The sequence below is a fragment of the Moschus berezovskii genome, chromosome 16, assembly GCF_049115385.1.
Source record: "Moschus berezovskii isolate FMDL1 chromosome 16, NW_MosBer_1.0, whole genome shotgun sequence".
NCBI classification, from domain to species: domain Eukaryota; kingdom Metazoa; phylum Chordata; class Mammalia; order Artiodactyla; family Moschidae; genus Moschus; species Moschus berezovskii.
Window position 1 is genome coordinate 82,775,120 of NC_142475.1, and position 107,158 is coordinate 82,882,277.

Genomic DNA, 107,158 nt, shown 5'->3' on the forward strand with positions numbered 1-107,158 from the left:
ACTCTACCACAAGGCTACCAGTGACCTGTAGCTGGCATTCTCTAGAATTGCATACAGATGGCACCATGAAAGCAGATCTGGCTTGTCTAATCAGCGTAATGATTTTGAGCGTCATCCATGTTGTGTGCATCAACAGTTGTTCTTTTCTGTTTTTCTGATAATATTGCACTGTGTGGTCATCCCACGTTTTGTTTATGTATTCCTGTTTCAAATGCTGGAAGCAACATTCGAGTTGTTTACAGTTTGGGGTTGTTACAAATAAAGTTGTTTACAGTTTGGGGTTGTACGTGGGTGTGTAACTCACGCATGTTTTCATTTCTCTTGGGTGACTACCACCGGAAGATGCCCCAGTCACACTAAATCTAAGTTACACATTTTAAGAAACGACCAAATATTTTCCCAAAGTGGCTGTAGCGTTTTACACGTTGGGGATGCCACGGCCCCTGCCCCCAAATACCTCCGGAGAGGAGGGGTGCGAGTGACACGTTATCCTTCGGTACCGCCTTAGCAAGCCCGGAAGAAGGCAGGGAGGGAGGCCCGGGGTGGGCAGAAGGCTCCTTGGGCGCAGGTGCGGCGCGGGGGCGGAGAGGGCACCTTCTCGGCCCGGCCGGGCGGGCCCCGGGGCGGGGCTGCGGGGAGGGGCTCCTCAGCGGCCCCGGTTGGGGCGGGGTTTGGGCGGCCGTCGGCCCTCCGTCGGTTCCCAAGGCAACCGGGTTCAACAGTTGGAGCCCAGCGGTTGTTTGGAGGATTCCTGGTTCCCGCTTGCCGACATGTGCGCCGCCGAGGTGGACCCTCACGTCGCCCAGCGATACCTGCTCAAACGGCGGCTCGGGAAGGGGGTGAGCTCGAGAGGAGCCTGGGCGTCCGCGGGACCTGCGGGACGTGGGTAGGGCCAGTCAGAGGACTGTGGCCGTCCACGCTGCAGGGACTCCTGCGCTGGGTCCTGCCTCCTCCATGAGCTGCAGGTGTACCCCGTTTCCGACAACAGGGCGCCCTACTCGCAGGGAGCTTGTCCCTTGGCTCTGGGAGGCAGCTGAGAGCTGGGGCCCCAAGGTCTCAGGTCTGATCCTGGAACTCCCGGGCCCCCGCTGTCCCCACCACCGCCTCAGGCTCCCGGGTGCCTCTCCCGGTGCCCACAGTGTGACGCAGGCGCTAAGGGGGGGCAGACCCCTGCCCAAGAAGGGCCTGAGCCGGTGAGCGCGGTGGGAATGGAGTGCGAGCCCACGTGCATTTGTGACTGTGGGCGTGGGAGAGCAGGTGGGACTGTGTCACAGGGTCGCAGAGTGTGTGTGCGTGTGAGACGCGGAGCAGAGAGAGTTGCAGATAGTGCAAGCAGTCGTGCAAAAGCCCTGGGGCAAGGACATGCTGGGCTGGTGGGAAGGAGCAGAGCTGATGTAACTGGACAGGACACTAGGGGGATGGTCTGGGAACGTGGGGATTTGGGGAACTGCAAGGACTTCAGCTCCTGTTGTGAGTGACACACGAGAGTGGGATCAGGATGCCTTCAAAGGTGAAAGTCTGTTGGAGAAGGGACCCACCCAAGAACTCCCTCCCATTCCACAGTCAGGACCTGCCACCCCACATTCCCCTGGGGCCTCCCCAGAGGCCCCCTCTCATGCTTCTAACCCCCATTGCTTCCTATAAGCCTCCTCTGGAGGCCTGCAGCTTTGGGGTTTCCCCTCTCTGGAAGCAGAGTGGGAAGGAGGAGGCTTGTGTCTGCAGGAGGCAGTCTGGCAGGGCTCTGTGCCCAGCAGGCTGACCACCGTCCTCCTCAGGCCTATGGCATCGTGTGGAAGGCGGTGGATCGGAGGACTGGCGAGGTCGTGGCCATCAAGAAAATCTTTGATGCCTTCAAGGATAAGACAGATGCCCAGGTAAGTGAGTGGGGAAGCGAGCTGTGTGGGAAAGGACGAGGCAGGGCTGTGGGGTGGCCCCCCGCTGCCTTGTGTCGGAAAGGCACAACTGGAAACCCAATCACAGCAGGTTTCTGCATTTCTCAGAGCACCAGCCCCTGCAAACCCAGGGTCCAGCAGGTGTGCGGGCACTGAGCATCTGTCCCTTCGCATCCTCTCTGGACAGGGGCTTCCTTCTTGTTCCACACCCACACTCGTGTTTCTGTCTCCTTCCAGAGGACGTTCCGGGAAATCATGCTTCTCCAGGTGAGTGGCCAGGCCATCTACCTGCTGCTCCAGGCGCTGTTTCTCCAAAGAAGGGGAAGCTTGGCCCCTGGCCCCCAGGGCACGGACCCCTGCTCTTTCCCCAGGAATTTGGGGACCATCCCAACATCATCCGCCTCCTGGATGTGATCCCGGCAGAGAACGACAGGGACATTTACCTGGTGTTTGAGTCTATGGGTGAGTGAGGCCTCCCTCAGGCCCCAGTCCCCCTTTGTCCAGGCCCAGGACTGCCCCCGCCCGCCCGCCCACCCCCCAGTGTTTCCCGCAGTGTCCAGTGTGCTCAGCATGGGCAGAGTCCCTTGGAGCTGGAGAGTGTCAGCCCCCAAGGCCTGGTGGCGAATACCTTGACCCCCGCCTCTGCGAGGTTTTGCAGCTACATGTCCTTTTTTTCCTGCTTGTTTGATAAAACAAAGGCAGCATGAAATAAAGTATAAAAACAATTCCACAAACTTTGTTTGCTGTGCTGACAAAGAGGGTAGGCAGGCTTGAGAGGCAGGCAGGGGTTCCCAGGCAATGCTCGTGCCCAGCACGTGCCGGCGAGGCCCTGGTCTGTGGGGGCTGAGGAGTCCCCATGGGGGTGCAGAGTGGGCCCGCCTGGCCTACCCTCCCCAGGCCTGCCAGACTGACCTGCAGTCCTCCCCAGACACCGACCTGAATGCCGTCATCTGCAAGGGCACGCTGCTGAAGGACACCCACAAGCGCTACATCTTCTACCAGCTGCTGCAGGCCACCAAGTTCATTCACTCAGGGCGGGTCATCCACCGCGACCAGAAGGTACCGCCCACGCCTGTCTGCTGAGCTCCACCACCCGGCCGGCGCCCCAGCAGTGCACCGGGTCCTCGAGCCCCAGCCCGGTCAGCCCACAGCCTGCTCCTTCACCCCCAGCCATCCAATGTTCTCCTGGATGCCAGCTGTTTGGTAAAGCTCTGTGACTTTGGCCTGGCTCGCCCCCTCAGCGGCCTCCCTGAGGTGCCCGAGGGCCATGCCCTGACGGAGTATGTGGCCACGAGATGGTACCGGGCTCCAGAGGTGTTGCTGTCTTCCAACTGGTAACAGCCAGTGACCTGCCCTCATCTTGCCCCACCTCCCCCTGCAAGGCCAGGGCCCCCGCGCCCGCCTGCCCAGCCAGGGCCCTCGGCCTTCTTGCCCCGCGAGTCCCAGAACCCACTTGAAGTCCCTCCTCCCACCTGCTCCTCAGCCTCTGGGGTCCCCCCTCCAGCTCCACCCTCCCCCCGCACCAGGTACACCCCCGGGGTGGACATGTGGAGTCTGGGCTGCATTCTGGGGGAGATGCTGCGGGGGCGGCCCTTGTTCCCCGGCTCCTCCACCCTCCACCAGCTGGAGCTCATCCTGGCGGCCATCCCCCCACCGTCCAAGGAGGGTGAGCGTGTGGGCAGGCGGCGGCTGGCACACAGCTGTGGGGGGACAGCACCTCATGGACCAGGACTGCATGGGAGGACGGCGGGGAGGGGATGGGGCTGGGAATGCCAGGGAGGCGGGATAAGCAGGGTCCAGAGGCCTTGGCAGTCCTAGTGGGGGCAAGCTGTGCAGGGTGGGCCCAGGGGAGGGCTGCTGGGGGTTTCTGCCAGGGACATGGGGCCCATGAGGGTCAGGCAGTGCCCATCGAGGGTCCACCCGGGGTGGAACAACAGCGCGAGCTCTGTGGAGGGGCGACAGGTGGCTCCACACTGTGTGGCCAGGGGCCGGGCAGGGGTGCTAGCAAAGAGAAGGGTGGCGGTGGCTGGAGGGCAGCTTGAAGTGGCCCTTCCTCCCTGGGGGGTGGCGGTGTGGAGGCCAGCGTCGGGGAGCCCTGTTCTCTCCCCAGTCTGCTCCGGTGGAGAGGGCAAGGCGCTCCCCATGCAGGTGGGGGCACATGTGTGCACAGGAGAGCACGCGGTGTGTGGCGGAGACAGGCGTGTAAGGACAGGCACGTGCGGGTGCGCTAGTGGTTTGCACGACCTGCTGTTCGGGGTTTGAGCCCTGCCAGAGAGCCGAGGCCCTGCAGAGGAGGTTGCTCCACAGGCCAGAAGCAGCGGCTGCCCACCTCCCTGCACTGCTGGCCCAACCACCGTCCTGACTCCTGAGCACACTGCCTTCTGCCCTCACTCCTAGACCTCCTGGCGCTTGGCTCTGGCTGCAATGTCTCAGTTCTGCAGCATCTGGGGTCCCAGTGAGTGCGGGGGCTTCAGGGGGCCCCAGCATGCTCCCTGCAGCCATCAGGGCCAGCAAGTGTCAGCTCCGTAGGCCCTGCCCTCCTGACCACGGTCCTGAACCGCGAAACTATTGGTCAGCCTGAAATGAGTAGACCCCAGGGTGGGCCCCGCTGGCGCTGGGAGGGCGGCAGGAGCCGCCCCAGGCCTCAGAGAGCAGGGGATCTGACCACCTTCCCTGGCACCCGAGGGTGATGCAGGGGGCAGGAAACAGGGGTATGGGTGGAAGTTGAAACCCTAGCAAGGGGCACAGATGTGGACCTGGGGCTGGGGGCCAGACCCTGGAAGCCCTGACCAGCCGGCCTCCCACAGGCCCAGGCAGACACTAGATGCCCTCCTGCCCCCCGACACCCCTCCAGACGCCCTGGACCTCCTCTCGCGACTCCTGGTGTTTGCCCCGCACAAGCGGCTCAGCGCAGCCCAGGCCCTGCAGCACCCCTACGTACAGAGGTAGCGGCTGGGGGTGGCGGTGGGCTGCAAAGCTCGGAGGGGCTCTCCTGAGGCAGCCCGGCCCCGCCCCCCCCAGCACCCGCCTGGCTGGCTCCCCACAGGTTCCACTGCCCTGCCCGTGAGTGGACACTGGCGGGGGACGTGCGGCTCCCGGTGCAGGAAGGAGCCCAGCTCTCAGCCGCCGAGTATCGCCGCCGCCTCCATCAGGTGCTCCGAGTGGCCGCCCCCGTCATTCGGGCCCCTAGGCAGCCTCTGCGCAGCGACCCCGCCCCCACTCCCGCCGCCTTCTGAGCGCCCCTCCGCTCTCGCAGATGATCTTGGAGCGCAAGGGCCACGGCCGCCTCCCGAAGGAGACGGGCCTGGGGGGCGGCCCCCCGACCCCCGAGCCGGAGGCCCGGCTACCCTCGGGCTCGCCCGCGTGGAACCCCGGACGCCGGCCTCGGAGTAACCCCGGCCACGGCCCGGTGCACGGTGCGTGGTCTGGCGGCCGATGTGTGTGGGGCCATCAACCGCCAGCAGCGCCGGACTCCTGACCCCGGGGTTTGGTCTCCCGACCCCACAGACGCCCCCGGCGGAGCCCAGGACCCTCCCAGGCAGAACTCAGCTCCCCTGCACCAGCCTCCGCCCCCAGGAGGCCCTGGGAGAGGGGCGAGGCCCGGCGGGGCGACGTCATCCTCGTGGGTAGGTCGTGGTGGGGGCGCGGCAGGACCGCTCCCGTTGCACCTTTACGAGGGCGCCGGTGATGCTGCCACTCGTCCCTTCCCAGGTGAAGCCCAGCGTGAGGGAGGCGGCGCCCTCCTTGACCTTGCAGGCCGCCGCCCAGGTGGCCGTCCGGGCCCTGATCCGGAGTGACCGGAGCCCGGGCCGCGGTGCGAACGCGCCCGGCGCGCCACGGGTGAGCCCGCGCGCCCGGCGCCCTTCCTTCCCCTCCGCCGGCCGCTCCCCGCGCCGGGCGTTCCCTCCAGGGTCCTCGATCCTCGTCTGTGTGCAGGTTCCTGCTCGACCTCCGGGGGCGGCCCGGCCCGGTCGGAGGATGTTCGGGGCCTCGGCCGCGCAGGGGGCCCAGGGGGCCGCGCGGGCCGCGCTGGGGGGCTACTCCCAAGCCTACGGGACCGTCTGCCTCTCGGCGCTGGGCTGCCTGCCCCTCCTCCCGGGACCTCGCGCCTGAGTCGCCCTGTGGGTCTTCAAGCGGACCTCCCCGGCGCCCAGCCCCGCGCCTCTTCCGGAGTCCCTAGGTTGCCCCTCCTCCGGCAGGTTCTGGGGCCCAAGCCCCCGGTGCTCTCCACCTACCTTTTCCCCAACGCACCCTCCCCTGGCCACATTTGAGTCCCAGAGCTTGTTTGTGCTTCTCTGGGGGGACTCGCCGAGGTTTGCACCCCAACCTCCATCACTTCTTCCAATAAAGTTCTATCTGTCCCCCACCCGCCTGCCCATCTGTCATCCTCAGCCAGGGTCTGCTAGCGAGGCTGCACCAAATCTTTTCCCTTGGAGGACAGAGCCCTTGAGAGGCCTCCAGGGTGCCATAAGCTGTCACCTGGGCTCCTGTCTGCTCAGTGTCCAGTGCTTTCTTTCTAGCTTAAGGCTGCCTGGGGGTTGCCTTGAGGTTACCTCTGTCCATAGCATCCAGAGCCTGCCTGGTGCCTGAGCACCTCAGGTCCAAGCTGGGGGTGCTGAAGGAGCGAGGCGGTCCCCACAGTGGTCCTGTCGGGGAGCATCCTGTTCAGTGCATCTGTTGCTGGGCTGCAAGCCACCGTGTAACCAGACTTGTGGCCCTGAGCCACAGCAGGAAAGGGGAGAACGTGGGACAGTGCCCCTGACTGAAGTCAGTCACGCCCACCAACATGGTGACAGGTGCTTGGTTTGTCTCCAGACCTTGGCTGGGGAAGGGGAGAGCAGCTGTGAACGTCTTGTGGGGCTCAAGGCTTCCTCCTCTGGTATCACCAGGCAAAGCGCCCAGTGTGAGCCCAGATTGGGGGTGTGAGACTGAGGAGTGGGAGGGTCCCAGCCAGCGCTGAGGTATCTCTTGGTTCCATGCTCAGCTCACACTGCACCCACCCTGGGCAGTGGTCAGGACACAGGGAGGCCACTTTCCAGTACCTGGTTGGAGGTGTTCCTGGCCCAAGGTCTTTACAGCCAGGAGCAGGTGGCTTGACCCTACTGTGGAAGACATCAGCTGCTGCAGGGGAGGGCGAGGTATGGATCAAGGAGAGCTGGGCCGGGGGTGACCCAGACCTGGCAGCTACTGGAGAGACTCAGAGGCAGAACAGGGCTGGGGGAAGGCCAGGGAGGGGCCGTGGTTCTGGCTTGGAGGCGAGCCAGTCATGAGATGGGGCTGCCTAAAGGGGCAACTTTTTGCATTTTTAGAGCCTGAGGTATATATAGCTCAAGCAATGAATACGGGGGACCCATAGGGCTGCGGAATGAATGCCACTGCCCAGAAAGGAGCAGGGCACCCAAGAAGTCCAGCACCGAGTGCAGAGGTGGTGCTGCAAGATGGGAGGGTCTGGGAGGCCCAGACAACTTGACAAATGGGTGCTTGGCACCCTGGCCAAGGGCAGCCCCAGGTTGATGGAAACTTTGAGGCGGGGCTAGGAAATGTCTGCTGGGCTTGGCAACCAGGGGTGTGTCAATGGGCTGTGCTCACACAGAGGGCCAATGAAGTGAGGCCTATCACGGGAAGTGGCTGAGAGGTGGAAGGGGTTCGTGGTGGTTGGAAGATGCGGGTAGAGGTGGTGACAGAGATGGGGAGGGGCTTCAGCCCACCCCACGGATGGATGGTGGTTTCCAGAGACCTGAGGCATTAATAGGGCTAAAGGCTGCAAAATATAACTGGGTGGTGTTATGTATATGTATGTGGGAACATGGCAGATTTCGTGTTTTTTTATTAACACCAAAATGTGCAGAATCACATTTGAGGTGAGGTCTTATTGAGCATGATGTGGAGGACGCAGATGGGAGGGTCCGAAGGCCTCTGGCCTCTCCCTGGGCAGAACCTCCACTTCCTGCAAGGGCTCTCCATCAGCGACAGGCCCGGCCCGGTCTGCTCAGAACAGTTGCACACCAGGCCTGGCCAAACCACACGTGTCAGCAAGCACAGCGAGGACCAGAGACGCTCTGGCTCATCCGGCTCCCCAGCGGCCTTTCCATTCGAACCAAAGTCTCTGCTGTCACCCAACCTGGACATTGGCTTTGGTGACGAGACCGCAGGCCACCAGGGCGCAGAGGCTCAGTCAGGACTGCGGCCATACCCGGCAGTCCCCAAAGAGCAATTAGGGTTTCCTATACTTAAAAAAAAAAACTACTTAAAAAGAAATAGCACAAACACTAATTTAACAATACCAGCACCTATGGTAAGGGCGGGGGCTGCTTTTGAAGCATTTGGTGCCAAAATGAATCATTCCAGATCAGTTACTGTCTGGAGGTGAAAAAAAAAAGATACAAGAAAGCTAAACGGGGACCCTTGTACAGATTTTTGGGGGGCTGGTGACAAAGGGGAAAGGATGCACAAGAGGGTGGAGTCTGGGTCTGCTGGGCACCTGCAGGGCAAGGATCACTAAGATGAGGGACTGAGGTGCAGAGGCCCCACGTCAGGGGCACTGAGGCCCTTCAGAGCAGTGTGCCGGGGCTCAGGGGCCATCACACGCCATCCTCTGCCCTCACAGAACAAGGATCCACATCCAGCCCCTTTCTGCGGCATGGCTGCGGATGCACCTGGGAACATGCGTCTGTCAGGAACACTTCGTTAGGCCAGGGACTCCCATCATCCACTGGGCTTGTTGTGCCACAAAACCTGGGGTTCTCGCCCTTGCAGGATGCTGGCCGGGGCCTCACAGGAGTGGTGGCCACACCTGGTTCAGTTCTCACCAGGGCAGCCCCTCCCCCGCTGAAGGGACGGGGACCAGGGAAGGGGCCCGGAGGGAGGGAAGTTGGGATGCACTGGGGAAAGGGCAGGAAATAAGCCATAAGACCTGAGATGCAGGTGCGGAAACAGGCCCTGAGAAGATGGGAGGCCTGGAGAGGAGGGGGCTGCCGGGCAGTGGACAGGGGCAGCACAGCCAGGCCACGAACAGAGGGGACCCCTGAGACACGGAAGCCCTGAGACACACGGACCCGAGTATGGGGGCCTAAGGCACAAAGAGATGGGGGAGAAAGATGCCTAAGAATGGAGAGGCTGAGGGTCCAGAGGAGGAGTGAAGGGCCAGAGCTGGGGTGGTAAGGCAGCGGTCAGCTGGGGCTGAAGCTCTAAGGGAGGAGAGACCCAGGGATGCCCGCTGAGCCTCGGGTGGAGCGGAGCTCTGGCTGGCTCAGCCGGCTCCCTGGGCTTTGGCTGAGGGCCAAGTGTTCTGCCCGACAGTGATGCAGGCACCTTGGCCTGGGCTGGAAGGCCAGGTGACTCACTTCTTGCTTTTGAATGTACCCAGGATCTTGGGCATGAACTTGCCCACCTTGCTGTCCCTGGCATCCTCCTCGGCAGGGCCCTCTGCTGCCCCGAGAGCCCCAGGCTCCTCCTTTTTGCAGAAGACCTCGAAGCGGCTGTAGACGCGCTTCTCTTTGCGCATGCTCTCCATGCGGCGCAGGAGCCGGTCGCGTTCCTCCGCGCTGGCAGGCAGCGTGCGGCTCAGCCGGCCTTGGGTCCCCAGGCTGTCCGAGCGGAAGATGGCCGAGCACTTGTCTTTGTCGGACATGTCAGGGGCCAAGCCGCCAGCCGCTGTCGAGCGACCCAGCTCTGGACTGCTGTGGGCCGGGGTTGGGCCTGGGGCGGGGACTCCGCGATGCTTCTGGCCATGGGCGCTGATCTGCTCCAGAATGGCTTTCGTGTCGTCCCGCAGGTTGCTGCTGTACAAGGCGTTGGCTGTGGCTGAAGCCACGCGCGCCCGCGGGCCCCGCTCCTCTGCAGCTGCCTCGGCGCTGTCAACCCGGCCCAGGGACGGCCGCTGGGGGCTCTCAGGCTGCCCGTTCTCCTGCGGCATCGGAGAGCTGCCCTCATCTTCTGGCCGCCGCTCAGCCTTGGGGCTCAGCAGCTGCCGCACTCGCACGGAGCCTTTGCGCAGGACCTCCATGGGGCCGCCAACCGCCTCCTCTGTGGGCCCGGCCTTCGGAGACTCCCCAGAGAAGGGAAGGGTGAGGCTGCCCCTGCGCTCCGGCACAGGGGGCACAGGGCTGCTCCTGCGCTCGGGAACAGGAGGCACCGGGCTGCCCCTGCGCTCAGGGTAGGCAGAAGTGGGGCTCCCCTTCTGCTCAGTAAATCCAGCAGTGGGGCTACCTCTGCGGGTGGGAAACCCAGGAGTGGGACTCCCCCTGTGCTCCGGGTAGGCTGAGGTGGGGCTCCCTTTTAGCTCAGACTGGTGCCCCCCAGGCCCCTCTGGTGGGGGGCTGTCCCGCCCTTGAGGGGAGGTGGAGTGGCCCTGGGTGGACAGGAAGCGGGAGGGCAGCCGGTCCGTGCCACTGCTGCCCCGGCCCAGCGTGTCCAGCAGCTGGGTGGCGGCGAGAGTGGCAGCTCCGGGTTGTCGCTCAGCCTCCTGGTGCAGCTGCTGTGCAAAAGACTCGCGCAGGTCCAGCAGGCAGCTCTCCAGGCTGCGGCGCTCGCTCCCACCGCCGCCGCCGGGTGCAGACACCTCTTCCCTCCACGCCTGGGACACGACAGCCTTGCTATGGCTGGCGACTGTGACCGCTGTCCCCACGCCACCAGGGTCTCGAGAGGGGCCCTTGTACTTCTCCAGGAGCTCGGCCACCTTGGTGGAGGCAGCAGAGCGCACGGCTTCACCGCCAGACCCCAGCATCTCGCTGACCATCTGCTCCTTATGTAGCAGCTGCACCTTCTCCGTGGAGGCCCCAGCGGCTCCGCCCGTGCCCTCGCCCTGTGATGCGCTGAAGATGAGCGAGGAGCGCAGCCGGGAGCTGCGCTGGATCAGCGGGTTCAGGCGCGAGCGGAAAGAGTCCTGCTTCGCCAGGCCCGCCTCCTCCGGGCCCTCGCGCTCCGGGCCCTCGCCGCCACCACAGCTGCCCGAGCCCGGCCCTGGGCCCTTGGCTGGGAAGGGAGCGGGCACACGGAAAGCCGAGGGAAGCAGGTCCCCAGCGTTCGCCCGACCCCCAGAAACCAGCACGTCATCGTCATAAGCCTCAGCCTCCATGGGTGTGGGCAGGCCCTCGTCGCCAGCGTCCTCGCTGTGACAGCCGCTCAGGTAGGAAGCAAGGCGCCAGTGCCGCAGTCCGGCCCGCCCCTCAGGCCCGCCCCTGCGCTCTGGCTCAGGGTCGGGCGCCGTCTCCAGGCCTAGCCTCGTCATCGCTTGGCAAGGGAAGCGCTGGCCCAGGTTGGGGCGAGGGGCTCCGCCGGGTTCCACACCACGGGGCCCGGGCCCGAAGGCCGGGTCCGAGCCATGGCGCACCTCCCTTGAGGCACTGGATGGCACGTAGTCCAGCCGCTGGTGACCGTCCAGGCCGAGCTCCGGAAATCGTGGCCCAGCGCCCAGCGCAAATTCGTCGTGGTCGGGAAAGCCAGGGCGGCCGGCACGCAGCTTCTCGAACAGGCCTTGTGGGCGTGCCGGCGCAAGCTGCGGGTCCCACTGGTAGTGCTGCTGGTAGAGCTGGTCGCGGTGGAAGTGGCTGGTCTGGAAGCGGAGGTCATCGCCGTGGCTGAGGAACGTCTGCCGTGATACCTGCCGAGCGGCCGCGAGGTTCTCCACGGCGCCTCCACCGTCGGCGGCCGCATAGCTGTACCTCTTGAAGGCGTCCATCTCTAGGTGCCGCGCCTGAAAAAAGCCCCGCGGGCCCGAGAGCTCCCCGCCTGGCCCGGCCTCTGCGTCCAGCCGTCGCGAGAGCGGCCGCAGCCCCGCGTGCGGCTCCAGGGCGCCCCCGGGCATCCGCGAAGACTCCTCTCGGCGGAAGGCCGACAGGAAGTGGCGGTCGGGGTCGAGGAAGGAGGGGAAACCCAGGCCTTCTTCCCGAGGTGGTGGGAACAGGAGGTGGGCGCGTTTGGGGAAGGAGAAGGGGGTGGGAGCCCCGGGCATCTGGGCGCCCATGAGTGGCCCAGCCCCTGCGTATGGAGCCAGGGCGTAGGCGTCCATGCGGGCCAGCGCCCCGGCCGAGGGTACCAGCGGCTCGGACTGTGCGAAGAGAATGCGGAATTCCTCATCAAAGCTGGAGACCAGTTCTCCCTGGAACACGTGTGCCAGACTCCGGTGTATCTTCTCGAAGGACCACATAAAGCTGGGAGCAGGGTGGTGCCAGTCAGAGGGAGGGGCGAGGCCGTCGGGGGGAAGGGGCGGGGCCATGGGAAAGGGCGGGGCCGGTGTGGGGGAGGGGCGGGGCCGAGCGCGTTAGGGTTAGGGCGCGTGTAGGGCGCTACAGGAGGGCTTCTGGAGAGGAGGCCCTCGAATGGGGAGGCAAGGGACTAGGCGCACCTGTAGCTCCCACTCATCACCACGGCACAATCCACCAGGAGGAACTTCTCCTTTACGTGGCCCTTGAAGGACTTCCCAGTGCGGCAGTAGTAGGTAGGGCCCGCCACAGTGCGCACGCGCAGGAACTGGGGCGGGAGAGGCGTTAGGGCTCTGCAGGGGGGGCCTCACCGCACCCCTCCCGGTCATCCCCTCCCGCCACTCACGTCCACGTGGTGCAGGTTGACCCGGCACTTGTCAGCCATGTCCAGGAAGTGCTGTGCGTTCATCTCATCTAGGAGGATGTAGACTGGGACGCGGCGCGCAGCAGCCTCCAGCACTTCACTGAGAAGGTCCACATCGGTGAACATGTCCATCACCACGGCCACCACCTGCGGGAGGTGAAGCAGGGACAGAGGCCCAAACCCTCTGCTGTCCCCACCATTCTCTAGCCATACCTTCATGCCTGCCCCACCCCCTGGGGGCAGGGGCAGGTTATCGCTGAATGCCCACAACAGCTACTACCCCATCGCAGGGGAGTGGGGCCCTGTCATGGAACAGGGGTCAGAAGGGGCCCGTCATTAGAGACGTGGGGCTACTGGTGGCCCATGATGGAGGCCTAGGCCGGCACAGGGCCTACAGCCTATGGAGGGAGGGCTGTCCTTCAGCTCAGGGTGGGTGTTCAGCTCAGAGCAGAGCCCTGGATGGGTGAGGGGGCAAGACAAAGCCCCAGGCTCCATTCCTGCCCCTGGGAAGGAGTTGCCATCTGGGCAAGAGGGGTGAAGGAGCAGAGGGCAGAGACGGGTCTTTACATCTGAGCTGCTGCCATAGGTCTGTGGTTTAACAGGCTCCCTTTGCTATTTGCCAACTGTTTGGTATTGGGGGCAGGTCAAGGGCAGGACTAGAGAATTCTCTGAACATTAAGTCCAGGCGAGAAGGGGCCTCAACCGTCAGAGCCCCTGAGCTTCTGGGCAGTAGCCATGACCCTGGGTAGGCAAACCTGTGCAGTCTGCAGCTTGTGGTAACCAAACCACTGATGACTCTGGAAAAAGTCTGCCAGGGAGCCCTCATTACAGCTTGAGGGCTGGAGAGGCTTGGCCAGCCAGGCCTGACCCCACCCTTGCCCCCTAAACTGGCATGCTTGTATTTCTCCTTCACCCTCATACTCCTACTCATGCTTCAAGGCCCAGTGCAGGCTGCCCTTCCCCACTGCCCACTGAGCCTGTGACAGCACACCTGCTGGGCAGAGCGGATCATCCTTCGAGCCTCATCCTTGATGCTGGGGCTGTCAGGTGGTGGTGGCTGAACCAGTGTGGTGACCTCAGTGCCCTGGAAGCCAAAGGTCAGGGGCCAGCCCAGGTCGAGTTCAGGCACCGCCTGGTCGGAGTTCACAGGCCAGTAAGTACCGGAGGAGCCATCGAAGTCCAAATTGGGGGGGCTGCCTTCGGGGGGCTCGGGGGCGACATGCTGCGGGGGCCGCAGGTGGCGGCTCACGTGCTCCAGCTCCTCGGGGCACAGGAAGGCAGGCGCCCCCTCGGAAGCAAGGAAGCGGCTGTATGCCTCTGGCCCGCCCTCAGCCAGCGCATCCACGGCCAGGCGGTAGTACTCTTTGTAGTGTGGGGGCAGGTACCCAGGTGCCAGTGGGTTGTCCCCCTGGGAGGAGCTCTGGGAGCGACGGGCCATGTCGGGGCCAGGGACCTGGGGGAAGGGCAGGGAGACGCATTACAGGGGGAGGGGCTCTGGGTCCACGCCCCACACACTTGTGGACACATCATAGCAGCAGCTGTCAGTGACCCTGAGTGGGCTGTGGAGGTCTTCCAGAGCACTCCCAGGCCCTGGGATGCCCCCTAGTTGGGGGGAACATCAGAACACATGCCCGTTGTCTCTTGTGGCTCTGGCGGTGGGGCTGGCCCTCCTCTTACCAGGGGCCAGGAGGCAGCTTGGGCCCGGCTTCCAAGCAGGAGTTCCAGCTCCACATGGACCTGATTCAGGGCTACTTTATGGCCTCTGTGGCCCAAGGAACTTGTGGACTCCTTCCTCCATTAAAAAAAATGATATGACAGTTGTTACAAAGAAAATATAAACAGACTGTATTAATATATTTACTTTTTTCTTCTGATTTTATGACACGAATGCATTTTTATGGCCCCTGGCACTGTGCATCCTGGACAAGTTGGGGCACTGCCTGCACCTCTGTCCCTAGAGCCAGGGGATCCTGGACCACTCTCTGTGCCTCTATGGCCTGTTCCCTCCACTGGACAATACAGCTGTCTCAGCCAGAAAGAATGCAATTTTGTCACGTGCAGCAACATAGACGGACTTGATGGGCATTATGCTAGGTGAAGTAAGTCAGAGAAAAACACACTGTATGATATATATGTGGAATCTAAAAAAAATACAACTAGTAAATATAACAAAGAAATAGACTCACACATATAGAGAACGAACCAGTGGTTACTAGTGTATGTAGGGGAGCGGGAGGTACAAAGTACTGAGTGTAAGATAGGCTCAAGGATGTCCTGAACAATGTGGGAATGCAGCCAATATTTTGCAGTAACTGTAAATGGAGTGTTCCCTTTACAAATGGAATTAAAAACCTTTTAGAATGCAGCTGTCAGGGTTGACCTGATAACACACTTGGCCCAAGGTGACCTCAGTGCAGAGCCTGTCACCCCACCCACAGGCCCTGGCCACACCCCCACCGTGCTACAGGGTCTCACACTCAGCCCCACAACCCACTTGTTGACCTCGGAGCCCTCTGCCCCTGGCCACCATACCATCTTAGACACCTCCCTAGGCCGCACCCCTAGCACACCCCTCCCCCTCCCCGAGGCCTGAACTTCACATCCTGGCAGGAGCTTAGAGGCCTGCCCCTGCCAAGCCCAGCCCATGGGGCAGCAGTAACCTTCCAAGTTCCTGGTCACTGCCCACTTGTCCTCAGCTCCAGGTGAGCCTCTCCGCCTTCACTGTTCCCCCAACTTCACACCATCAGCCACACCAATTGGTTCCACTCCAGCCCACCTGCCTCCAAAGGGCCTGCATAGGAGCCTGGCCTGGGGGAACACAGGTCCTGGAAGGTCAGCTGGGGGTCTTTATTTGGCTCCTAGGACCCATCTCCCTTGGACCCCTGAAATACCTGGATGCTCATCTCCCTAATCTGGAAGGAGGGTCGCAGCAAGCTGATCCTGTCTGGCTTGCAGCTTTCTGAATGTGGGCCGACAGGCAGAGTGCCCGCAGCCCCTGTAGATGCAGCTGGACAGTGTTGACTGGCCAGGGTCAGTGGCCCGCTGGAGACAGTTGGGGGGTCGGGATGACTTGGGGAATCTTTCGTCTGCCCTCCTGGGAGAAGTGACATGGAGGTGGGGGTGGGGGACGCCCCCATGTGTATTCAGTCACACCCGGCAGAGAGGCTACTTGGTCTGATTGAGGAAAATCTGCTGTGCCTTAGAGGGGGCACCGCCCGCTGGCGTATCTGGGTACAAATGGGGTGGCCACGCGTCCTCACTGTACCAGGACCAGTTGCAGGCTGACCACATGAGGGTACGTGGTGTGGGCCTGTTTGCACCAGGGGCCTGACCCTGTATGTGACCACAGGGTGTGTTATCTTGAATTGTATCTGACCAGGGAGGGGGCACTATCCAGCGACAAGCCTTGAGGCACCACTTCCCCCCATTGGGGAGACATGCTGGGAGGGGCCTCCTTCCCTCCTCCTTCACTGAGGAAGGGAATCAACACCAAGTGTCCAGGCTGCATGCAGAGGGGGTGGGGGATCCCAGGGTGGGGAGGGGGCCCCATCCTGAGGGCGTGCACAGGGGGACCTGCCCAGCCGCATGAAGCCACACGCGGGCCCCTGACCACTTTAGGCCTCTGCTTGTCTTTCACAGGTCCGCATGCCCCTGACCTGGGGACCAGGCAGTGGCCACTCCCAGCTATGGGAACCCCAACAGCTGCCTCTTCACATTTGCCTACCAACGCCAGCCAGAAGGGAGGGAAGGGCACTTATCCCACCCAGGCTGATGACTCAGCAGGAATCCCGCTCTTTGGCTGCTGACCTCTGACCTCAGACAGAGCCGACAAAGCCTCCAGGCAAGGCCCTCAGGGCTCTAGTGGGCTCCTGAACCAGGGACCTCCAGTGGAAGTCTCTCCCGCGGGCAGGCCTGGGGTTTTATCCAGAGGGACGAATCTGGGGCACAAGGTGGGAGGGCCCTGCGCCAGGCAGGCAAAGGCTTTAGGCCGCAGGAGGAGGACCGGGCTGGGATTCCCGCAGAGGCGGCTCCTGGTCTGGAAATGTGTGAGCTGCAGCTTTCCAGTGCACACGGCAGGGCCAAAGCGAGTGACTGAACCCCGGGAAGTTAAGCTGCCTGGGCCAAGAGTCCCGTCCACCCACCCAGTCCAGGGACTTGGGCACCAGGGAACTCTGCGCCCCGAGGAGGAAACCAGACAGAGCTCCGGCCACGCGGGCCACCCCCAGTCCACGGCGGCCTAGAAGGGGCCCGCCCATTAAGGGTCTAGGCCAGGCCCGGCACGCTCTCCAGACTCCAGCTAGGCCGCGAGCGCAGGAGCAAGGCGGGGCGGCCTGGGCTGGCTCGATCTGGGCCCGGGGCCCCTTCCCACTCGCTTCTCTAGGACCGGCGTCGAGCGAGGGCGTCCGCGATCGCACCAGCACACGCGGCCGTGGCGCCCCCTCGGCCCCAGCTCCGGCAGACCCGGCCCGACCCCCTCGCGCGCGGCCGCGCTCCCACTGCCTCGCTCTGGGTAGCGCCGACGCAGCCCAGGTGCGGGCGGGCTGGCCGCCCAGGTGAGGCCGCGCCGGGGGGGCGCCGACGGTGCCGACCCCGCCCCACCCCGCCGCGGCCTCCCCTTCCGCGCGCCCCGCCCGGCCGGAGCCAGGGGAGGGGGCCCTACCTGGCCAGGTGCGCGGGGTCTCGGGACAAGGGCAGCAGGAGCCGACCGCCGCCCAGCGGCCTCGCGGTCCGGTCGGTCCGGCAGCCACTCCCTGCCGCGGCCCGCCCGCCGCGCGGCCTGATTCACGCGCCCGCCCCCGCCCCGCCCGCCGCCCCTGCCGCCTGCCTGCCCGGGCAGCACCTGGGGGCGGGGCGGCCCCACCCGCGGCGCGCCCGAATTCCTCCGCCGCCCGCCGCCGCCGCCGCTCCCGGGACGCCCGCCCGCGCCCCGGTGCCCCCGGACCCCCGCCGAGCCCCCCCCGGCGGCGCCGCCCGGGACCCCGGCCCGGGACCCCGGGAGACCAATGCGGCCCCGACTTCCGGGGCCCCGCGTCCCCAGGAGCCCATCTGTTCGCCGAAGACTCGAGGGCCCTAAGCCTGACCCTTGACCCTCGCCCCGGAAGTCGGGGTGACTCGGAAGTTCCGGCTAGTCGCTAGGAAACGGGCCAGCCCGACGCGTGGGGCGGTGCTTCTGGCCTTGCCTACGAATTGGGGGAGGCAGGTGAAGCAGGTGAGACCTTGAGGGCGGCGCCGAGCCCTGGGCGGGGCAGGGCCTGGTGGCCTGTGAGCACAGAGTGCCCCCCACCACACCGGGCCAGCCCCACCCTCGCACACTCCGATGCCCACAGGTATCCGGGACCCTACAGACAAGAGGGGTCCCCCACGCGTATAGGAGACCCACTGCACACCGGGGACACTTCCCCACACCAGTCCCCTCCCCGCACTGGCACACCCACACACACGTAGCACACACCTGTGGACAGGGACTGTACAGGCACATAAGGACCTGCACACACAAGGGACTCCACACACACACACTGACCCCCACTTACATGGGACCCCTGCATAGAAACCCAGGTCCATACAGGACCCTACAAGCACATGGAGGCCTGCACCTGCTGTACTCAGGCGCACGCCCGTGTCCACACATAAAAGACTCTCTGCATACACAGACTCCGCACGCAAGCAGGGCTATCCCCCACAGAACCCTGCAACATACAGGCACCTACATGAGCACCCAGAGTCCCTAGAAACTGGGGGCCTTGCAAGTCCCTGAGCCCTCCACACTCCCACCACACTTGTGTGCATGCACGCATACACACTCACACTCCCTTCCTTAGCTGCCCCAGCCCCCCAGCCTCCCTCACAAACACTTCAGATTCCTACTCAGAACCCCAATTCCCCATCAGACCCTCTCTGAGGGGCCCTTACACGATGCAGCCCCACCCAGCCCTCGATCATCTGCCCAAGCCCCTGGCAGCACCTGCCCCTGCCCTCCCACCTCAAGCTCTGTCCCTCCCCTGCCATAGTGCCCATCCCTCTCTTTCAGCTAGTCTCTGGTCACCTTCTCCCAACCGTTCCCAGTTGCATTTGCTCCTTCCCCAAACTCTCAGTGACATCCACAGTGGGAACACGGGTGTGCGCTCAGGCAGCACCCAGGCAGCAGTGCTGCGGGGGAAGGGGCAGCAACACAGCCTGGGGCAGGGGAGGCCCCCTCCGGGGAAATGAATCTGGGGGTCAGCCGAGTGGGCCAGGGAGACGGGTGTTGCTCCCGGGCCCCGACAACACCTCCTGTCAAGGTCAGGACGAGAGAGGGGTGGGGTGTTGGGGGAGGGCTGGGGGCATTGGGGGCACAGAGGCTTCTGCAAGGCTGGGTCAGCTCAGGCTGGTGTTTAGGACGAAGCTGGCTCAGCCCAGTGGTCTGAAGCCGGGAGATGGGTACCCGACATCAATCCTGGGGTAAGGATGGGTGAGCCAGGCTGAGTGGCAGGGACGTGAGGGCAAGGGGGACAAGCTGTGGCCAGATGATCATGTCAAGCCTTCCCACCCAAGCTACTAGGCACGCACATGCCAAGAACCAGGGGCAGGCGGGCGGGCAAGGAATCCGGCAGGAAGCTGCGTTGGGGGGTGATCCTGTGTTCCCCAGTTCAGCACCTGCTGTCTGTTCCCACAGGTCCGTGTGATGCTGTCCCCACTGCCTCTGCCACTCTGAGCACACCCTCCTGACCTTCCCCCTCACCCAGGAGAATGAGCAGTAAGAAGGGGGGACCCAGAGCTGTCCCAGGGAAGTCCTTCCCCAGAGCCAAGCCACGGGACCCTGCCGGTGAGTGTGACCCCTCTGACGTCCAGCCTGGCTCAGACTCTGACTTGTGACACCTGCTGTGCAGCCGCCCAGGAAGATCCTTCCCTGAGACAGAGGAGTCAGAGCTCAGATGTCCCTTCCAGATTCTGACCCTGGGACTGTACCCCTGGGCTTGGGGTCCCAAGGACAGTGTTCAGAGCATAACTTTAGGACTCATGGAGACAGGCAGCAGGCCTGTGGGGACTGAATATAGGTTCTGAAACAGCAGGGCTTGAACCCATGTTGGGGACTCTCAGACAGCCCACGGTCCCATCTGACCCTCTGCGCCACCGAGGCCATGCTGTGCTTTACCTTGTCTGCTGCTCTCTCAGGCCATGCTCTCTTTAGCCACTTCCAGGCTGAAAGGTGACTGCTTGCCCTTGGCTCAGTCCGCATGGGCTAGAAAGCGCACCTCCTCCCATGTCCACCCTGAGCCCTGGTCGCTCTTCTCTGAATCCCATTCCTTCTGTCACAGCGCTCATTGGAGTTCTTTGCTAGGCTGCCAACACCTTCGAGGCTGCAGCAAGGGGTCCTCCCAGCACACAGGCCTGTACTGAGGTCTGTGCTTGGTAGGGGAGCCCCACATCCTGTTCCCCAGCTGCAGCCCCCCTGCTTGAGTGGGCCTGGACCCCAGATGCCTCCCAGATCCCCAGACCTGGTGGGACGGTGGCACCCACTCTTCCACGCCAAGCTGGGTTAGACCCTAGCTCCCCAAAATAGCCCCAGCCGCGTCTGAGGCGGCCGTGCTCCTGGAATGCGGAGGACAGCTCAGGTGGCTTCCGCCATCTCATCTCAAGCCCTGGGAACTGGCTCTGTAATAAACAGCAGGCCAGGCAGGCAGCCAGGGAGCTGTGTAGGGCGGGGGCAGGGGCTGCTGGTCCTGTCTGCTGACTGTCCAGCTGGGCTCGGGACCGGCCCTCACCCCACACGTCCCAAACGCTGTGCTGGACAGTTCCTGCCCCGGCCCACCTGGTCAGGATGCCTGGGTGCTCTGCAGAGACACCTCTGCCTCAGTTTCCCTGAACAGCCCCCTCCTGGGCTCCCTCTGCCTTCTAGCATCAGGCCGGCCCAAGAGGGCTTCCTGTTGAGTGGTCCTTGCAGTGCCTCGTGCGGTGGGCACCAGCCTCACTTTGGGCCACAGATGTGCCGCGCGGGTTGTTGCCACGGTCACCACACCCCCGGGATGGTCAGCCTTCTCCACCCCGGTCCCCTCCAGGCCTTACCGGGTCTTGGGTCTGCAGCGCCTCAAGGCCCTCGCTGCGGAGCTGCTCCAAGGCCAGGGCTAGCTCCAGCCCCTCCACGCGCACCCAGGCCTGCTGCTCCTGGAGCTGCTGCAGCCACAGCTGCTCCTCCTGCCATAGTCGCATGTGCAGCTGGGCCTGCCGACGCCGGTCCTCCAGCAGCAGCTGCTCCTGGGCCAGGCACAGCTCAACCTCATGGAGCCTCAGCAGCTCCGGGCCCAGGCCTGGTGCCAGGCCACCCACCCCGTAGCCCTCCATGTCCGCAGCGGGCAGCAGCACCAGCTTGGACCCCACGGCAGTGGCCTGCTCTGGCCTCTCGGCTCCCTGTGGCCGCTCTGGTCTGGCCACCTTGGGGTGCCCCTGGGGAGCCAGCTTGCTGCTGGTCACGTGCCCCGCGGGGGCCACCCCCGCCTCGTCCCCCAGGCACCCTGGGGCGGGGGGCGGGGGCCTGGCCTCAGGGCCCTGCTGCCCCGTGGCCTTCTGTGCCCTGCCCGCCCTCCTGGGCCGGGGTTTGCGAGCTCGGCTTCGTTTGCCAGACATGCCCCCAATCTGGCGCCTGTTTTACCAGGTGTCTGCTCCTCGGGGGCCCTGGTTCATCGGCTGGCCAGCTTTGGTCAGGCGGGCCCAGGGGGCTCTCCTGAGAGGCCACGGTGGGCCCTCTGCTCCTGCAGCCCCTCGTGTCTGCCCTTCCCCTGAGCTGGCACCCTGGCTGAGGCGCTGGCCCGGGCTCTGTCTGTGGGCCTCACAGACCCACTCCGCGGGCTGGGCCGCGCCAGGGAGTTTATAGGGACTTGGCGGCGTGGTGGCTCACCCGGCGCAAGGCTGACTAACGCGCTGACACGGCGCAGGGCTGCTGGGGCACAGGCCTCTTCGGCCAGACTGGGAGGGAGACTGAGAGAAACTGGAGGAGGCGACTCGGCAGCCAGACTGCGGGCTGTGTGTCGGGACGCGTCTGGTCCTGCCCTGGGCGGGCACCAGCGCCCCCTCCACCCCGTCCCACACCGTCCTCCCCTGCTCCCGGGAAACTCCAGCTGCAGCCCACAGGGCTCGGAGCTGCGTCCTGGGGTCCCGGGACGCGCCAACCATCTAGGCAGGGTGCTCACTGGTCACAGACCACTCTAACCCAACTGCCACAGGAGCCCCTGGCCCCAGCCCCCAGCCAGCATGGCTGGAGAAGCCCACCTGGCAGGCGGGGGAGCTGCCGGGGGGGGGGGGGGGGGGTGCGCGTTCTGTGCAGTTCATGGACCCACTGCCCCCTTCGGGGGAGACGCCCACTGGGGGCCGGGGGGGCCGGGGACTGGTGGAAGAGGCTGGACATTGGAAGGCCCAGATGGCATTTAGTGGACTGACATGGGGCAGTAAGGAAGAGGCCGGCCTGCCCTGAGCTGGGGCAGGGCTCTTGAGGACGTCCTGATTGGGGTTCGGGCAGTTCTGCCACAGGGGCCAGCCTTTGGATCCCTGGGGACGGCTGTGGGGGAGGTGTGCGTCCCCCCCCACCCCCCGCTTCCTGCTGGGAGGGGGCCCCACGCACGGCTCCTCCCCGTCATTTCCTCAGCCTGGGGCCGCTGACTCACACCCACGCCCAGGGCTCCATCCCAGCCGGCTCTGTCACACTGGCTGGACTGGTTTGCCCGGCCCAGCCCCGCCGGCTGCACCCCCCTCGCTCAGCCCTTGCCCCAGAGGCCTCGCGGGTAGGTAGACGGAGGCACAGAGCGGGAGTAGCGTCGGGGCACGGGAAGTGGCACCGGGCGGGGGCAGTATTAGGGGTGGGGTAGGGCAGGCGGCGAGTCCTGCGGCGGCTTCGCCACACCTGGGCTCCGGGCCGGAGCTTGGCCCACGTGCGGGCGGGCCTGCTCGCCGGCGCCCCCTTGCGGCCGCTGCCCGGCCCCGGTCGCCTCGCGAGGAGGCTGCGGGCTGCCACTGCTGCCCCGCGGGGACGCGGCCACTCTTCCCGGGCCGATCTCGCCCCCACCCCCACCCCACTGACCGCCCCCTCCCGCAGGGAACCCCGGAGAGCGGCGCCAGCCGCAGAGGGAGACCGGCCCGCAGGCCACGGGGCGCGCGCCCCCCGAGCGCCCGGAGGCCCCTGCAGGTGAGAACCCACGCTCCCCAGTGCGCTCTCGGTCCGGGGGTTGGACACAGCGCCATGCCGTGTGTGCACGCCCCGCGAAGGCGTGTGCTGGGGCGGGCCTGCGGGGCGGCCTCGTGGCGCCCCTCTCCCACACGCCTGCAGCTCCAGCGGGACCCCTCCTCCGCCCCGGCAGAGCGTCCCGGGGGTCGGGGTGGGTGCCCTCAATCCCAGGCCTCGTCTTCTCAGCGCGCTCAGCCTCAGTCGTCGTCTCTTGGCAGCAGCCTCCAGAGCAGAATCTCTAGGAAAAGTTTCCTCCTGCGGCCCAGACCCGCATTTAGGCACACCTACCCCCTCTGGGTGTCCTCCATCTTTGCGGCACTTCCAAGCTGCACACCGTCGAGGCCCTTGCCTCGCGTGTCTGCCATCTGGCTCTGCTCCCTGGCGAGCCTATGTCCACGCCTCTGCCCACGGCCGGCTCCGTGCCCCCACATCCCCCTCTGCCCCCGCCAGCTGACTCTGGTTCTGAACTGGCCCCTCCACCCCCCTCCATGTCGTGACCACCAGCAGCCAGTCTCTCCTGCAAGTGAGGTCCTCCCTGGGTGGCTCTGGCCTCACCCCCAGATAGACTCCCAGCACTGCCAGTCACCTTGGGTTCCCCCCGGACCCCGAAAAGGCCAGGGTGAGGAGCCTGATCTTGTCCTGAGGACAGGGCCAGACCCCAGAAGGCTTGCAGAGTCCTGACTGTCGGTTTTATAGAAGTTTTAATGCCCAACCTATGTATTGGAAGGGTGTCCAGTAGCAGAAGATTGGGGCTTGGAAAGCAGCAGAAATGAGAGGAAGTGGAGGACACGGCCAGGTCGGGCCCCAGAGGGTCTTGTCCGGGTGTCGCTGCTGCCGTGTCCATGCTGCTGTGCCAAGGACTGTCCCCAGTTGTGTCTTGCTGTCACTTTCTCAAGATCTAGGTGCCTGGTGAGAAGTCCAGTCTGCCCTTAGGTCATGCTCCCGTTGTCAGGCACTGGAGGGACCAGTGTCTGACCCTCCTTGTGGGTTTCTGTAGTGGGAAGTGGGCTCCTACTGAATTTTCCAGAACAGAAACCAGCCTTACAAGGTCAGGGTCTCAAATTTTCAACAGGCGGGTTCACCCTTGTCTGAGGCCGCCCCCTGTGGACCTGGAATAACACAAGACCTGCCGTTGCTTCGCCTCTTTCTGCAGGAGGCGGGTCCCCCACTCAGGCAGGGCGGGTGCCAGGACCACGGATGTGTTACTGGTCTGCAGGTGCTGTGATTCATGGGGTCGCAAAGAGTCGGACACGACTGAGCGACTTAACTGAACTGAATATGCATTTAAGTTCAGTTCAGTCGCTCAGTCGTGTCTGACTTTGCGACCCCATGGACTGCAGCACGCCAGGCCTCCCTGTCCATCACCAGCTCCCGGAGTTCACCCAAACTCATGTCCGTCGAGTCGGTGATGCCATCCAACCATCTCATCCTCTGTTGTCCCCTTCTCCTCCTGCCTTCAGTCTTTCCCAGCATCAGGGTCTTTTCACATGAGTAAGTTCTTCACATGAGGTGGCCAAAGTATTGGAGTTTCAGCTTCAGCATCAGTCCTTCCAGTGAATACACGGGATTGAGTTCCTTTAGGATGGACTGGTTGGATCTCCTTGCAGTCCAAGGGACTCTCAAGAGTCTTCTCCAACAACAGAGTTCAAACGCATCAATTCCTCAGTGCTCAACTTTCTTTATAGTTCAACTCTCACATCCATACATGACTACTGGGAAAACCATAGCCTTGACCTTTGTTGGCAAAGTAATGTCTTTGCTTTTTAATATGCTGTCTAGGTTGGTCATAACTTTCCTTCCAAGAGCAAGTGTCTTTTAATTTCATGGCTGCAGTCACCATCTGCAGTGATTTTGGAGCCCCCCAAAATAAACTCTGTCACTGTTTCCATTGTTTCCCCATCTATTTACCAGGAAGTGATGGGACCAGATGCCATGATCTTAGTTTTATGAATGTTGAGTTTTAAGCCAACTTTTTCTTATGCCATTATCTTCATTACCTCTACCATAGTTTGGCCTCAGGTCAAATAACAGGGAGGCAACACAGCCCCGCCCATCAACAGGAAATTGGATTAAAAATTTACTGTGCCTGGCCCCGCCCATCAGAAGGAGACCCAGACTCCCCCTCAGTCAGTCTCTCCCATCAGGAAGCTTCCATAAGCCTCTTATCAATCTGATCACATTGACCACAGTTCAGTTCAGTTCAGTCGCTCAGTCGTGTCCGACTCTCCGCGACCCCATGAATCACAGCACGCCAGGCCCCCCCTGTCCATCACCAACTCCCGGAGTTCACTCAAACTCATGTCCATCGAGTCGGTGATGCCATCTAGTCATCTCATTCTCTGTCGTCCCCTTCTCCTCCCGCCCCCAATCCCTCCCAGCATCAGAGTCTTTTCCAGTGAGTCAACTCGTCACATGAGGTGGCCAAAGTATTGGAGTTTCAGCTTCAGCATCAGTCCTTCCAATGAACACCCAGATTTATCTCCTTTAGAATGGACTGGTTGAATCTCCCTGCAGTCCAAGGGACTCTCAAGAGTCTTCTCCAGCACCACAGTTCAAAAGCATCAATTCTTCGGCGCTCAGCTTTCTTCACAGTCCAACTCTCACATCCATACATGACCACGGGAAAAACCATAGCCTTGAGTAGACGGACCTTGGTTGGCAAAGTAATGTCTCTGCTTTTTCATATGCTATCTAGGTTGGTCATAACTTTCCTTCCAAGGAGTAAGCGTCTTTTAATTTCCTGGCTGCAATCAGCATCTGCAGTGATTTTGGAGCCCAAAAAAATAAAGTCTGACACTGTTTCCCCAATGAAACCATGAGCCATGCCGTGTAGGGCCAACCAAGACAGACGGGTCATGGTGGAGAGGTCTGAGAAAACGTGGTCCACTGGAGAAGGGAATGGCAAAGCACTTCAGTGTTCTTGCCTTGAGAACCCCATGAACAGCATGCATATGCATTTAAGGTTCCCCCATCAGTGCACACTGCTGAGAGGAGGAGCTGGGGTCCTCACTCCGGGACTTGTGGCATCAGGCGCACAGCGGTTCTTCAGGACAGAAAAGAGCACATCTGGCCGCACTCCTCTGTGCCGCGATGGTGTTCCTGGGGGTGGAGAGGCTGCGGCGCCCCATCTACCGTGCTCAAACCTCTGTGTTTTTCTGTGTCTTGAGAGCTCACTCCCTTTTAGGGCTCCATTGTCTAGATGAATCACAGTTTATTTACCCACTCACCTACTGAAGGACATCATGGTTGCGTCTAGGTTTTAGCAATTATAATAAATCTGTAAACATCCACGTGCAGGATTTGATGTGAGCATAAGATTTCAGTTCCTTTCAGTAAATACCAGGGAGCACAGTTGTTAAATTATTAGAGTATGTTTAGTTTCATAAGAAACTGCCTAACTGCCTTCCAAAGCGGCTGCAGCCTCCTGCGCTCCCACCAGCACTGACCGCGGGTTCCCCTGCTCCGCGCCCTCGCCAGCGGCTGGTGTCAGAGTGTCCGCCTTCTGGCTCCTCTAATAGGCCTGCAGAGGCAGCTCGCTCTTGTTTTGCTTTGCAGCTCCTGCTGACAGCTGATGTGGAGCATCTCTCACATGCTTTCTGTGCCAACAGTACAGGTTCTCTGGTGAGGTGTCTGTTCAGCTCTTTGGCCTATTTTAAAAGCAGGTGGTTCTCTTACTGTTTGGTCTTAAGAGTTCTTTGTATATTTCATAGTACAGTCCTTTATCAGATGTGTCTTTTGCAAACGTTTCTCCTGGACTGTGTTTAGTAGAGAAGAAAATTTTCATTTTCATGAAGTCCAGCTTATCAGTTGTTTCATTCATTGTGCTTCTGGTGTTGTACCTAAAAAGTCATTGCCAAATGCAAGGTCATCTGGGTTTTCTCCTCTGTTACCTTCTAGAAATCAATTTTGTGGGGTTTTCTGTTTGTTTGGTTTGATTGTAAGACATATGGGATCTCAGTACCCCAGCCTGGGATTGAACCCAGGTTGCGTCAGTGAAAGCCCAGAATCCTAACCACTAGGCTACCAGGGAATGCTCCAGCTTTGTTTCACATTCAGGTCTGTGATCCATCTTGAGTTCATTTCCATGAAGGGTGTAAGATCTGTATCCAGATTCACTTTCTTGCATGTGGACGTCCAGGTGTTCCAGCAGCGTCTATTAAAGAGACCATCTTGGCTTCACATTGCCTTTGCCACTTTGTCAGAGGTCAGCTGACTGTATTTACAGGGTCCCTCACATCTCGTGCTGGTATTAGTCTCTTCAGTTCCTCCAGGAAATTGTTCTTTCTATCTTGTTCACGGTCCTGTGGGAAGGGGGAGTTCCTCAAGCACCCCTCTGGCTCTTACTATGGTAACAGCTCTGCTGGGCAAGAAGCCAGTGTGAGCATTCTGCCAGCAGCCAAGTGTCCCTGTCCCAGCTGGGCCTGGGAATGGACTGGGGCCACAGCGCCGCCTGTCCCTCGGCCTTCGCTTGGAAAACAGGACCATGACGATGTCGCAATGCACCCTGCCCCCACCAGGTAGCAGTGTCAGTTCAGATATCATGTCTACAGGCCTCAAAAAGTCTCTATTCCCGTTTCCCCAGGGCACCGTTGACCCTGACAGAGGCCACCAACTCCTCCAGGGCGGGCAAGGGAATGCCAGCCTGGGGAGAGCACTTGGAGAGGCTTTGCAGGGCCTCCACCAAGGGCATTTGGCATTCTCTCACAGCAGCTGTGAGTCTTTGACCTTGACTTTTGTCTGGAAACTGGGTGAGAGACTGGTGGCTGATGTCAGATTTCGGGTGGACAGAGCCTGCCCTGCCTCTTGCCCTGGGGTCTCTGCATCCTGACTGCCCTCCTGACTGCTACCTATGGCGATAGCATCCTGGCCCCACAGCTCACTGCTGCTGCTCAGCCTCTTCGGTTCTGGGCTCCCCTCTCCCACTGACCTGAGGACAGCCCACTGGCCTCCCAGCACCAGGCCAGCCTGCCGAGGGTGAGGTCACGGGCGTTTCTCAGTGTTTGATGAAGGGCTGTCCTTTGAACCCTCCCAGGGGGCCTCACAGCGGGAGGCTTAAACAAACAAGCGTTGCTGGGCCGCCGTGGGCCTCTTCCCGGAGCCCACCGGCACTTCCCTGCTCCGTCTGCTCAGCCCCTGACGCTCCTTACTGGCCTGGGTTCAGCAAAGCGGGCTTCGGGCGAGCTCATCGTGGTTCACAAAGACTGCTCTCCGCGGGCAAGGCGGCAGGAGGCGTCCTGGCGCGCGGGGCCAGCTGCGGGAGCCGGCAGGTGTGGCCGCTGCCTGGCAGCGCCAGAGCAGAGGGGCGTCGAGCAGGCGGGCAGCGCTGCGCTGCCGCCGCCTCCGGCCTCCGGAGCCCCCTCCCGCGCCCCCTGCTGGCGGGATAAACGGAGCGACCGCGGGGCCCGGCCCAGTGGGCGCCCAGGCCTGGAGCTGCGGCCTCCGCACACGCCCCACGCACGCGTGTGAGCTCCCTCCGCGCCGTGCGGGGGGCTGTGTGCTCTGCCTGCCGGCAGGCCCTCCAGCCATGGGAGCGGCTGTGTTTCAGCTCTTGGTCTCTGTGAGTCAGGAATCCAGGCACAGCTTGGCCAGTGTCTCCTGGGCGTGATAAGCCCCACTTTGACCAGTGGACACGGCAGTGTTTGGGGGCCCTGGGAACTTGTTCAGGACCAGAGCTTAGTCCCCAGTGTGTGCCTGACGGCCTTCCTCCAGGCCTGGTCACCCTAGTCGGTGGACCGGGGCCTCCAGTGGAGGTGGGCCTGGGGCCGCCTCCTGAAGGGACGCAGGCTGCCCTTTTGCTCCAGGTGTGAATTTGGTTCACTGTGATTCCTGCACTTCTCACCCGGGTTAGTGGCATCTCATGTCCCTCCCACGGCTAGGGAGCAGGGTGCCAGGTCAAGGATAGAAACACGACCAAGTATACTGCGTGCTTGTGTCGCTAGGGTCTGTTTCCTGGCACCTTCTGGTACCTGTCAAGAGTGCAGTCAGGAATAGTAAATTTTTTCTTTTTTTTAGTTTAAAAATTTTATTTTAAAAATATTTATTTATTTGGCTGCGCTCATTTGCTGACTTCTGCATTTGATGTCACTATAAAATGTCCCAGGAGAGCGCAGTTGGATTTATTTCCTACTTGGGTGCTAGAATAACATTTTCCTTAAGGGCCAGAAACTTAGTAGGACGTATCCGATGCCAGCTGTTCTGCTCCCTGGTGTATTCTTTGTCCTTTTTGTCTTAAGATTCACTTCAGAAATTATTGTGTGTTTTATCACTAAATACTTTCCCCATCACTAGACTCCACATTCCAGAGACAGTGATTCATCGTCCTCGCTGTGTGCCCTCACCTGTGTGCCCCACTCTGCACCACACAGGCTTTGTTTCCTGCTGCTCTTGCTGTAGTTGTTGGCCTGCAGAACTGAGAATTGTCTTTCATCTTTTCTGTGATGACTCTATTATTTGCCTCCTCGTTCTGTTTTTTCCTCTTTGATCCCTTGAATTTCTGTTTTTAAGTTCCTCCCCAGCTTGCGGTGCCTTTGGAGAGCAGGCTCTTCTGCTTGTTTTCTCCCAGGCTCCTGAATGCCGCATTGTCCGACGGCAGGTGTGCACCTTCTCCCTGGCCTTTCTTTCACGCTGAGCTTGGCAGCTGGGTCTGGTGCTCCTCTGCTCTGACTTTTAGTTCTTGCACAACCAAGAACACAGGTTGAGCAGTTACTCTCAGGACTCACTGGTTCTGTTACTGGACTGTTACAAAGCCCTGTGGGGTGTGACTGCCATCACCCCATTTAGAGAAAGGGACCCTGAGGCGCAGAGAGGTTAGGCGGTCACACATCACAGGGTCAGAGAGTGGCAGGTGGGTGTGAATGCCTCGTCTGGTTTGAGCCCTGGGACCCTCCGCTGTGGCTGAGTGTGCTGCCTGGCTCCAGGCTGAGTTCAGGGCCAATAGATCACAGCTCCCAGGGGCTCCCTCTTCCGAGCTCCAGTACACTTGTGGTTGGGATCAACCACTTCAGCCCTGTCAGTCCTGGCTCTGGGTGTGGCTGCCTTAATTTGGAAGGGGTCCTTCTGGCCTTCAGAGGGAGGGAGTCTTTGAGGATCAACAGTGGCTTCTCAGTGTTGCTTGGGTTTCCCACCACCATCTCCACACGTCTTCCCAAGCTGGGAGCTCAGAGGGTGTTTGCAGGGTCGCAGCTGTGTTTGGGGTGGGGAAGGGCAGGCTTTGTGCCAGAGATCTGGCAAAGCCTCATTTGCTCTCTGCCGCTGGATTACTCTGGTTTGGTCGTATTTGTGTATTTTAGAACATTTTTGATCCTTTGGTCTGGTCGGGAGGGATTTCGCCTGCTCCACTCGCCTTGTTAACCTGGAGCTCTGGCACACCTGGTGTTGGCCCCGCAGCCGCAAGGATTGCAGCATGGAGGGGAATCCTGGGATCCATAAGCCCTCTCCCCACTAGCAGGGCCAACCGCGGAGGACCGAGCAGCCACCATCATCCAGTGTGCCTTCCGGAAACTCCTGGCGAGAAAGGAGCTGGCCCGCCGTCAGCAGGAGCACCAAGAGCTGATGGAGAAGCTGCAGAGGGAAGTGAGGTCAGGTGGGGCTGGGGGCGGGGACTCAGTGCTGGGGGCGGGGGCACAGGGCCGGGGACGCAGTGCTGAGCGGTGACCGCACTGGACCTCCCGCAGGCCTTCGTAGCCCAGGTTCGGCGCGAGCGGGAGGCGGCCCGGCAGCGGCAGGAAGAAGCGGCTGCGGCCGAGCGGCGGCGGCAGGAGGAGCGGCTGCGCGGGACGCGCCTGCTGGAGGCTGCCTTCGACGGGAACCTGGGCGAGATCCAGGCGGTCCTGCGGGAGGTGGGCGGCGGGGCGGCGGGGCGGCGGGGCGGCGGGTCCTGAGCTTGGGGCGCCGCTGACAGCCGCCTGGCGCAGGTGGACGAGCTGCTGACCCGCGAGGGCGTGGGCTGCGACGCGGCGGGGATGGCGAGGCGGCTGCAGCTGCGCTTGGCCTTGGTGGACTTTGAGGACGGCGGAGGGAACACGCCACTGTCCGAGGCGGCGGCGGGCGGGCAGTCCCTGGCCATCCAGCTGCTGGCCGAGCAGGGCGCCAGTCCCAACAGCAAGGTGGGCACCGGGGTCCGCGAGGCCTGGGGGTCGTGCCTCGCCATGGCGAGCCCTGCTCAGTCAGCGTGTCCCGCAGGGCACCTTCGGCCGGACCCCGCTGTACCGAGCGGCCTTTGGGGGCCACCTGGAAGCCGTGGAGGTGCTTCTGAAGCTCGGAGCTGATCCCCGGGTATATGCGGATGACGGGAGCACTCCCGAGCAGGTGCGCGAAGGAGGGCAGAACCCCCGCGGGACGCTCACTCCCCCTCTCCCAAAGCTGTCAGGAGCCTGGTGGCTCTCCCGGCTGGGTCCTGACCTTCCTGGACCCAGCAGGCCCTCTCCCTACGGAAGTCCTTGCTGTGAGCCTTCCCGGGAACGCGCCATCAAGACCATAGCTCCCGGCTTCCGCGGGCCTCCTCTGGCCAGGGTTCTTCTCTTCTCCCTGGACCCTCAGTCCACCTTAGAAGTACTGTTTCCAAGGAAGGTGGGGAAACAGCAAGGCTCCTGGGGGCAGCGCGGGGGCCCAGGGGTTTAGAGCAGCATTCGGCCTGCCCATCTGGACCCTCACCCTCAGAATTTCCCAGTTTCTGAGAAAATTGATCCCTAAGTCCCTGCCCCAGGTGCCTCTGCCTGGCAGCTCCTCCCTGGCATCTGGAAACAGCACCAATGGGCCTTTTCCCAGGCCCTCGGCTGGAGACCGGGAGGGCCTGGATTTCTCCCGGGCCCAGGAGGCCTGGTCAGATAGGTGGTCCAGGACCTCTGGGAACAGCTGTGAAAATGGGTCAGCCAGTGCCACCACCTTCTTTAAGTGAGTCTGAGTTGAGTTTCAAGCCCCCTCCCCCCCCCCCCCCCCCCCCCCCCCGCCGCCCACGTCCTGCTCCAGGGGTGCTCTTTGTCCTTCCCTCTGCTCTTCTCCGGTCTTTGATAAGTAACAGAGCAGGTTTTAAAAGACCAGTGGAGCCTTTGGCTTCAAATTACTCTTGTTTCCACGCTAGATGAAGGAACAATAGTGAGGCCAGGAAGACGTAAGGGCCTGGCCACAGCTTCAGGGTGGCTGGAGTGAGGAACGCACAGGGAGGTCCACCCCTCAGATGGTCATGCCCTGGTGGGCCCGGGGCTGAGGGCTGGAGAAGTGTGCAGGCTGAGGGGTGTTGGGGAGGACGTGGAACCCGCTGGTGCCTGAGTTAGGGGGGTGCAGGGGGCACTGAGAGGAGCAGCACACAGCTGGGTAGGGGGGAGCAGGAGCCCTCTGGCTGTGGCGGGGACAGGGACAGTCTCTTTAAGAGGTGGTGCTGGAGCAATTGAATGTCCACAGGCGAAGGAATGAACCTTGACCTAAACCTTGCACCCTATAGACTAACTCAAAGTGGATTATGGATTTAAATGCAAACACTAAACTCTAAAACGTATAGAAGAGCACAAGAGAAAATCTTTGGGAAAGATTTCTTAGACAAAAAGCCCAATCAATCTGTAAAAGAAAAATACCCCGAATAATTGAGCTTCATCAAAATGTAAAACTTTTGCTCTGCTGAAGCCCCTGTTAAGTGGATGAAAAGACAAGCCACAGAGAGGGAGAAAAATCCTTGCAGACCACACATCTGACCAAGGACCTGTATTTACAGTATTTAGACAACTCTCAAAACTCAATGGTAAGTCATCCAATCCAGTGGCTGTATGTATGTACATAACTGATTCACTTTTGCTGTACGCCTGAAACTAACACAACACTGTAAGTCAACTATTCTCTAATAAAAATTTAAAAAAGAGAGTTCCAGAGGTGTGTAGGGCGCCTTTGGGGATCCAGGGAATACAAAGTGTCTCCTGCTTGTGAGGAAATGCCTCGAGGCTGGGGACAGAACACCTGTCAGGGCGAAAGGAGGGAGTACCTAGCTTGTCTCCACCAGCCTGGGCAGGCGCTCTCACAGCCCTTGCAGCACTGGGTGGGGCACTTGGAAGGACCTTGCCTCAGTAGTGAGGATAAACGCTGCTCTGGTACAGCCTCACCAATCTTAAGGCGAGACCCAAAGGATAAAACTTCCCAGGTAATTTAACTGTATGCTAAAATTGAAGAATATGTATAGAGATACAAAATATACAGCTCCTAACAAGACAAAAAGTGGGCTTCCGTCTATGGGGTCACACAGCGTCGGACACGACTGAAGTGACTTAGCAGCAGCAGCAGCAACAAGACAAAATGCACATTGTCTAGCACCAATTAAAGATTACCGGGCATACAAAGGTGCAGAAAAATATGACCATGAGAAAACTTGACCAGTCAAGACAAACAAACTGATGTGGATCTCAGAGTTAGTGTGAAAGACTTGTAAATGGCTATTGTAACTAAACCTTAAATTCTAGAGGTAAAAATGACAGTGTCTGAGATGAGAAACAAAAAGCTATGGATGAGATTAATGTCAGCTTAGAACAGAGGTAAAGGTTAGTGAATTTGAGGCTTACAAAATAGAAACTACTACAAGTAAAAACACTCAGAAGAGAGAGCTTGTCTTCCAAAGAGAGATACTTGTCTTCCAAATGACAAGTATCCACGAGCTGTGGGACAGTTTCAGGAAGCCTACTGTGTATGTGATTAGCGTCTCCAAAGGAGACAAGAAACAGAAAAATATATATACTTGAAAAAATAATAACCTTAAGGTTTCCAAATTTGATGAAAGGTATAAACTATTCCTCAAATCTCAATAAACAAGAAACAGGAAGAAAAATCAGGCTAAGGCACAATGTGATAAAATTTCTCAAGACCAGTGATAAAGAGAAATCTTAAAAGCAGCCAGAGGAAAAAAGACATAGGAAAACAAAGATAAGGATTATGGCAGACTTCTTGTTGGAAAGAGTGGAAGTGAGAAGAGAGTGGGGCAGCGTCTTTAATGGTACTGAAGAAGGAAACAAATCTTGTCAACCTTGAATGCTATGTGAGTAAAGATCACTCAGTCGTGTCCGACTCTTTGCGACCCCATGGACTATACATACAGTCCATGGGATTCTCCAGGCCAGAATACTGGAGTGGGTAGCCTTCCCCTTCTCCAAGGGATCTTCCCGACCCAGGGATCAAACCCAGGTCTCCCGCATTGCAGGCAGATTCTTTACCAGCTGAGCCACAAGTGAAGCCCAAATGAATGCTATACTCAGTGCAAATATCTTTCATAACTGAAGGCAAAATAAAGACATACCTTTGCAGACACACAAAAGCTGAAAGACTCAATCACCAGTGGACTCACACCATAAGAAACATTAAAGGAAGACGTACCAATAGAAGGGATGCCAGATGGAAATATGGATCCACTCAAAAGAGTGAGGAACACTGGAAAGGGTAACTACATAGGTAAGTATACGAAAGTGACAGTGAAGTCGCTCAGTCATGTCCGACTCTTTGCCACCCCGTGGACTGTAGCCTACCAGGCTCCTCCATCCATGGGATTCTCCAGACAAGAGTACTGGAGTGGGTTGCCATTTCCTTCTCCAGGGATCTTCCCAACGCAGGGATCGAACCCGGGTCTCCCACATTGGAGGCAGACGCTTTAACCTCTGAGCCACCAGGGAAGCCCAAGTATATGAGATATTGCCTTATTATTTAAACTTACTGAGAAGGTAGGTAGGTAGGTAGGTGATGTCGCTCAGTCGTGTCTGAGTCTTTGCGACCCTGTGGACTGTAGCCTACCAGGCTTCTCCGTCCATGGGATTCTCCAGGCAAGAATACTGGAGTGGGTTACCGTTTCCTTCTCCAGGGGATCTTCCTGACCCAGGGATCGAACCCCGGTCTCCTGCATTGGAGGCAGACGCTTTAACCTCTGAGCCACCAGGGAAGTCCTACTGAGAAGGTAGTTGAAACAAAAAATAATGGCATGTGTCATGTGGTTTTTTTAATACATGGAGGTACATATACTGAAAATTGCACAAATTATAGTTGTTTGGTTCAACTGTGTGACACAAATATAAAGGTTGGCAAGGGGAAATGAAACATCCTGTGTAAGGTTCTTGTATGTGAAATGGTACAATATCATTTAAAGGTAGACTGTCATAAGTTATAGGTATATGTCTGCTGGAAGCCCTAAAGCAACTACTAAATAGTTATAGGTTTATGTCTGCTGGAAGCCCTAAAGCAACTACTAAATAGAGTTATAGTGCAAAAAAGAGGAAAAGGAAGATAAAGAACATGTAGGACCAGTAGCAAACAATAGCAAAAGGTAATTTTAAACTCAGCCACATCAGTAGCTTCATTAAGTGGAAAAGGTCAAAAGACCCCAATTAAAAGGCAGATTGTCTTTTGGATTGTCTTTTGGACCACCATAGCGACTTGCTGGTGGTCCAGTGGTCGAAAATCCACCTTCCAATGCAGGGGATGCGGGTTTGATCCCTTGTCGAGGAGCCAAGATCCCACGTGCGGAGGAGCAGCTCAGTCAGGCGCCGCAGCTGCCGACCCCGCTTCAGCACCTGTGAGCCATGGCCGGAGACGGTGGCACCGCACCGGAGGGCTCCGTGCCAGGCTAACGACCCGCTACAGCCAAATGAGTACATGTTTCTTAAAAATTCAACAGTATTCTGCCATAAGAAACAAACTTTAAAGACACAAATAGGAGAAAATTAAAAGGACGGGATATATGTGCTGGGATAACACTAAATATAAGAAAGCTGAAATGACTATATTCACATCAGAAAAATGTAGACTTCAGAACAGAGAATATTGCTGGGGAGAAAAGAATAGTTTCATAAGGACAAAGGATTCATCGAGAGGCAAGAACTGAGAGAAGTGTGAGGACTAAACCCAGAGTTACAGCAGATTTCAGACCCTCAGCAACGGGTGAGACCGGGAGAGGAGCCAGCAGTGTGGCGGTCTGTCGCTAAGTCTTGCGGCCCTGTGGACTGTGGCCCCCCAGGCCCCTCTATCCCTGGGACTCTCCAGGCAAGAGTGCTGGAGTGGGGTGCCATTCCCTTCTCCAGGGGATCTTCCCGACCCAGGGATCAAACCTGGGTGTCCTGCACTGCAGGCGGATTCTTTTCCAACTGAGCCACAAGGGAAGCCGCCAGTAATTCTGGAGAACTGAGTGACCTCAGCCACTGGCTGTGCCTCTGTCCACCATCCCTGCCTGCCTCATCTGTCCCTCTGTCATTGTTTTCATAAGCTTATCCACTCAACCCAATCTTTCTCCCCGAGGTGGGTTTACTCTTTCATCAAGTCACACCTTTCCTCATTAGCTTCTGAGTCATTTATTAATAACCTGGCTGGTCTGGCCGCTCGATACCGTATCTGTTTTACCCTTCCTACCACCTTCAGCCATCCTCATTTATTCATGTGTTTAACTACTGTCAATTCACATAGTTACCCATCCATCCATTCACACACCCACTCATGCTGTTTACTTGAGAGAAGTAAATTTTGAGGGACAAATTTTTTTTAATTCTCTTTAAAAAATTTTATTAGGTTGAACCAGGATTTAGCTGTGGCGTGTGGAATCTAGTTCCCTGACCAGGGATTCATCCTGCAATGAGAGCACAGAGTCTTAGCCGTTGGGCCAGCAGGGATATCCCATACTTGAGAGGTAGTTTTGAGAAAGCAGGGACTGTGGTAGTTCACTCCACAACTGTGTTCCCAATGTCATGCATTTTGGTTGTCACATGAAAGGCACTCACAAGTTGTGTTGAATGATTGGATTCACCCTTCATCTGTCCATTTGTTCAACCAGCCATCTTCTTATCTAAGTTATTCATCCATTAAATCCCTTCATCTATTAATGTTTAGGTAACAGTTCATTATTTCATCCATTCATTCAATTAACCCAAGAATCCTTCCTTCTTTTATCATTTAATTCATTAACTTACTCATCTGCTCCATCTGTCCATTTCTCTCATCCCTGATTTTGCACATCTTTGAACTTTCTTTTTAAATACAAACCACATACTGAACATTGTACAAATCAAAGTTGTGTGGCTCGATTAAACCTGGATTAACTTCCTGAGTCCAGAAATGAAGCACAGGCCCCTGTGCCCCATGCTGAGAAGCCCGCCTCCTGCAGCAGTTTCTCACTCGGGAGCAGGAGCGGTGGGGCCTGGGATGGGTGCGGACGAGGGCTGTGTCCTACAGATGGAGGTCTGCGAGGGGACAGCAAAGGCTGCAGCCAGGGACCCTGCAGTGGGGGCTGGTGGGTGGAGTGTGGAGGAGGAGGGCAGGTCGGGGGATGCGGAGCCTGAGGTTTCGGGAGGGAGGCCGTGGGGACCTTCCAGGGCCCAACTTTGCGGGTGCTGATCACGACGGTCAAGGCTCCGGGCCCCTCCCTGGCCCACCGTCAGGGCCGTCTTTCTGCGCCAGGGTGTCCTGTCTGAGGTGGGACTGTAGCACCTCTCCAGGTGAAGAACAGGCAGCCCGAGCTCTTGACCAGTGGCTTCTGTCACTAGGTGGCCTCGCTGGACACGGTGGTCAGCGTGCTGCAGTCGTGGGACCTGAGCCTCACAGACGCCATGCTCCGGAACATGGAGGCAGAGCGGGAGCGCCGGGCCCAGGAGGCCGCGCGGCACAAGGAGGCGGAGGCCCAACGGTGCGGCGGGTGGGAGGCGGGGGTGTGTGTGTGTGCTGGCCCCGGGCTGCTCTGACCACCCACCTCCACCGCAGCATGAACCTCAAAGTACAGCAGCTGGCCAAGGAGCAGCAGCAGTGTCACCAAAAGGCGAGCCGCCCACCCCCGGAGGGGAGCGCGGAGGCGCCCCGCGGACCCCCAACCTGGTCTGGAGGCCGGCTTGCCCCCTGCCCCTCAGCTGCAGCAGGCCTACTGCAAGTTCAACCAGAGGATCGCGGAGCACGACAAGTGCAAGCGGAGGGGCGCGGGCCTGGCCGAGCTCATGCTGCAGGTTGGCTTTTCCCCCTCGGACCTGGGGAGCCCCCAACCCTGGGCTATCAGCTTCCAGCAGCCACCTCTTGGGGCGGGGTGCCCTGTCTTCCTTAGGGGTCCCAGCTGCGCACGGCAGGCGGGTGTTGGTGTCCAGCCTTGCCCTGAGCAGAGCGTAGGGCCCCTCTCCAGGCCATTAAGGACGCAGAGGAGCAAGTGGACAGGCTCCAGCAGGAGGCCCAGAAGGCGGAGGAGGCGCTGGCCCTGGCCAGGCTGGAGCTGCGGGAGCAGCCCCAGGAGGGTGGGTGGGGCTGGGCTGGGGCTGGAGGCGTGAGGGCCCTTGGGGAGTATCTGGACCGCGCCTCCCATCTGCCCCACATTTACACCGCCACAGCGGAGGAGGAGGTGTCCGGGCTAAAGTGCCAGGTCAGCGAACTCCACGATGTGCTGATGAATGACGTGGGTGACCGCATCCGCGCAGATGGCAGGTCAGTGGTCTCGACTGGCCAGGGGCGGGCCGGCGGTTCTAGCAGAGGGCAGTGACCTGGAGGCCGCCCCCAGGTGGCCTCTTGTCATCGACCCTTCGGGCCTGGCGGCCACCTTCCTGCGCTACCAGGACACCAATTATGTGGACGCCGTGAACCCCGACCACCTGCGGCCGGAGAGGATCCGGCTGGCGCTGCTGGGAGCGCTCAGGTGAGGAGGGCGGAGGGCGGGCACCCGGATGCCACGCCCACTCCCGCCCCAGCCCTCACTGCCCACGGCCCGCGCCGTCCCCGCAGGTTTGGGAAGCCGCTGGTGTTTGACCTACGCGAGGTGGATCTGTTCCCGGCCGTGCAGAGGCAGCTGGAAGCAGTGCAGCCAGGCCTGGCGCAGGAGTTGCTGGGCCGCGGGCTGCTGGAGCAGGAGAGGTACCTGTCGCTGTTGCGGCCGACCGATGGGCCCGAGTACAGCCCCAACCAGTTCCAGGAGACGCGCCTGCAGCACTTCCGCCTCTTTTTCGTCACCAAGGTTCGGTGGCCGCCGGCTGAGCAGCTGCAGGTCCTCCTGCCTGTGCGCGTGCAGCTGCCAGGCGGGGGCCTCTAGCAACCCGCCCGAATAAAGGGCCCGCCCCCGGGTGACGTGTACGCCTCCTCTGTGTGTGCGCATCATGCAGGGGAGCAGGTCTTGGGGGTAGGGAAGGCGGTCCCCCAGCCCCACTCCTGCTGGGGGGTGGCCCAGTCTGGGTGAGCCACCTGGAGTCCTCGGGGTCCCCGCACCCGCTGCCCCAGATTGGGAGAGACAGAGGGATGCGCATTCGTGTGCCAGCAGGTGGACAGAGGAAGACTAACCAGACGTAAAACGTAGTCAATTTATTCTCCTTAAACCACAAAATAGAGTCTTTGGTTGTACAAACATCACTAGTTACAGTCTCACCGGGAGGTCCCGGCCGGGGAGGGGGCGGTTAGTCAGTGGCCAGAACTCCTCAGGGGACCTCTTAAAATGCTACCGGTCGGGTTAAAAGACTCGGGGCAAGGGTGGTGTTGGCGCTGGCAGAGCCCCCACCCCAAGTCGGGGGAGGCACCCTGCCCCTCTAGGAGGGCACTGGGCCCAGGCCTCGGCGCCCTGGCCGCATAGCCCGGCGGCTGCTGCACAAGGCCACCTCCTCGGGACCCGTGGAGCCTGGAGAGGGTCTGCCCAGAAGCACCATGGCCACCTCTCCGTCCTCCTCTGGCAGACCTGCAGGCAGGGGCAGGGAGCAAGTGAGCAGATGGGCCTGAAACCCTGGAGCAAGGGGGTTGGGGGTGGGGGGGCGCGCCCTGGCCTGCCAACTCACCTGGGCTCCGAGGTGGTTCCAAGGACCTCAACTCCTCAGTGAAATCTGGGGACTGCGAGGGGAAGAAGGGCTGGTCAGGGACTACCCAGACCTGCCTGAAGCCCCCCACAGGAGCATGGGTGGGTCCCTGCAGAGCCCTGGCGGGGTGGGGGACAGGGAGGGTATGGAGCAGGGGACAGGCTGGGAGACAGGCTCAGTGGAAAGCGGCAGGAGCCAGTCAGGGCGTCCTGCAGAAGGGCCAGAGGGCCCGGTACCTGCATGTCATAGACAGGTCTGGAAGAGGGGAGGGCGGCAAACACCCTGTAGTCAAACTTCCTCCCAGACAAGGCCTTGAAAGGACAGCGTGAGGAGAGAGGCAGAGAGCGTAAGAAGAAGAGAGGGTGGGAGTTTGGATCCCTGCCCCGCCAAGAGAGGAAGACAGGGGAGGGCAGCAGCTGCTGGCTCCTCACCAAGCGTCCTGGGGAGGTGCCGGTCTGGGGGCCGAGGTCTGGAGGAACAAGAAGGGGGCGTCGGGAGAGGTCCACGCCGAAGGCCGGGCTCCCACCTCCCGCCCGACGTACAGACCTTCCAAGGGGGTGGGTGACGGGGTGGGCGCGGGCGAGGGGGCCTCGGCCAGGCGCTCCAGGGGCCCCCGCTTGCTTCGGCCCTCCTGGGACTTGCTGAGGACCATCTGTGCGCGGAGGGCGTCCTGCTCCAGGGACTTCATCCTGTGGGCGGGCGGAGGGCGGGCAGCAGGGGGCGGGCAGCAGGGGGCGGGGCAGGGGCGGGGCGGAGCCTCACCTGGCCGCCCTCCACAGAGCCCGCTTCTCCGCCTCCAGGGCGCGGCGCTCGGCGGGGGACAGAGCCCGCTCCGGGGCCGGCAGCTCCGGGCTCTGCACGCGAAGCCGCTCCTGGTGGCGCCGCTCGGCCTTGGCAGTCCGCACTGGGGCGCCGCCTGCCTGCGGCGTGGGAGACGCCGGGCCGAGCCTGGGCCGGGCGACAGGAATGGAGGGCCGGGTGGAGGAGCGCCGGGCGCGGGTGGAGGGGCGCCTGGGGCAGGGGCGGGGGCGGCCCTCCCCCGCCTCACCCCTCCGCTGTGGGGCCCCGGCCGGCCCAGGGCGGCTCCTCCTCAGGCTCCTCGTCCTCGGGAGCATCGGCCTCCGGGGGCCCTGTGTTGGTCGCCGCCTCGCGCAGCATCTGTGCCCTCTTCTGCTGCAGCTTGCGGGCTGTGGGCAGCAGCGGGTCAGGCCGCGAACCGGCGCCCCCCGCCCCTCCATCCCCGCACCCCACCCACCCCGCCCCCCGCGCCGCCTGCTCACCCTCCTCCTCCTGCATCTTCCGCAGGTCGTCAGCGCCCACCAGCGACACGCGCTTAGGGGGGCCCTCGGCCTGGGGCACCCGAACCTCCAGCTCGAAGTACTTCTGCCGCTCGCGGAAGGACAGCTGCTCCGGCGAGGCCGTGGGCCCAGGTGTGGGAGGCTGGGAGAAGCGCGCCCTGAGACCCAGCCCCTCGGGTGTCACACTCTCGCAGGCGCACGCAGCGGGGCACCTGAGGGCTGCCCACCACCTACCTGGGCAGGGGTGTCCAGGGGCGGGTGCAGGCCGGGCACAGCTGCGAATGTCCTATAGGCCTGCTTCACGTTGGCTGGCAGCTCAGCAGGGGAGGGCGGGGAGGGGGGCTGGGGACCGGGCACAGTGAGCTGAGCAGGGACAGCTGTCCTTGCTGACTGCCACCAGCTGTCCTTGCTGCAGCACCATCCACCCTGCCACCAGCTGACCTTGCTGACTGCCCCCACCCCTGCCCCCCAGGGTCAGGGCACTCACAGGCTGGGAACCACCTCTGCCCCTGGGGGCCGGGGAGCCCCTTGGCCAGGCGTGAGCCAGTGGCTGGATCACCCCAGGCTTTGTCTGCAAAGGGGTTCAGGTGGCGGGTGTGAGGGACAGGGTAGGGGGAGAGACGGCACCAAGGAGGGCGGCTGGGTGCCCAGAAAGTGAGGCCAGCACTCACCCATCTGCTGTCTGTCAGGAAGGGGCAGAGGCTGGGCGCTGGGCTCCAAGCTGGCACTTCATTGTCTGCCCCAACCCTGCCACCAGGCCTGGCCCTCCCCATACAGCAGAACCGGGGAGCCTCTGCAGGCAGGTGAGGGGCTTGGGGCAGGGTGGAGTAGCCCCCGGGGACTCCCAGGCATGAAGACAGATGGGGGCAAAACTGCCAGGCACTGGGGAAGGCCGCCCGGACCCCCAGCCCCCTCTGCCCAGAAGGCCACAGGGAGCTCCCCAGCCCGTGATACCAGCCAGCTGGGCCAGGAAGGGGTCTGCAGGCCATCCCCCTGTGGGATGGCAGCTGGGGGAGGTGTGTGCCCTGGCATCCCTCCCCAGAGGAGCGGACTCTGCACAGCACCCCTCTGCAGTCCCCCCGCTGTGTGTACTCACCTGCTGGTGGCCAGGGGAGCAGGGGACCTCAGCCATCTCTCCACTTGCCGCAGGCAGCACCTGGAAGAGCCAAGTGGCGGGTGTTGGGAGGGTCAGGCAAGGCTGGGGGCCCCCGAGGAGGAGGTGGGGGTTTGCCCACCTCAGTAGCACAAAGGCTGGTCCTCAACTCCCTGACCTGAGCAGCCCCAAGACATCTGAGATGGATGGGCTGGGCTTCCCCCGGGTGGGGCGGCCACCCTCCCTGTGAGCCTCAGAAGCCTGTCAGCCAGGGAGGCCCGCCCCCTGCGAGCCACCCCCAGCTGTGCCCCTTTCTGACAGAGGACACTGGGCCCCTTCCCCTCCTGGGGGCTTCCTGCTTTGGCTTGTGTGGGGCTGAGCACAAAGCTGCTGAACACGCTCACTCAGCCCCCAGCCGGCACAGCCTCCCCACCAGCCCTGCGGGGTCTCCCGGCAGCAGCTGGCGCTGGGCAGCCCGCCCTCCAGGGAAGGGGGAGAACCACAGGCCTCTGCCCAGGGCCCTGCCCCTACTGCAGCACTGGCCCTCCTCCCACCCTGCTCCACCGGTGGCCCATGGGCCCACAAAGCCCTCTGCTCTGCTTCGAGTCTGCCTCTGGGGGGTGGGGGGGTAGGCAGCAGCGGGTGCATCACGGCTGGGCTCAGGGGTGGAGGAGGACAGACGCATGCCAGGCAGGGGGGTGGCGCTCCAGCTCAGGCACCCCGGCCAGTCCCTGTCCCTACGAGGGCCCTTTGAGGGCCTCAGCCCTCTCCCTGGGGGCAGGATCCTGGCAGAGCTGTCCTGCAGGGCCTCAGGTGAAGGAAAGGAGGTAAGACAGGGGTAGGGCTGACAGACTAAGTGGGCGGAGGCCGGGACAGGGGTGTGACAACCAGCGACTGACCCTCTGCACGCTGCCGGTGCTAGGGGTGGCAGCTGGGGCTTGGCAGGCAGGCTTCAGGCTCTCTGGGCTCCAACCCTGGGGGGCAGAGTGGACACAGGGCTGCTGGGGCCATGCCTGCCAGAGTGCGGGGTGGGCAGCCAGGCCCAGGGACGCTGGGCTGTGGGAAGGAGCCCGCCATGTGGGGTGGGAGGGCCTGGGCACTCACCGTGGCCTCCGGGCCCCACAGTGGGATCTGTCCAGGCAGCTCCTTCTCCTGTGAGCAGAGGAGACAGTGGTCGGGGCCGACGGCCTCAGGCTCCCAGCCTAGGGGCTGCTGGCTGCGGGCGGCTCTGACCTTGCTGGGGCCCTCGGGGCTTAGCTCCCGGTCGATGGAGGAGATGCTTTCCAGGCTGTTCCGGCGGCCAAGGCCAGCTGCGAAGGGGTTGGCAATGATGCCTGGGGACACCTGTGGGGGAGGGGCGGAGTGACCACACCCGAGGCAGCCGCTGGGGTGGGCTCTGCTCGCTCAGGACTCCCTGCCACCATCGCGTCTGTGCCCAGGGCACCCACAGGTTGTTTGCACACCATGCTCCCAAGGACATGGCGAGGCAGAACACGGGGCAAGAGAGGTCGGCCGTGGACATGCACCCCGGGAGCACGGGCCTGACAAGGCAGCGGGGACGGTGAAGCGACTCGCGGCACAGAGAGGGACTGAGGCCAAAGTCCCAGGAGAGGGAGGCCGACAGATTCCTGATGTCGGGAAAGGCCTTTTAAAGGAGGAAGAGTTGACTATGGTGTTGACCGGAGTGGTGATGACGGCAGATGTGAACACGCGCTTCTCCAGCGTAAGCAACTATCAACTGGGCAAAACCCAGCCCCCGAGTGGCCCTGAGACCCTGACAGCCAGGAACACGCCTGGCGCCCACATCCCCGCTCCTAAATAGCCCTGTCCACTAAGGGAACCAGTGCTCCTTGGAGAAAGAAGGTATGGGGAAGTGTGAGGTGACCCCAGACTTCCTGCTATGCTAGAAAGGAGGCTGCCTAAGGGAGGTGGGTGATGTTAACAGGGCCCCAGGCCAGCCAGAAGCCCTCTCGTCAGCTCCGTCTGGATGGCTGGAGCACCAGATATCAACAGCAGCAGTGACAACTCTCACCACGAGATAAAACGGAAAATCTGCGCTAAGGAAGGCGGCCGCCTAGCACCTGTGGAAGGAGCGGTGGGGAGAGAGCACGACTGCACTGGGGCTGATGAGGAGCCCGAGGAGGAGTGGGCCGCTGCACTCCCCAAGCACCCGCACAGCACCTGTCAGTTTCCAGGGGAAAGCATCACCTGGTGGGGCAACCCAGAGATGCCCCCATGCAGGCACCATCACCTGTGGGTCTGGTGGGAGGCCGTCCAAGACAGTGTGAGCTCTGTGATCACCAAAATGCAGTCACTGTAGCTCGTCCTGAGGAGTCACTGGACAGACCCCCAGGGAGCACCATCCATGCATGCCATGATGGCCTGTGCTTACCTGAAGTTCCAGGTCAGGCTGGAAGACAACCAGATGTCCACATGCCTTGTGGCTCTAAAGGTTGCCTTGGACCATTGGTGGGAGGCATGCAGGGCCTCTGAGTGAGAGGTCCTGTCTACTGTTCTTAACAGTTTTCTTCAACTCTAAAATTGTCAATACCTTATCTACTTGCTTGTATCTTTCAAAACAGAAATAACAGCAGGAGAAACGACACTAATGCAGACACTGGCCTGGGGGGCACCGAGAGGAGATTCAGACTCCTGGAGGGCTGTGTTCACAGCTGGCAAAGGTTTAACGTGAGCAGCTAGTCTGTCCTCCCGGCTGCGTTGCTCGGCTTGTAGGGTCTTTGCTCCCCAACTGGAGACTGATGTCACAACACAGCAGTGAATGAGCCATGTCCCACGCCCTGGACCACCGGGGAACTCCCAGGAAACTCCGCTTTTAAAGTCATCTTTAAGAACTGAAAATGAGTTCTGGGCTTCCCTGGTGGCCCAGTGGTTAAGAATTCACCTACCAATGCAGGGGACATAGGCTCGATCCCTACTCCAGGGAGATCCCACATGCCGCAGAGCAGCTAAGCCCACGAACCACCAACTGCTGAGCCTGGGGTCTAAGGTCTGTGCTTCCCAACAAGAGAAGCCACCTCAATGAGAAGTCAGTGCACAGCAACAAGACCAGCGCAGCCAAAAATAAAACTTAAACAAAAATAAGCCTAACTGTAGGACAAGCTGGCAGTAGGACAATATGGAGAATTATTTCCAAGTGACTCAACATAGTATTTTGACTGTACCTCCTAAGTGGATAAATCCTAACAACATAAAGAAATGTTAAAATGCTATTAATGGTCTTATTACTAACAATAACATTGATATGGCTTGTTGAAATCAATAATTATAATATTACTTAATCTAATAAATGACTTTTAAGATGAGAAAAAGAGACACGAATATAATCCAAAGAATCAAAGCCTCCTGTCCTTAAGCATGGGTTGAAAGTAACAACCTTATGGATTTTTTCCCCCTAGAAACCTGCCTCCCCAGGACCCGTGTGCTGCAGAGGCCCAGGAGCAAGGCCACAAGGACCAGCCAGTGATGGTCTGAGCCCCAACGCCAGTGTTGAGGCAGGAAACACAGGGACGCCTGGGTGCACCATCAAGCTGGTGTGGCACCACGGGCACCCTGCCTCACGAGGACAGCAGAGACCAAAAAGCAGTCACCCTGGGGGCTTCCAGGGCAGCCACTTGTTATTTATAAATCAACCAATGAAAGAAAAGAATCAGAGTGCTTACCACACATCTCCTGTACAAAATCTTATTTTAAGATAAAAAATAGCTGATAAAATTTCTTCTTTACAGAAAGGTCACAGAGTGACTGAAAGCACTAGATGAGGAGGGAGTAACTGAGGCAGTCTTCCTTCGATCAGTAATCAAGGAAACGTGGAAAAGAAAGGGGCTCTTGATCAAAATCCAAAAGGTTTTTCTGAGAAGGCTGCTAAAATATACAACATTTTGGTGAGTGTGATGGGGAGGAAGAGACGGCAGAAATCAGATCAAGATGCTGACGGGAAAACAGAAGCAGAGGGGAGGAGAACATTCTGGACCCTGCATCAAACATGCTGAGCACCAGTCAGCAAGCTCTTGGAAGTGCACAGTGGCCTCCGCAGCACTGCCGCCAGATGGCCACCAGGCCTGCCCGCGTGTGCGGGGCCCTGGGGGCAGCGGCTGGCACAAAGCAAGGACAGGCAGGTCCTGATGCCAGCCCGCCCCCTGCCGTGCAGAGGTTGGGAAGGACACCAGGGCACAGCTCATGCGAAGACGCACTTGCAGAATCCAAAGTTCGGAGAGATGGCTGTGAACCCTGATTCCTAGAGGTGTTGAACGGGTCACCACAGAGGAAGCAGGTGGGCTGAGGTTAAGAGAAATGGGGCTGAGCGGATGACTGGTGTCCTGATGGATACACGTTGCCCCTGTTTCTTCAAGCACCAAGCTAGCTGGAGGAAACCTGTGGGCTGCACCTCACCATACTTGGCACAGGGCTGTAAAAGCCATCAATAAAAGGACTCCAGAAAACTCAGCACTCATTTTAGAGAAAATTCTTAACAGATTATAAATGGAAACAGCCGTCCAAGTTTAAAAGAATGTTATATAAACTACCGCCTCCAAGTCGGCACAAGGCAAGGTCACTGTCCACAATCATCAGGTTCCCGGGGGGACAGTGAAGCCTGACCTCACAGGAAAAGGGGACCCACAGTCACCACCTGGGCCTCAGGGCTTCTTCCAGGAGACGCAACAAAGTCACTGATGAGAATCGGCAAGGAAGCAAGAGCAGCCTAGCAATGTGCCTGGAGAGACATCCCTCCCACAGCCACAGGGCTCAGAGTTAACCCCCAGCTCCCAGCCAACTTACAGAGCTGGCAAGTCCGTTTGGAAGAGAAAACACACAAAAATAAACTAAAACTTGTCAAAAGGAGAAAAAACAGTGGGTAATTTCACCAGTTAGGTCTCCTGAAACATACTCTCAAGTGGCCACACCGAGGTCAGCAGCGTCGGTTCAAGAACACAGCCGGCTCCCGGGGCCACAGGATGCAGATCCAACCCACAAGCAAGTCAGATCTCCCCCGATCAGTGAGAAAGTGATGGACGGTCCAGTGCATTCCACTGGGACGGAAGATCCACTTGCTTGAGAAGCAATTCCAGTGGATTGTAGTGCTCTGTTTTCTAAAAAATAGCTTTGACAATCTTGCCCCAGAGAGGGTTTTCATAATCAAAACCCAAATCCAGACATTACGAAGAAGCTCAGAAGACGTCATTGTGTTTCTATAACCCCAGAGAGGCCGTTGTGAAGGAGCCAAAGACAAAACCCACTCACGCCCTACACAAAAAGACAGACGCTTACAACGCAAAAGACGAACTGCGAGTTTCATGAGTCACACGTCAAAGGATGCCAGGTCCATGGAGACAAGCTGGTGCCGCCTGAGGCTGGGAGGGGGCAGGAGATGGGGCAAACCTGTGGCCTCAGGCCCAACATCCCTTCTTCCAGGGTGCTGTCCTGCAGAAACTCCCCCAAAAGCATCAAGACGGGCTCCGAGCACTCTGGTTGGAAACACAGCACAAACAAAGCAACCCAAGGAGAGATGGCCAGACAGTCAGAAGAGCCCAGGGAGACCTCCGTAAAACGGGAGAGATGCCCGCTCTGATCTTCGCCCTGGAGTGTATTTACTCTCTTTGTACTGAAACCTTAAAAATAAGTACATGTACTGACCAAAACATGTAAGGTCATACTTTAAATGAGAAAGCAGAAGACACAGCCTTCTCTGGAAAACCTAAGCAAGGTTCCTCACCAGAAACGACAGGTTAGGGTTCCTGCAGGCACAGAGGGATGTGGGCACAGAGGCCAGCACGGAGGCCCCAGAACCCAGGGAGTAGGGTCCCAGTCCAGCACTCAGGCAGGAGAAACAAGGACAAACGCACCATCCTTCCCAGTTCAGGAGACGACACACAGAACAAGAGGGACCCTGCCTCGGCAGTGCAGCGACAGGGGCAGTGGCTGCCATCCCAGACACCCACCCTAGCCCCATGCCCAGCAAGGAGGCCCTCAGGGAGCTGGCAGCCACTGTGGGGAACGAGCCCCCAGAGGCGGGGGTTGGGGGCTGCTGCAGGAGAAGTGGCCCCCCTCGGCTGACGCTGGAAGCCCGGGGACAGCAGCAGCACAAGACAGCAGGGCCCCCGGGGAGGGCACAGCCAGGCTGGTACAAGACATGGGCCGGGATGGACACCACGCCTCTGCAGCCCATGCCCGGGCCTGGCAGCCGACAGTTCCTCCAGGGGCTGCAACGGAAAACTGCTGGGTCCCCACAGGCCCGCCCAGGCCTGGGCCCTGAGCTCCCTGCTAAGGGGCTGCCAGAAAGCAGGCTGGCGCCAGGCCAATGTGGCGGGGCCTCGGGGTTTTCAGGCGGGCTGTGTCCCGCTCTGGGCCATCCTGCCCTGGCCTGGCGGCCCCAGGGCATAAATGCTGCTTGCCCGGTTCAACCTTTTCTTTGAAGACATGACCAGGCTTTCTGTACACAAGCTCTGTCCCACCAGGGCCGCGAGCGGGACTGAGACGAGACAGGCTGGCACCCGTACCACACGGCTCCCCCAGGTCTGACTTGCAACGGCCAAGCGTGTCTTGGCTCTGGCACATCAGGACCCTCCCAGCCACACTGGGGGTGGGACGCAGTCCCTGTCTGTGGCCGAGCGCTGGCTGGGGGGGCACTGACCTCGGGGGTGGCAGCGCTGGTGTCAAAGCCATCGCAGACCAGCACGGTCAAGGTGTCGCCCACGCTGCGCAGCAGCTGCACGGCCTCACCATGTGTCAGGCCCAGCAGGCTTTGCTGGTTCACCTCCAGCAGTCGCAGCCCTACCCGCAGACGGCCGTCTCGCCCAGCTGCTCCCGTGGGGCTCACCTGCGGGGAGACCACCGCGCTCAGGACCAGTCCTGGACCCAGGCCCCTTCACACCTGAGAAGCCCATGGGGCGGGCGGGTAGGTGAGCAGGAGCTCACCTTGGAGATGAATATGCCCTCGTCGGTGGGGTCGCAGGGGTTCCCAGCATGGCCCTTGGCGCCCCCACGGATGCTGATGCCCAGCCTCTCTCCGGGGGCCTTCTGGATGCAGAGCTCCCGCATGCCTGGGGGTGGCGGGTCCCTCCGAACAAGCAGCACCAGCTCCAGGCAGGGCCGGAGCAGGGCACTGACCGCTTCCTGGTGCGTGGCCTCCCGCACATCCTGCCCGTTCACTGCCAGGATGCGGTCCCCAACCCGCAGGCCACTACGTGCAGCCAGGCCCCGTGGGAGCACCTGTGGGGGGAGGGCCGTGTGCCGTGGGCAGGTGGCCAGGCCATCCTGCGCCCCGAGATGCCCACGGGGCCTGCTCTACCTTAGAAATGAACACGCCGGGCTCCTGGACACCGAATGGGTGGCTGGAGTGGTCGGAGCCCCCAACGATGCTGAGTCCCAAGGGGCCCCCCGCTCTGGGCAGACAGATCTCCTAGGAACATGGAGGAACAAGAAGGGTGGCTAGAACAAGTCGAACGTTAAAGGGATGCTTCCCAAGCCCATCGGGTGTGTGGAACCAGGGAGCTCCACCACAGGGAGGCTGTGGGAGGGTGCAGAAAAGACTGCAGGGGGAGGAAGGCCTGTGTCTTGGAGCCTGAGGTGACAGGGCACAGGTCCTGTTCTCCCACCAGTGGGGCCAACAGCCCACACCTAGAGCTGTGCGGCTGTGGAGAAGACTGCTGTCTGGCGGGCAGGGTCGGGGCTGCAGTCTCACCTCCACTGGGTACGGCCCCTCCAAGGCAGCGGCCAGCAGACCAGGGGACAGCCTCAGAGGTCCGGGCTCCCCTGGGGCGGCAGGGGCAGCTGCAGGGGACAGGGGGGAGTAGGGGGGAGGGCTTGGGGCAAGGGGCCCCCCAGCCTCCCGCTCCAGCAGCAGGGCGATGGTGGGCGAGGCGGCGGTCAGCAGGGAGACAGCATGGTCGTGCCTGGCCTCGGTCATGTCCACCCCGTTGATCTGCAAGAGCGCAGCCCGTCAGATGGCCCCAGGGAGAGAGGTGCACAGGTTCTGGGCAGGCCCACCGCTGTACTCACGGAAAGGACGCGGTCGCCAACCTGCAGGGTGCCTGCCCGGTGGGCGGCGCCCCCCTCAGCGATGCGGGAGATGAAGATGCCCTGCAGCGGGGGAGGGCGAGTGGGTGTCTGCAAGCTGGCCAGGCCTGCCCCTTGCCTGCCCCAGCCCTGGCCCCAGCCTCACCCCGTCACCGGCCCGGTAGGGCGTGGAGCCTTTCCCGCCTGCGATGCTGAAACCCAGCCCCTTCTCGCTGCGCACGAGGCAGGCCACGTGGCGCTGGCGGGATGGCCCGGGGGGCTCGGGCGGGAGCAGGGGCAGGCGCAGGCTGCCCCCGCGCCGCTCCCGTGGGCTGTAGTCGTCCTCGGGTCGCAGGGCCGTGATGGTGACCGCGTTCTCAGGCTCCACCATGCGCTCCCGCCACAGCCGCATGTGCACAGTGGCGCCCGCCCCGCGCAGCGCCTCCACGGCCTGCTGGTGCTCCGCATCCTGTAGGGCCACGCCGTTCACCTGCCGCACGGCACTTGTCAGCGCACCCTCCGCAGGTGGGCCGGCCAAGCAGGCACAAGCCGCAGCGTGCCAGGGGCTGCTGCCCCCCTCCCTGTGGGAACCAGCTACCTATCTGGGCAACTCAGGGCTAGGAGGCCCACTATCGAGAAAGCAGGCGACGCCCTTGCTAGTCCACAGCGCCCAGTCCTGGCACCCCTGCCCCGCACACCTGCTCCTTATCTGAGCAGTCCTGGGGAGAATGCCTGGGGTTCTGCGCATCTGACTCTGCCCCGGGCCCTCTGAGCTGCTGGGACACAGAAGCCCCTCTGTCGAGTGAGTGCAGGGTCACTTCCTCCTGCCCCTGTCCCCCAGGGAAGGGCCAACTACCCTCTAACCCCCCCTGACAGGCACGTGGCCTCCAATGCTCCCTGACATGGCCAAAGCCAAATCACACAGGCCTCCTGCCCAGACGCAGGTTTCTGCCTTGGGCTGACCTCCAGTCTACCCAGAGCTCTAGCTTATGAGCTCCATGCCTCACAGGGGTCCCATGCTTGGGGCTCTCAGGAGCAGCTGGGCTCCCTTCCTGGAGGGGAGGACAGCCCAGCACCAAAAGTGAGACTGAGAGGTCCCAAGGGTGTGCATTTCACGCAGCAGCCAGGGGACTCACCTCAAGGAGCTTGTCGCCTACTCGGACCCCAGCCCGAGCTGCAGGGCCCTCCTCAGACACCCGGGAGATGAAAATGCCCTGCAGGACAGAGACAGTCCAAGAACATTGGTGGACGCCTGGAGGAGCCTCCACCCTGCCCTTGCGGAGAGGGGTCCTCAGCAGCTGTGTGAGGCCCAGAAGCCCCCCAATCAGGGCTGCAAAGATGCCCCAGGGTGCAAGAAAGGCAGAAGTGGGCCTGCAGTGCTCAGATGGCCTGGGTGTGGGCTGCTGTGGGGTCCCAGTCGTCAGGGAGTGAGGGTGCAGGTTAGTCCCGCAAAGTCTGAACTGCACATAGCACAAGAGGCACCGGTCAAAGGGAGGCGAGGCTGAAGGGGACGGCGGGCAGACCGGAGGCCCTGACCGGCCTCTGTGTCCCTGCCCCCCGCAACCCTGGCCTCCAGGACCCCGTGTGCTGCAGGGGCAGGGCCCGTGGGCAGCACGGGTGGGGGCGGCTCCTCACCTCGTCGTCTCCCTTGTAGGGCGTGGAGCCCTTGCCACCCGCGATGCTGATGCCCAGGCCCCCTGTCTGCCGCACGATGGTGAGCGTCAGCTGGAAACAGAACAGATGTGCCGTGTCCAGGGAGGGCTGAGGGGCTGGGGCCTGGTCCCCTCCGGCCACCATCCACCTCTCCCAGGGCCGGCTTGGGCCACAGAGGAGCCAACGAGGTGGGGGCTGCCGGGCTGCAGGGAGCGCCCGCCTGTGGGTGACGGGGGCCTTCCAGGGCTGGAGCGCCACAGGAGTGGGGGCACACCCTGCACCTCCTCCAAGATCGGCCACCCCTGCCTGGAGGACGGTGCCTTGTGGGTCTAGCAGGCGCCCCAGGCCCTGGCTTTGAGTTTGGGGAGGAGGCCTGAGCAGCAGTGGGAAGGAGACGGAGAGCCCGCAGCCCAAGAGCAAGGCCTGCAAAGCCCGGGGCAAGAGTGCAGCGGCAAGCGAGTACAGACCTCTTCCTCCTCAATGCGAGCGGGCTCTATCAGCAGGTTATTGGCCTGGTCAAACGACACCCCCTGTTAGGACAGGACCAGCAAGGACATGCAGGTCAGCTGCCGCCCGGCCCCGCCACCTCCTTGCCCGGCCCCGCCATGAGCAAGAAAGAGGGAGAAGACCACACCAAGCTCCCACAGCCTGAGCGCCCAGCCCTTCCCGCCTGGGTCTGGTGCTGTCCCCAGGCAGGGGGTCCCCTCCGATCTGGAGGCCTGGCTGCCGCTGCCGACCTGCCTTATGGACAGGCTGGGCCGGTGCCAGGTAGGCCTAGGCCTGGCTGTGCCAGCTCTGACCATCCAGGCCCTCTCAGCCATCACGGCACCAGGCTGTCTGCGCCTGAACAGTGCAGAACCACAGACATGTCAGGCACGGGACTGCTGTGGAGCGGGGCATCCCATGGAGAAGACAGGGCCCCGTGAGAGCCAGCCCTTCAGAGGCCAGGGCAAGCAGAGGGGTCTGGGCAGAGGTGGGGACCGCCAAGGGCTTGGGATGGGGCTACAGAGCCAGCACGGAGCTTGCAACTGAGTCAGCACCCAGACTGCAGAGGAGAGTGGGGAGCTACGGACAGGCACCTCCCGTGCCAGTTGCCTTGAGAGTCGTCTGAGACCCACGCCGGTGTGGACCAGGGGGCCTGGCCAGCTGGGTTCAGGCCAGCGTCTGGGGCCAGACCCACCTTGACAGAGGGTGCAGAGGCCGCCGCCTTCTCCTCCTCTGCTGCCGCTGCCACCTCCCTCTCCTCTTCCTCCTCAGCCTCATCTTCCTCCTCCTCCTCTGCTTGCGGAGCCCAGGACATGTGGGGGCCATTGTGCCAGCCCCCAGCCCCCACTGGGGCCTCACTGTCTGGCGGTGTCCCCTGCAGGAGGGCCACCACGGCCTCGGGCTGAGGCAGCTTGGAGATCTTGAAGTGTTTCTTGTAGTGGGGCGTGTCCTTGCGGATGAGCCTCTGTCTGCCCCCTGGCAGGGGCCAGGGTGCCTCTGGCTGGCCCTCCTCACTCTCACCATCCTCCCTGGGCAGGAGCAGCGTGTCCTCCGCGAAGCGCACAGTGGGCTGTGAGAGCAGAGTGTGAGAACTAGGCCGGCCCACTCCCGAGAGCAGGGCCCAAGGCAGCAGACAGTTGCTGAGAGGGCCCGCCGCTCAAAGAACAGGGACAACTGACGAGGCAGCGAGGGACACACATCAGTCAGCGGGAAGAGTAGGCTTGGGGGCTGGGAGGCTCTGCCCACTGTGCTCTCAGCAGCCGGAGGCGGGGCCCCAGCAGGACCGCGAGGAAGGCCCTGGTGTCTGGGAGCGTGCAGCAATGATGGGCGTGCGCAGACAGGGCCCGGGCTGTGCCGGCCTTGAGGTGCAGACCCTTCTCCCCCAGCTCCCGCCCCGGCCTGGGGCAGCCCGGCTCCGGCTGGGCCCCACACAGGGAAGGGTGCACCTGGGGCCCACCTGAAGGAACAGACTGGCCCTGCCTGCACACCTGCTTGGAGAAGGGAAGGGCTGGCAGCTCCCCTGAAAAAGTGGCCCCCAAGGCCAGGCTCACCTCCTCGTAGTTCTCTTCCATGACCTCCTCCTGGGTGGCTGGCATGGGTTCCTGCTGGCTCAGCCCCTCCTCCTTGGCCAGCGGGCCGTCAGACTCACCCTGGGAGGCTGTGCCGGCAGACAGGTGCGAGTCTGCACTCAGGCCAGACTCAGTGCTCAGCCTCTTCTCCTGTGGCAGGGGAAGGCAGTGGGTTGGGCTGCCCCCAGAGGATCCCACATTGCAGGATGCACCCCAGGGTTCCCTGCTGCCTGATCACAGAGCCTTAGGAGCTTCCCCTCCTAGCTGCCCCCATCCTGCAGGAAGTCTGTGCTCATCCTCTGGGGTGCCCGCTATCCCACCCCTAGGGAAGCCGCACTTCCAGCTTCAACATCTGGATACACAAAGCCACCCTTTGTGGTTTGAACCCTCAAGGCTCATTCCAAAAAAATCACAAGGGCAGGGGCTGACGAGTTCCCGAGTGAACACCAGCTCGAGGACGGGCAGGCACCCCGACCAGCATGAGCATGCCTCCCGGACCAGCGAGGGCAGCTTCCCATGGGTGGCTGTGCACCGCACACAGGTCCTGCCACGTGGCCCCAGCCACCAGACACCCTGCTGTACCCAAGGGCCCTGAATGAGTGGAGCTGAGCCTGCCTGACTCTGAACAGTCCCCCTCACAGAAGCCGACAGTGTGGGTGCCCTTGAGATATGCCAGCCCACAGGCCCACTTCTCCAGCTGCTTCTGGCTCCTCACGGGCAGCTGCCCCACGTCCATGCCACATGGCTCCTGTGTCTGCCCAGCGGCCCTGGGTGGAGGCGGCCTGCTCTGCGGAAGGCGTGCGCACTTAGCCCTGAGCTTCCCAACCACCACCATAGCCTGGCTCCTCTCCTGGTGGGTTCCCCATACCCACGCCGGCCGGGAGTCCTGCACCCAGCCTGGGGTTCCCACAGGAAGGCCTGTAAGGTGGGCGGCTGTCCCTCCCGTGGCCTGCAGGTCCCCATAAGCACCTCCTCAGAGGGTGAGGGTGGTACAGGGTCAGGCCTGCAAGATGTGGCTTCGCTCCGGCGCTCCACACCCCTCTTCATCACCTTGAGCTCGCTGGGGTGTGGCGTAGCCCGACGCTGCAGGCCCTGCAGTGGGCACAGGGGTGAGGGGCAGGTGGGGCAGGGGTCAGGCGGGAGCGGGGAGGCGGGAGCCCCCGGGGACCCCACCCCGCCATACCCGTTTCTCAGCAGCGGCTTCCTCCGGGTCATCATCGCCCACGGGGGCCTCCAGGAACTGGATGACGCTGACACGGCTGAGTGGGGCGTCTCCCCAGCTTTCCGAAGGGCTGTTCCGCAGCCCAGGGTCCTCTGTGGAAGCACATGTCAGGGGGAACCCCGCCCCGCCCCAGGCCCCGCCCCACCCAAGGCCCCGCCCCTAGCGACCTACCGAGGCTGGGCAGGGGCTGCTGTGGCAGCAGGTAGCAGGTGAGCACCTTCTCGCCCGTCTGGGCGTCATCCTCGGTCTGGAACCGAAGCATGGGCTGTGCCTGGTTCTCCGCTAGCCACAAGGCCTTCAGGTTGAGGTGCGTGAGTGCGAACGGCAGACTCTGCAGGCTGGGGGCGGGGGCGCGGTCAGCTCCGGGAGAGCCAGGCCTGGCGCCGCGGGATAGGGGCGGCACTCACCGGTTGCCCGCCACATCCAGCACGTGTAGCTCAGCCGTGTGGGCAAGCTCAGGCGGTAGGATGGCCAGGCGGTTGTCCCTCAAAGAGAGGACGCTGAGTGCCACGCAGCCCCCGATCTCAGGCGGCAGTGCTTCTAGGTGGTTCCGGTCCACGTTGAGGTTGGTCAGCTTGGTCAGTTTCCCCAAAGAGTGGGGCAGGGCCTGGCCAGGAGGATGGTGAGGATCAGAGACCAGCGGGAGCCCGAGGGTGCAGTCTCTGCCCTTGCTCCGGCCCCGAAGAAGCAGATGTCTGGCTCCCACCACTCTGCATGCCTCCAGGCGCTCGCCCATCCTTCCTGCCTCCCACACTAACTCTGAAACCAGCCCCACCGTCAGCAGGTTCTCCGTGAGGATCAGCTCCGACAGGTTCTCACAGTCCCCGATGGCTTCTGTCACCTCGCACAGGCGATTCTGGTCCACCTTCAAGATGGACAACTGCTTCAGCTGACCTGGTGTCGAGAAGATGCGGCAACAGGTTCAGTGGGGCCGGGAGCCTGGACACTCACAAGACTGAAGCAGCCTGCGCTGGGGCAAGGACTCCTGCTTCCTGCACTGTGAGACCGCTGAAACCTTAGCCTCCCTCTAGACGCATACTCACTGCCCCACCCTGCTGCCAACCTGAGCATGCCCAGCGGCTCCCGGGTCCCCAGTCCCTCACTGTGCCCTCACGAGCTCACCACCCACACTCACCACCGTGCATTGCCCCAGCTCCTCGGGTGCGAGCATGCGTCATGCCACTGTGGCCCAATGCCTCCCCCCGTCAGGGACGGGTCCCAGAACCCAGCAGAGCCAGGGGCCCTCACCCCAGGACCCCGCTCCTCCCAGGTTCACCCTAGCCACGCCCCTCCCAGCACTGACCAATGCCGTCCGGCAGCCGCTGCAGCAGGTTCTGTGACAGCAGCAGGTCAGTGAGCAGCACCAGCCCCCCGAGCTCCGCGGGCAGCTCCTCCAGCCGGTTCTCAGACACGTCCAGGCACACCAGGCGCCGCAGATTCCCGAGCTCCTGGGGGTAGGTTCAGAGGGTCAGGGGGAGGGACAGGCCCAAGGGTGGGTGGCAGCCACACCCTCACTCACCGGGGGCAGGGCCGATAGCTGGTTCCGGTCCAGCCACAGCTCCCGCAGGTTGGGCAGGGCCCCCAGGGTGTCAGGCTGCAAGAAGAGGCAGGGACAGGGTGACGGCCAAGGCTCACTTGCCCTGCCTGGCCCCACCCCACCCACGACAGCCCCACCCTCTCCACACCAGCACTTCCAGATCGTTGCCTCCCAAATCCAGCTGTTCCAGCTTGACCAGGAAAGACAGGGACCTGCAGAGGAAAACAGAGAAAGGTCTGTCGTGGCCAGATGGCCCATGGTCCCTGGGGCCAGCTGCTGGCAGGGGCAAGCCCACTCACGCAGGCAGGGACTTGAGCAGATTCTCCCGGAGCTCCAGGGTCACCAGGTTGGCGAGGCTGAACGAGACCAGGACAGAGTGTGAGAGGAGGCAGGACGGTGGGGAGTGGTGCAGGAACAGAGCTCGGCTGAGCCCCCCGCCCCGCAGGAAGACACTCACTTGCCCACGTCTCCAGGCAGCGCCTGCAGGGACACGTCATTCAGCGCCAGGTGAGCTAGACTACGTAGCTGAGTGAAGCCTTCGGGGAGCCTACGGAGAGAAGAGGGTCCTCAGATGCCCAGGCTGAGGCTGCAGAACCCCCACACCCCACGCCCAGCCCTGCTATGGCCACCACCCACCTGGACAAGGGGTTCCCACTGAAGTCAGCAATCTCCAGAGCTTTGCAGAACTTGATGCTCTCGGGGATCTCAGGGATGTCTGCAAGGAGAAAGGGGTCACCACGGAGAGATGCCCACAGCCTCCAGGAGCTCAAAGGCCTTCCTGCCACCCTCAGATGCTACCCTATGCCTGCCCCAACTTCACACCATTCCGGGACACATCCAGCTCCACCAGCTGCATGAAGTTGGCCACCTCTGGAGGCAACCGCTGGATCTCGTTGTCGCTCAGGCCCAGCTTGCGCAGGTTCAGTAGCCTAAAGAAGGGCTGTGGGCAGGGGATAGGGTCAGGGTGACAGGCCCTGTAGCAGGGGTCCATCCCTGCTCCTGGCCACACAGGAACCCTGAGTCCTGTCCCATCACTCTAGTCTGCAGTAAGAAAAGCAAAGAGACAAAAACACACACACAGCTTCTCGAACTTGTGACTCCTTGACTTTTAACACCTGGTCCCTTTGTGTCATCTCAGAGACAACCCCCCGCCCCCCACCCAACATTACCAGCTGACCTACCTTACACGCTGGAGTCTTAGTCTTAACTGAGAAATCACTTCCTTTCTCTAACCTGTCCCTGTTCCCTGCCCTCTGTTCCCTCAGGGCTCTACCTACCACCTGAATCACCTCTTCGACCCACCCAGCTGATGGGCCCTCCAAAGCCTGCGGTAGTTTCTGCGACTGCACCCCAGCAACCTGCCCAACCTGAGACACTGACAAGAATTTGGAAACTACCAAAAAAAAGCATAGCGAAAACAGCAGGGGCCACAGATCCATGTGAGGAGCCCTGGTCCAAGTTCTGGAATGAAGCCACACCCTCTGTGGCATGCAGCCCCCAGGCATTGGGCCACTTGGCACCCCATCTCCAAAAAGGAAATCCTTTTGTGACCTGCTTCCTTTAATCTTCTCTCCCAAGTGGCCTTAGAAGAAAAGCAAGCTGACAGGAAGAAACAAGGCAGTAAGAGGTAAGGCAGTGAGAGGTACACAGGCTTGTCAGGGACAGGCACCATAAGAAAGCTTCCGCTGACCCCGCCCCAGCACCCTGGAGGAAGAGAGCAGTCAGGACAGAGGCTGGGTTCCCCTTCCAGAGTAGTCCAGCAAGTTCGTATCCATCAGCCAGGCCGGTTAACCTTCCACCCGGATCTACCTCAAACCCTTCCACCTTCCCCCGCGGCTTTCCATCTGTAGCTCCTCCTCTAAGCTGTGACCATCCCCACCCCCAGTCAGGCACCTGATGACCGATGCCACCTGGTGCCAGCGCCGGCGGTGGGTGAGAAGGGTGGGGCTAGCCAGGGTGGGGCTCTGGCCAGTAAGAACCAGCAGGGCCAGCTGGACGTTGCGGTGTCCCGCGCAGGCCAGCGCCGGCTGAGGGCTCAGAGGAGCGGACGGTCGCATCTAGACTGACCCTGGAACGAGGGCTGGGCCGGCGGCCACTCACCTTGGGCAGCTCGCGCAGCTGGTTGGCGTCGAGGAGCAGCTCCTCCAGGCTGCGGCTGTACCGATAGATCTCCTCGGGCACGGCCTGCAGCGAGCAGTGCCGCTTGTCCACCGATTCCACGTGCCGGTTGCAGCGCCAGAGCGGGATGCACTTGAGCATGGTGCGGGCGGGCGCGGGATCCGGCGGCGGGCGGGGGGCGGGGCTCGGCCCGCATGAGCACCGGGCCGGGGGAGAGGCAGGGGGCGGCCAGGGGCGGCGGCGGCGGCGGCGGCGCGCTGGGCCGGGCCCGCGCTCGGAACGCTCGGACCGCGGCGGCCTGGGTGGGGGGCGCGGCCCGGCCGGCGCTCAGACTCTCAGGACGCCGCAGCGGCCCGGCATCCCGCCTGGCCCACTTGACCCGGTCCGTCCACTCGCCCGCCGCCTGTGCCGCAGTCGGAACCGCCACCGCTGCCCGCCGGACTACCCCACCGACAACCGCCGGTCGCCGCGCAGCCCGCCGGGAAGCCGAGGCCCGCCCTCGCAACCCCGAACTGCAAAACCCACAAGGCCCTGCGGCGCCGGTGCCTCCGAGGACCCGTAGCGGCCCCGCGCACGGCCTGTCGGGAAGCTCGAGTCGCCCTTGGCGCAAGGAATGGTGGGAGCTGAAGTCCGCTCAAAGCCTGGGCTCCCTACCGCCAGCGCCCTAACCAGCGGCTCGAGGTTTCCTGCCTTCTCTCCAGCACCGACCGCCCTGCACCCCCCCACCCCCCATCCCCGCCTTAGCCTCACGATCCCGAAACACCGCCCGCCGCCCCTCCCAACGGGACGTGGCTACCCGAGGTTAGGGCGCCAGGCCCAGGTTGTGCTCGTATTTGCCTGATGGACTGCGTGTGTCCCAGGACTTCGGAGACTCTGGGCCAGCCTTCTTGCAGCACTACCAGAGCACGTGACACTAGAGCCCCGCACAGCAAGAAGGCCACCCCCACCCCGTGCGGGCACCAAAGAACCAAGCAACTGCTGACCCCGGCAAATGCCTTCCTTGCGGTATTCAGGTCTCGTGACCACCAAGGCTCGCTGCCTCTGCGCTGCCCGGGTGTTCACCCTGCCCCGCACCCGCACCCCCACCCCGGGAGCCAATAAGCACAAGACCACTGTCAGACAGGGACGGTCAGGGCCAGCAGCACCTGCATCTTTATCCACAGGCTAGGTGGCCGGGCCCGAGATACCACTGAATCACTCTATAAAACCCAGATGAAACAAGGAAAAAGTGCGAGTCCAGGGAATGGGGCCAAGGTCATGCAGAGAGGTCACTGTTATCAAAACGCTCCTGGTCATACACTTCAGCCACCACCTTGCGGCCAGCAAACCAGCGCCCATTGAGGGCCTGGATGGCCTTGTGAGTCTCAGAGGCTACGGAAAACTCCACAAAAATCTTGACAATGATCTCCGCGTCCTCCTCCTCGCCCTGCTTCTCTTGGTAGATGATAACACGGTTGACAGCACCGAACTTGCCACACTCCTCGGTCACCTCCCCTTCCAGGTCATCGTCGATGTCCTTGGGGTCCACCATGTTGCGCAGAACCATCACTGTGGACTGTGGGGGGGACAGCTGAGAGCTACGGCTGGACCGCCCCGCCCCGCCCCGCCCCGCCCCGCCCCACCAGCCCCGGTGGCCCACCTCCTGCTTGCGGAGGAGCTTCTGCATCACCATGTGGCGGGCGCTGCTGCCCGAGATGCTCATGTGCTCCTGCTCACTCAACATCTCCGGCCGCTCCGACTCGGGAAACAGCTCCTCCTCCTCCTTCTCCTTCTTGGGCTCCAGGAGACCAAGCGTCGGAGGGCTGGCCAGGATGGGATTCACCACACCCACAGAGGGGATGGTGACCGGAATGGGAGGCCGGGCCGGGGTCACACCTGCAGCAAACCCATCGAGTCAGCAGTCACTTCCCCACCTCCCTCCATTCCCAGGAAGAAGGATGGCTGAACTGCCCTGGGGCACAGGGGACCCAAGGGGCGAAGAAGCTCATTAAGGACAGCTGAAGGCATCAAGCCCAGAGGAGCAGCAGTGGAAGGAGGGAAACCCTGACCCACCCAGGCTCACCTGTGATGACTCCTGGGGCCTGGGCAGCCATGACAGCCTGGGGTAGAGCCCCCAGGGGCTGAGCCAGAGTCAGTGCAGGGGACACCAGTCCAGGAGTGGCTAGGGTACCTAGTACCGCTGCTCCAGCCACTGCTTCCTGCAACCAAGAAGGCCACTGTGCTTAGTCCTGGATCTGGTTGCCTCCACTCCAGACCACTAAAAGGGCCAGTCCCCACAGGACCAGGGGTCCCACTGCCCACTACTGAACCACACAATTGCACCAATCCTTACCTGAGCTGTAATCTTGGCTGTGGCTGCAGCTGCGGCCACGGCAGCAGCCGGCGGGAGGCCTCCAGGTGTGGCCGGTGTAAGCAGGGGCATGGGGGGTGTGACAGCCTTGCCCACCCGCAAGTACTGGCCCCCCAGGTCAAAAAGGTTCATGGAAGACACGGCATCCTGGGACGATTGGGCTTTCTCATATTCTGCAGAGCAGGAGCGCAGTGAGGGCCAGCCTTGGGGCTGGGGTGTGGGGGGAGGGGGCTTCACCACCCCGCTCCTTCCCAAACTCACCAATGAAGCCATAGCCCTTGTGCTTGCCAGTCGTGGGGTCCCGAGCCAGCGTGCAGGATTTGATCTTGCCAAAGGCCTCAAACACACTCTTGATGTCATCATCCGAGAGGTCCTGGTGCACGGAAGCCACGTAGATGCGGTTGAAGGCTCGCGCCTCCTCAGCCAGCTGGTCTATGATCGGCTGAGCCTGCCCTATGTTGCTGGGTCTGCCCACCTGTGGGACAGACAGGAAACAAACAGCCCCCAGTTAGTCTAGTCTGGCTGACCAGACACAGAACACGCTGCCCATTGGCCCCAAGGTCCCCTCCCCAGCCCTCACCTTGATGTTCCTGCCTCCCAGCATCACGGAATTCATCTGCTCCAAGGCCAGCTGGGCGGCTTCTGGGACCTCATACTCCACAAATGCAAAACCCTGGACATAAGAACATGCAGTTAGGCTGGGAGAGTGCAGGGCCGGGGTGAGGTGGCAGACGGACCCTCACCTTGTGCTTCATGGTGACGGAGTCCCAGGACATGTCGATGCTCTTGATGGGCCCAAAGGGGGCGAACGCCTGGCGGATGGTGTCCTCCCCCAGCTCATAGTAGATGGAACCCACGTAGACCCGGCACATGATGGCCAGTGCCCGCTGCCGCTGAGCCGCCATCTGGAGCAGGAACAAGGGGAGACAGAGCCACTGGCCTGTGAGGGGTGGCAAGACGCTGGCAAGCCCCTTTCCCTCCTGGCCCACCCCTCCCCATCCTGCTCCGCTGTGGGGAGGGCTCCCCACGCGGTGGTGTGGTGCAGGATCTGCCCTGAAGTCAGGGTGGCAGGGGTCGGCAAGACCCCAGCCCAGGAAGGAAAGTCAGGCCTGAAAGCAGGAAATGGACACACCCTGGCCCACCCAGGTCCCGGGCAGACTGACAGCACAGCTGACAGCTGGTCGGAAGGCAGGGCTGCAAGCCCTCCAATCTGGGGCCGGGCACCTGGGTGGGCTGGGAGGTCCTCCCAGGGTCCTTCCTGGCCATGCACTCAGACAGAGAGGGAAGGGGGAGCCGCCAGGCTGCAGGGACGCTGGTGTGAGGCAAGAGAGGGGGCAAAAGACGGGGCAGCTACTGCCCAGAAGAGACCCCAGGCAGGAGGTGAGGAGCCCAGTCAGGGACTCCCCGGAGAGAAGACTGGCAGCACCGCTCGCGCAGCCCCAGCGCCTTGAACCCTCACAGAAAGGGCTGCTGATCCCTGGGAGCATCACGAGGGAGCGGAGCCACCATGAGGAGATGCCCCGGGGTCCACGCGGGCGGGCGCCACCGCCTCCATGCTGGGGCCCCCGGTCGCTCGAGGAGACACTCCCACCCAGCCACCTCAGATGACAGGCCTCGCAGGCAGCGCCCCAGAGCCACTTGCCATGGTGCACTGGGGGGAGACCAGAAGCCCAGGGCAGGCCAAGGAAATGGGGCCCTGGCTTCAGCCCCTCAGCGGGGGACCCCCACACCCTCCTGAGGTTCCCCATAACCAGAGGCCAGCTTCTTTCTTCAGATATGCCAACTGGTCTAGTACTGGCCAGGCCCCCACATCCTGCCAAGAGAAGCCTAAAAACAAGGCTCATGTCCCCCAGATAGGACCCCCTCCTCAAACTATGCTCCCAACAGAGAGGCCACAGGCTTCCTGTCGAGATCAAGAACTGCCCCCCACCCCCACACTTATGTCCCCTCTCGCGCCAGGTGCCCCAGATGTGAGACCAGCTGGCCCTGGGGTCAAAGTTCTCCAGGACAGGAGCATGTCTCCTCTTCAGGGTGGGCTCCCCAACAGTGGGGGTACCCAGAGCCCCCTGCCTGACCTGCTCCCATAGACAGACGCTCCCTAGAGAGGACACGGGGTCTGTCTGGCCCCCGAGGACAGGACCGCGTGTCCCCTGTGAGAACTCATGCCCAAGGACGGCCCCCGGGAAGGCCACATTTCCCCCTCAGACTCCCAGGGGGGCCTGGCCTCTTCCTCAGCCTGCCTCTGGGGGCGGGAGGGGCATCTCCTCCCGACACTCCTCTGCTGACAACAGACAGGGCCACGGCCACCACCTGCTCCCTGCCCGCATGGACTCCGCCCCTTGCTGACAGCCAGGGCACGGCCCAATCCTGCTCCTTCCCTCTCTCCTTCACTTGGGTCCCCCCAGCCCCCACCCCCTCCCTCCATCCCCCCTCCAGGGTTTGATGGGGCCGTGAGTTAAGACCCTTCTCTCCTCGGGTGCCTGACCCCAGCCAGGAGCCCGAGCAGCCTGGAGCCCGGCGGAGCAGGAGGCCTGGTGGCACACCCGATGTGTGCAGGTGGCACGGGTGCAGAGGGCCTGGCGTGGGCAGCTGCCCTCCTGGCCGGCTGCCCTCCACAGTTACCTGGCCGGTTAGATTTAAGGCGGGCCCTCAGAGCAGATGCAGGCCTCCCCAGGGGCGGTCCCGGGGTGGGTGCCCCCCCCGCGCCTGGCAGTCTGCTGCGCGCGTCCTGCGCTGGCGGGCAGGGCCGGCCACGGGGAGCACGGTCCCCAGCGCGCGGGCGCACCGCCCCCCTCTAGCCCTGACTAGGGACATGAGCCCCGGAAGAAGTGAGCATGGCTATTGACCGATTGCAAAGGTGAGAGAGGATCTCCAAAGCCCATTGTCACTGCTGCCATCTGAAAGACAGTAAAGACAGAGTTCAGTCTGTTGGAGCCGAGCAGTCTCCGCTCTCGTCACACCTCACGCAGACAGCGGCAAGGCCCGGAGTCCCCGCCCTGCCAGGAGGCCCGCCTGCTTCCCACACTGCCGGGCACCTGGCCGGCCACCGGCACCTGCCTGGGGGGGCCTCAGAGCCCCAGGCGCCCCGCCCCGCAGCCTGGCCGGCAGGGGCAAGAAGGAAGGGGGGGAGGAGGAGGAGGAGGAGGAGGAGGAGGGTGAGGGAGGGGAGGAGTGGACGGAGCACAGTCAAGAGCCAGGCACCCCCGGCAGCGTGAAGGTTTTGCGGGCTGGGCGGGGTGCTGGAGGCTCGAGGCCCAGGCCTGTTGGCTTCACCCTGTCCTCTTTCCCCATGGCCACGGCCGCCTCTGGCCACAAGCCTACAGCAGGGCCCTGGGGAGGCATCCCCAGTCTGTCCTCTCAATTCTGGGCCCTGAGCCACTGGACTGGACTCACTGCAGGGGCGGGGGCTTAACCGCTCTTATCCGAGGCCGTGGGGGTGGGGAGAAACGCCCCTCGGGGGTACACCATCAGCCTCGCAGCCGGGCACATGGCTCGGGGGTGACCCAAGGCCACAGTCTGAAGTCCAAGAAGAGGAGCCTACTGGGGAAGGGCGGGGGGCGCAGGGCTACAGAAGAGGGTTGGCAGGGGCCGTGGGCTCTCAACAGGTGGGTAGGGCTGGGCCACTCATGCCTTAGGGAGGAACCCGGGGGTCCCAAGGAGTCCTTGAGAAACGGAGCACCACAACTCCTGGCGGGGCTGGCCACAGGCGCGAGAGGAGGAGAGAGGCGGCGGGGTGGTGGGCGGGGGGGCTCACCTGCAGGTTAGTGAGCTGCTGCTGCTGGTGGGCGATGGTCTGCTTCACCAGCACGCTCTTGATGCTCTGCTCCATGGCGTACTTCTTGGCCTGCGAGAGAAGGCAGTGAGGAGCACTGGGGGGCCCGCCTGTGGGGAGATGGGCCTTCCTCCACCCCCGAAGGGGTCCCCTGCTGCGGAGCCCCAGGAGGGACATGCTCACCTTCTGGAGGGCCTCCTGCTGTTCAGGCGTCAAGGGAGGCAGTCCCAGCTTCGCGGCTGTGCCCTGCCCGTTCTCCATCTTGATGGAGTCTGTCCCCTGCAGACGGGAGCAGGGAAATGGCTGAGAGCAAGTCCCTGACGGCCCTCCCGTGGCCCCAGGCCCACCCCGCCCTCTGCCCGACCACCGCACGTGGCCTGCAGCTCAGCCCGTCCCCAGAGACAGACTGTCTCCTGCCTGGGGCGGACATGGGTCCAGCAGCCCAGTGGCTATCCCACACCTGCCTCCTCCAGGGCCCACTGGGGCCCTCGGCCCACCCAGAGCAGCTGCAGGACCCAGGCCCCTCTGGAGTCACCAAGACAAGCAATGAGAAGTCAGAGGAGCCAGACCTCATGGCAAGCCCGACCCCAGAACCTCCGGCTCAAGTTGCACAGGAGAGCTGGCCGGCACTGGCCTCCCAGACAAGGGGAGGACCAGGGCTCTCTGGATGTTCTGGGATGCCCCGCTCCTGGGCTGCCTGGCAGGCAGGCCAGGCCCCTGACATCATCTCATGGCCATAGACTCGGCTTCCCTGCTAGGGACCAGTCCCAGGGACCACTCAAAAGAGCAAGTCTGGGAGGCGCTGCCCTCCCAGCACAGCTGCAGGCAGTGTCCCACCCTCATCCTTGCACACCATCCGGAGACCTGGACTTGCTCTCCCAGCCAACCTCACCAAACTTCTCCCTGGGCTATGCTTAGCACCCTGGCAAGAGAAGCCAGAAACAGGCCCACCATGAGGGAACAGAAACGGACACCCGCCAACATGCGAGGTGAGCACAGGGACGAGGAGACGCTCTGGTGGTGGCAGGCCCAGCCCGCTGCGGGCCAGGGTGGGTGCTACTAGGAGTGAGGGCATGCCCTCTACTGAAAGTCATTTCTAAGCTTCTGGCAGGGGAAGGACCCAGCTGTGTGAGCGGGAGGAGCGTGTGTGCAGGGGCTCGGAGCACACCTGCCCAGTCACCAGTCGCTGGGTGGCCAGCAACCGTCCAGACTGGGGATTCTCCAACCCCCAGCATGAAGCCTCGGGAGAAACAGCAGGGGCGAGAGGCAGGCCCCCAGCACAGGAGTGACAGGCAACCACAGAAAGGCAGGAAGGGGCTGGCGACTCAGACCCCAAGAGCCACCCTTCTGACCAGCTGCAGTGCTAGGCTTCTAGCGCAGGGTCAAAGGGCGGGAAGCCCTGGCAGCCCCTCCTCTGGCAGTGCAGTCTGGCCCCTGCATGGCGGTCCTCTCAGCCCGCCCGCCGGCCCCGAGCCCAGTTCTCCTCAGTGGGAAAGAGGACGAGGGCCAGGGCCCCGGCTCCAGAGCAGGCCGTCACCATGGTGATCAATGCCAGCCCCCCTCAGCCCCTCAGAAACTTCTCAATCTCCTCTTTGTCTTGAAAAACAAAAAGCCCTTCTCCTACCAACCAATGGCTGGCTAGATAGCCAGCCAGGGTCGGGAAGGGCTGGCTAGAGGGACACCCTGGACCCCTGCCCATCAGCTTCAGCCCCCATAGCTTCCCAGGATCCAGGCTGCATACCACAGCCCTCCCCAGGCACGCTGGGCACCCGGCCCCAACAGCCCACAGGCCACTCTGCTGAGGCCCTGTCCAGCCCTCTGGAGGCAGGCACTGCCATGCAGAAGCATAAAGAACCTTCTTACCCGAAGACAGCAAGGTCCAGCCCTCCACCCCAGCCCCACAGGCCTGGCGATCAGCATTGGCTGAGACCCTCCAGGCCAACCCTGAAGTCGAGGCCCAGACCTGTGCTCTGACCGGCACAGGGGTCCGCGTTCACGTTTTCCTTAGAGATCTGAAGGGAAACTCTACTTCTGGCTCTTAACACCACCCTGCACGTTCTGAGCGACACGTCCACCCTCCTGTGACACCAGCAGTGAAAGGCAGGCGCCACCCGAGGATCGGGCCCAGCTGAGCACAGTCACCATCTGCCCGGGTCTGAAGACACGCGGGGCGAGGGTGCCCGGTGCGGGGAGGGGGGGCCGGAGGGGGGTTGGGGGGCAGGGCAGGGCCCCGGCCCAGAGGGCAGAGGCCCCGGGGCTCCTCCCGCCCCCACCCTCAGCCAGGTCTCTCTGGGCCCAGGGACGCGCAGGCAGGCAGGCGGGCAGGCGGGCGGGCGGGCAGGCAGGCGGGCGGGCGGGCGGGCCTGAGGGCAACAACGCTTAAGGGCAGTACCTGTGGAGGTTTCCATTTGTCTCCCGCTGCCACCGCTGCCGCCGCCGCTGCTGCCGGCTCGGACCCCCCTCCTTGCTGGCCATTGACCTGCTGCAGGCAGGAAGGAGACGGTGTGACAACATTCACAAGACCCAGCCACCCGGGCCCTCGCTCATCTTCCCAGGTTAAGAGCTGGAGTCTGCAAGGACCAGCAAGAAGCCAGCTCTGACCTGGCCCCGGGCCTTCCTGCAGCTGCCCCTCCACGCCTCACCCTGCCTGCTCCGCTCCTCCAGCACACCTGCCACTGCCCAGGGCCCAGGCCCAAGAGGCTGGCCGGGAGAAGCCAGAGCAGAGGCTGAGGCAGCCCCAGGCTGGCATTAAGTCCTCAGAAAGAGACAGCATGGAGAGCTGAGCTGTGTCCCTGCCCCCGGTCAACAAAAGGCACTCACTCCTGGGTCAAGAGGAGCCCTCTGGCCACACAGGAAAAGACGACCAGGATCACAGGTGGCCCCCTCCCCTCCAGAGGCGGACAGAGGCATCTTGCTAGCAGACTGTACACACGCTGGGCCAGCCCACACCTCAGTCTCAGTCCCAAGGCCCCTCCTGAAGATGTCTCTGAGGAGGGCTGCCCTCTGGCTGTCAGGGCCAGGTTGTGGGTCTGCCTCTGCAGGCCTCCCCCATGCCTCCACCCCCTGCACTGTCCAGGGCTGTCTAACTCAGGGCAGGTGAGAGTATGGCCACATCTAGAGGAGCCAAGGAGCACTTGGTGTGAAGTGGTGGCAGGTGGGCAACATCATGGAAGTGAGGGTCTTAGTGGAAGGGCCCTGAGACTTCCCCACCATCTCAGAAGACACAGAGCAGGAACCCACTCCCAACTCAAGCGTAAGACCCACACACATCTAGGACACAGGCGACAGCCTTGCCCACCCTCGAGGCGCCAAGCACAAAGCCAAAGAAAGGCTGGGCTGACCTGGCCAGAGCATGGCTCAGGCGCTCCAGGCTCAAAGGAAAGACAGCAGCACCAGCCTGACTGCACTAGAGATGTGGCCAGTGGGTGTGAAAGCTGCGGCCCACCCAGCGCTGCTCCTTCCCTGGAACCACTTTGAAATCGGATCACTGCTGTGAGCCATGAAACCATGCTCCCTCAAGTGAGGGAGAAAGGAAAGGGAGGCCCTTCGGACAGAAGTGCTACCCAGCGGGTGCTCATCTGGGGAGAGGGTCTGGCTTTGCTCCAAGTGCCCTGGCAGCCCCCAGAAAACACCAGAGCAGAGGCTGCCTCGCAAAACCCCAACAAGAGGTAACTTCAGGTTTGGGCATGTAATCCAGCCTCTTGACCCCTGTGAACTGGGTCAACTTGAGGGCACACGTATAGATGATTTCCCACTCACCCAAATCAGTGCAGCAGCCAACAAGAACCAGGACTGTGCTGAGACCAGAGACGGCTCAGAAGAGGCTTCGCAGGGAAATTCAGTCCACCAGTGACTCACAAAGGACAGCCAACCCCAGGGAATTAAAGGCAGAAACAACAGCCTCAGTCCCACAGAGCCTAGGCTCTATTCTAAGCAGATGCTAAGAAAGCTTGGAGGAAACTGCCCTTCATCATTACAGCTAGTCTTACACTGTCCTCCAGCCATGACTACAGCAGGCCAGTCACAAAGCACCCCAGCGCCAGGCAGCAGTGCCTTGAGGGGTGCAAACTCCCTCTGGTGGATGTGTGTGGGGTGGGGGAGGGTATGTGCAGAGCGGGGGTGTATGTGTGTGTGGTGGGGTGCAGTGCAGCCCCAAGATTCTGGGGCCCAAACCCCTGCACTGCCACTAATCAAATAACCCAGGGTGAAAGGATTATTTCCATTACAAAACCAGAAAAATCAAGTAATTACTTAACGCCTCCAGGCTCGTCAGGCCTGTCTCCTGGGGCAGGCAGGAAGATTCAGCAAGTGGCCAGCTCCATATACAATACGTAAGGCAATTTCTGCACATGGCCAGCAATCCACAGGTTTCAGTGATTTTTTTTTGTATTATTACAACATCCAGAGTCAAGTCCCCACAGCAGGGCTCCTGCAGGACGCTGCCTCCCATCTGGTCAGTCCCCTTCATGTGGCACCATGCTATCCACAGCGTGGGCAGGTTCTGTGCAGGGCACTGCAGATGCACGAATAGCAAGACAAGAGACATGCCAGCCAGGCCCAACACGAGGTTATTTCTGTAGCACAAGCCCTAAGGAGAAAACCAAGCACAGGGTGGGAAAGAGGGAGTGTGAGGGCCCCGAGGCCACAGCAGCAGCGGCAGCTTCTCGGTGAGGTGACAGGCAGGCTGGGACCCACAGGAGAAAAACAAGCACCTTCACCTCTGGGAAGGTGAGAGAGTCCAGTGCTCTTGCCAGATGGAACCCCTAGGATGATGGTCCCAAGTAGGAGTGAGCCCAGGTGTCGGAGGAAGGGCCCATGGCCTGTTTCTGCAGTGACCAGGTGAAGGCACACAAAAGTTAGAAGAGGCTCTTCGGTATCTTCCTGGGTTCTTCCCCCCAAGATCACTGTCTGCCAAGTCCAGCGCCACTCACCCCACCAAAGAGCCAAAGCCACAGCTTAGGTCACCAAACCAGCACTCCTCAGCATGCACAGACCAGAAGACAGAGAAGAAACTTTTGCTATGCCCCTGAAGCACTGGAGGGAACCGGTGACTCTTCTAGAAACCTATTCATTCGAAAGGTTAGAGGAGGAATTATTAGGCCACAGACTGGACCTTATTCCCACAAGCTGATAAGGTAAGTCTGAGCCTTTACAGTTTGTATATGCATATTAACATACATTCATTAACCTCCTGTGGAGAAGGAAATGGCAACCCACTCCAGTATTCTTGCCTAGAGAATCCTGTGGACAGAGGAGCCCGGAAGGCTGCTGTCCATAGGGTTGCACAGAGTCGGACATGACTGAAGCAACTTAGCATGCATGCGTGCAGTGGAGAAGGAAATGGCAACCCACTCCAGTGTTCTTGCCTGGAGAATCCCAGGGACAGAGGAGCCTGGTGGGCTGCCGTCTATGGGGTTGCACAGAGTTGGACACGACTGAAGCAACTTAGCAGCAGCAGCATTAACCTCCTGAAGAGGATTCAGACGGGCAGTTGAAAAGCCCAGCTTCCAAGGTTCAGACCCAGTGAGCACATCACCCTCCACTGTGACACCACCAGGTCTGGGCCTGTGCCACAGCTGAGCTGGGCCCCCCTGAGCAAAGCTAGGGTGTGGTGCTGATACAGGTCTGGGGGTGCTCGGGGACATGAGGCCTCCATTCTCACTGGTCTCTGCTCCTCCTACACCTTCCCAAGAGTTTTGGTCCTTGTCTTCAAGCCTCCCTCTCCATCATCTTAAAACTCTGGTAACTTAGACAGTCACCAAGGCCTCCACCTTCACAACTCTTCTAATGCCCCTGTCACAAAGGTGGTTGCTCCTGTGGCTTCAACAGGAAGCAGGATATGGCACAAGGAGGACAGTGAAGTTCGCCAGAACTGAGAATCACACACGGCCCCCTTACAGCCTGGGGCCGCCCTCTCACTGGCAGTCAGTTTCTGCCCCAGCGAGACAAGTTCGCCCCCTCTGTGACCATCAGAGCCTGAGGGAGGCAGTCTAAGTACACCCGCTGGCCCTCAGATCTCCCCCATCAGTCCAACCTCCAGCCACACTCCTCTCAAACAAACCCCATCACATCTGACTGAGTTGGGGAGGGGGCAGGTAAATAAAGGGATGAAGTTCCCTGTGAGGGTCCGTGAGGGGACTCAGTGGCACAAGTCTGGGAGGAGGAAGAGTGAAGGGAGACTTCCCCATGAAGTGCTGTGTGAGGAGAGGCTGTCCATCTGTGCTTAGCGCTCCATGTAGCTGAGCATGGAGCAAGGCAGGAGAGATGCCTGCACCCGCGCTAACACTTCAGGCACCCTGAATGGAAACTGGTCTCCAGTGCCCAGTAGACGGCAGAACAGGGCAAGACTGTCTCTCGTTCCCTACTGTTCCCCCAAGCCCTCGCACAGCGCTTGGGACAATGTGACTGCTCAGGATACGTGTATGAGAGATATAATGAGAGACCTCGTCTTCCCTTCCTGAGTAGGGATTCCAAGACGGAATCCCTGTTGGCTGGAGACCTCTTCTCCGCTGGGCATCAGCAGAGAGCAGATTCACAGCTGTGTACTCAAGAAGCGAGGGCCTCCCTCCTCACCAGGCCCGATCCAGTCCTACAGGCCCCCGCACGCACTGCGGCCCCTCCACGCTGGAGGGGGAGACTCCACGGTTCCACGGTGCTCCACCTTCAAGTAGGGGATACAGGCTCACAACGTCGGTAGAGGGGAACGACTACCGTCTGGCCCCACCCGACCGCACCGCGAAGAGACCCGGCTCGCCACACGGCACGGTTGTCCCCCGACCCTCGTCAAAACCAGCCGCACCCCGGGTTACAGGCGCGCCAAGTCCTCCCGCGCGGGCTGCCGGAAGTTGCCGTCTGCGGGCCGGAAGCTGCGGCCGCAGGCCGGCCCCCCTCCCTTCGCGCCCGCCCCGCCCCCGCCTCGCGCGACCGAAGGTCGCAGAAGCTCGCGCTGAACTCCGGAGCGGCCGCTACGTCCCCGAGGGACCCTCGGCGCCCTCGCCGGGCCAATAATCTGCTCCCGCGGTCTGAGCGGCGGCCCGCGGTCACCGGGGTCTCACTTACTAGCGCTATGGTCGCCGTCGCCATCTTGTGCCCGTCGCGGCCGCCGCGCGCGCCACACGCTTCGGTTCCTTCCGCGGTCTCGCGCGATCTAGGCGCCGGCGGAGGCGCTCTCAAGAGAACGGAACTCTCGCGATTAAAGGCCCTTTCCCCAGCGACGTGGAAGGAAAAAGGAACGCGCTTCCGGTGCGGGGAGGAACGGTTAACGCTCCGGGAAGGGCGCGCGGAAGGGGCGGGGGCGGGGCGGGGCGGGGCGGGGGCGCGCGCAGCCGCCCCGCCTCCTCCCGCCGCTAGCACCTCCCTCCGCCGGCCTGATAGCGTCCCAGGTCGTCCCTCCCCTCGCCTCGCGGCCGCCTTCCCTTCCCTACTGAGTTTCTCTGTCTCCTGTGAAGGAAAACCCCGAGGCTGGGCACAGAGGCCGGATCCTCTCTAGAGCTGCGGTTGAAAACCGCGACCAAGAATCGCCTTTTTTCGGACTCAGATTTCGAAATGCCTCTGCATCCGTATCTCTGAATGCGCCTACCAATGCATGGTGTGTTCCCTGTTATGGTCGCATTTTCTCTCCAAATGATTCAGAAAATAGTAGTGCATTTTAAAAGTGATAGCGTCCTAGAGCCACCGACGTAACAGTGTGTAGAACTGCAACCCAAGAGACAGGCTTCCGAACCAATCCCCTGGGAAGGGTATACACTCCGTCCCCTTAGTTCTGAACTATAAGGTTCCAGGTGTCCATCCCTGGCGTTGAGCTGCCCTGGACGTTTATTGCATGCCACACCCAGTCCCAAGACCCTCCCTCAGTGAAGCTCAGGCCCTGAGGTTGTCAGCTTAGCAACTTTAGCCTGCCTGAGGTAGCAAAGTGTCTTCCCCAAGGAGGCAGGTCTCTTCTCAACCCTGGGAGAGTTAATAAATACAGACACCCTGTTTAAACACAATATTTTACTCATTTACCTTTCCTCTAAAATGATAAGAAAGAATGCATAGTTCAGTCATGTCCAACTCTGCGACCCTATGGACTATAGACCACCAGGCTCCTGTGTCCATGGGATTCTCCAGGCAAGAATACTGGAGTGGGTTGCCATTTCCTACTCCAGAGGATCTTCCCAGCCCAGGGATAGACCTCATATCTTGTGTCTCCTGCATTGGCCAGGTGGATTCTTTACCCCCAGCGCCACCTGGGAAGGTTGTGCCACCTTTATAAAGGCAGAAACCCCCAAAGATAAAAGAGGTGGAATGTTGTGGAGCTGGAGGAAGGTGGACAGCAGGGGCTGCTTTAGAATCCTGGAGGTTGAGGTCCAAGAGATGTGAGTGCAGTCATGACAAGGAGGAGATAAAAGCTCCATCCCTACTGGCAGCGACTGAGAAGTGAGCTCAGCAGAGGCACACTTGGAGGGCCTGCCTGTTCTGACAGTGAGGGAATACATGAGATTCCTGCCTTTCTGCCACCTCCACCCCTGGCTCCCCCATCATGTGCTCCTCACAATCCTCAGAGAGAAGAGCCTGTCTCTGCAGGAGCTCCCAACACACATACACAAAAAGACTGGCCGTTGGGTGGTTGGCAGGAGAATGACCTGGCTCCATCATTGACCTCAAAGCTCACAAGGCAATAAGCCCCAACCACTAAGATTCAATGTGACTGGGCAACCCAGGAACACCAGACACCTGAGGGAGAGGAAAACTGGAAAAGGAAAAGGGACTCAGAAGGAATAGAGTCAATAGAGCAGGCCAGAAAGGAAGGAAAAAAGAAAAGCTAAAACCATATCCTCAGAGATATAGGATGTTGCATCAAAAAACACGAACAAGATGCTGTAAAGAAAAACATTCAGCCCGTGAGAAAGAGCAGTTACAAATGAAAAACATGAGAGGAAAAGGAACAGTTAAACAGAGAAGCTGCAAGATAAAGTTGAAATCTTCCAGAATGTATAACAATAAAACCATACAGCTAGAAAACAGACAATGGAGTACTGTTACACTCATCAGCACTCTGCAGTACTAGAACCAGCGGGTGCCTCAGAGGCTTCCGTAACAGAGGGCTGGGCTGCGACTGGAAGAGGGAACAAAGGCACCACTGCCTGGCGCAGCTGCGCCTGTGAAACCTGGCATTGCTGTGTTCAGAGTGCTAGTGTGTTGGGCACTGTTCTCATTCTGTTTCACAGTTAGCGACCACCCCGTGCAATCTGAACCACTGTCTCAGAAGCAGCTGAGTGGCTCCAGAGCCTCTGCCCCTAACCTCTCAGAAAGTAAGTCCAACATCTAAGTAAGCATTCCAGAAAAGGAGAGGGGAGAAATCAAAACGGCAAAGAAAACTTCTTAGAACTGAAGGGTTGGGATCTCTGGACAACAGATGAAAGAGAAAGTCATATTGAGTTCCTACTGCAGAGCATAGAGAACTATCAACATATTCAATATCCAGTGATAAACCATAGTGGAAGAGAATACAGAAAAAAAATCACTTTGCTGTAAAAGAGTAATTAACACCACATTATAAACTGCTATACTTCAATAAAAAATAATAATGGAAAAAAAGAGAGAGAAGGTCTACATCAGGACCTCAAATATGCAGATGACACCACCTTTATGGCAGAAAATGAAGAAGAATTAAAGAGCCTCTTGATTGAAGGTGAAAGATGAGAGTGAAAAAGCTGGCTTAAAACTCAATGTTCAAAAAGCTAAGATCATGGCATCCGGTCCCATCACTTCATGGTAAATAGATGGGGAAACAATGGAAACAGTGACAGACTTTTTTTCTTGGGCTCCACAGTCACTCTGGACTGGACGATGACTGAAGCCATGAGATTAAAAGACGCTTGCTCCTTGGAAGAAAAGCAATGACAAACCTAGACAGCGTATTAAAAAGCAGAGACGTTACGTTGCCTGCAAAGGTCCATATAGTCAAAGCTATGTTTTTTCCAATAGTCATGTTCTGATCTGAGAGCTGGACAATGAAAAAGGCTGAGTGCTAGAGAACTGATGCCTTTAAATTGTGGTGCTGAAGAAGACTCTTGAGTCCCTTGGGCAACAAGGAAATCAAACCAGTCAATCCTAAAGGAAATCAGTCCTAAATATTCACTGGAGGGACTGATGCTGAAGCTGAAGCTCCAATACTTTGGCCACCTGATGCAAAGAGCTGACTCATTTGAAAAGACCCCGATGCTGGGAAAGATTGGAGGCAGGAGGAGAAGGGGATGACAGAGGATGAGATAATTGGATGGCATCAGTGATTCGATGGGCATGAGTTTGAGCAAACTCGGAGATGGTGACGGGCAGGGAGGCCTGGCATGCTGCAGTCCATGGGTCACAAAGAGTCGGACACGACTGAGTGACTGAACAACATCAGGACACATTGTTGATAATTTCCAAAGCATTCAGGTAAAGAAAAGTTCCAGAGAAGACATTGCAAAGGTCAGAACTCAGAAAGGCATAGGAATTCTTGGGACTAGAAGCCCAACTTTGTACCTAGTTACACGAACAAGCAGATGTGAGAGTAGCGAGGGCAAACTGCAGACTCCGTAACTGAATCAAGGGAGAGGAAATCATGGGCTCCAGCGGAGAGAAAGGAGGTGCGCCAGGAAGCTGGCGAAGGAAGCTGGCGAAACCGTAGCCCATGCTGACAGCCAGGGCAGTCGGCAGGGTGAGGGGTCCAGGAAAAGATGGAAACAGCAGTTATGCAACAAATCCCAAGTTTGAGAGGAGGTTCACACTTCTGCCGGAGAATCTAGCGGGGAATTAATGACGTGTGGAAAACTAAGCCCCCCAAAAGGCAATGATTAACTGCAGGGAAAACAAAAAGTTGTGCAAGAAAGCAAATATTTTCCTAGGACACCTCGTTCTCTGCTGAGACCTGTGGGAGTGAAGCTGTAATAGTGCCCATCACATTGAGATGGCGCTGTGTCAAGGGACTGAGGCCAGTGGCCTCCCACCCCGCCAGAGGACACCAGCTGCTGCTAAGTCACTTCAGTCGTGTCCGACTCTGTGTGACCCCATAGACGGAAGCCCACCAGGCTCCCCCTTCCCTGGGATTCTCCAGGCAAGAACACTGGAGTGGGTTGCCATTTAGGTGTCACATAATGTAGAAAAACCGATGAAAAGCAGTGAAAGCATGTGTGCGTGTCCTTGTAAAACATGCATTTTAAGAGTTGAATTTGCAAAGGATCAGAGTTAGACATTGTATTTATTAGTTATTTATTATTGGCCTAAAATAATTCCACTTTTAAAATAATACGTATATCACTTTGAAGAGATAAAAGTTAAAATGAAAACCTCAACAGACATTAAACGAAGCAGTGCTAGTACTGATCCTTTTGACCTCAGTTTAACCTCTGGCACAACCTGTTACGCACTGGACACTCCCAGCTGTTTCAGACAATGCAGACAGCTTGGCATCAGGATTTCCAAGTAGATGTGTAAGTTATTTTAAAGCGTAACTTTAAACTGAAAGGTGTAAGAACTTGAATAATTTTGTAGAGTACTGGAACATTTAAAATAACTTGAGATTCACGATATTTGTACATGGAATGTATCTGACATGTCTTGATAAGGGGTGTTGGTTTGGGGTTTTGGCTGGGGTGATGTGGCAGGTGGGATGACAAAAGATGTCCATGTCCTAACCCCCAGAACCTGGGAATATTACTTTACGTGGCAAAAATTATTCTGCACATATGATTAAGATTAAGGACCATGAGATGGGAGATGATCCCAGATTATCCAGGTGGACCCAACCTAACCACACGAAGCTTTCCTGGCTGCAGAAAACCAAACACACAGTTCAGGAGAAAGACTCAATGCAATGTTTCTGGCTTTGAAGATGGAGGAAGAGGCCACAAGTCAAGGGATCTGGCAGCCTCCAGAAGCTGAGAATGGCCTTCAGTTAAAGTAAGCATGGGAATGGGAACCTTGGCCCCATCACTGCAAGGAACTGAATTCCTGCCCAGTGCCCCGCATGCTCCTGACACCTGCAAGCTGACAACCTGAAGGAGCAGGAAATGGTTTCTCCCCAAGAACCTCCAGAAAGGAGTGACAACACCTTGATGTTAGTCTGATGGGATCTGCGCCAGATTTCTGACCTACAGAACTAATAAATGTGTTGGTTTAAGCCACTGAGTTTGTGGTAAAAACCTACAGCAACAGAGAACTAATACAGTGGTAGGCTCTTCTTGTTTGATATTTCAAACACTTAGAAACCTGAATGTGCTAAATTTATACATGCGGTTTTAAATGTTCAAGAGTGATTAACTACATTTGCAAATGGCGGAGGCGCTGATATCCCCAGGACCCAGGGAGGTAGCACGAGTCGGGGGGAGCTGGGGAGGAGCAGGGGGGGCATCTGACATGGACCACTCCGGCCAGGGAACGCGGACAGAGAACAGCTCTTTGTGGGGGCTGCAGGAGCCAGAGAGGGGCTCGGAAGTGGGTCTGCCCTGGATGGGGGACAGGGGGCAATAGCCACACGAGCTTCCAGGTCATGGCAACGCCACTTGCCCAGCACAGTGCCCGACACCTGCAGGTGCTTTATCATCAGTTTAAGGTGGTGGTTCTTCGTGTGGGTCAGTGGCACCAACTTGCAATGGAACGTTTCCCTGGGTGCACAGCTGTCCAGGGCTGACCCCCACCCTTCAGCCCCCAGCACTATGCGTGGTTCCCTGCGCGGCAGCCCCTTCATGACCACATGGCAGGAAATTATGGAAGCTGGCTGCATGGGGCATCCTGCTCCTAAGGACACGCAGCAGCAGATAATCAGTCCCCCAGCGCCAGCTCCCTCACCCCTGGTGGGCCACCCCAGGGCTGCGGGAGCTATGCGAGGGGAGGTTCTCACTAGCAGGCACACAGGCAGACAGGGACCCTGGTTCCCCACCCAACTACAGGGGCCAATGCCAAGCTTCCCCAGGGAGCCAGGAGGTCAGCTTCCAGGGGACTTGGGGCCCTGAGGTGCGTGGATCAAGGTCACGGCTGAGCTCCACGGTACTTGAGGAAGGTGCTGTCCAGGAAGGCGGCCAGCTTCGGCCGATCGTCCTGCAGGACGGGAGGGAAGCATGGGGGACGGAGGGGCGTGGCCCACCCTGCCGCCCTCCCAGGCTGGCCACAGCAGGCCCGCACACCTCACCTCGTGAACGAAGCCATAGTGCACCAGCTCGGCAGCCAGGTCTTGGGCACTGTCAGCTGCGGCGGGGGAGGCGGGGGTCTGAGACCCACAGTGCTGCCTGCCCGCCCCCGCCCCGCCCCCACCCGGGGTCCTCACCTCCACCCTGCCGCCCTCCCCGGCCTCCCAACCCCCCCCCCACCCGCCTACTTGGGAGCAAGTCGTAGGTGAGCTGCCGATGAAGCCGGTCCTCCAGCACCAGAAGCAGAGTGAGCTGAGGAGGCGGAGGCAGAAGGGCGTGGTGGGCTCAGGGTCAGCCCCGTCCCTCTCCTCCCGCATCCAGTGTCTCTGCCGGCGGCAGCCCCCCCACCCCAAGCTCACGTGCCAGCGCGCCTGGTCCTCACTCCTTTCCAGGTTACACTGCATTTGGATCACCTGCGGGGAAGACGCAGGCCAAGGTCACTCAAAGGCTGGACCTCAACCTCTGGCAGCAGGCGCAGATGCTGCCTCAAAGGGGCTGGGCAGGGGTAGTCAAGACCAGAGATGGGAAGAACCTCTAAGGGCAAACTAGAAAGCACATCTCACTGTTAGGAGCCAGCCAAGTTAAGGAAACTTTCAGAGGGGTAGATACTGAAGCTGGAGGGTGCTTCAGGATGTTTTCATAAGTGGAGAGAACACCGGGACAGGAAGAGCAAGGTCCTCAGGGACAGAAGAGCAGGAGCCCAGGATGCCAGCAAGACCAGGCATCAGCCCCGGCTCTGCCCCGGCCCAGAACAAGAATTCTAGCTGCGTTGTGGAGGGAAGCCAGCGGCAGGCGACCAGGCAAGCGGCTGGTGCAGCATCCCGGTGGGGAACAGAGGAAGCCCAGATCAGGGCAGTAACCATAGAGACACACCCAAGGCTGAAGCCATGGCCTCTGGAAACCAGAGGGTGTGGACATGGAGAGGGAGAGGGGCTGAGGCTGACCAGGAGGGCCCTGGCCGGGGGAGCCTTGTAGGAGCAGGGGCCAGGGGAATCCCAGGGCCTGGGGGCCTTGGAGGAGACACCAGGGCACAGATGTCAGGGAATCCGCAGGCCAAGGAGGTGGGTCAGAGCGGTGGCATGTGTGGGGCAAGGGTCTGCAGGAGCCTTTCCCTGCAGAGCCTCTGGGAGAGGGGTGTATCTCAGCTTGTACTACTGCCCGCCAAGCTCCACAGGATGATCAGTCAGGACTTGGCCTCCGGCAGCTGGGAGGAGAGCTGGCCCGGGAGACTTGAAGCCCCTGGTAAGGGAGTCCCTCTGGGCAGTGGTCAGGCCTGTGCAGCACGGGTGGAAGCTTACCTTTCTGGTCTCTGAGTCAAAAGGCTCTGGCGTCGGGGTCTTGGCCTTTGGGGCTTCCTCAGGGGGTGGGGCCAGCACACGGGGCAGCCCCAGAGGCCGGGCAGCAGCGAAGTTCATCAGGGGGTAGATCCCATTCCTAGGGACACAGTGCAGGGAGATGCCGGCTGGGGGCTCAGGCCCGACAGTTGCCCCCTCCCCAGGCTCACTCCAGCCCTCACCTGATGTCCTCCAGGAACTTGTCAAGCTCTAAGCAGGAGACTTCTGAGTACCTGGCGTGGGTTTAAGAAGAACGTGGGGATGGCTGGCCCGGCCAGTGCGGCAGGGCTGGCCGGGAGGAGCAGGGAGGCCTCTGGGCTGCAGGTCACTCACCGCCACTGCAGCGGGGGCCGGGGAGGCCGGGGGATCTCCGCCAGGACTGCGTGCGGGTCCATCGCCTTCGTCTTTTCCTCCACCACATTCTCAGGCATGAGGTCTGTGGGCCGCGGGAGCACACAGGCAGCGGGCCCTGAAGCATGGGGTCCTGCCGAGCCTCCTTCCGCAGCCCGAACCCAGGCCCTGGCCCACCCCCAGGCCAACCTGCCCCTCACACTGGTGCTGGATGAAGCAGTGGGCAGCCAGGAGCTTTAGTGAGTGCACCTCAAACAGCACGCGGTGGAAGAGGAGGTTGTGGGCAGAGGGCCGGCGGGCAGGGTCCCGGGCCAGGCAGGAGAGGATGAACTCCTGCGGAGAAGGGGTGGAAGTGGGTGCAGCCTCTCTGCTCTGGCCCCAAGCCCCTGGGAGCCTTCATGCAGCTTCCGGCACAGGGAGAGGCATCCTGTTAGCCGCCGGGCCAGGACCTGGGTCTTCAAACAGGACAGTGGAGTCTTCCCGGGGCCCGGAGCTGCCTGTGCTTTCCTTCCAGTAGGCACCCCCCGCCCCAGTTTCTGTTGAGGGCCGGCACTGTCATCCCCAAGTGACAGATGTAGGCTGCACACTAAGGACGGACACCAGCCCCTGCCTTGGAGCCCAGGGCTGGGCAGAGCGCTGGCAGATTGGCCTGGGCCCTGAGGTAGGAGCGGCCCAGCCTGAGCCCACCTGCCTGCCCTTCCTCTGGTGCTGCAGGTCAGGACCGGCTCTGCAGATGGCCTTGAGGGGCGCCTCCCTTGCCCCACATCCAGGCCCTCACTGCCTCTGGGTCCATCCTGGCTCCACGTCTGTCTCAGTCCCACCCAGGCCCCACCACTCCCAGAAGCTGTGGGTTAAGCCAGGTAGTCGCTGAAGTCTGGCCACAGAGGTTGTTGCTGCAGCTTCCGAGCATATGCCCTCTGCCCCCACCCACCTTGCCGCCTGGCATCCTCTCAGCTGGTCTCCTGAAAGCTTACGGGCAGGGCCGTGGAGTTGGGCAAACCTAGATGCACGCTGGCTCCACCATTCACGCTAAAGGCTCTCTGAACCTGTTTCTTTATAAAACTGGCATAAACACTGCGCCCACGCTGAGAGCATCTCTCTGTGCTCAGGATGTGCCCTCATGCCATCAGGTCTGTCCCGCAACACCTGCCCAGTGAGGCCCTCCTTGCAGGGGAAGGGCTGGTGCAGCAGGCCTGGCTCTGACCTGTGCCATCTGCAGGCCTGGCTAAGGCCCCTCACTGCCCAGCCTGGAACACTGACAGCCAACTCACAGGGGCAGGCGAGCTGCTTACCCGCATGTTGGGGTCGCTCAGCGAGTGCCTGGCACGAGTAATGGCCTCCTCTGTGACCCGGGTGTCCCCATTGGCCTGGATCTCCAGCACAGCCATCTGGGGGGACAGGGCAAGGTCAGGTAGGGGGAAGGGATGGGTGGGGTTAAGGGAGCTAGCTGGGAGGAGGGCCCCAGGCTACACTGGGTTAGTACCTCTAGTGCGCACATCCCAAAGGAGAAGATGTCCACGGCAGTGCCATCAGCAACCTCTGAAAGGGGAGAGCAGGTCAGGACGGGTAAGGCGGGTGCAGGGGGAAGGGTGGGGGCCTCCTGGATTCACCTCCATACTCTGGAGGGAAGAAGTGCAGGTTCCTAGGTTCCTCCCGCTCAACACGGATGGGACTTCGAAGATCGTCGGGGAGCGCTACGGGAGAGCAGGGGGTGAGCAGACCAGACCTCTCCACAGGCCCCCATCCCCCAGAGTCCCCACGCACCGTTGGAGAAGATCCGGTGCCACACTGAGCCGGTCCCCACGGGGAGAAAGAGCAGGTGTCAACGTGACAGGGCGCGCAGCATCATCGGCCCTGTGTTCCCAACAGGTCCCGCCTGGCCTGGCCTCCCCACCGCCCCCTCCTCCCCGCCGCCCCCTCCTCCCCGCCAGCACCAGAGCCAATCTTGATGAGGCCGTTGTGCTGGATGAAGATGGTGTCGCTGGTCAGGTTCCCATGGATGATGGGGGGGCTGCAGGTGTGCAGGAAGCTGCGAGGAGGGGAGAGCCGGTGGAGCTGGGTCAGGGGTGCCAGGAGGCGGGGTGGGCGAGGGAGATCGCAGGCAGGTGTTCAGGCAAGCCCAGGCTCTCACCTGAGCGCAGATAGGATCTGTGTGCACCAGCGCTTCCAGGCCTGGTGGTGGACGGACTCCATGAGGTGGGCTCCAAAAGGCAGCTGGGCCTGGGCCACCTGGCCCAGCCCTGCCCCGTGCCCCTCAGCGTCTCTGTCCCCAGCAGCCCCCGGACCCCAGCCTGGCCCTGACCCACGCCAGCTCACTTGCATACCCTGGCATTCATGGCCTTGTGGTTCTTCTTGGTCTTTTTGAGGAATTGCTTGAGGCTGCCTGACGACACGTACTCTGTGATGAAGATGACCTGCGAGGCAGCAAACTCACGGGCTCCACCAACAGTGGGTGCCCATGGCCACCCCACCCACTGGTGCTCCGCCACCCCATGACGTGCCCAGGGGCTCACCCGCGCTCGGGACTCTGAGGCGTCCAGCCAGTACTTGTGCAGCTTGACGATATTGGGGTGGTCTACCAGCGCCAGCTGCTCAAACATGGTCTGGATCTTCTCCTGGGAAGGGGGGTGCAGTCACCAGGATGATGGGGGGCTGGGGGGGTGGGGCAGCGGGCCTTACCTCGTGGACCAAGAAGGCCTTCCTGTCAGCAAAGTGCAGCTCATTCCACACCACCTCCACCCCCTCCTCAGTGTCCATGGCCAGGAACGTGCTCTGGACCCCCGGCATGTTTCCCTGATTCACCTGGGGGTGGGGGTGGGGGGCATGAGTGAGGTGGTCCAGGGAGGCTCAGTCCCTGCTCACATCCTATCCACCAGCCGGAGGGTGTGAGGCAGGCACTGGCGCTCCAGGGAGAAGCTGGGGACCCAGGAGTAGAGGTGTGGTATCCTGGGGCTGGGCTGTGGGGATTCGGGGCATGCTTCGGGTTTTTTGAGGATGGTTCCCAGGAGGCTAACAGGTGGTCTCAGAGGCATGGGAAGGTGGTCTCGAGAGACTGGCCCTTAAGGAAGAGGGGGTTTCTCACCAGGGCGTGGGGGCCAGGCTAAAGGAGTGCAAGCGCGCATCGAGGAGGCCGCCTGCGCGAGGCTTCGGGCAGGGTCCCGGCCCCCTGGCTCCCCCATAATGCGCACGGCCCCGCGTGGCCCCAGGGCCGCTCCACTCGAGGTGGGCGGCGACCCGGCCCGCCCCGCTGTGCCCACCTGCTCCCGCCGCTTCTGCCAGCGGCCGCACGGGCTCTCTTCCAGAATGTCGCTCTCGTCCTCACTCTCGTCCTCCCGTTCCCGCTCCCGGCCCCGCCTCGGCACCAGCTCCGGGGCCGCCATGGCTCGGCCGGTCCAAGCCACCGCCCTGCGCGCGATCCGCCGCCCAACGCCGCCGCCACTCACCGCCCGTCCTGGCCCCGCGCCCAGACGCCCAGTCGGAAGCGAAGCTGCAGCCACCACCCCCTCGAGCCCCGACCCTGGTTCTGGGAACTGGGAGGCGCGGGCACACGGCCGGCCCGGGGGTGGAGCCCGCCTGCCCCGCCGGAGCCTCCTCCCCGGGCCGGAGCCGAGGCGGAGGCTCCACGCACAAGGCAGAGCCCTCGCCGCGCCCCGCGGAAGCCCCACCTGTCCCCGCCCAGTGCCCCACCGCGTGGAGCCCCGCCCCGCCCGATGCCCCGCCCCGCCACACCCACGAAGACCCCGCCCACTACATCTAGGGCCCCGCCCGCCAGTCCACAGCCCCGCCCCACGAGGCTCCGCCCGCCTGGGTCCCAGCCAGGCTTCTGCTGGGACGGCGCAGCTCTCGGCTGCCAAGGGACCAGCCTTAGCCCGGCGACCCGGGTGCGGGGGTTTCCATGGCGGCCTGAGGCCAGGTCCAACGGGGCCTCCCCGAACGCGCGCTAGCCTACGCGCACTGGCCCTGCCCAGCTCTGGAAGCCGCTTTTACTTCCTGCACTGCTTCCGCGCCACACTTTGGGAAACCTAGCATGGTCCCCAGGCTTCCGCCTTGGGGTGAAGCCAGAGTGGACCAGGTCGAGGGGCAGCCCGCATAGCCCGGGGCTGCACCACGAGGGTCTGAGGTCAGGCCACAGAGAAGCATCCGTCCCTCCTCTCTTAAGGAGCACATGGGAGGGCCTCTTAAGGGAACAGAAAAATATGCAAGGGGTAGACTGTAATTAGTGACCCCCACTACTTTCCTGGGCTTCCCTGGTGGCTCAGAGGGTAAAGCGTCTGCCTGCAATGCAGGAGACCCGGTTCAATCCCTGGTTCGGGAAGATCACCTGGAGAAGGAAATGGCAACCCACTCTGGTACTCTGGAAAATCCCATGGAGAAGCCTGGTAGGCTACAGTCCACGGGGTAGCAGAAAATTGGACACGACCGAGAGACTTCACTTCACTTTCACTACTTTCCTACCATCTCCTTCCTCTCACCTGCTGGGTTCCCACTCACCCTTCACTTTCTCTTTCTGGGGAGAAAGGCTGTGGACACAGGTACCCACATTCTCTCAACCCTGAGCTCCAGTGTCCACAGCTCGGTCCAAAGGCCTTCCGCCCTGCTGGTCTCAGAGTCGGCTACAACACCTCTCTCCCCCACCTTCTGCACAGACTTAACTCCACTGCAGTCATCCTGATGAGACCAGCAAAGCTCCTGCGTTCCACACTCCACTCACCCAAGGTGATCCTGAGAAAATACTACTCACTGCTCAGACTCTCTGTGAAAACGGAGGGACCACGAAGACTTAGCCCAATGCCACCTGTGCCAACCAGACACTCTGTGATCAATGTCTGAAGCTTCGGGATCATCCAAGACTTAGACCTAAACCCATGGGAAGCAGAGACCATGCTGGATATGGCTGTATGCCACCATGGGCTTCCCTGGTGGCTCAGAGGTTAAAGCGTCTGCCTCCAATGTGGGAGACCCGGGTTCAGTCCCTGGGTTGGGAAGATCCCCTGGAGAAGGAAACGGTAACCCACTCCAGTATTCTTGCCTGGAGAATCCCATGGACGGAGAAGCCTGGTAGGCTACAGTCCATGGGGTCGCAAAGAGTCGGACACGACCGAACGAACACCATATGTTATCAATGCTTATTGTCCTTGTTTAATATCTTATATTTACAATAAGGAGAAAGAATTTTGTGGAGGAAGTTTCAAAAATCTGAAATCAAAGAAGAAAGGTTTGTTGACATACAAACAATTCCTTGTAAACCGTAAAAGTCATGGAGCGGAGTGGGGTTCGTGCATGTTCAGTCGTGTTCGACTCAGTGGCCCTAAAGACTGTCGCCTGTGAGGCTTCTCTGTCCACGGAATTCTCCAGGTAAGATTACTGCAGGGGGTTGTCAGTTGCTCCTACAGGGAATCTTCCAACCCTAGAGCCTGAACCTGCAGCTTCTGCATTGGCAGGCAGATTACCTGCAGTCTTCTTACCACTGAGCAACCTGGGAAGCCATCGTAAAGGCCATCAGTTCAGTTTAGTCACTCAGTAGTGACCGACTCTTTGCGACCCCTTGGACTGCAGCATGCCAAGCCTCCCTGTCCATCACCAAACTACTCGACTCTACTCAAACTCATGTCCATTGAGTCGGTGATGCCATCCAGCCATCTCATCCTCTGTTGTCCCCTTCTTCTCCTGCCTTCAATCTTTCCCAGCATCAGGGTCTTTTCAACTGAGTCAGCTCTTCACATCAGGTGGCCAAAGATTTGGAGCTTCAGCTTCAACATCAGGACTTCTAATGAACACTCAGGACTGATCTCCTTTAGGATATACTGGTTTGATCTCCTTGCAGTCCAAGGGACTCTCAAGAATCTTCTCCAACACCACAGTTCAAAAGCATCAATTCTTCGGTGCTCAGCTTTCTTTATAGTCCAACTCTCACATCCATACATGACTACTGGAAAAACCATAGTCTTAATGAGATGAACCTATGTTGACAAAGTAATGTTTCTGCTTTTTAAAATGCTGTCTAGATTGGTCATAACTTTCCTTCCAAGGAGTAAGTATATTTTAATTTCATAGCTTCAGTCACCATCTGCAGTGATTTTGGAGCCCTAAAAAATAAAGTCAGCCACCGTTTTCCCATCTATTTCCCATGAAGTGATGGGACCGGATGCTCTGTTCTTAGTTTTTGGGGTGTTGAGCTTTAAGCCAACTTTTTCACTCTCCTCTTTCACTTTCATCAAGAGACTCTTTAGTTCTTCTTCACTTTCTGCCATAAGGGTGGTGTCATCTGCATATATGAGGTTATTGATATTTCTCCCAGCAATCTTGATTCCAGCTTGTGCCTCATCCAGCCCAGCATTTCACATGATGTACTCTGCACATAAGTTAAATAAGCAAAGTGACAATATATACAGTCTTGACATACTCCTTTTCCTATTTGGAACCAGACTGTTGTTCCATGTCCAGTTGTAACTGTTGCTTCCTGACCTGCATACAGGTTTCTCAAGAGGCAGGTCAGGTGGTCTGGTATTCCCATCTCTTGAATTTCCCACAGTTTATTGTGATCCACACAGTCAAAGGCTTTGGCATAGTCATTAAGCACAAATAGATGGTTTTATGGAACTCTTGCTTTTTCAATGATCAAATGATTAGCAATTTGATCTCTGGTTCCTCTGCCTTTTCTAAAACCAGATTGAACATCTGGAAGTTCATGGTTCATGTATTGCTGAAGCCTGGCTTGGAGAACTTTGAGGATTACTTTACTAACATGTGAGATGAGTGCAACTGTGTGGTAGTTTGAGCATTCTTTGGCATTGCCTTTCTTTGGGATTGGAATGAAATCTGACGTTTTCCAGTCCTTTGGCCACTACTGAGTTTTCCAAATTTTCTGGCATATTCACTGCAACACTTTCACAGCATCATCTTGCAGGATTTGAAATAGCTTAACTGGAATTCCATCACCTCCACTAGCTTTGTTTGCAGTGACGCTTCCTAAGGTCCACTTGACTTCACATTCCAGGATGTCTGGCTCTAGGTGAGGGATCACACCGTGATTATCTGGGTCATGAAGATCTTTTTTGTACAGTTCTGTGTATTCCTACCACCTCTTCTTAATATCTTCTGCTTCTATTAGGTCCATACCCTTTCTGTCTATTTTTGAGCCCATCATTGCAGGAAATGTTTCCTTGGTAGCTCTAATTTTCTTGAAATCTCTAGTCTTTCCCATTCTATTGTTTTCCTCTATTTCTTTGCACTGATCACTGAGGAAGGAACTGATCACTGATCACGGTAAGGCCATACCACCAAACAAATCTGATGAGAACACACAGGGGGTCAGACTAACAAGGACAGCGGCATCGAGTGACGGGATGAGCTCATCCTCCGCAAAGCACAGCACAAGCGTGGAAAACCAGGGCAGGAGTAACAGACTGAGCCACGAGCACTGACTACAGCAAGAAATGGAAAGAAAATGGTTTAGTCAAGCCAGGAACAAAGCAATATGAAGAAGTCCATTAAGATGAAATGGGATGCTAACGAATCACGAAGAGCCTCTAATATGCTAAAAAGTGAAAGTGAACTCGCTCACTAGTGTCCACCTCTTTGCAACCTCATGGACTATAGCCTACCAGGCTTCTCCAACCATGGGATTTTTCAGGCAGGAGTATCAGAGTTGGTTGCCATTTCCTTCTCCAGGGGATCTTCCCATCCAGGGACTGAACCTGGTCTCCCACATTATAGGCAGACGCTTGTACCGTCTGAGCTAACAGGGAAGCCCCCTCTACTATGATAGGTGTAGATAAAAAGGAGAGAACCCTTGACTGAAATAAGCAAGATTCTATAGCGATTTCACAGGACAAATATCAAAGAACTATAAAATAAAAACTGATCAGAAAAAAAAAATGAAGGTCATGACTTTAATAGAAACAGATAAATATGTGATTATAATATAAACTAGCAAAAAACAAGAAAATAATGAACATGTAAGTAAAACATACTGAAGAGAGATGAAATGACAAAAATTTTAAACCATGATATTATGTATTATTAACAAAAGAAAAAAAACTTTGTTAGCACGATGAATAATCATTTTCCACTAAGAGAAAGAAATAAGAGCCCTGTTTCAGGGTCAGGAGAAGCCCTCTGGAGTAGCTGCACGTACGAGAGGTTCTCGTGCGTGTTGGGGTCGAAGAAGCCCTTGGTGTCGTCGCTGGGGTCCTCCAGCACGCGGGTCATCTCCTCGTCGAAGTAGCCGCGCTGGTAGGCCACGTCCACGGGCACGCGGTGGCTGTGCACCGGGTCGATGACGCCGCCCGTGGCGATCTGGGCCTCCAGCAGGCGGATGCCGTGCTCGCGCACGATGAGGTCCTTCTTCATGGCCTGGAAGAGCGAGATCTGCTGCCCGGTGTAGGGGTCGGTGTAGCCGGTGACCGCGCGCTCGGCCGACAGCAGCTTCTCCTGGAGCTCGCCGCCCACCACGCCCGCGGCCACCGCCTCCTCCACGGACAGCTTCTGGTTGCGCACCGGGTCGATGACGAAGCCCGTGGCCGCCTGCGCCTCCAGCAGCACCAGGGCCGTGCCCGGCCGCAGGACGCCCTTCCACATGGCCTGGTAGATGCTCATCTTCTCCTGGCGCCCGGGCTCGTCCCTGGCGGGGACCAGCACGCCCGCGATGCAGCTGGTGCCCTCCAAGTAGCGCTTCACCGAGTCCATCTCCGTCACCTCCTGCAGGGTCTTGGTGCCCTGGGCCAGGTCCCGCAGGGTCTCGGGGCCCAGGATCCCGGACGTGTGCAGCTCGGAGGCCGACACCTGGCGCCTCAGGCCCCGGAAGGACACCTTGCTCAGCCGCTCCTCCGTCTCCTCGATGAGCTGGGTGAGGACGGCGACCAGGGCGGGCAGGGCCAGGGCGCCGGCCGCGTGCTGGGCCAGCAGCTCGTCCCGGCGGGCCTGGCTCAGGTAGGAGGAGAAGAGGACCTCCCACACGGAGACGCGCCGGCCCTGGAACCGCCCGACGCGCACCTCCATGGTGGCGGCGCGCAGGGCCTGCTCCTGCAGGGCCCTGGCGGCCTCGGCGGCGTCCTGGCCGGGGCAGGGTCCCGCGTCGGCCCCCTCGCCCGGCCCCGGGGGCCCGGGCTCCGGCTGCCCGGAGGCTCCGGCCCCTTGGAAGGGGGCGGGCTCGGTCCCGTGGGCCGCCTCAGCCTCCTCGAGGATGGTGGTCAGCCTGCGCGTCAGCGCGGGCAAGCCCAGCGTCCCCGACCCGAACTGGGCCAGCAGCTGCTCCTGCGTGGCTTCGCTCACGTAGCCAGAGGCAAGCACGTCCCACACGGGCACCGCGGGCCCCCGCAGGCGGCCCACCCGGACCTCCATGGTGGCGGCGCGCAGCGGCCCCCGAGGGTCCGTGGCGCCGGGGCGCGCGACCCCGGCCTGGGCCTGGGCCTCGGCCAGCAGCGAGACGAGGGCGGCGCCCACCTCCTGCGCGGTCAGCGAGCCCGCCCGGTACCGGCGCAGCAGGTCCTGCCGCTGACTCTCGGACACCTCCCGGTAGAAGAGGAGCTCCCACACGGAGACGCGCTGGCCCCGCGGGAGGCCCGCGCCCAGCGTCACGCGGGTGTCGCGCAGGGCGGCGCGCAGCTCCTCGCCCAGCTGGTGGAGGGCGGAGCCCCGGCCGGCCAGCTGCAGCATGTAGAGCCCCGTGTCGGGGTCGCGCACGCAGCGCCGCAGCAGCTGCACGTACGAGAGGTTCTCGTGCGTGTTGGGGTCGAAGAAGCCCTTGGTGTCGTCGCTGGGGTCCTCCAGCACGCGGGTCATCTCCTCGTCGAAGTAGCCGCGCTGGTAGGCCACGTCCACGGGCACGCGGTGGCTGTGCACCGGGTCGATGACGCCGCCCGTGGCGATCTGGGCCTCCAGCAGGCGGATGCCGTGCTCACGCACGATGAGGTCCTTCTTCATGGCCTGGAAGAGCGAGATCTGCTGCCCGGTGTAGGGGTCGGTGTAGCCGGTGACCGCGCGCTCGGCCGACAGCAGCTTCTCCTGGAGCTCGCCGCCCACCACGCCCGCGGCCACCGCCTCCTCCACGGACAGCTTCTGGTTGCGCACCGGGTCGATGACGAAGCCCGTGGCCGCCTGCGCCTCCAGCAGCACCAGGGCCGTGCCCGGCCGCAGGACGCCCTTCCACATGGCCTGGTAGATGCTCATCTTCTCCTGGCGCCCGGGCTCATCCCTGGCGGGGACCAGCACGCCCGCGATGCAGCTGGTGCCCTCCAAGTAGCGCTTCACCGAGTCCATCTCCGTCACCTCCTGCAGGGTCTTGGTGCCTTGGGCCAGGTCCCGCAGGGTCTCGGGGCCCAGGATCCCGGACGTGTGCAGCTCGGAGGCCGACACCTGGCGCCTCAGGCCCCGGAAGGACACCTTGCTCAGCCGCTCCTCCGTCTCCTCGATGAGCTGGGTGAGGACGGCGACCAGGGCGGGCAGGGCCAGGGCGCCGGCCGCGTGCTGGGCCAGCAGCTCGTCCCGGCGGGCCTGGCTCAGGTAGGAGGAGAAGAGGACCTCCCACACGGAGACGCGCCGGCCCTGGAACCGCCCGACGCGCACCTCCATGGTGGCGGCGCGCAGGGCCTGCTCCTGCAGGGCCCTGGCGGCCTCGGCGGCGTCCTGGCCGGGGCAGGGTCCCGCGTCGGCCCCCTCGCCCGGCCCCGGGGGCCCGGGCTCCGGCTGCCCGGAGGCTCCGGCCCCTTGGGAGGGGGCGGGCTCGGTCCCGTGGGCCGCCTCAGCCTCCTCGAGGATGGTGGTCAGCCTGCGCGTCAGCGCGGGCAAGCCCAGTGTCCCCGACCCGAACTGGGCCAGCAGCTGCTCCCGCGTGGCTTCGCTCACATAGCCGGAGGCAAGCACGTCCCACACGGGCACCGCGGGCCCCCGCAGGCGGCCCACCCGGACCTCCATGGTGGCGGCGCGCAGCGGCCCCCGAGGGTCCGTGGCGCCGGGGCGCACGACCCCGGCCTGGGCCTGGGCCTCGGCCAGCAGCGAGACGAGGGCGGCGCCCACCTCCTGCGAGGTCAGCGAGCCCGCCCGGTACCGGCGCAGCAGGTCCTGCCGCTGACTCTCGGACACCTCCCGGTAGAAGAGGAGCTCCCACACGGAGACGCGCTGGCCCCGCGGGAGGCCCGCGCCCAGCGTCACGCGGGTGTCGCGCAGGGCGGCGCGCAGCTCCTCGCCCAGCTGGTGGAGGGCGGAGCCCCGGCCGGCCAGCTGCAGCATGTAGAGCCCCGTGTCGGGGTCGCGCACGCAGCGCCGCAGCAGCTGCACGTACGAGAGGTTCTCGTGCGTGTTGGGGTCGAAGAAGCCCTTGGTGTCGTCGCTGGGGTCCTCCAGCACGCGGGTCATCTCCTCGTCGAAGTAGCCGCGCTGGTAGGCCACGTCCACGGGCACGCGGTGGCTGTGCACCGGGTCGATGACGCCGCCCGTGGCGATCTGGGCCTCCAGCAGGCGGATGCCGTGCTCGCGCACGATGAGGTCCTTCTTCATGGCCTGGAAGAGCGAGATCTGCTGCCCGGTGTAGGGGTCGGTGTAGCCGGTGACCGCGCGCTCGGCCGACAGCAGCTTCTCCTGGAGCTCGCCGCCCACCACGCCCGCGGCCACCGCCTCCTCCACGGACAGCTTCTGGTTGCGCACCGGGTCGATGACGAAGCCCGTGGCCGCCTGCGCCTCCAGCAGCACCAGGGCCGTGCCCGGCCGCAGGACGCCCTTCCACATGGCCTGGTAGATGCTCATCTTCTCCTGGCGCCCGGGCTCGTCCCTGGCGGGGACCAGCACGCCCGCGATGCAGCTGGTGCCCTCCAAGTAGCGCTTCACCGAGTCCATCTCCGTCACCTCCTGCAGGGTCTTGGTGCCCTGGGCCAGGTCCCGCAGGGTCTCGGGGCCCAGGATCCCGGACGTGTGCAGCTCGGAGGCCGACACCTGGCGCCTCAGGCCCCGGAAGGACACCTTGCTCAGCCGCTCCTCCGTCTCCTCGATGAGCTGGGTGAGGACGGCGACCAGGGCGGGCAGGGCCAGGGCGCCGGCCGCGTGCTGGGCCAGCAGCTCGTCCCGGCGGGCCTGGCTCAGGTAGGAGGAGAAGAGGACCTCCCACACGGAGACGCGCCGGCCCTGGAACCGCCCGACGCGCACCTCCATGGTGGCGGCGCGCAGGGCCTGCTCCTGCAGGGCCCTGGCGGCCTCGGCGGCGTCCTGGCCGGGGCAGGGTCCCGCGTCGGCCCCCTCGCCCGGCCCCGGGGGCCCGGGCTCCGGCTGCCCGGAGGCTCCGGCCCCTTGGGAGGGGGCGGGCTCGGTCCCGTGGGCCGCCTCAGCCTCCTCGAGGATGGTGGTCAGCCTGCGCGTCAGCGCGGGCAAGCCCAGCGTCCCCGACCCGAACTGGGCCAGCAGCTGCTCCCGCGTGGCTTCGCTCACGTAGCCGGAGGCAAGCACGTCCCACACGGGCACCGCGGGCCCCCGCAGGCGGCCCACCCGGACCTCCATGGTGGCGGCGCGCAGCGGCCCCCGAGGGTCCGTGGCGCCGGGGCGCGCGACCCCGGCCTGGGCCTGGGCCTCGGCCAGCAGCGAGACGAGGGCGGCGCCCACCTCCTGCGCGGTCAGCGAGCCCGCCCGGTACCGGCGCAGCAGGTCCTGCCGCTGACTCTCGGACACCTCCCGGTAGAAGAGGAGCTCCCACACGGAGACGCGCTGGCCCCGCGGGAGGCCCGCGCCCAGCGTCACGCGGGTGTCGCGCAGGGCGGTGCGCAGCTCCTCGCCCAGCTGGTGGAGGGCGGAGCCCCGGCCGGCCAGCTGCAGCATGTAGAGCCCCGTGTCGGGGTCGCGCACGCAGCGCCGCAGCAGCTGCACGTACGAGAGGTTCTCGTGCGTGTTGGGGTCGAAGAAGCCCTTGGTGTCGTCGCTGGGGTCCTCCAGCACGCGGGTCATCTCCTCGTCGAAGTAGCCGCGCTGGTAGGCCACGTCCACGGGCACGCGGTGGCTGTGCACCGGGTCGATGACGCCGCCCGTGGCGATCTGGGCCTCCAGCAGGCGGATGCCGTGCTCGCGCACGATGAGGTCCTTCTTCATGGCCTGGAAGAGCGAGATCTGCTGCCCGGTGTAGGGGTCGGTGTAGCCGGTGACCGCGCGCTCGGCCGACAGCAGCTTCTCCTGGAGCTCGCCGCCCACCACGCCCGCGGCCACCGCCTCCTCCACGGACAGCTTCTGGTTGCGCACCGGGTCGATGACGAAGCCCGTGGCCGCCTGCGCCTCCAGCAGCACCAGGGCCGTGCCCGGCCGCAGGACGCCCTTCCACATGGCCTGGTAGATGCTCATCTTCTCCTGGCGCCCGGGCTCATCCCTGGCGGGGACCAGCACGCCTGCAATGCATCCGGTGCCCTCCAGGTAGTGCCTTACCTCCTCAGTCTCTGCGACGGCATCCACAGAAGCCTTCCCGGACTCCAGGGCCTGCAGCGTCTCCCTGGTTATGATGGATGAAGTCAGCAGCTCAGAGGCTGTGATATGTTTCCTGAGCCCTCTGAACCACAGCTGCTTATTGTTCTTTTCCTTCTCATTGATTATCTCGAAAATCACATTCACCACCTTTTCTAATGCGTGTGCTGTGTCTCTCTTGTATTTTTGTACTAACTCTAGTTTTTTGTCCTCTGTCACGTATTCAGAGTTCAGCAATTCCCAGACTGACGGCCTCTGGCCTTTAAACCGCCCCACTGTGACGTCCACCCGCTCTGCCTCCAGCGCTCGTCTGGTGGCCTCATCAATGAACTGGGATTCCAGTTTATCCTTGAGCAGTGGGAACAGAGCCCAGCCCATATTCTCGTCTCGGCAGCTCCTCTGCTGCAGTTCCTGGTAAGTCACCTTCTCCTGAGTGTTGGGATCCACCCACCGTTTACTCATGCACTTCTGCTCTGCCACCAGCGGGTACGTGTCCTGGTCCAGACAGCCGCGTCTGCAGGCGGCTTCTAGTGGAAGCCGGTGGTGGTGCTGCGGGTCCACAACGCCCCCCGTTGCCACCTGCACCTCCAGCACTCTGAGCGCCCACTCCCGTTTCACCAGCCTCCTCTGCATTGCCTGGAACACAGGCACGGTGTGTCCTGTGCCCGGGTCTGTGTATCCCCTGGTGGCCTTCTCAGCATTTAGGAGTCTCTCCTGCAGTTCCTCACCCACCAGGCCAGAGGCCACAGCCTCATTCACAGAGAGCCTCTGGTGGCTGTGGGGGTCCAGCAGGAACCCCGTGGCTGCCTGAGCCTCCAGCAGCTGGGCTGCAAATCCCGTGGGGATGAGCCCTTTCCTGCTGGCCTCATAGAAGCTCAGCACCTCACGGGTGGAGGGCGTGATCAGCCCTGCGATGCAGCCGCTGCCTTCCAAGTAGACCTTCACATGCGGCAGGCAGCGGAGGTCCTGTCCCCCCGCTCCCTCGTGTAGCGCATCCAGTGTCTTCTTATCGATGATTCCTGAGTTGAATAGCTCAACAGCCGTCACCTCTCCTCCAATGGCTGCCAGCCTGATGCCCTTGTTTTGCTGTTCTGTTTCTTCAATCGTCGTGGTGATGACCTTCAGCAGCTGCTCTAAGCTGACATCCCTGGCTTTGTACCCCTGGACAAGCTCTTTCTTCCTTTCCTCTGTGAAATATGGCGAACACAGCAGGTCCCAGAAGGAGACCATCTGCTGGGCAAACATGCCTACGTGCATCTCGGTAGTTTTTGACTGCAGGGCTTGCCTTGTGGCTTCATCAATGTACACATAGGTTTCTCCTTTCTTTACGACTTGCAGCATGTAGAGCCCTGTCTCGGGGTCCTCCACGCAGCGTTCCAGCAGCTGCATGTACGTGAGGTTCTCGTGCGTGTTGGGGTCGAAGAAGCCCTTGGTGTCGTCGCTAGGGTCCTCCAGCACGCGGGTCATCTCCTCATCGAAGTAGCCGCGCTGGTAGGCCACGTCCACGGGCACGCGGTGGCTGTGCACCGGGTCGATGATGCCGCCCGTGGCGATCTGGGCCTCCAGCAGGCGGATGCCGTGCTCGCGCACGATGAGGTCCTTCTTCATGGCCTGGAAGAGGGAGATCTGCTCCCCAGTGTAGGGGTCGGTGTAGCCGGTGACTGCGCGCTCGGCTGACAGCAGCTTCTGGTAGGTTTCCCTGCCGAACATCCCTGCCGTGAACGCCTCCTGAACAGTCAGCTTGCGGTTCTCCACAGGGTCAATGAGGAAGCCGGTGGCCGCCTGTGCCTCCAGCAGCACCAGGGCCGTGCCTGGCCGCAGGACGTTTCTTCTCAGAGCTTCTGAGATGCTCATCTTCTCCTTGGTATCCTGGATGAGGACCCCAGCGATGAAGCTGCCCCCTTCCAAGTACCGCCGCACGTGGTCCATCTCTGCCACCTCCTGCACGGTTTTCTTCCCTTGACTCAGCTCATCTAGCGTCTTCTTGTCGATCAGCTGGGACCTGAACAGGTCTTTGGCTGACAGCTGCTTCCGGAGTCCCCTGAAGGTGGCCTGTGAGGGCTGCCCCTCTGAGGCCTCAACCAGTGTGGTGACTGCAGTGACCACCTGCCGCAGGGCCGTGGCCCTCCCAGACTGGCAGAGTGCTGCCAGCTCCCGCCGCTTGTGGAACCCTACATAGTCTGAATTCAGCAGGTCCCAGAGTGAGATGCTGAGCCCTCTGAACCTCCCTGCCCCAACTGGCACCTTCATGGCCCTCAGGGCCACTGCCGTGTGGTCATCCACCTCTAGTGCCATGTCCTGGGGGAGTGGCAGCAGCCACAAGCCAGTGTCAGCTTCCAGGACACAGCGCTCCTTGAGCTGTCCGTAGGTCACCTTGTCCTGTGTGCCAGGGTCAAAGAAGAACTTGCTGTCCTCATCCGCTGAGGTCAGCATCCTGCTTATCTGCTCGTCCAGGAGGCCGAGCCTGCAGGCTGCCACCTGCGGCAGGTGCACCCCATGGACGGGGTCCACTGCACCCCCTGTGGCCAGTTGCGCCTGCAGGAGTGGGAGGCCCTCGCTCCAAGGCACGAGCCTCTTCTCCATTGCCTGCCACAGTGAGAGGGAGCCTCCCGAGCAGGGGTCTGTGTACCCAGCCACTGCTTTCTCAACCTGCCGGAGCTGCTCACTCAGTGCCCCAGCCACCAGGCCAGCCTTGACTGCCTCCTCCACCGACAGTCTCTGGTTGGTCAAAGGATCCACAAGAGAGCCAGATGCCACCTGGGCCTCCAATAGTCTCTGCCCTAGGCCAGCAGGCAGGAGGCCATCCCTCACGGCCTGGGCAATGCTCACCTTGGCCCCTGAGGGCTGCAGCAGCACCCCAGCCACACAGCCTGTGCCCCACAGGCAGGCCCGCACCGTCTGCTGCTCAGCGACCTCGGCAGGCGACTGCAGGCCCCGTGCCAGCGCCTCCAGGGTCTCCTGAGTGATGACACCGGCGTCCAGCAGCCAGACGGCGGGCACCCCTCCGCGGGGGCCGGGCAGGGTGATGCGGACCCTCGCCAGGAGCTCCGCCTCCTGCACCTGCCTCCGCACGGCTGCCTGCAGCTGCTGTGTCGTGGTCCTCCCCTCCCTGAAGTCCTCCAGGAAGCCCTTCCGCTGCTCCTCAGTGAAGTGGAAGGACTCCAGCAGCTCCCAGAGGGACATGCCATCCTCAGCCCCCTGCACGGCCTTCAGGGTCTCCTGCACCTGCTCATCTGTGGGGACCACAGGGGCACTTTCCGGCAGGGGCAAGAAGTGAAGGCCAGAGGCCTCATCCCTTACACACTGCTCCAGAAGCTGGGCATAGCTGGTGTGTCCCCGGCCATCAGGTGTGGGGAAGGTCTTGGAGTCAGACAAGGCCAACACCATCTCCTGGTCGATGTAGCCACGCTGCAAGGCCGTGAGCATGGGGAGGTGGTGGTGGCCCATGGGGTCAATGACCCCGCCCGTGGCCACCTGGGCCTCCAGGAGGCGGACAGCCTGCTCCGCGGGGACAAGGCCCTTTTTCATGGCCTGGAACAGGGACAGCAGCTTTCCAGAGAAGGGGTCCAGGAAGCCTGTGACAGCGCACTCAGCCCAGGTCAGATAGCTGTAGAGCTCTGGCCCCACAAGCCTCCGGCGCACAGCCTCATCCAAGGACGTGGTCTCCAGACTGTGGGGGTCTGTCATGGCCCCCGTGGCTGCCTGGGCCTCCAGCAGGGCCAGGGCCACTCCCGGCCCCAGCAGCTTCTGCTTCATGGCCTGGTAGAGGCTGAGTCGCCGGGAGGAGGGCTGCAGGAGCACGCCACCCACGGCGCCCGAGCCACACAAGAACCTGCAGATGTTCTCCATGCGGAGCAGGGCCTCAGGGCTGAGCGTCCCCGCCAGCACACGGCCCAGGACCTCCTGGTCGATGACGCCGGCCTCCCGGAGCTGACAGGCGGTCACCCGGCCCCGCAGCAATGGGAGGGCGACATCTGCCCGGCTCTCCACCTCCCTCTCCAGCAGCTTCGAGACCTCCTCCAGGGACACTTGGTGCCGCCAGAAGCTCTGCAGTAGCCACCGCCGGCGTGCCTCGCTGACGTACTCTGAGTTGACCAGCTCCCACGCGGACACCCTCCGCCCCCGGAACCGCCCGTGCTGCACTGACAGCAGCAGGCCCCGGAAGGCCTGCCGGGTGGCCTCACCCACCTGCAGGGTCCGCGCACTTGAAAGTGGCAGCAGGCAGAGCCCCGTGTCGGGGTCGCGCACGCAGTGCTCCAGCAGCTGCATGTACGTGAGATTCTCGTGCGTGTTGGGGTCGAAGAAGCCCTTGGTGTCATCGCTGGGGTCCTCCAGCACGCGGGTCATCTCCTCGTCGAAGTAGCCGCGCTGGTAGGCCACGTCCACGGGCACGCGGTGGCTGTGCACCGGGTCGATGATGCCGCCCGTGGCGATCTGGGCCTCCAGCAGGCGGATGCCATGCTCGCGCACGATGAGGTCCTTCTTCATGGCCTGGAAGAGCGAGATCTGCTGCCCGGTGTAGGGGTCGGTGTAGCCGGTGACCGCGCGCTCGGCCGACAGCAACTTGGCAAACACCTCAGGCCCGATGACGCCAGCCCTCAGTGCCTCCTCCACCGAGTATCTCCTGTTTTCTTTGGGATCGACGATGAAGCCAGTGGCTGCCTGCGCCTCCAGGAGGATGAGCGCCGTGCCTGGCCTGAGCAGCCCCTTCCTGTAAGCCTCGTGGATGCTGAGGGGTTCCTGGGACCCAGGCAGCAGCAAGCCAGCGATGCAGCCGGTGCCTTGCAAGTACCTTTGCACCGAGTCCAGGCTGGCCACGTCCTGGGCCGTCGTCTGGCCACGTTCCAGCTGCTCATAAACATCCTGGCCGATGATCTCCGCTCTCAGCAGCTCTCCCGGAGTCACAGGGACCCTGAGCCCAGCAAAAGTGGTTCTGGCAGTGGCTGCAGCCTGCTCGTGGGTGACCCTCAGTGCAGCTGCCAGCTCCTCCACTGAGAGGGCCCCAGCCCTGTGCTGCTGGGTCAGCGTCACCCTCTGCCCCACAGGGACCGCTTCGGAGAAGAGCAGCTCCCAGAGCGACGTGGGCCGGCCCTGGAACCTGCCCGCAGAGACGGTGGCCGTGGCAGCACTCAAGACCTGCCGGGTGCTGTGCTCGATGAACGGGGGCCCCCAGGGCTCCTCCCCAGGGCTCCCTGCCGAGATGGGCAGGAACGCCAGCCCCGTCTCCAGGTCGGTGACACAGCGGGCCAGCAGCTGCCCGTAGCTGAGGCTCTCATACGTGCCAGGATCCAAGAAGCTGGCAACCCTCGAGAGGTGCTGCTGAGTCTCTTCATCCAGGCATCCGAGGCGCAGGGCAGCCTCCACGGGCAGCCGGAGCCGGCGGGCAGGACACACTAGCCCACCTGTGGCCAGCTGGGCGTCCAGGAGCCTCAACGCCAGAGGCTGGTCCACCAACTCCTTCTTCATGGCCTGGAAGAGGGGAACGCGGGTGCCGCTGAAGGGGTCGTGGTAGCCTGTCACTGCCTGCTCTGCCACCTGGAGCTGCCTGTGGAGCTCAGGGCCGACCAGGCCTGCCCGAACTGCCTCGTCCACCCGCAGCTGCCGGCCAGTGGCTGGGTCCACCAGCGTGCAGGTGGCAGCCTGAGCCTCCAGGAGCAGAAGCACAGCACCTGTGGGAAGCAGATGCTCGGCCGCAGCCTGGGAGAAGCTCTTCTTGTGCCCTGCAGGCAGCAGGACGACCCCAGCCATACCGCCTGTGCCCCACAGGTAACGCCGCACCTCGGCGCGTGCACTCACATCTGGCACTGCAAGGCGGCCCTCCCGTAAGCCTCGGACCGTCTCCTCGTCCAAGACCCCCACCTCCAGCAGCTCGGCCAAGCTCACAGCCCCACCCAGAGTATGGAACGTGATCTTGAGGGGCAGCAGGGCCAGCCCTGTGCTGGGCGCCTGCACACACCTGCCCAGCAACTCCCAGTAAGGCAGCTGCTCCAGTGTGTTGGGGTCCAGGAAGCCTGGGGCGCTCAAGCCAGGCCCCAGCTCCGACAGCCCACACCACGTCTCCTGGTCCAGGAGGCCCTGTTGGCAGGCCAGCTCGGGGGCCACACGCACCCCCTGGATGGGGTCCACCAGGCCCCCAGTGGCCAGCTGGGCCTCCAGCCAGTTCCACCCCAGCGCCCTGTCTACCACCTCCTTCCCGATGGCCTGAAAGAGGGAAAGCTTCTCGCCCCCATAGGGATCAGGGTACCCAGTGGCCGCACGCTCGGCGGCCAGCAGCTTCTCCTTGAGCTCCAGGCCCACCAGGCCCTGCTGCAGGGCCTCAGACACAGGGAGCAGCTGGCCCTGCGTGGGGTCCACCAGGCCCCCTGTGGCTGCCTGGGCCTCCAGCAAAGCCAGCCCAAGCCCAGAGGGCAGGAGACCCTGCTTCATGGCAGCGTAGAGACCCTGGGCCTGGCCCGAGGCCTCCACCCACACCCCGGCGATGCTCCTGGCCTGGGGCGCAGACGGGGCACTGGCTCCCAGCGCAGCCTTCATGGTCTTGGAGACGGCAGCCGGCCCAGTGCCGCCGGGGACTAAGAGGTCGTGAGGAGGAGGGGCGTGGCCGTTCATCGTGCAGAACTCGGCGAGGACCCACTTCTGCTCCCTGTGGGGGTGGAAAGCCTCTGTTAGGGGTCCTGAGACGGCCCAGGCAGGTGGGAGGTCCACCCCGCACCCTGGACCCACCTCTGGTGCCATCGGCCCTCCTAAGGGAGGAAGGGCAGCCTCCAGTTTCAGCCCCTCCTCTTGCCCTGGGGTCCCAGGCGGGGTCACGGGAGCGCTAGGACCCCAGCATAAACTGGGGGTGTCGCAGGCTGCACCTTGTCCTACAGGCCACCCTCTGGCTGCACCCTCGTCCTGCTCCCCCTGGGGTCCCAGTGCAGGGGCTTGGCCTCCCAGCCCCCTCAGCCTCCAGACTCCTCCTGTCTCCTCCAGGGCCCGACCCCACCCCACTGCCCCTTGAGCAGGCTCCACTGCCTGTGCTCTTCCCCTCTCCCTGCCCAGCGACCCCTCCACAGCCTTCCCACCTCGACCCCCTGCTGCTTGGGCCTCTGCTCCCTCATGGCTCCCCACTGGGCTTCCCAGCCAGATCCCCGTTCTCTGACCTTCCCGTATCTCCCACCTCAGCCTGCTGGTGTCCCCTGGCCCACGGCCGCTCTGTGCCCACGCCTAGCCTCGGCAGCCCAGGAGGACCCAGAGCTCACGCCGGGGTGCTGGTGCTGGGGGTGGGGCCAGGCTTGGGTCTCCTGGCCCTGATGGTCCCTGGTCCGCTGCTCAGCGCCCTGCACCCCCACGGCCGTCCCCCTTGGCCGACAGCTATGGGCCCGGTCCCCAGAGCGGCGGTGACCGGTGCCGACCCTTCTGCCCCACCACAACCACACACCTCCCTCCTCCACCCCCTGGCCGGTTACCTCTCCCCAGCAGGCACGTCCAAGACCTAACCAAGACCTAACCCTCAGCACCTGCGACTGTGACCTGATTTGGAAAGAGAATCTTTGCAGATGTGATGGCGTTATAGGTTAGGGCACAGTCACACTGGTGCAGGGAGGCAACATGACAGTGTCCTCACGGGAGACAGACGTGGGGAGGATGCCCCGTGAGGGAGGCAGATGTGCCACGCAGCTTCAGGCCCCAGAAACAGCAAATGCTGATGTGCGGATCCCAGACCCTGGCACCCTGATGTGGGAGAGTAATCTGTGGTTCGAAGCCACCCAGCTGCCCTGGGGCCAGTCCACACCCACGTTCCAAAGAACCACACCCTCAGCCCTGGGCCCAGTTACACCCATCCTCACCTCCTGACCAGCTGCCCAGAGCCCCTCACACCCTGGCCCACTCTGCAGGTGAGCTCACTCAGGTGACCTCGGCTCCAGCCACCACACCCGACAGATGCATTTCAGATTCAAACGACCCGACCTCTGGGTCACTGGGTATGGGGCCCCTCCTCCCCGGTGACACTTCCCCATTCACCCTGACCACAGCCGAAGCCCAGCCCATCCAGCACCTCCTGAACACTGTGCCCAGTGGACTCACGAGGAGCCTCAAGCTCTGCAGTACTCCAGAGCCACTGCCTGGGAGTAGCTCCCCCGCCCTGGCCCTGCAAATCTTGCACCCTAAGCTCTGCTCAGCCCCTCGTGCCCCACAGCTGGGCCCGCCCCGGAGCAAAATCCTGTCCCTTCCTTCCCCACCTAGATGGTGGGCCCAGCCCCCAGTGGCACAGCAGCTGGTCTGCTGTCCTGAGTCTGAGTTCGTGCCAGGCCCGGGCAGACACGGAGGCCTGGCCTGGATTCTTGCTCCCTCGGCCGCTGCCACTGGCCAGTGTCCAAGAAGCACCGCCACGGTCCTGATCTCCCGAGGTGAGCAGGCCACGGAGGGCGGGTGCTCAGGGTACAGTATCAGGCCTTCGAGAAGATAGGACAAAGGCATCCGGTGCAGGGAGAGGAGAGTGGTTAAGATCCAGGCTTTGGGAAAGGTTATTAAAGGCTTCGAGTGACTGGGAGAGGCCCAGGTCTCCACAGGCAGGGCCGGCTGAGGGGCTCCGTGGTGAGGGGCTCTGAAGGTTCCGAGCCGCCCCAGCTCACAGGCGGGATGCCACGCAGGTCCAGGAACCAGCGATGTGCAAGAAGGGTGACCCCTCAGCAGGGGAACGGACCTCGCCATGGGAGGAGGGGCTGTAAGGCAGGGGCTGGGCCCCAGTGCTGCAGGGGGCTCCTCCCGGCCTATCTGGCAGCAAAGGCCGCAGCCAGAGAGGGAGACTCAGGGACAAGGGTGAGGGTCGGGGAGGGGAGCAGGAGTGGGTCAGCGAGAGGAGACCGTGTGCCCCATGCCCCTGGCCCGACCCACAGTGGCAGCAGGGGCCGGGATTGGTCCTCCATCTCCTACACAGCTCCCCAGGACGAGGAGTATGGCGCCTGGGCAGTGGGGTTCAAAGACATGGTGTGACCGCGGTGCTCTCATCTCCTTCCAGCACCATGGGACAGCCTGTCCCCCTGCCCCTAGCCTCCTCGCCTCCTACCCCAGGAGCCCCCTGAGGCCGATCCCTGAGCCTGTCATGCTGCCGGGAGCCCTGCTGCCCGCCCACCCGGGGTCCAGCCTGCTCCTCCCATACCGTGTGCTTCATTCCGGGGCTGGCTTCAGACAGTGTGCACTAGCCAGAGGGGCCCGGGTAATAGGGCTACAGGTGGCCAGAGCCGCGCCTGTCAGCTGCTGTCTGGCAGGGACCAGGGTGGGAGGGAAGGGGACACCTCACCACCAATAAACAGGGGAGGGTTTCTGGGCCACGGGGTCAGGGGCAGCTGGGCAGGCCCTTCAGGCGGTGCTGTCGGGGGAGGGCCAGCACCCAGAAAGGAGGCCCAGAGGAGCAAGGGGACCTCAGAGCACAGGGGCGGCTCTGGGAGGGAGGGGGCTGTGGCCTGCTGGCCACGGGGCCAGTCAGGCGGCTGGGTAACTGCAGCTGGGCCGAGGCCTGCTTGGCCATCAGTGACCTTGGGGCTGGTTTGAGCTCCCGGGTCCCTGATCAGGCAGGATGTGAGGAGTGGCCTGGGAGTGGGGAAGTGGGGACCTCGGGGAAGCAGCTGGACAGAGGGGTACAGAGCTAAAGAGAGACAGATCTGGGTGCGTGAGGGGTGTCTGGGGCCTCGGGCAGACCAGTCTCAGGTGTCCTGGGGTGGTGGCCACCAAAGAAGTGGTGGCAGAAGGCGTGGGTGGTCTTCCAGCTGGGAGAGGGGCCAACAGAGTCCCAGCACTGTATCGGGAATCTGAGGGAAGGACCCCTTCTGGGGCTTCCTGCCCCCTTCAGGGGGCCCCAGGGGACAAGAAGTGGGAGGACAATTCCTGAGGAGTGTGGGGCCACGTCCCTGAGGGCAGTGCCTGCCCCCCAGGGCAGCACACCAGTCTGGGCTGGGGTCTCAGACAGGCTCGCTGGCTGTCCTCCTGAACCTGGGAAGGTTTAGCTGCTCAGTCATGTCTGACTCTTTTGCGACCCCACGGACTGTAGCCCACCAGGCGCCTCTGTCCATGGGATTCTCCAGGCAAGAATACTGGAATGGGTTGCCTTTTCCTTCTCCAGAACCAGATAAGAAGAGAACTAAATGGCCAGGTGCCCTGGGCTGGCACAGGGAGGCAGTGACCTTGGCCTTTGGCCCGCACCCAGCAGCAGAGCCCACCCACCTGCATTGGGTGCAGGGAGCAGAGATCAGTGGCCAGAGGGAAGCGGGAGGTGGGAGGTGGCAGCACAGCCCCCCCCACCCAGCCACCCCCACCTCCCGAAGGCCTGGGGCTGGCCCCACCCAGGGGTCCCTGTGCCCACTCTCCCCAGTGGCAGGGAGCTCCCTCCAAGGGTAAGTGCTGGCTTCCTTCACCCAGCACCGGGCCAGAAGCCCGTCCACCCTGTCAGTTTGTCAACCCGACCGCAGAGAGCCCTGGGCCCTCGGACTGGCTCCAGCGGCAAACGCCCCCTGCCCTGCAAGGCAGGGGCCGAGCAGGAGGAACCGGACCTGCAGGGCCCCACCCAGGCGCGCACGCGTCCGGCCCGGAAACCGCGGGGCAGGCGAGACCCCTGCCCGGCGGGCCAAGTCTCCCACACCCATGCGGGGAACCTCCACCTTCCCACCTGCGCTTCGAGCGCAGGAGCGGGGAGCGGGGGGCCGACGGGAGGGACCCCGCGCCCGCCCACCAGGGCTAGTTGGGACGGAGCCGTGCCTCAGCGCTCCGCTCTCCCGGACCCTGACCTCCCGGCCATCTCCAGGCGCGTCGCGCCCCCACCCCAGCCCCTGCAGGCCGGGGCGAGACCCCACCCCGCCAGGCGTGTGAATGCGGCCCCACCTGCCCGGACGGCGCCGCAGCGCTCCGCTCGCAGTCCCTCAGCTCGCCGCAGTGCCAGCGCCGGGAGCCTCCCGCTTTAAAGCCGCGCAGGCCCCGCCCCCGGCTGCCCCGCCCCGGTCTGGGGGCGGCGGGGGGCGCGCGGGGCTGCCCTCGGGCGGGGCGCCCTTAGGGCGTGACGCGGGCCTGGAGTCCCGCGCGGGGCCGGGCGCCCCCGCCCGCCGCGGCCTGAGGGCGCCCTCGGTGGGGAGGGGGCGGCTGCCGCGCAGCGCCTTTCGACCCCTCCCCTGGAGTCACGGCGCAGGAACGCGGCGGCCGCAGCGAGCAGGATGCGCCGCCCGGACGGCCTTTGAATGGCGTTTGCAAGGGAAATGCGGCCCCGCCGGCCGTGCGGGCGGTTTCGCTTCACAAACGTGACTTCGTTGCCCGCTGCGGGCCATGCGGCCAGTGCCCTGCGGTCCGCGTCCTCCTGCGCGCCAGGTCCTGCGCCCTGCCCTGGGGCCTGCCTCCTGCGCCGCTGCGGAAAACCCGGGCTGCACCAGGGGGTCTGCCTCCGTGCCTGAGTGGCTTCCCCTCGACCAAGGAAGGGATGAGGTCTGTGCGGCCCATGGGTTTCCGGTCTGTCTGGAACCGATGGCCAGGCCTTGCTTCGTGGGTCGAGCCCCCAGCCTGGGCTCGGAGCAGGTGCCCCCTGTCCCATCACCCACCCCCGGGGCAGGGGCTCCAGGAGGTGTCAAGGATGGAGGCCCAGAGCCTGGCGGACACAACGGCCCAGACAGGAACCAGTCATGGGGCTTGCAGCCGGTTCTCCCTTTTGCTGCCCAGAGGTCCCTGATGGATGGGGTGGAGCAAAGCCCCGTGACCTGTCCTCCTCTGTCCTTCGTCTCTCTCCTGCCCCAGCCGCTTTTGACCAGATACTCATCCAGGGCCACCCCACTGCCACCAGCGCACACCACGAAGGCACCTCGGGACACTGGCAGGGTGGGGGCCAGGCTTCCAGGGTGGAGGGTGCCGGGCGGCTCCCGGGGCTCTGCCCTCACTGCCGCCCCAGGCCCTCACTCACGCCTGATCGCCCAGGCTTCCTGGACCCTGGGCTGACCTTTGGCTGCCTGTGTCCTGGTCCCAGTGGTCCTTCTGCTGGCCGTGCTCTGTGGTTGCTGCTGGCCACTGGGGAGGCCTGACCCGGCACAGAAGTGAGCTCCAGCTGGGCCCCGCCCCCTAGGACGTGTCGGGCCAGCTGCCTTCATCTCTGGGATTGCTCACTGGACTCCAGGACCCTGTCCACGATGTCCACTGGGAAGTGAGCCCAAGCTGGCCAGTGGCCGGACCTTCCTGGGGCCCGCCATCGCAGGCCACATTGCTGCCAGGCCAGGAAGCCCAGGAGTGGGCCAGCTCCTCGCTGTGGGCAGGAGGGTGAGGCTGCCCAGCTTGGGTCTCTCCCTGTGCCCCAGGGGTGGAGGGTGGGGGCAGTCTGCATGTGGTGACCGCACCCAGCCTTGCCCACCGGTACTTGTCCCTCTGGCTCCTCTCCCCCTGGGGACATCCAATTCACATATTCCCAGGACCCTCCTGGGGCAGGCCCGGGTCCCTGTCCTGCTCCTGAAGCCCTCGGGCTGCCTCTGATCGGGCCCTTTAGAGCCAGTGCCTTCCATGGAACTGTGATCCAGGGTTTCAGCCCCATAGCCCCCAGACCTAGGCTTTCTAACACAGCAGGGAGGGGCCTTGGGTAACTGATGTGGGGTGGGGGTGTCGGGAGGCCAAGGAGGTAGCCCCGGGCCCAATCCCGTCCCTGGCACCGAGAGCCTCGAGAGGTGTGTCCAGCCCCACAACCCCCACCCCTGCCCAGAGCAGCTGCAGGTCAGAGGACACGGATCACGGAGGGGTCTGAAGTCACCCGAATGTCACCACACTGCGCTGACCCCAGTCCACTCTGGAAGGTCGCTGGGGGGCCACAGTCCTGGCCTCGGGTCCCCTCTGACACCTCCCCGAAGTGTGTGGCTCCCATGGGGAGCCTTGTCGTCAGAGCAATCACGTGACCTGCCAGACTCTGAGACACCCCACTGCCCCATCCCCCTGGTACCTGCCCCTGTCCTGTGCCAGACGCTGGCCCCTCATCAGCAAGGGGGCATGACACGGGCTGGGCCAGGTGGCAGCACTGTGCCCAGTGCTCGGCACAGGGAAGGAAAGTCCAGCAGGGGTCACGCCTATTATGGGTCGCATTGTGTTCCCCTAAATTCATATATTGAAGTCCTAACCCTGAGCCCCCCATATTTGGAATTACTGACACTGCAGATGAGCTTAGTTAGATGAGGCGTGCTGGAGTCGCATGGGCCCTGACTAGGGTCCCTGTAGGAGCACAGATTAGGACACACAGACACACACACACGTACATGCATGCACGCAGATGCATACACACCCAGAGGTGATGTGAACACAGGAGAAGACATGCTGCGACTGGAGAGGAGCCTGGAGCCGACTCGCACTCACAGCCCTGAGACTCTGCTCCGGTCCTGGCCTCCAGAGCCGGGAGTCAGTCGGTTCTCTGTTTAAGCCAGTGAAGCTGGGTCCTTAGAGACGATTCGTAGTCTGAGAACTCAGCCAGGTAGAGCAAGTGAAGAAAGGGCTCTGGGACTTCAGGGCAGGAGGAAAACCTTGAAGCTACCTCGGGCAAGCCCTAGCTTCTCCCCTCTTCAGTATCGTTGGGGCGGGGGGTGGGGTGAAGGAAGGCAGAGCCAGGGCGGAACCCACTCCAGACGCCCAGGCTGGGCTGTGAGGTTGCGAGAAATACCCAGCCTACACTTGAGAGCTAGGTGTCCTCACGCTACTGCTAAGTCACTTGGTCGTGTTCGACTCTTTGCGACCCCATGGACTCCAGCCCGCCAGGCTCCTCTGTCCATGGGATTCTCCAGACAGGAATACTGGAGTGGGTAGCCATGCCCTCCTCCAGGGGCTCTTCGTGACCCAGGGATTGAGCCCACATCTCTTGCCTCTTATGTCTCCTGCGTTGGCAGGCGGTTTTGTTCTTTTTTTTTTTTTAACCACTAGCCCCCCTGGGAAGCCCAGATGTCTTTACATTTTACTCCACATGTGTTTTTTCTGTGTAATAACTGCGTACACAGAAGTCATGAACAGCAGCACTGTGGTCTGCATCAGGAGCTCTGCTGCGCAGAGGAGGGACGCTGTGACCAGGTTGCTGCGGCCTCTCTGTCCCCCCCCGCCACGCGGTTTAGAGGTTGGACAGTGCTGTCCCCAGAGGCACTGTCCTTGGCTGGCCAGACACACCCAGGGGTGGCCCGCCTGTGCCCCTGGTCAGGACCCCACTGGGAGAGTAGGGAAGGCTTGTCACAGGGACTTGGGGTTGCGCGGCGGGTGGGAGCCCCATCTAGACACGGCCACAGAAACCTCTGCGGTCAACCTGCCACCGGCTTTCCTTTCCGGCTGCATCTTTTCAAAGCAAGCCTCCTCTGGACGGCCCTCCTCCCTGGCAGACGGCGCCCCAGCCTGGTGGGAGCCCCCAAGTTGTCCAGCT

The 107,158-nt window shown here is 61.6% G+C and overlaps 7 protein-coding genes across 32 annotated transcripts; 2 read left to right on the top strand and 5 right to left on the bottom strand.

Moving 5' to 3' along the window:
- The first annotated feature begins 727 nt into the window (after positions 1 to 727).
- MAPK15 (mitogen-activated protein kinase 15) lies at positions 728 to 6,079 on the top strand. Its single transcript, XM_088844624.1, is given in 14 exon segments — positions 728 to 839; positions 1,776 to 1,874; positions 2,130 to 2,159; positions 2,264 to 2,354; positions 2,821 to 2,951; positions 3,063 to 3,226; positions 3,419 to 3,558; positions 4,290 to 4,347; positions 4,700 to 4,837; positions 4,939 to 5,044; positions 5,149 to 5,307; positions 5,309 to 5,518; positions 5,604 to 5,732; positions 5,829 to 6,079. Coding segments are annotated over 14 exon segments (1,701 nt in total). The 5' UTR covers positions 728 to 770; the 3' UTR covers positions 6,006 to 6,079.
- A 1,623-nt stretch (positions 6,080 to 7,702) lies between these two features.
- On the bottom strand, positions 7,703 to 21,101 carry SACK1H (scaffolding CK1 anchoring protein H). Of its 7 annotated transcripts, XM_055432169.2 has the most exons (6): positions 17,119 to 17,241; positions 14,136 to 14,250; positions 13,450 to 13,911; positions 12,441 to 12,605; positions 12,238 to 12,362; positions 7,703 to 12,043 (listed from the first exon to the last, which is right to left on the bottom strand). In XM_055432169.2, exons 3-6 carry the CDS (start codon positions 13,894 to 13,896, stop codon positions 9,232 to 9,234), a joined length of 3,549 nt encoding a protein of 1,182 aa, XP_055288144.2. In that variant the 5' UTR covers positions 13,897 to 13,911; positions 14,136 to 14,250; positions 17,119 to 17,241; the 3' UTR covers positions 7,703 to 9,231. The 7 variants fall into 7 exon arrangements, with proteins under 7 accessions (XP_055288144.2, XP_055288146.2, XP_088700638.1 ...); XM_055432171.2 differs by lacking the exons at positions 14,136 to 14,250; positions 17,119 to 17,241 and adding an exon at positions 20,502 to 21,101; XM_088844512.1 differs by lacking the exons at positions 14,136 to 14,250; positions 17,119 to 17,241 and adding an exon at positions 17,430 to 17,519.
- IQANK1 (IQ motif and ankyrin repeat containing 1) lies at positions 17,515 to 38,771 on the top strand. The gene is made up of 14 exons (XM_088844513.1): positions 17,515 to 17,667; positions 19,111 to 19,260; positions 22,522 to 22,611; positions 30,095 to 30,222; positions 30,324 to 30,488; positions 30,564 to 30,755; positions 30,832 to 30,957; positions 37,140 to 37,288; positions 37,354 to 37,408; positions 37,497 to 37,589; positions 37,760 to 37,868; positions 37,962 to 38,055; positions 38,129 to 38,263; positions 38,350 to 38,771. The coding sequence occupies exons 2-14, from the start codon at positions 19,185 to 19,187 to the stop codon at positions 38,651 to 38,653; spliced, it is 1,716 nt and encodes a 571-aa protein (XP_088700639.1). The 5' UTR covers positions 17,515 to 17,667; positions 19,111 to 19,184; the 3' UTR covers positions 38,654 to 38,771.
- Positions 38,772 to 38,904: 133 nt separating this feature from the next.
- On the bottom strand, positions 38,905 to 58,530 carry SCRIB (scribble planar cell polarity protein). 11 transcript variants are annotated; one of them, XM_055432148.2, is made up of 37 exons: positions 58,372 to 58,530; positions 57,094 to 57,211; positions 56,908 to 56,986; positions 56,729 to 56,818; positions 56,571 to 56,627; positions 56,420 to 56,483; positions 56,254 to 56,328; positions 56,038 to 56,182; positions 55,510 to 55,628; positions 55,142 to 55,341; positions 54,906 to 55,072; positions 54,696 to 54,826; positions 54,482 to 54,604; positions 53,495 to 53,662; positions 52,639 to 53,013; positions 51,926 to 51,988; positions 51,441 to 51,530; positions 50,942 to 51,019; positions 49,972 to 50,295; positions 49,809 to 49,889; positions 49,492 to 49,731; positions 49,099 to 49,209; positions 48,726 to 49,019; positions 48,442 to 48,627; positions 43,026 to 43,136; positions 42,897 to 42,944; positions 42,692 to 42,766; positions 41,796 to 41,855; positions 40,934 to 41,041; positions 40,682 to 40,841; positions 40,450 to 40,588; positions 40,164 to 40,349; positions 39,948 to 40,090; positions 39,833 to 39,870; positions 39,638 to 39,712; positions 39,384 to 39,435; positions 38,905 to 39,286 (listed from the first exon to the last, which is right to left on the bottom strand). In XM_055432148.2, exons 1-37 carry the CDS (start codon positions 58,528 to 58,530, stop codon positions 39,141 to 39,143), a joined length of 4,878 nt encoding a protein of 1,625 aa, XP_055288123.2. In that variant the 3' UTR covers positions 38,905 to 39,140. The 11 variants fall into 11 exon arrangements, with proteins under 11 accessions (XP_055288123.2, XP_055288124.2, XP_055288130.2 ...); XM_055432149.2 differs by lacking the exon at positions 42,692 to 42,766; XM_055432155.2 differs by lacking the exon at positions 39,638 to 39,712.
- Positions 58,531 to 59,507: 977 nt separating this feature from the next.
- Positions 59,508 to 71,801, bottom strand: PUF60 (poly(U) binding splicing factor 60). Of its 6 annotated transcripts, none has more exons than XM_055432248.2 (12): positions 71,571 to 71,801; positions 66,904 to 66,993; positions 64,695 to 64,790; positions 64,494 to 64,583; positions 63,586 to 63,636; positions 61,483 to 61,644; positions 61,320 to 61,412; positions 61,001 to 61,214; positions 60,722 to 60,912; positions 60,452 to 60,587; positions 60,029 to 60,264; positions 59,508 to 59,944 (listed from the first exon to the last, which is right to left on the bottom strand). In XM_055432248.2, exons 1-12 carry the CDS (start codon positions 71,592 to 71,594, stop codon positions 59,645 to 59,647), a joined length of 1,683 nt encoding a protein of 560 aa, XP_055288223.1. In that variant the 5' UTR covers positions 71,595 to 71,801; the 3' UTR covers positions 59,508 to 59,644. The 6 variants fall into 6 exon arrangements, with proteins under 6 accessions (XP_055288223.1, XP_055288219.1, XP_055288225.1 ...); XM_055432244.1 differs by having other exon boundaries at positions 66,904 to 66,990; positions 71,571 to 71,732; XM_055432250.2 differs by lacking the exon at positions 63,586 to 63,636 and having other exon boundaries at positions 71,571 to 71,800.
- Positions 71,802 to 75,729: 3,928 nt separating this feature from the next.
- NRBP2 (nuclear receptor binding protein 2) lies at positions 75,730 to 82,991 on the bottom strand. Of its 4 annotated transcripts, none has more exons than XM_088844514.1 (18): positions 82,605 to 82,991; positions 82,027 to 82,149; positions 81,861 to 81,962; positions 81,672 to 81,761; positions 81,479 to 81,519; positions 81,282 to 81,376; positions 81,112 to 81,135; positions 80,958 to 81,041; positions 80,831 to 80,886; positions 80,640 to 80,735; positions 79,548 to 79,680; positions 79,330 to 79,432; positions 79,179 to 79,229; positions 78,961 to 79,096; positions 78,026 to 78,075; positions 77,851 to 77,914; positions 77,665 to 77,720; positions 75,730 to 77,573 (listed from the first exon to the last, which is right to left on the bottom strand). In XM_088844514.1, exons 1-18 carry the CDS (start codon positions 82,725 to 82,727, stop codon positions 77,420 to 77,422), a joined length of 1,581 nt encoding a protein of 526 aa, XP_088700640.1. In that variant the 5' UTR covers positions 82,728 to 82,991; the 3' UTR covers positions 75,730 to 77,419. The 4 variants fall into 4 exon arrangements, with proteins under 4 accessions (XP_088700640.1, XP_055288227.1, XP_055288226.1 ...); XM_055432252.2 differs by having other exon boundaries at positions 78,022 to 78,075; XM_055432251.2 differs by having other exon boundaries at positions 75,730 to 77,720; positions 78,022 to 78,075.
- A 4,234-nt stretch (positions 82,992 to 87,225) lies between these two features.
- Positions 87,226 to 103,735, bottom strand: EPPK1 (epiplakin 1). 2 transcript variants are annotated; one of them, XM_055431982.2, is made up of 2 exons: positions 103,633 to 103,735; positions 87,226 to 99,418 (listed from the first exon to the last, which is right to left on the bottom strand). In XM_055431982.2, exon 2 carries the CDS (start codon positions 99,382 to 99,384, stop codon positions 87,409 to 87,411), a length of 11,976 nt encoding a protein of 3,991 aa, XP_055287957.2. In that variant the 5' UTR covers positions 99,385 to 99,418; positions 103,633 to 103,735; the 3' UTR covers positions 87,226 to 87,408. The 2 variants fall into 2 exon arrangements, with proteins under 2 accessions (XP_055287957.2, XP_088700642.1); XM_088844516.1 differs by lacking the exon at positions 103,633 to 103,735 and having other exon boundaries at positions 87,226 to 99,824.
- Positions 103,736 to 107,158: the final 3,423 nt, after the last annotated feature.

Bases quoted from the DNA above. Each gene is read 5' to 3' on its own strand.
- PUF60 (XM_055432248.2), bottom strand. From the start codon at position 71,594: ATGGCGACGGCGACCATAGCGCTA. The intron at 64,584-64,694 runs GTGAGCATGTCC...CTTCTCTCGCAG, and splicing joins AGCAGGAGGCCCTCCAGAAG to GCCAAGAAGTACGCCATGGA. The intron at 60,265-60,451 runs GTGAGCCTGGGT...GGTTTGCTGCAG, and splicing joins GGCCCCAGGAGTCATCACAG to GTGTGACCCCGGCCCGGCCT.
- SACK1H (XM_055432171.2), bottom strand. From the start codon at position 21,059: ATGTCTGGCAAACGAAGCCGAGCTCGCAAACCCCGGCCCAGGAGGGCG. The intron at 12,363-12,440 runs GTGAGTGGCGGG...CTCCCGCCCCAG, and splicing joins TCAACCTGCACCACGTGGAC to TTCCTGCGCGTGCGCACTGT. The intron at 12,044-12,237 runs GTGCGCCTAGTC...CCCTGCTCCCAG, and splicing joins GTGATGAGTGGGAGCTACAG to CTTTATGTGGTCCTTCGAGA.
- IQANK1 (XM_088844513.1), top strand. From the start codon at position 19,185: ATGAGCAGTAAGAAGGGGGGACCCAGAGCTGTCCCAGGGAAGTCCTTC. The intron at 30,756-30,831 runs GTGGGCACCGGG...CGTGTCCCGCAG, and splicing joins GCGCCAGTCCCAACAGCAAG to GGCACCTTCGGCCGGACCCC. The intron at 38,056-38,128 runs GTCAGTGGTCTC...GGCCGCCCCCAG, and splicing joins CGCATCCGCGCAGATGGCAG to GTGGCCTCTTGTCATCGACC.
- NRBP2 (XM_055432251.2), bottom strand. From the start codon at position 82,727: ATGGCGGCCCCGGAGCTGGTGCCGAGGCGGGGCCGGGAGCGGGAACGG. The intron at 81,520-81,671 runs GTATGCAAGTGA...GTCCACCACCAG, and splicing joins ACAAGGCCATGAATGCCAGG to GCCTGGAAGCGCTGGTGCAC. The intron at 81,042-81,111 runs GTGCGTGGGGAC...GCTCTCCCGTAG, and splicing joins GCACCGGATCTTCTCCAACG to CGCTCCCCGACGATCTTCGA.
- EPPK1 (XM_088844516.1), bottom strand. From the start codon at position 99,510: ATGGCACCAGAGGTGGGTCCAGGGTGCGGGGTGGACCTCCCACCTGCC.
- SCRIB (XM_055432146.2), bottom strand. From the start codon at position 58,530: ATGCTCAAGTGCATCCCGCTCTGGCGCTGCAACCGGCACGTGGAATCG. The intron at 43,137-48,441 runs GTCAGTGCCCCC...CCTCCCCCACAG, and splicing joins CCAGCGCTGCCACCCCCGAG to GTGTCCCCAGGCATCATTGC. The intron at 41,856-42,691 runs GTCAGTCGCTGG...TGGCTCTTCCAG, and splicing joins GCACCGGCAGCGTGCAGAGG to GTGCTGCCTGCGGCAAGTGG.